The sequence below is a fragment of the Giraffa tippelskirchi genome, chromosome 7 (assembly GCF_054371585.1).
Source record: "Giraffa tippelskirchi isolate mGirTip1 chromosome 7, T2T-mGirTip1v1.2.pri, whole genome shotgun sequence".
In the NCBI taxonomy this organism is placed as follows: domain Eukaryota; kingdom Metazoa; phylum Chordata; class Mammalia; order Artiodactyla; family Giraffidae; genus Giraffa; species Giraffa tippelskirchi.
This window is the reverse complement of record NC_137281.1, coordinates 3,611,103-3,726,817: the sequence shown is the minus strand read 5'-3', so window position 1 is coordinate 3,726,817 and position 115,715 is coordinate 3,611,103. Positions and strand designations below refer to the sequence as shown.

The following is a 115,715-nucleotide window of genomic DNA, read 5'->3' as shown; positions in this document are numbered from 1 at the left end:
CCCCACTCTCCGGGGTCTCCTTGTGGGACCCTCCCCCTGCAGCGTCCAGGGGAGTTCAGGTAGACAAGGAGCGGGCTCAGAAAACCGGCCCCTGCTTTGGAAGAGGGTGCCCGCAGACTGGAGCTCTAGAGCCACCTTCTGGAAATCCAGAGACAGGTTTCCAGGAGGCAGCCTGGTGGGTTGCAGAGCAGACGAGACAGAAAAGCTTAAGAATTCTCCCACAAGGTTTCCCTGGTGGTTCAGTAGTTAAGAATCCGCCTGCCAAGGCAGAGGACCCAGGTTCAGCCCCTGGTCTGGGAGGACCCCATATGCCACGGGGCAACTAAGCCCACATCCTGCGACTACTGCAGCCTGTGCTCTGCAACCAGAGACGCCACCGCAAAGAGAAGCCCGCGCACCGCAGCTGGGGGAAGACTGTGCAGCAACCAAGATCCAGGGCAGACACACTTAATGAATCAATTAGTGAAAAATTATTAAAAAGAATTATCCCACAAGAGGGAGCAGAAAGAGTGAAATAAGTATACTGACACAAAGACAGAAAACCTCAGAAAATAACTCCACCATGAAACAGAGTACCCCAGTTGAAAGTAACCACCAAAGATTGAAGGGGGTGTCAACTCCAATACAAAAGCATAGTATAGAATTATAGTCACAGTTTTACTCACTTTCATCCTCTTGGGAGCAACCTCTCCACTAAGGAGTTATTACAGCTTTAAGTCCCAGAATTTTCTGCTTTGAGTCAAATGAGAGAAACTCAGAGAAGGCTTCTTTCTGCATCCATTGCGTCTCAGATGTTTTCCCTTTAAAGTAATCTTCCTAACAACTCTGGGTTCAAGAGCGTCCCCACACAACCAGCTAAAACTCATCACAACAGCTTAAGCAGCTTCATTCCTTTTGTGGAGTTGGCTTTTCAAGGATAGACACACAGATCAATGGGATAGAATTCACAGTCCTGAGGCAAATACTTACATTTATCGTTCATTTTACCCATGGGAACCAAGACAATACAATGGGTAAAAGATAGTCTCATCAACAATAGTGCTCAGACAAGTATACATCCACATGCAAATAGATAAAGATGGACCACTACTTCACAGTAAAACAAACAAACAAAAAAATAATGGAAGCTTCAACTACGACATGTAAGCCCCACACTGGCGGTCTCTGACCAGTGTTTTAACATGTGTGTCACTTGTGTGTCAGAATCTTGTCCACTCACTATCCCCTTGCTAACTCGCTCATCCCTCCCCTCTGACTCATGATTTTTTCCTTCTGTGAGATGTAGTGCTTTTGACCTCTTACAGCGTATTTCCCTCTCCTGCCTTGGTGCTCAGTCTTCCCAGAAAATAGACTCCTTGGGATCCTATTCCATCCTTTTGTGCAAGGCTGGCCACAGACACGACACCTGTTCAATGGTCCTGTTGCTTGAATTCACATCAGAGATTATAAACTCTCCTTCTCCTGGTTGGGGTCCGGCTGGACTTAGGGGCCCCCACACTGGAGTGTCTCAGGTCAGGTGCAGGCTGTGGGGAGTTGAGTCGTGTAAGAGGTCTGGGCGGGAGGAGGAGTCTGAGCGGGTCCCCAGTTCTACTTAGGGTCCTTGATGATCAATGAATTCAAGTGTCCCTGGAAATAATCAAGAAACACAATAGAGATGGAAAGGTTTTATTTGACTCACACTGAGAACTATGTGTGAAGCGCGGCAGCTACTACTGCGGCGCAGAAGCGCAGCTGGGAGGAGCTACCCCACGTCCAAGATAGGGAGCTGCGGCTGTGCTTTGCTGGAGCAGCCGTGAAGAGATACCCCATGTCCAAGGTAAGAGAAACCCAAGTAAGATGGCAGGCACTGAGAGAGGGCATCAGAGGGCAGACAGACTGAAACCACAATCACAATTGACAACTAGCCAATCTGATCACACGGACCACAGCCTTGTCTAACTCAATGAAACTAAGCCATGCCATGTGGGGCCACCCAAGACGGACAGGTCATGGTGGAGAGGTCTGACAGAATGTAGTCCACTGGAGAAGGGCATGGCAAACCACTTCAGTATTCTTGCCTTGAGAACCCCATGAACAGTATGAAAAGGCAAAAGATAGGACACTGAAAGATGAACTCCCCAGATCGGTAGGTGCCCAATATGCTACTGGAGATCAGTGGAGAAATAACTCCAGGAAGAATGAAGAGACAGAGCCAAAGCAAAAACAACACCCAGTTGTGGATGTGACTGGTGATAGAAGCAAGGTCCAATGCTGTAAAGAGCAATATTGCATAGGAACCTGGAATGTTAGGTCCATGAATCAAGGCAGATTGGAAGTAATCAAACAGGATATGGCAAGAGTGAACGTGGACATTCTAGGAATCAGCGAACTAAGATGGACTGGAATGGGTGAATTTAACTCAGATGACCATTATATCTACTACTGTGGGCAGGAATCCCTTAGAAGAAATGGAGTAGCCATCATAGTCAACAAAAGAGTCTGAAATGCAGTACTTGGATGCAGTCTCAAAAATGACAGAATGATCTCTGTTCGTTTCCGAGGCAAACCATTTGATATCACAGTAATCCAAGTCTATGCCCTGACCAGTAACCCACTACTTCATTGTTTGACTTCCCTAACTTGCATGTTTCCAGGGATTTCTCACGCTCTCTCCCCACCTTGTTCATGCCCTCTTTCTAGAGGTCATGGCATTACTCTTCGAGTTCAGGGATCTTGTGGACTTCGTGTCAATTGGGACTCTGTTTGTTTACTCCCTGGTGGCTTTTTCTGTGCTTGTCCTCAGGTGAGACTCCACTACACCTTGACTGGGGACCTGGGACTTGTGGGGATTAATGGGGTTGTAATTGTCTTCTGCCTTCATGCTACCTTCTAAACGTGCTTCTCTGTTTAATGCAGCACAGATGTGGAATAGGCTGTGTGATGTTGGATGAGCAGGGGCTGCTGTTAATACTGCCATAATGCCTCTAATTCAGGTACCAGCGAGATCAGAATTTAAGCAAGAAGGAGAAAACTGAGATGAAGCCTGAAGTTGAAGGAGGTCCTTTGGACTCTGTACCTGAAGGAGGAAACTCAAACATTCTAAAGAGTCTGTGGTTCCCTCCCAGCACCATCCCCACCCAGAAATCTGGCCAGATTGTCTATGGATGTGCCTTCCTGCTTGGTGAGCACTGGGATTTCTCTTTGGTCATACTCTGAAATTGACAAGATGGGTGGGATTCTGTGTCTTTGGCAGTTCAGGAGGAGTCATGGAGATATGATGGCCCTTCCTGATGTGGGCAGCCTGGGGAGGGGTGTGACCTGAGGTCCTGACATCTTTGTCTTCTGGGTCCAGCCTGTTCTTCTCCACCTTGACCCCTGCAGTTCTCCTGCTGATAATCCTGAGCCTGATCCTGGCCCAGTGGCCCAGCTAGATGTTCTCTGGAGGCCCCGTGCTCACAACCGTGGCTGTGCTGTTGCTGCTGCTCATCACTGGGGTCACAGTCATCATCTGGAGGCAGCCCCAGAACCCCTCTCCTCTTTACTTCAAGGTAGGTGACCTTACATGTCCAAAGTGTCCACCTTGAGTGAATGAAGTCTGCATGCTTTGAGGTCTAAACATCTTTGCTGGACAAGGAAGAAGGGGATTTGCTAAAACAAATGGACCCTTCCCTGACCCACACTCAGTGCTTTACACACACAATCTCAGTAAGCACTGAATGCACAGCCTGAATTGGATTGAACTTGTCCCGCCCACGTGGGGTTGGGTCTCCCTCTCAGACATCTGGGCTGTGTTGAGGGATGAACTGATCCTGCCCACAGGTCCCTGCTCTGCCTGTCCTCCCTCTGGTGAGCATCTTTGTGAAAGTTTACCTGATGATGCAGGTGACCTCTGGGACCTGGGCCCAGTTTGGGGTCTGGAATATGTTTGGTGAGTGGTTTTCTGGGATAAAGACTCCACTTGAGTGACTGAACCCAAGCTGAACTCCCCCAGACTGCCTTAATAGGAGACCTATCGGGCCTTTGTAAGTGAGGAGAGCACCTACTTTTCCTTCTCACTGTCTCATCTCCCTACTAGGATTTGCCATATACTTTGGATACGGGATCTGACACAGCCTGGGGGAGAACAATCATCAATAGCCACCAGTCTCCACCTCCCAGACTTGACAAAAACATATCAGGTCCTGAAGCATCTTAACCACAGGAAAGAGATGTTGTGTGGAACCACTCCATGCACTGGAGGATCTGCTGATTCAAGAGACACTTTGAGCCTCGATGGAATATGAAGGTGGAATGCATTTATAGCCGTGTATTTTTGCCAGTGGACAAAATGACTTTGATGTTTTCCAATTTGCAAGCAAATTTTTAAAAGCATAGTATTTATATAAATTCCTGGGTCAGGAAGATCCACTGGAGAAGGGATAGGCTACCCACTCCAGTATTCTTGGGCTTCCACAGTATTCTTGTGGCTCAGCTGGTAAAGAATCCACCTGCAATGTGGGAGACCTGGGTTCAATCCCTGGGTTAGGAAGATTCCCTGGGGAAGGAAAGGCTACCCACTCCAGTATTCTGGCCTGGAGAATTCCATGGACAGTCCATGGGGTTGCAAAGAGTTGGACACAACTGAGTCTTTCCCTTTATTCATATAGAAAATTGCATGCTTCATAAGTGAGCAACGAGATATTTTTCACAAAGAAAGTATAACAATATCACCAGCAACTAGAGGAAGAAATAAAATATTAACATGCACATAAGAAGCACCTTCTTGTATCTAATTCCAGCAAAAACACAGAGATTGAAAGGTTGAAAGGAGACACACATGACTACATATTTTGTCAAGAGTTACACTTTACATATTAGCATACAAATAGGTTCGAAGTAACAGTAAGGGAACAGATATAATGTGCAAACATAATACTAGGAAGCCTAGGCAACTATATTAATATAAAACAAAGCAGACTTTAAGAAAAAGAGAACACTCACTGATAATCGGATCATTTCATAATGATAAAGCAAAACCGTCATTTTTATCCCTCTCCAACTATTGAGTTATAGTGTAGTGGTGGTGGTTTAGTCACTAAGTCATGTCCAACTCTTTGTGACTCCATGGACTGTAGCCTGCCAGGCTCCTCTGTCCATGGGACTCTCCAGGCTAGAATACTGCTGTGGGTTGCCATTTCTTTCTCCAGGGAATCTTCCCGACCCAGGGATCAAACTCATGTCTCCTGCATTGCAGGTGGATTCTGAACTGACTGAGCCACCAGGGAAGCCAGTCACATACTCTTAGAGTTACACAACAGAGTTGATGGGGGAAAGTTCTTTATTGAAAAAATACTCCTACTTTGCCAGAGGAGAGGGAAGTGGGTGGGAAGTAATGGTTGGTTGATAAATGGTTACAGTTGCATAGAACTAATAGGAAGTGAAATTGGAGAGACAAGATTAAAAGGTGTTGCTGCAGAATTAATGTTTAAATTGGGCTTATGGACATTGAAGACATTGGTAATAATCAAGTAGAGGACTGTTGGTGGGAATGAACAGCTAATGTAGAGTGAAGGAGGGATGGAGGTCAAGATATTGAGTACAAGTTATTAGATTAATTTAAAAACAGATGAGGATGAACAGAATTAGGACATACAATATCTTACAAATTCTGAGATTACAGGCTTAGGAAGCATTTCGTGGAGACTGATTCTTTTGTTTGTTTGTTTTTGTTTTGTTTTGTTTATTAATTTATTTATTTTAGTTGGTGCCGGAGTCCAGCTCCAGCAGGTCCAGAGTTCCCTCAGGATGGACGGCGTCGGCGATGCGAATGAGAAGACACAGCAAGTCTCGGTGTTTCCAAGTGTCTTCTATTTTATTGTTTTTTAAGACAGCTTTTACATTTTTAGTGGTATATAGAAACAAAGGTAAAGTATAGAGTCATACCAATTCAGCTTAAGGGACATACCAATTCAGCTTAATGGGTATATCTTAATGGGCCTATCAATTTAGCTCAATGGGCCAGCAGTTCCGACCCTCATCGAAGCCGTTTGCATGTCTTTAGTTACAAAAAGCCTCATTTTGTTTACATCATCTTCTGGCCTGGGGGCCTGCTAACACCTTGTGACTCTCCTATTGATCAGTCAGAACACTTTTGTATCAGGCACAGCAGGAAAGAATTCATCAACAGGAAGTTTTAAGGTAAAACCTGTTTTTGGTGATTTACTCTATGCCTTGAGCTTGACAGAAAAGAATGTGGTTCCATAAAGTCATAGAACAGCAAGCTGAAGTTTAGCTCTAAGTAAGAATCATCAGTTAAATCAACAATAGTCTTATTATTTGTATTAAAGCTAAACTTCTATTTATATAAATCTCTAACTATTATGCTTTCATTATATAGGCTAAATACGTTAAGAGTAAAAACATAGTGAGTAAACATAGATTAAGTAACAGTTTCACAAAGCAATATTTTTTGTATATCCTAACAAGCCTTTTTTCCTGAGAAGGGTTTTGTGCCCATAGGGGCTTTCTGTGCGGAGGCTCTCAATGCTGTTTTATTACTAGGGAGCAGTTATGCACATTAGCTCCAAAGGCACAGGTACATTTATTAAACAAACCAATATGTTAGCAAAAGGAATTTAGATTAGCATACTCTATATCCCAGATAATTTTATTTAGGGTGCTACCGTTCAGGGGCCTTGTTGATTTGAGGTTTCAGAATGATCTATTTTAGAAGGGAATCAGGAAATGCCTTTTGCCTAAGTCATAGAAAATAAGAAGAGGTTTTTTATGGTAAACATCAGAAAGACAGATATCATCTTTAAGGTGAATGCTGAGGCAGCCTTCCGAGAATCCCTGAGGCCTGAGAAGTCTTGCTCAAATCAGTCCTTTTCCTCATGACCCTGTCATGGATGGGATCTCGTGAGCTGGCTCCCAGCAAGTTGGAGGCTAATTAATTTGCAATATTGTAGTGGTTTTTGCCATCCATTGACATGTATCAGCCATGGGTTTACATGTGTTCCCCATCCTGAACCCCCCTCCCACCTCCCTCCCCATCCCATCTCTCTGGGTCATCCCATTGCACCAGCCCTGAACACTTGTCTCATGCATCGAACCTGGACTGGCGTTCTGTTTCACATATGATAATATACATGTTTCAGTTCTATTCTCTCAGATCGTCCCACCCTCACCTTCTCCCTCAGAGTCCATAAGACTGTTCTATGCGTCTGTGTCTCTTTTTCTGTCTCGCATATAGGGTTATCACTATCATCTTTCAGATTTCATATATATGCATTAGTATACTGTACTGGTGTTTTTCTTCCTGGCTTACTTCACTCTGTATAATGGGCTCCAGTTTCACCCATCTCATTAGAACTGATTCAAATGTATTCTTTTTAATAGCTGAGTAATATTCCATTGTGTATATGTACCACAGCTTTCTTATCCATTCGTCTGCTGATGGGCATCTAGGCTGCTTCCATGTCTTGGCTATTGTAAACGGTGCTGCGATGAACATTGGGGTACATGTGTCTCTTTCAATTCTGGTTTCCTCAGTGTGTATGCTCAGCAGTGGGATTGCTGGATCATATGGCAGTTCTATTTCCAGTTTTTTAAGGAATCTTCATGGAGACTGATTCTATTGAGTAAAACTTTGATGGAGGAGGCTGACATCAGCTGATTGCTGTTCTTCCCTTACTGCTGGGGGACAATCAGATATCCCGTGCTACCCAGTGTGCCATAACAGGCAACACAGAACACCGCCCGGAACACAGCCCTGATGGAAAGCTGAGTCAGAAAGTCCTCAAGCCTCTAGATCAACTACTAGTTCATAGAAGACCTAAAAATTTCAGCCAAAAACACTATTAGTCAAAACCAGAATGTGGACAATTTTCCAGCAAGGAAAAATAATGCACTTTCTGTAACAATTAAATGATATGACCCAAAATGGAGAGTTAATACAGGCATACCTTGGAGATTTGGTTCCAAACCACTGCAATAAGGAGAATTGGCAATAAAGAAAGTCACACAATTCTTTGTTTTTCCAGTGCATATAAGTTATTTTATACTATACTGTAGTCTGTTCAGTGTGCTAAAGCATTGTCTTTAATTAAACAATGTATATACCTTATTTTTAAAGATGCTATTGCTAAGAAATGCTTACCATCATCTGATGACTCAAGGTTGCCACAAAGCTTCAATTGTAAAAAAGTAAAAAATGCAATATTTGCAAAGCACAACAAAGAAACTTATATCTGTAAATATGTATATATCTTTATATTCAATTTATATGTAATTAATATTCATATAAGTATTAATATTCATAAATGTGTGTCTATGTAAAGTATTTGTATTAAAACAGTACATAATGTATAGAACTTTAGAATTGGGTAAATTAATTAAAATGCAATAAACAACATAGATGTGTATATACTGATGGAGAAATGCTTTATAGATGTGTGTGTGGGTGTGGGTATGGGCACATTCACTCAGTTGTGTCTGACTCTTTGTGACATGGACTGTAGCCCTCCAGGTTCCTCTGTCCATGGGATTCTCCAGGCAAGAATACTGGAGTGGGTTGCCATTTCCTTCTCCAGGGGATCTTCCCAACCCAGCGATCAAACACACATCTCCTGCATTGGCAAGCGGATTCTTTACCACAGACCCACGTGGGAAGCCATTTTATAGATTATACATTTGATCCATCATCTTGGTTTCCTGTACAATCATTTGTATGTGTGGTTTTGGCAGCAGACTTTAAGCAGATTGGGATATATGTCATGAGTAACTTGATAGCTAGGGAAAGGATAATAATATTAAAACAATAATCATCTATAAAGCAGTGTGGAAAATTTGCCTAGACCTAAGGGGAGCCAACTAATCAGGTCATTGAAAGGGTCAGTCTATGTTACATTTTGCAACAATTTTGCCTCTTGGAAAATTTTTTCTATGTGTGTCTCAATGTCTTCAGAGGTAGTAATGTAAGTCAAAGAAGTCATGTAATAATATAATGCCTTCTTGTTTGGCCAGTAGAAAATCTAGGGCAATTCTATTCTCTAAAACCTACTTTGGCTGAGGATTTTAGGTATATCTGTTGTGCTACAATGCTTTTTGTGGTTTCTTCAGTTATTTGAGCAATGGTGGCGTATAGATTTTTAAGTATATTTCTGTTTACATATACCCCTGGGCTAGAACCAAGATTCCCAAAGACTCTGCCACCAGCTATCTCGGTATCCTGCTAACATGGATCTCTTGACTCTGTAATGGGGAGGTAACGTAATGACCCAATACCATAAACCTACTTACCGGTTATTGAGACATACCTTGGGAAGATAGATTAGTTCCAGTACCACAGATGAAGACAAAACCCAGGAGAGCAGAAGGCAGATTTGGACAAATGGGGACCCTCATACACTGTTGTTGGGAATGTAAATTTGTGCAAACACTATAAAAAACAATATGGAGGCTTCTCAAAAACTAAAATTAGAACTACCATCTGATCCAGCAAGTCTACTCCTGGGTATATATCCAATGAAAACAAAAACAGTAATTTTAAAAGATGCATGCCCTTCAATGTTCATAGCAGCATTATTCACAATTGCCAACAAATGGAAGCAACCTAAGTATCCATCAACAGATGAATGGATAGGACTTCCCTGGTGGTCCATTCGCCCTCCAATGCAGGGTACACAGATATATGATGCCTAGTCCAGGAAGATTCTACATGCCATAGGGAAACAGCCTGTGCACCACAGCTACTGAAGCTGCATCCTGCAATGACTGAAGCCCTTGCAGCCAGAAACCATGCTCTGCAACAAGAGAAACCCCACAATGAGAAGCTTGTTTGCTGCAACTAGACAGTAGCCCCTATTTGCTAAAACTAGAAAAAGCCCATGTGCAACAAGGAAGACCCAGCGCATCCAAAAGTAATATAAATAATTTTTTAAAAAAGAAAACGTCAGATGAATAAAGAAGATGTCATATAAATATTTATATATATGTGTGCGTGTGTATATATACATACAATGATATACTACTCAGCCAGAAAAAGAACTAAAAATCTCCACAATAGCTTAATCTACTTCACTCCCTCTTGTGTGGTTGGCTTTAAAAAACAAGATGACAATACTGTAAATCAACTATACTTCAGTTTTTAAAGGAGTTAATGTAATAGTCAATCACTTATATGTAAGACCCATGTTGCTGGTTTGTGCTCAGTGTTTTAGCATGTGGGTCATTTGATGGAGATCAGAATCTAGTCAACCCTTTACCAGTACCACCATCACCCCCTCACCACTCCACTTCCTGCTCCCGAGTTTTCCTTGGTGAGGAGCAGAGCTCCTGACCTCTCACATCAAGTATCACTTCTCTGTCTCTGTGCTCGGCTCTCCCAGCAACAGAACTCCTTGAGGAAGACCAACTCACATCCCCTTTATCCTCTGCCATCAACAGTTCAAGACTCAACAAAGCGCAGTGCTTTTTCCATGCTTGCATTGTTTGAATTGACATCAGAGATGTTAAGCTGCCTTCTCCTGGTTGAGGCACAGCTGAGCTCAAAATTCCCCACACTGGGGTGCCGGGAGCCAGCCCATGAGATCCCACCCATGACAGAGTCACGGGAAAGAGGAATGATTGAGCACGGCTTCTCAGGCCTCAGGGATTCTCGGAAGGCTGCCTCAGCGCTCACCTTAAAGATAGCTGTCTTTCTGATGTTTACTATAAAAAACCTCTTTTTATTTTCTATGACTTAGGCAAAAGGCCTTTCCTGATTTCCTTCTAAAATAGATCATTCTGAAACCTCAAATCAACAAGACCCCTGAATGGTAGCACCCTAAATAAAATTATCTGGGATATAGAGTATGCTGATCTAAATTCCTTTTGCTAACATATTGGTTTGTTTAATAAATAAGCCTGTGCCTTTAGAGCTAATATACATGACTGCTCCTTAATAATAAAACAGCATTGAGAGCCTCCTCACAGAAAGCCCCTATGGGCACAAAACCCTTCGTAGGAAAAAAGGCTTATTAGGAAATATAAGAAATATTGCTTTGTGAAACTGTTACTTAGTCTATATTTACTCACTATGTTTTTACTCTTAACGTATTTAGCCTATATAATGAAAGCATAATGGTCAAAAATTTATAAAAGTTTGGCTTTAATACAAATAATAAGACAATTGTTGATTTAACTGATGATTCTTACTTGGAGCTGACCTTCAGCTTGCTGTTCTTTGACTTTATGAACTACATTCTTTTCTGTTAAGCTCAAGGCATAGAGTAAATTACCGAAAACAGGTTTTACCTTGAAACTTTCTATTGATGAATTCTTTCCTGCTGTGCCTGATACAAAAGTGTTCTGACTGATCAACCCTTATCAATGGAGAGTCACAAGATGTTAGCAGGCCCCCAGGCCAGAAGATGATGTAAACAAAATGAGGCTTTTGGTAACTAAAAACATGCAAACGGTTTCGATGAAGGTCAAAACTGCTGGCCTATTAAGCTGAATTGATAGGCCCATTAAGCTGAATTCATATGCCCATTAAGCTAAATTGGTATGCCCACTAAGCTGAATTGGTTTGACTCTATACTTTACATTTGTTTCTATGTACCACAAAAAATATAAAAGCTGTCTTAAAAATAATAAAGTTGGAAGACACTTGGGAGACACTTGGAAACACCGAGACTCGCTGTGTCTTCTCATTCGCATCGCCGACGCCGTCCACCCTGAGGGAACTCCTGGACCTACTGGAGCTGGACTCTGGCACTGGGGGGTCTCAGGTCAGGTGTGGGGAGTCAGGTCGTGTAAGAGGACTGGGAGGGAGCAGGCTTGAGTGGGGTCCTGAGCCTTACAGCCCACACTTCCTAGAGTCCTTGGTGATCAAGTGAGTTCAAATGTCCACAGAAATGATCAATGAAAAGTATATAACTGAAATAGGAAAGAGTTTTCTTTGAGCCAAACTGAGGACTGCAGCAAGGGAGACAGTGTCCCTATAGCTCTGAGGAGCTGCTCTGGTGAAGCATGGCATCCAGCACAGTCTTCTACCTCATCCAAGCAAAGGACATACACCAACACGATAGGATGTATTCCTTCAAGGTTTCAAAAGAGACAGACTTCATACACAGACAGCAGGACAGCAGCTCCCTGGTGTCTGGGGAGGGACCTTATCTCCCAGAGTGCCAACACGGATGCCATGAGGAGGCAGTTGCTCATCCTTATCTTCAAAACAGACACTCTTTACCTCAGTTGTTAAAGAAAATGTGCTGTGAGGGTTTAGTTCACACAAAGTTTAGGCTGGATCATGTATTATAAGTCAAAACGACTTTCCCATATCTCAATATGTGAACATCCTCACCATCACAAGCAGATAAAAATCTTAGAACGGTGTGATTCAGTGATTCTACTTCTGATCATGTACTCAGAAGAATTGAATGCACACTCTGGAAGAGATATTTGCAAATTCCGGTTCACAGCATTTTTCACAATAACTAAAGCAACCCAAGTTTTCCATTGTTCAAAGAATGGATAAGCCAGTATGGTAAGTCCCCACAATAGAGTGTCGTTCACCATTAAAAAGAAAGGGAATTCTAACACAAGATACAATAGGGATGACCTTGTGGACATTTTACTAGGTAAAATAAGCCTGACAGGAAAGGAGAATATTGAATGACTCCACTTAAAATGAAGTACCTGGAGTGGTCAGATTCATAGAGACAGAACGTAGAAGGGTAATTGCCAGGAACTGTGAACGGGAAATGGGAATTACTGTTGAATGGAGCAGAATCGACGTTTTTGCAAGATGAAAAACTTCTGAAGTTTGCACAAAATTTGAAGGTACTTAACACAGCTGACCTGCAGGCTTAAAAATGGCTAAAATGGTCAATTTTGTGTTATTGGTATTTTACCACACATAAAAAAACCTCTCAGAGCCCCCCCCCCCCCCCGAGGGTAACCACAGAAGAGTCAGGGCTGATAGTAACACTGCTCCCCGCCCACCCAGCGCCATCTCCACCCCAACAACCCAGGGGTGAGGACTGTCTTCTGTGCTCAGGACTCCCCGCTTCAGTTCTTGGCGATGTCTCAGCTGCAGCCCCGCATGGCTTAAGCTCAGCCTCCCTGACTGACCCAGTGCTCCAGGCTCTGCTTCAAGTATCCAGTAAGTCTCGGGTCACCCTCTTCTGTAGGAGACTGGGTGCTGAGCTCACATCCTCCCAGAGAGACCTCTGCAACCCCAGAGTGCAGGGGGATCAGCCCGGCTCCTGACTGACGGTAGAGAGACCCATTTTCCAGATGAAAGCAGAAGAAGCTGAGAGCTGTTGTGTTTGTGTTAGAAGAGGTGGGGAGAAGGGGATTGGATCAAGTCTAGAGGTTGTGAGACTCTTTTTAGACTCTTTAATATAGAAATAATAGACTGAGGACCTGGGGGAAAGCTTGCCGCCAAGAGAGGACATTTTGGAGGTTTTGCTGCCTGGAAGAGGGGTCTCTGGAGTGCCACTCCTAGATCTTTATCGAAGATTTGAAAAGGATTAAATTAGGGCCATGGGGACCGTGAAGGTCACCGCACCTCTGATCTTCGCCATCTCGGTTGCTACCATAGGCTCTTTCCAGTTTGGCTACAACTCTGGAGTCATCAATGCTCCTGAGGCGATCATAAATGACTTTCTCAGTTACGCTTTGGAAAAGCGGTCAGGCACCCCCTGGTCCAGCGTGCTCCTCACATTCCTGTGGTCCTTGTCCGTAGCCATCTTCTCCGTGGGTGGTATGATCGGTTCCTTCTCCATCGGACTCTTTGTCAACAGATTTGGCAGGCGCGATTCAATGCTTATTGTCAACGTGTTGGCCATAGCTGGTGGCTGCCTTATGGGATTCTGCAAAATAGCAGAGTCGGTTGAAATGCTGATCGTGGGCCGACTGGTTATCGGCCTCTTCTGTGGACTCTCCACAGGATTTGTGCCCATGTACATTGGAGAGATCTCACCTACTGCCCTGCGGGGCGCCTTTGGTACTCTCAACCAGCTGGGCATCGTTATCGGAATTCTGGTGGCCCAGATCTTTGGTCTAAAAGTCATCTTGGGGACTGAAGACCTCTGGCCCCTGCTCCTGGGCTTCACCATCATACCAGCCATCATCCAGTGCGCTACCCTTCCATTTTGCCCTGAAAGTCCTAGATTCTTGCTCATTAACAGAAATGAGGAGGAGAAGGCAAACAAGATCCTCCAGAGACTCTGGGGCACCAAGGACGTGGCTCAGGACATCCAGGAGATGAAGGATGAGAGTATGCGGATGTCACAGGAGAAGCAAGTCACAGTGCCAGAGCTCTTCCGCCACCCCAGCTACCGGCAACCCATCATTATCTCCATCATGCTCCAGCTCTCCCAGCAGCTCTCTGGGATCAACGCGGTGTTCTACTACTCGACAGGAATCTTCAAAGATGCAGGTGTCCAGGAGCCGGTCTATGCCACTATCAGCACAGGTGTGGTCAACACCATCTTCACCGTGGTGTCTGTGTTCTTGGTGGACAGGGCTGGGAGGAAGACTCTACACCTGATTGGCCTTGGAGGGATGGCTTTTTGGTCCATCGTCATGATAATTTCTTTGTTACTAAAGAATGATTATAGCTGGATGAACTTTATCTGTATTGGGGCCATCCTGGTCTTCGTGGCCTTCTTTGAAATTGGCCCAGGCCCCATTCCCTGGTTTATTGTGGCTGAACTCTTTGGCCAGGGGCCCCGCCCGGCTGCCATGGCAGTGGCTGGTTGTTTCAACTGGACCTCCAACTTTTTGGTTGGACTGCTCTTCCCCTTGGCCACGTTCTACTTAGGCGCCTATGTTTTCATCATCTTCACCGTCTTCCTCGTTATCTTCTGGGTCTTTACCTTCTTCAAAGTTCCTGAGACCCATGGCAGGACTTTTGAGGAAATTACACGAGCCTTTGAAGGGCAGGTGCAGACAGGAACCCGTGGTGAGAAAGGCCCCATCATGGAGATGAACAGCATCCAGCCCACGAAGGACACCAATGCCTAAGACATGCCTCCCACCCACCTCCCTTCTGTCACGAAAAGCAACCTCCCCCTGAGCAAGCAGGGAGACCTCATCAGGTTGTAACCCAGGACTGTTTCTGAATGCTGCTACTCCATTCCTTTCTCATCCACACCCTCGATGGGCGCTCAGAGGATCCCAAGGCTGGGGTTAGTCGTTGTCTTCAATGGCTTTTAAAAATTTCATTTCTTGGACATTCTCTTCAGCCCAGGAGAGACCAAGTAAACCTACCTTCATTTCAGGAGGGATTGGCAGCTTGGTATGTGACAACTTGGCCAGCTCCTGCTCCCTTAGGTTCTAAAATGGCCTCAAAGCATTCTGGGGAGTGGGCTAGAAGGTGCCATTCCTCCAACCTCAGACTCACCAGGAAGCAGGTACACTTAAGAGTGGAGGGCAGAGAGGGATTCCATAAGAGTGCCTTCTTCACTTCCATACAGCTCTGCTGAGCAAATTAACTTGAGGTTTATTTACTTTATCTTCTAGTTTTATTGCATAAATATTCATTTTTTTTAAATATAAACTAATTTTACCAAATAATGAAAGCATAAGGAAATTGAGGTTAGAGGGAGGTGCTTCAAGGGAGGTTATAGGGTGGAAGATTTTATACCGAAGAGGTTAAGGTGCAATAAGAAGGGAAGGATTTAGGGAGAAAGGTCATGCATGATTGGAGGATGCATGATGTGGTGTGTGAGGTTTGCACGTTGCCCCTTAACAAGTTCTATCCTTCAGATAAAAACTCTCAACTTTCTCAGAAAAGTCATGTGCCTGAATAAAGAAGCTATTGGTTTCCTTTGGAACTTTTCTCTTCGTTTAAGATTATATGTAGTATTACTTGAAATCTAGAATTATTGCTAAGGTGGGCATTGTAGTTAATAGGGGCTTAAGGGTTCTAATTTTGGATGGAGTCCAGAGAAGGGATGGTTATTTCTACCAATCCTCTCTCCCCTCACTGGACCAAGCAGCTTCTTTCTCTGTAGTGAACTCACTTAAAAAAAAAAAAATATTCCTATCACCCATCTGGTGGGAGAGCCTCCCAAGGGAGCAACCAAAAATCTTGGTTCTTGGTAGAGGTTCATTATTTCTTCAGTTTGTTGTTTAGAGGATTTTAGATGTTGATTTTTATTTTGCTTTAAGCCATAGCTTTAAAAGAACTTAGAGATGTTTATAGCTAACTTGGAATTTGTAACCTCAACGCTGGAAGACGATTCTTTTTCCTGAACGATTATTACCCAGTTGACGTGTGTTATTACATGAGGGTCATCTCGTGATTGTTTGTGTCTGTTTACCGCGTCAAGCTACCCTTGGTACCACGTTACCATGGTGTTATGTCAGGTGCCCCCTGAGGGACTTGAACTTTCCTGTAGACCACACGTGACAGTCTGTGTGGATGTGCGGCAAGGCCCACACGTGAGCGTGAACGTGTGTGCACTGTCATGAAGCAGTTGCTGTTTATCTTGTTAGGTTCCTAAGGCCCCTGTTGGGTATGTGTTCAGACTAATTCGTGTATATGTAAACAACACTGCCTCTGCTGGGTGGAATCTGCATCAGTGGTTTTCTTTGAAACTTCAGAGTTCCATCCCATCTGGCTGCCTTTCCTTGTTGGAGAGGAGAGAGAGAACTCCCTAAATGTTGAAACTGAGAGTGGAGGGCTCACTCTCCACTCAGACATCAGGAAAGACAGGAAAGAGTGTGTGAGACCAGGACATGATGCCTCCTGGGTGCGCTGGAAGGACTTCATGGGGGAGAGGGAGGCATTCTTAAGGGGACAATAAGCTTCTAGATCTGGGGTGGCCAGAGGGTTTGCTGAGATGGAGAGATTACATTTACCACAGCCCATGGCCACCTCCAGGATCATCCAGTATTTTTGGTGCTTATATATTTCAAGCCCTTCAGTCAAACCCTCGCCTATGACAGTATTTCGGTTCTAAGTTCTCACCATTCCCTCTGGTTGCTGAGGCTTTGGGTGCAAAACTCGCCGAGACTTGGGACAGGGCTTTGCTGTGACGGGCAACTGTCCTCCAACTGCACCTCTGCTCCGGCTCCTCAGACCAGTGGGTTGGCAGTGGTGCAGCATGGAATTTTTCCCAGTTCTCAGTGACCAGGTTGTGAATAATTTCCAAATGGATTTTTTCTATTATTGTCACTATGGTTCTTTGTTTTGAAATAAAATTCTGAATGTACATATATAACATCACAGGCTTGGGTTTTTTGTGTGTTGGTGGGAGGGGACCTTCCTCTGAAACAACAAATCAGCTTTAAACACCATGTGGCTGCTCAGTACTTGTTGTAACCTAAATAAGTTTCTTATAGGAGAGTTTTGTACAAATGAAAATAGCCATACTCGTTTATTATGCGCAGATGAAATGGAAAAGCCTTAGTGCATTGCCTTGCACACTTAATAAATTATGTTGCTTGCTTTCAAAAAAAATAAAGAATAGTAAAGATTCCCCTTATGCAGGGTTTGTGATGTAAATACTGATGTCAGTCTCCTGTATACTGTTGACCCTCTGTATCTGCTCCTTCTCTGTGGACACGGGGATGACGTAAGGGACTTGAGGACCCCCAGACTGTTACACCTCAGAAACGACCGTATGGTGATTTATACTAAATTACCATCAGGTTTGCTCCAACCCACAACTCTGTGAAGCTGGCTCTATTATTTACCATGGCAGCAAATTGGGAAATGGTAGTAACGTACCATGGAGAAGGAAATGGCAACCCACTTCAGTCCTCTTGCCTGGAAAATCCCATGGACAGAGGAGCCTGGTGGGCTGCCATCTATGGGGTCACACAGAGTCGGACACGACTGAAGTGACTTAGCAGCAGCAGCAGCAGTAACATACCACAGAGCATAAAGTTTGCCATCTGAAAAATGTTTGTGTCCATTTCAGTAATGTGGCCCATTTTGATGCAGTGTGTTTTGCCCCCCTCAATCCTCTTACACTTCCAATAACTTTGAAATGTATTAAAAGTTTCATTTGTGTTTGTAGAAACCAAAGCTCGGAGATGGAGAACTTGCCCCATATTTCCTTTTATCACCTGCACCTCACAACTCCACTGCCCTGTGGAACTGAACTCGCAGGGCCAAGGGCAGATGCCATTCTTGATGGCTTTGTGGCTTGTTTCTTCTGCAGAACAGAACCTCCTCAATTATGTCTAGGATGCTGCATCAGAATGTTCAACAGTTTGCTCAGAAACTAGTCTGCAGGCAGCCACTGGAACCCCCAGGGGAGTCTGAGAGACCGGAAGTTCATCTGAACACCCTTGACCTGGTGGTCTTGGGTGTGGGCTGAACCCTGGGAGCTGGCGTGTACATCCTCACTGGTGCAGTGGCCCTGTCTGTCTCTGGACCAGCGATCATCATCTCCTTCTTGGTGGCTGGCCTGTCTTGTGTGATGTCCGGGCTCTGCTATGCCGAGTTTGGGGCCTGGGTACCTCACTCTGGTCCTGTGTGTCTCTACAGCTACGTCACCATGGGTCAACTGTGTGCCTTCATTACTGGCTGGAACCTCATACTGTCCTTTGCCATCGGTGAGATGATGGATCAGGGGAAGTTGTGGGTTTAAGATCAGGAAACAAGGAGGTGGGATTTAGTTCTTCAGTCTTCACTCATTCATGAGAACTTTGTTATCCACCTTGTGGGGTAAAGAGGATAATAGTGGCAGGAAAATCCCACAATGTGATTCTATTCATCTCTATCCTGCTTTCTTTAAATGATGGACCGAGAACCCAGGGGTCAGGGAACTGTAGGGAGTGTGTGAGAAGGAGGCGTGTCCCATGGGCTCATCCTTTCACCATTTCGAAGTCTTTGCTCGACTGCTGCCTTTGTGGAATTTTCCCTTGTATCTGGTTTTAAAATTTCAAGTCTCACTTTCTAGCTCTCCTGGTCCCAGTTTCCTGTGATATTTTCTTGCATAACGTTGATCTCCTCCTAGCATATTAAACAGCTGACCTATTTGGTGAAAGCTTTCCAGGTGGTGCGGTGGTAAAGGATCTGCCTGCCAATGCAAAAGACAAAAGAGACATGGGTTCCATTCCTGGGTGGGAATATCCCCTGGAGTAGGAAATGGCAACCCACTCCAGGATTCTTGCCTGGAGAATCCCATGGTCAGGGGAGCCTGGAGGGCTATAGTCCATGGGGTCGCAATGAATCAGACAAGACTAAGTGTGCTTGCGTGCGAGCATGCACACATCTGAGCACACACACACAAACACACACACAATTTTGTGAATCATCTGGGTTTTCCCATCCCAACCCTTGAAAAGAATCTCTTTGCAATTAGATATTTTTGGGGGGTTCCCTCCCCCCCAAAAATATAGCCCATGGCCCGTATTAGGAATCTACTTACGTTTGTCAATGAATATTCCTTCTGCCACTGCAGGCACCACCACTGTAGCCCGGGCCTGGAGCTACAATTTTGACAGCCTCATTGGGAACCACATCTCTCAGGTGTTACAGGAAACTTTTCTCTCCTTATATGCCCTCTTTCCTAGCCACGTACCCAGACTTTTTTACCCTGGGCCTGGTGCTGCTGGTCACAGGTGAGACAGGGGTTGGAGATAGAATGGGAAGAGCAGAGTGTGGAGGGGGAGCTGGGGTGGGAAAGGCTTGGGTGGCAGAATGGTAGGGGATTAGGACTGGAAGGGTCTCTGATGTGAGAGACAAAAAGGCAAGACATAGACCATTGTTTCCCATTCTTGGCATCATTGACAATTTGGGTTGGATCATTCATAGGTGTAGGGGTGTACATTTCAAGTTTTTTAGAAAATCATTCTTGGATGTTGAGTAGCATCTCTGACATTTACCTACTAGATACCAGTGATACCCACCACCTAAACTGTGAAAATCAGAATATCTGGAGACATTGTCAAATGTTCCTTAGGGGACAAAATCATTCCTAGGCTGAGATTCATTTACTTAGACCTATTAGTATCTCTTCTGTATTGAGACCAAATTGTGTTTTTAATTGAGGAGAAATTAGCATAGCACAAAATTAAACATTTTATTATTTTTCCCAGTCTTACTGAGATATGAATGCAACACTGTACAAATTTAAAGTATACATGTAATGATTTGGTAGATGTATATATTGTGAGATGATTGTCATGTAAGAAATTAACCATCTTAAAGTGTACAATTCAGTGGTACTTAGTACATTCACAATGTTGGGCAACCATCACCTCCATCGAGTTCCAAATATATTTTTAAATAAAAACATTTAATTTCAAGGACAAGCATGTTTCAAATCTGTAAGCAAGATCACCCAACTCAAAATAGCAAAAGAGTACCCCTATCAAATGAGTTTCCAAATATTTTTATCACCTCAAAAGGAAATCCCATACCCATTGAGCAGACATTTTCATCTGCCCAGCACCAATCCCTCAGCTCTTGGTAACTGTCTATGGATTTAGTTATCTTGGATGTCTCATATTACATCTTTTCCACAGGGGTACTGGCTCTGGGAGCTTGTAAGTCAGCCTGGGTTTACAAAGTGTTCACAGGCATCAACATTTTGGTTCTCAGCTTTTTCATCCTCTCTGGCTTCATTAAGGGAGACCTGTACAACTGGAAGCTCACAGAACAGGACTGCGAGCTGAATACATCTATATCCAGAGGGACTAAAGAGACCTGGGCTGATGGATCCAGGTGATGGGGGTCCTGGAGCCCAGCACTTGTGATATGAAGGGAGAAGTATTAAGTAGAGATGGCTGAATACAACTCACCCATGTTCTTCCTCATCCCTTCTCTCACCATAGCTTGGGCCCTCTGGGTTCTGGAGGGTTTGTGCCCTTTGGCTTTGATGGGATTCTCCATGGAGCAGTAACATGTTGCTATGCATTTTGTGGTTTTGATTCCATTTCCACGAGAGGTAACATGGTCATTGTGTGTCCCATCGGGGGTTTGGGCACAGTTTGGGCTGCCCTTGGCATTAGGGGTTGGGGGAAGGTTAGCCTGCTTTTGGACATGGAGGAGGGAACTTAATTTTGTGCTTTCACTGCAGTGTGTTTTCCTGATTCTCACAGGGGGAGAAGCCCTAAATCCTCAGCGGTCCATCCTCTTCAGCATCATAATCACGATCTTCATCTGCTTTTTGGTGTATTTTGGTGTCTCAGCGGCACTCACCCTCATGGTGCCCTACTGCCTGATTCATCCTGCAAGCCCCTTGCCACAGGCTTTTCTCCATGTTGGGTGGGGCCCTGCCAGATATGTCGTGGCTGTTGGCATCCTCTGTGCTCTTACCTCCAGGTCAGTGTCGTGGTTTTCTCCCCGTCTACTGTCAGATGCTCAGGTATCCCCGCCCTTGGGATTGAGAGACAAGAACACCTTGCCCCATGTAGACTAGGGAGTGGATGCACCAGTCTCCCCTGCTTCTCCACGTCCTCACACATGCTCCCCATTTTCCCTTTCAGCCTCCTGAGTACCATGTTCACCATGCCTCGGTTAATCTATGCAATGGCAAAAGACAGGCTCCCTTTCCGGGGACTTGCTGGGACCCGTGATCCCACAGACACCCCCATCATGGCCATCGTGGCTTCTGGGAACCTTGCAGGTGAGTAAATAAAGCCCATTCCTTCTTTGATCAACTTCCTTAACTTGCATATTTTTAATAGTTTCTCACTCCCTCCCCACCTGGTTCCTGCCCTCTTTCTCGGGATCTTGGCATTGCTCTTTGAGCTCAGAGACCTTGTGGACCCCATGTCTGTCAGGACCCTGCTTACTTAATCCCTGGTGGCCCTTTCAGTTCTTGTCCTCAGGTGAGACTCCACTAGACCTTGACCTCGGGCCTTGCACTCATGGGGATTGATGGGAGGTAATCAATTTCTGCCTTCTTGCTGCCTTGTAAATGTCCTGCTCTGCTTAAGTGGGGAAAGGGATAGACTAGATTGTCCGATGTTGGCTGAGCAGGGACTGCTGTTAATATTGCCATAATGCCTCTAATTCAGATACCAGCTAGATGAGAATTCAAGCAAGAACGAGAAAGCTGAGGAAAAAGCTATGATAAAGTCTGAAGTTGAAGAGCGTCCTCGGGGATCTGCACCTGAAACAGGAGCCTCAAACATCCTAAAGACTCTCTGGTACCCTATCAGCACCATCCCCACCTGGAAATCTGGCCAGATCTTCTATGGATGTGCCTTATCCCTTGGTGAGCAGTGGGATTTTTCTTTGATGGTATTCTCAAATTGGCAGGATGTGGTGGAAATGTATGTCTCTTTCAGTTGAGGCTATGATGGTCCTTCCTGAGGTGGGCAGCCTGGGGGCGGGGGGGGGGAGTGTGACCTGAGGTCCTGATGTCTTTGTCTTCCAGGTACAGCCTGTTCTCCTCCACCTTGACCCCTGCAGTTCTCCTGCTGACCATCCTGAGCCTGATCCTGGCCCAGGGGCCCAGCCAGGTGTTCTCTGGAGACCCCATGCTCACAACCGTGGCTGTGCTGCTGCTGCTGCTCATCACTGGGGTCACAGCCATCATCTGGAGGCAGCCCCAGGACCCCACTGCTCTTCACTTCAAGGTTGGTGACATTATGTGTCCACCTTGAGTGACTGAAGTCTGTGTGCTTTGAGGTCTTGAAGCCCTTCACTGGCCCAGGGAATAAGGGAAGATTCTAAAACCAATGGATCCTTCCCTGATCCACATTCAGTGCTTTACAAATCCAATCTGAGAAGAGACTGAGCACACAGCCTGAATAGGGCTGAAGTCTTCCCACCCACCTGTGTTTCCTGGTGGCTCAGACAGTAAAGAATCTGCCTGCAATGCAGGAGACCCAGGTTCGATCCCTGGGTAGAGAAGATCTAGAGAAGGGAATGGCAATCCACTCCAGGACTCTTGCTTGATCATGGCATCCTGTCCCATCACTTCATGGCAAATAGATGGGAAAACAATGGAAACAGTGACAGACTTTATTTTCTTGAGCTTCAAAATCTTGACAGATGATGACTACAGCCATGAAATTAAAAGACCCTTGCTCCTTGGAAGAGAAGCTATGACCAACCTAGACAGCATATTAAAAAGCAAAGACATTACTTTACCAACAAAGGTCTGTGTAGTCAAAGCTATGGTTTTTCCAGTGTTCATGTATGGATGTGAGAGCTGGGCCACAAAGAAAGCTGAGTGCCAAAGAATTGGTGCTTTTGAACTGTGGTGTTGGAGAAGACTCTTGAGAGTCCCTTGGACTGCAAGGAGATCCAACCAGTTCATCCTAAAGGAAACCAGTCCTGAATATTCATTGGAAGGACTGATGCTGAAGCTGAAACTCCAATACTTTTGCCACCTGACACAAAGAACTGACTCATTGGAAAAGACCCTGATGCTGGCAAAGATTGAAGGCAGGAGGATAAGGAGACAACAGAGGATGAAATGGTTGGATGGCATCACCGACTCAATGGACATGAGTTTGAGCAAACTCCAGGAGTTGGTGATGGACAGGGAGGCCTGGCGTGCTGCAGTCCATGGGGTCGCAAAGAGTTGGACACGACTGTGCAACTGAACTGAACAGCTGAGATCACTTATAACACTACACATGTGCATCATGAGGTACTCACTTGGTCATGGGCTACTGTGTGCAGTACACATGTTAGAGCTTCACCATGAAAGCCCTGGTTGCTGCTGCATTAGGGCCACATTGCAGCAGCATCGTGGTTATGTTATGTGAGGTTCTGTTATGGCTCCATTACACCTATATTATGGCTATGTTGTGGCCACTGCATCAGCCAGGAGAGAGGCTGTGTTATGGCTGCCATGCCAGCCAAGAGAGAATAAATGTGTCTGCAGTTTCTATGGCTCCTCGCGTCTCCTTCCAGCCTCTGAGCTTGCGCCTTACCTACCCTGGGTTCAGCGAACAGTGTGAACAGTGAGACAATTGGTGTCATGACTAGGAGGACCAGCAATACACCCTCCTCCAGGGGATCTTGCCAACCCAGGAAACGAACTGAGTCTCTTGCCTTGCAGGCAGATTCTTTACCACTGAGCCACCAGGGAAGACTCCACACACACACTGGAGTGTTCGCAGGTCATGTGCAGACTGTGGGAAGCTGAGCGGTGCAAGAGGACTGGGAGGGAGTAGAGTTTGAGTGGCATCCCCAGATTTACAGTCCTTTCTGCCTAAGGTCTACGATGATCAAAAGAATTCAAGTATACATGAAAATAAACAATCTTTAGTGGGAATAGGAATGTTTTATTTGAACGAAAATGAGTATTAGAGTCTGGGGGACAGACTCGGAAATGGCTCTGACTAACTGCTCCATTAAAGCATGGTTTTCAGCACATTCTTATCCTCATTCAAACAAAGAACATACATCAATATAACAGGGTACATTCCTTCAAGGTTTCAAGAGACAGACTTAGTACCTAGGGAGACTATAGGACCCTGGTGTCTGGGCAGGGAATCTTATCTTCCAGGGGGTGTTAACATGAATGCCATAAGAAGGTAATTATCATCCTTATCTTCAAAACAGATGCTCTTTACCTCAGTGGTTAAAGATGTGGTGTGAGGATCTGACAGGCTGTCTTAGTTCACACCCAGTTCAGACTGAACCATGTATAAGACAAATTGAGTTCCCCATGCCTCAATATGTGAACATTTTCTCTATCACAAGCAGATAAAAATCCTAGAACTATATGATCCAGCAATTCTACTTCTGAGGCTACACCCAAAAGAATTGAAGACACACTCTGGAAGAGATATTTTTACACTCCTGTTCATAGCAGCATTTTTCACAACAAATAAAGCATGAAAGCAACCCAAGTGCTCATTGATCAAAAAAATTGATAAGCCAATGTGGCATGTGCCCACAGTAAAATATTCTTCAGCATTAAAAAGGAAGGGGATTCTAACCCATGCTACAACACGGATGAACCTAGTAAACATTCTACCAAGTAAAATAAGCCTTCCAGGAAAGGACAGATATTGTTTGATTCTACTGAAATGAAGTCCCTAGAGTGGTCAGATTCATAGAGACAGAACGTAGAATGGTAATTACTAGGAACTGTGAAAGGAGAAATTGGGATTGTTGTTGAATGGGTAGAGTTTCAATTTTGCCAGAAGAAAAAGTCCTGGAGTTTGTTTGCACAAAAAGTGAGTGTATTTAACATGACTGAAAAGTGAAAGTCGTTCAGTTGTGTCTGACTCTTTGCGATCCCATGGACTGCATAGACCATGGAATTCTCCAGGCCAGAATACTGGAGTGGGTAGTCTTTCCCTTCTCCAGGGAATCTTCCCAACCCAGGGATCGAACCCAGGTCTCCTGCATCGAAGGTAGATTCTTTACCAGCTGAGCGTTCAGGGAAGCCCTATATGACTGATCTGCACACTTAAAATGATTAAACTAGTCAATTTTATGTTATGTGTCTTTTAACACATGTGCGTGTGCACACATGCTCGCGCGCGCGCGCGCGCACACACACACACACACACACACACACACACCCCACCTTGGAACCTCCCCAAGGGTAACCACAGAAGAGTCAAGGCTGATAGCAACACAGTAGATGCCCCTGCCCGCCCAGCCCCATCTCCACTCCAACAACCCAGGGGTGAGGACTGTCTTCTGTGCTCAGGACTCCCCACTTCGGTTCTTGGAGATGTCTCAGCTCCAGCCCCGCACGGCTTAACCTCAGCCTCCTTGACTGACCCAGGGCCCCAGGCTCTGCTCCAAGGATCCAGTAATTCTCAGGTCACCCTCTTCTGTGGGAGACTGGGCACTGAGCTCACATCCTCCCAAAGAGACCTCTGCAACCCCAGAGTGCAGAGGGTCAGCCCAGCTCCAACTTGAGGGTGGAGACCCATTTTCCAGATGAAAGCAGGAGCTGGGAGCTGTTGTGTTTGTGTGAGAAGAGGGGGAGCTTGGGGGGTTGAATCAGGTCTGCAGGTTGTGACTCTTTTTGGACTGGTGCTCAAACAGTAGTAAAAGTTCCCCTTACACAGGATTTGTGATGTGAATACTGATGTCAGTCCCCTGTATACTGTAGACTCTCCGTATCTGTGGGTTCCTCCTCTGTGGATACAGGGAAGACATAAGCGACTTGAGAATCCTCAGGTTTTGCTGACTGCAGAGATGGCTGTATGGTGATGTATATTAACTTACCATGAGGTTTGCTACAACCCGCAACTCTGTGAAGCTGGCTCTATTATTTATCACGGCAGCAATTTAGGAAAACAGGAGTAAATACCACAGAGCATAAAATTTGCCATCTTAAAATATTTTAAGCGTCCAGGTCAGTACTGTGGCACATTTTCATGCAACATGTTTTCTTCTCCTCAATCCTCTTACACTTCCAGTAACTTTGAAACATGTTAAAAGTCTTCCCTGAGTTTAACAATCCAAATCTCAGACAGGGAAGACGTGCTTAATGTGTCTTTTGACCAACTGCTCCTCATCACTCCATTGCTCTGTGGAATTGGACTCCCAGGGCCAACAGCAGATGAACCTTCTTGATGGCTTTGTGTCTTACTTTCTCGGCAGATTGTAATGTGTCAGCTACGTCTAGGATGCTGCATCAGTATGTTCGCCAATTTGGTCAGAAGCTGGTCCACAGGCAGCTACTGGAGGTCAGAGCAGAGTCTGAGAGTCCCGAAGCTCATCTGAACAGCCTCGACCTGGTGCCTTTAGGTGTGGGCAGAACCCTAGGAGCTGGCGTGTACATCCTGGTTGGCGCGGTGGCCAAAGTGAGAGCTGGACCAGCGACTGTCATCTGCTTCTTGGTGGCCGGCCTGTCCTGTGTGTTGTCCGGGTTCTGCTATGCAGAGTTTGGGGCCTGAGTTCCAGGCTCCAGTTCTGCGTATCTCTACAGCTACATCACCATGGGACAACTCTGTGCCTTCATCACTGGCTGGAACCTCATCCTGTCCTTGGTCATTGGTGAGAGGATGGTCAGAGGAGAGTGTGGGGCTTAAGATCAGGTTCTAGGAGGTGGGGTTTAGGTCTTCACTCTTTCATGAGAATTTGATTATCCACCTTGTAGGGGGAAGTGGATAATAGTGGCAGGAAAACTCCACAACTTAATTGTTCTCAGGTCCATCCTGCTTTCCTTAAATGATGGACCAAGAGCCCACAAGGAAAGGGAAATCTAGGGAGCAAGTGAGAGGGAGGCATGACCCACAGCCTCATCCCCTCACCATACTGAAGTCTTTGCTCAACTGTTTCTTTCATGGAATTTTCCTTTGCATCCGGGTTTAAAATTTCAATCCTCACCTTCTAGCCCTCCTGGTCCCAACTTCCTGTTACATTTTCTTTCATAACATTAATCTCCTCCTAGCATATGAAATAGTTGATCAATTTTGTGAATTGTCTGGGTCTTCCCATGCCAACCCATGAAAAGAAACTCTTTGAGGTCAGGCCTTTTGTTTGGGTTCCTCCAAAAAAAAATAGCCCGTGGCCCATACTAGCAATCAGTTTATGTTTGTTAGTGAATGTTCCTTCCACCGCTGCAGGCACCGCCTGTATAGCCCGGGGCTGGAGCTCCGCCTTGGACAGCCTGAGTGGGAGCCACATCTCTTAGGGGTTACAGGGAACTCTCTCTCTGCATGTGCCCCACTTCCTGCCCACCTATGCAGACTTTGTCGCCCTGGGCCTGGTGCTGCTGCTCACAGGTGAGAGGGGGTGATAGGATGGGAAGAGTGGGGTGCAGAGCAGAAGCTGAGATGGGAAAGGCTTGGGGTGACAAAATGATGGAGAATGAGGACTGGAAAATAGGGTCTCTGATATGAAAGACAAGAAGGCAAGACAGAGCGTTATTTCCCATTCTTGGTACCACTGACAGTTGGGGCTCGATCATTCATAGATGTGGGGGTGTGCAATTTGGGTTTTTTTAAAAAACTCATCACTCATTGGATGTTGAGTAGCACCTCTGAACTTTACTCACTAGATACGAGTGATATACACCTCCTAAACTGAAAATCATGATGTCCCCAGACACTGTCAAATGTCACTTGGCGTACAAAGCCAACCCCAGCTGAGAATCACTTATTGAGACCTTATTGAGACCTTACCAAGATGTGTTTTTAATTGAGAAGAAAATAACATAGCATAAAAGTAAACATACTATTTTCCCCAGCTTTATTGAGCTATAAATGCAACACTGTACAGATTTAAGCTGACATTTGGTAGATTTGGATTTAACATGACAATTTGGTAGAAGTATATATTGTGAGATGATTGTCACAGTAAGAAATTAATGACCTTAAAGTATACAGGTCAGTGGGACTTAGTGCATTTACAGTGTTGGGCAACAGTCACCTCATCTGGTTCCAAATATATTTATCACCCAGAAAGGAAACACCGTACCCACTGAACAATTACTGTCCATTCGTCCACCACCACCACTAACTCCATGACCCCCAACAACCGCTAGTCTTCTTCCTGTGACATGGATTTAGCTGTTTTGAATCTCTCATATTCCATCTTTCCCACAGGAGTACTGGTCCTGGGAGCTCGTGACTCGACCCTGGTTAACAAAGTGTTCACGGTCATCAACCTTCTGGTTCTCAGCTTCATCATCCTCTCTGGCTTCATTAAGTGAGATCTGCACAATTGGGAGCTCACAGAACAGGACTACAAACTGAACACATCTGGATCCACTGACACTTCTAGTTTGGAACGGTAATCTTGGCCGTAGCAGTGCTTGGGGGAGGTGGTGCAGAGCTGGAAGTATGGTGGAGACTAAAAGACCGGGGCTTCCCTGGCAGCTCAGTGGTAAAGAATCTGCCTGCCAATGCCAGAGATCTGAGTTCAATCCCTGGGTTGGGAAGATACCCTGGAGAAGGAAATGGCAACCCACTCTGGTATTCTTGCCTGGGATATCCTATGGACAGAAGAGCTTAGAGGGCTACAGTCCAGGGGGTTGCAAGAGAGTAGGACACGGCTTAGTGACAAAAAAACAACAACAAAGAGACCTGGGCTGATGGGTCCAAGTGATGAGGGTCCATGTGGTATTAAGGGAGGAGTCCAGTAGAGATGGCTCAGCACATCTCACCCACGTCCTTCCTCTTTCCTTCTCTCACCACAGCTTGGACCCTCTGGGTTCCGGAGGGTTCATGCCCTTTGGCTTTGAAGGAATTCTCCACAGGGCAGCAACATGTTTCTATGCATTTCTTGGTTTTGATTCCATTGCCACGAGAGGTAATGTGGTCTGATGGTCAACCCACCATCAGAGTGTTGGGCACAATTTGGGCTGCCCTTGAGCATAGGGGTTGGTAGTAGGTTAGCCTGTTCTTGAAGATTCAAGAGGGAGTTTGATTTTGTGCTTCCATCCCAGCATGTTTTCCTGACTCAGCATTTCTGCCCTTCCTGCAGGGGAAGAAGCCCTAAATCCTCAGCGTTCCATCCCCTTCAGCATCATGATTTCTCTCTTCAACTGCTTTTTGGCATATTTTGGAGTCTCAGCAGCACTCACCCTCATGGTACCCTCCTACCAGATTCAGCCCAAGAGTCCTTTGCCGTAGGCATTTCTCCATGTTGGGTGGGGCCCTGCCAGATATGTCGTGGCTGTTGGTACCCTCTGTGCTCTTTCATCCAGGTGAGTGTCGTGGTTTTCTCCCCGTCTACTGTCAGATGCTCTAGTATCCCAGCCCTTGGGATTTACTGCATGTAGACTAGGAAGTGGATGCCCTGGTCTCTCCTGCTTCTCCATGTCCTCTCACATGTCCCCATTTCCTCTCCCAGCCTCCTGGGTACCATGTTCACCATGCCTTGCTTGATCTGCGCAATGGCAAAGGATGGGCTCCTTTTCCAGGGACTTGCCTAGATCTATGATCGCACAGGCACCCCCGTCATGGCCATCATGGCTTCTGGAAGCATTGCAGGTGAATAAAAAGAACCTACTCCTTCTCTGAATCAACTTCCCAAACTTGAAGTGGTTACTCACTCTCTCCCCTCCCCCCCTTGTCTATGCCATCACTCCAGCGGTCATGGCATTACCCTTCAAGCTCACGGATCTTGTGGATCTCGTTTCTGTTGGGACCCTGCTTGCTTATTCCCTGGTGGTTTTTTCTGTGCTTGTCCTCAGGTGAGACCCCACTACACCTTGACTGGGGGCTTTGGGCTCTTGGAGATTGATGGGGAGGTAATCGTCCTCTGCCTTCTTGCTACTTTCTAAATGCCCCAGTCCACTTATCTGGGAATAGATAGATTAGATTGTCCAATGTTGGATGAGTAGGAGCCACTGTCAATACTGCTGTAATACCTCTAATTCAGATACCAGCCAGATCAGATCTTAAGCAAGAAGGAGAAAACAGAAGACAAAATTGAGATGAAGTCTGAAGTTGAAGGAAGTCCTTCGGACTATGGACCTGAGGCAGGAACCTCAAACATTCTAAAGAGTCTGTGGTTCCCTGCCAGCACCATCCCCACCCGGAAATCTGGGCAGATTGTCTATGGATGTGCCTTCCTGCTTGGTGAGCAGTGGGGTTTCTTTTTGATGGTATTCTCGAATTGGCAGGGTAAGGTGGAAATGTATCATTTTTCATTGATGAGGACACTTGGAGATACGATGGTCCTTCCTGATGGGGGCAGCCTGGGGAGGGGTGTGACCCGAGGTCCTGATGTCTTTGTCTTCCGGGTCCAGCCTGCTCTCCTCCTCCTTCACCCCTGCAGTTCTCCTCCTGATCATCCTGAGCCTGAGCCTGGCCCAGGGGCCCAGCCAGGTGTTCTCTGGAGACCCCGTGCTCACAACCGTGGCTGTGCTGCTGCTGCTGTTCATCACTGGGGTCACGGCCATCATCTGGAGGCAGCCCCAGAACCCCACTTATCTTTATTTTAAGGTGGGTGACCTTATGTGCCCAAAATGTCCACCTTTAGTTTGTAAAGTCTGCATGCTTTGAGGTCCAAACATACTTCGCTGGACCAGGGAAGAAGGGGAGTTACTGAAATCACTGGACTCTTCCTGATTCACACTCAGTGCTTTACAAATCCAATCTAAGAGGCACTGAACACATCCCCAGTAATAATGGAGTCTCCCGCCCACATGGGGTCGGGTCTCCCTCTCAGACGTCTGGGCTGTGCTCAGGGATGAACTGACTCTGCCCGCAGGTCCCCGCTCTGCCTGTCCTCCCACTGGTGAGCATCTTCGTGAACATTTACCTGATGATGCAGATGACCTCTGGGACCTGGGCCCTATTTGGTGTCTGGGCAGCGATTGGTAAGAGGCTTCCTTGGAAAATAAGACCCCTTGAGTGACTGAACCTAATCCTTTTCCTACCACCTCTCCCTAATCTGTGTCAGACACCATAATAGGAGGCCTATTGGGCATTTATAAGGGGGGAGAGCACCTACTTTCCCTTCTCACTATCTCATTTCCCTACTAGAGTCTGTCATATACTTTGGATACGGGATCCGACACAGCCTGGGGGAGAACAATGAGCAACAGCCACCAGCCTCCACCTCCCAGGCTCTGGACAAAACATCCCTGGTGCTGAGTCATCTTAACCACAGGAAGTAGATGCTGTGTGGAATCCCTCCATGCCCTGGATCTGCTGGTTCAAGGACACTCCAAGCTTCTATGGAGTATGAATGTGAGATGCATTTACAGCCATGAATTTTTTGCTAATGGACAAAGCGACTTTAATACTGTACATTTTTTTGGCTGCAGAGCATAGCTTGCGGGAACTTAGTTCCCAGACCAGAGGGCCACAGGACTGAAATCACCAAGTCCTAACCACTGGACCTCTAGGGAATCCCTAAAGTTGTACAATTCTTGTGTAAGCTTTTCAAAATATCATATGTATACAGAAAAGTGCATGCTTCGTAAGTGTGCAGCAAGATACATTTTCACCAGGAAATTACCACAATGTAATCAGCAACCAGAGGAAGAAATAAAAATATTAACCTGCACATAGGAAACAACTACTCAGCTGTAAAAAAAGACCTAAACTCTCCACTACAGCATAAGTCACTCCATTATATCTTATGTGGCTGGCTTTTTAAAAAAAAAAAATTAAGTATTTTACATCAACTATTTCAGTTTTTTATATAAGTTAATCTAACCATCCACCACTACATCTAAGTTCCATTATGAAGGTCTGTGCCCAGTGTTTTAGCATGTGGGTCACTTGATGCAGGTCAGAATCTAGTCAACCTCTCACCAGTACCCCCATCCCCGCTTCACCCCTCCACTTCCTGCTCCAGGTTTTCTTTCATGAGGAGCAGAGCTCCTGGCCTCTTAGATCACCTCTCTGCCTGTGTGCCCAGCCCTCCCAGCAAACAGAGCTCCTTGAAGAAGGGGACCAAGTCGCATCCCTTTTATTCTCTTCCATCCCTTTGTGCAAGGCTGGACGCTGGCACGAAGCTCGTTAAATGCTTCAGTTGCTTGAATTCACATCAGAGATGTTAAGCTCTCCTTCTCCCAGTTGGGGTCCGGTTGGGGTTGGGGTCCCCCCACACTGGAGTGTCTCAGATCATGTGAAGACTACGGGGAGTCAAGTAGTATAAGAGAGACTGGGTGGGAGCAGGCTTTGAGGGGGGTCCCCAGATTTATAGCTCTATCTTCCCAGGGTCCTGGATGATCATATGAATTCAAGTGTCTGTGAAAAGAATCAATATAATGGGAAGAAGCAAGAGTTTTCTTTGAGCCAAAATGGGTATGACAGTCTGGGAGACAGACTCTCAGATAGCTCTGGGGAATTGCTCCACTGAAGCACAGTTTTCAGCATCATCTTATACCTCATCCAAACAAAGAACACACATCAATCTGCCAGGGTGTATTCCATCAAGATTTCCAAAGAGACAGACTGAGTACGTAGATAGTGAGGCAATGAACTGCATGCTGATAGCTGGGAAGGGAGCCTTATCTTCCAGGGAGCGTTAACACAGACGCCATGAGAAGGGAGTTACTCATTCTTATCTTCAAAACAGATGTTCTTTACCTCAGTGGTTAAAGAAGATGAGCTGTGAGGGTCTGGCAGGCTGTTTTAATTCAAACAAAGTTCCAGCTGAACTGTGTATAAGTCAAATCGACTTCCTCATATTTCAATATGTCAACATTTTCTCCAACACAAGCAGGTAAAAATCTTAGATCCACATGATCCAGCAATTCTACCTCTGAGGATGTACCCAGAAAAAGTGAAACCACGCTCTGGAAGAGGCATTTGTACACCCATGTTCACAGCAGCATTTCTCACAATAAAACATGAAAGCAAACCAAGTGCCCATTGATCAAAGCGTGGCTAAGTCCATGTGGTATATGCCCACAATAGAGTGTTCTTCAGCATTAAAAAGGAAGGGGATTCTAACACTTGCTACAACATGGGTGAACCCAGCGGGCATTCTTCTAAGTAAAATAAGCCTGTCAGGAAAGGACATATATTGTCTCATTCCACTGAAATGAAGAACCTGAAGTTGTCAGAGTCATAGAGACAGAAAGTAGAAGGGTGGTTGCTGGAAACTAGGAATGGAGAAAGGAGGGAATTTTGTTGAATCAGTACAGAGTTTCAGTTTTGCCAAATGGAAAAAGTCCTGGAGTTCGGTTGCACAAAAAGTGAATATATTTAATGTGACTGAAATGCACTCTTAAAATGATTAACTAGTCAATTTTATGTTATGTGTATTTTACCACACACAAAAAATGTTGGAACCTCCCCTGAGGGTAACCACGGAAGAGTCAGGGCTGATGGCAACACTGCAGATGCTCCCCGCCAGCCCAACTCCATCTGCACCCCAGCAACCCAGGGGTGAGGACTGTCTTCTGTGCTCAGGACTCCCCGCTTCAGTTCTTGGAGATGTCTCAGCTCCAGCCCCGCACGGCTTAACCTCGGCCTCCCTGGCTCACCCAGTGCCCCAGGCTCTGCTCCAAGGATCCAGTAAGTCTCGGGTCACCCTCTCCTGTAGGAGACCGGGTGCTGAGTTCACATCCTCCCAAAGAGACCTCTGCAATCCAAGGGTGGAGGGGGGTCAGCCTGGCTCCTGACTGAGGGTGGAGAGACCCATTTTCTAGATGGAAGCAGAAGGAGCTGGGAGCTGTGTATGTTTGTCTCAAGGGGAACAGGTTAGGTGTGGGAGACAGGATCAGGTCTGGAGGCTCTTTTTTGACTGGAGTTCAAACAATATCAAAGATTACCCACATAGAGGATGTATGATATGTGGGCTACTTCGTTTCAGTCTCCTGTATGCTGTCGGCACCCCATAATTGGAGGCTCCTCCTCCTTGAATATGGAGGAGACCATCAGGGACTTGAGAACTTGCAGGTTTTGGTACCCATGGAGGAGGCCATCATGGTTATTTATATTAAGCCACCTTGCAGTACATGATACCTAGCAACTCTGTGAAGCTCACTCTATTACTTATCATTGGCAGCAATTTTTTAAATGGTTGTTAAAATACACATAACGTAAAATTTACTACCTTAACCATTTAGAGTGTTCAGTAAAGCATATTTACACCGTTGAGCCACCAAACTTTAGAAACCTTTTCCTCTTATAAAACTGAAACTGTGTCCCCATTGAACAATTACTTCCCACTCTCCTCTTCACCAAAGCCTCAGACCAACCACCACTCAACTTTCTGTCTCTATGAATTTGACTACTCTGGGTACTTCATAGAAGTGGTATCATACAATATTTGTGTGTGTGTGTGACTGGCTTATGCCGCTTAGCATAATGTCCTCAAGACTCCTCAGTGTTGTAGCTTGAGTCAGAATTCCCTATCATTTCTTTTAAGGCTGCGTACTATTCCACTGTACATACAGACCACACTCCTTCGTGGATGAACACTTGGTTTGCCTCCATCTTTCAGCTATGGGGAACAATGCTGCTATGAACATATGTGTACAAATATTGTACACTGTTTTGAGATACTATTTCCATTGCTTTGGATATACATCCATAGAGGGAACACTGGATAATCATTGCATCCAGCACAGCGGGTGAGAAAGATCTGAGTAACGAAAAGACAGACACATATAATTTGGCAAGCGGGGAGCCAGGGGGCCCTCCTGCTCTCCACAGCAGGCAGACAAAATGACTCCTTTCAGCCCACACTTAATGATGCCAATAATGCCAATAATGGCAGAAGTCCCGTGAGATCATAAGGCAATAGCTATACTGGGGCATTTGATCAGCGGCACCATAAAGAGGGAGGCAAGTTAAGGCTCTGCTGTTGATCAGGAACATCTTTTGTTTCCATGGAGACAGAGGCAGGGGCAGGCAGTGAAGTGGAACAAAGAGATATCCTGCCCCCAAGAATGTCCCTTCAGCTTGCTTACTAGGACAATCAGGAGGGCGCAGTTTGCCGCACCCTCCAGTCATGGGGGCAAGTTGACAATATGATAGCTCTCATTATCTTAGACCTAGTTTAGTACAAACCTAACTGTTCTCTCTGCTTTTTCCTCTTGTCATTTCTACTTTTTTTAGCTTCTTATTTTTGTATTGGGGTATAGCCTATAAACGATGTGGTGATAGTTTCAGGAGGATGGCAAAGGGACTCAGCCACACATATACACGTATCTCTGCTCCCCCAAACTCCCTTTCACTGCCTGCCCCTGCCTCCGTCTCCATGGAAACAAAACATGATGTTCCTGATCAACAGCAGAGCCTTAACTTGCCTCCCTCTTTATGGTGTCTCTGATCAAACTCCCCAGTATAGCTGTTTCCTAGTGATTTCACAGGACTTCTGCCAATAAAAATGTGGGCTGAAAGGAGTCATTTTATCCTCCTGCCATGGAGAGCAGGAGGGCCCCCTGGCTCCCTCCCATCCAGGCTCCCACATAACACTGAGCAGAGTTCCTTGTGCTATAGAGTAGGACCTCGCTGGATATCCATTTTAAATACAGCAGTGTGTACATGTCCAGCCCAAACTCCCTAACCACCCCTTCTCCCCCTAAGTTCATTCTCTAAGTCTGGGAGTTTCTTTGTTTTGTAAGTTCATGTGCATCATCATTTCTTTTTAGATTTCACGTGTATGGGATATTATATGGTATTTCTCCTTCTCTGTCTGACTTACTTCACTCAGTATGATCACCTCTAGGCCCATCCATGTTGCTGCAAATGACATTATTTCATTCTCTTTAATAGCTGAGTAGTATTCCATTGTATGTATGTACCACATCCTCTTTATCCATTCCTCTGTCGATGGACATGTGGGTTGCTTCCAGGCTTTGGCTATTGCAAACAGTGCTGAAATGAACACTGAGGTCTATGTATCCTTTCAGACCATTTTTTTTCTCTGGATGTACTCCCAGGAGTGGGATTGCTGGGTCATACGGTACCTCTGTTTCTAGTTCTTTAAGGAATTCCCATACTGTTCTCCATAGTGGCTGAACAAATTTACATTCCCACCAACAGTGGAGGAGGGCTCCCTTCTCTCCACACCCTCTCCAGCATTTATTATTTCTGGGGTAAATCTATTTTTAATGTTTGGAGGAACACACAGTACTTTTTCCACAGCATCTGTAACAGTTTACATTCCTACTCACAATGCACAAAGCTTCATCAGCAGTATTTGAACAAGAAGAAAGCACAGGTTCAGAGAAGTAAATGACTTGTTCAAAGACACGGGGGTGTTTGAGGAGCCAAGATCCTAAACAGAGTTTCTTGGCTGTTTGAATGCTTGCTCTGAGCCAAAATGCTAAACTTGGACTTTGGAGTATCAGGGGTGGAAGCCCCCTGATGGTGACTTGTGGTCTCTGGGTCATCCTAGCCCTGCACAGCAATGTAGTGAGGGGACATCTCAGGCCTCAAAACAGCAGGAAACAGACTCCTGTTGTTTCTGACTCAGAATGAAGGTTAGTCCCCACTCCCTCCAGGCAGCTGGGAGGCCACTCTGCTGTGATGCTTTGACTGAGCTGGACTTGAGTCTGTCCCTCCCTACAAATTCCATCTCCTTCTGCCCCAAAGCAGAGTTCCTATTCCATTTTCCTCTGCAAGCAATGAAATAGAACTCTGGGAGATTGCAGGATCCTTGGTGAAGAAATATATTAGTCTGAGCTCTCTGATCAGCAAGCTCCTAAAAGAGTCATTTCACACATATCAAGGAAATCATGATGATAATAATTTCCCTCATTTTATACAGGAAAGGAGGACAAAGACAGTATGTAGTTTGTGCAAAATCAGACAGGCAGAACTGGATATGAACCAGCAGAGCTGGTCAATTTCAATTAAAATATCAGCATTCTTCTCCACTCAAATCACCCTGTAAATTAAGCATATAATTAACGGTGTGCCAGGCACCATTAAAAGCTTTTCATTCTCTAGGGGCACAAAGCTTTTCCTTCTAGGCTCTTTGCCCAGTCTAACAAGTTGACGTAAGTCAGATGAACGAGTTTAATTTGCTGTGTATTGGAGTCTGATAAAAACTCTAAGGCCCAAAGACATTCAAACAATTGAAGCTTATATCTACGGAGGAGAGGGTCGGGGCCTGGGGGTTCAAAGGGGAGGAAGACAAGTCACAGGACGATGGGAAGAGCAAGTGCTTGGTGAACAAATGTTTGCTGCTCCAGGTCTTTTCGAGATAAAAATTCTCTCTGGGAATGGCTCTCTTCCTGGCATAGGTCACCTAATCTATCCGCTTTGAGCAGTTGAGAGAGAGGCAAGGAGCTTCTCCTGAGCCTGCTGGGTCTAAATTGTCTTCAGCTCAAAACAATCTCCATGTCCAAGTGGGACATTTTGGGGAGTCATATTCCCCTTCCCCTCACTTCTCTTGAAACATATTAAAGGTCTTCTTCATATTTGAAGAAACCAGAGCTCAGAGGCAGAGAACTTGTCTACTATGTCCATTTACCACCAGCTCCCCATCACTCCATGGCTTCACAGAACTGAGCTCCCAGGGCCAAGAGCAGATGGACATTCCTGATGGCTTTGTGTCTCGTTCCCTCAGCAGGCCAGAGCCTCCTCAGCTGTGTCTGGGATGCTGCGTTGGTATGTTCACCAGTTTGGTCAGAAGCTGGTCCGCAGGTGGCCCCTGGAGCTCGGGGAGGGGGCTGAGAGGTGCAGCGCTCCTCTGAGCACCCTCGACCTGATGATCTTGGGTGTGGGCAAGATGCTGAGAGCTGCCATCGACATCCTGATTGGTAACATGGTCAAGTGCATAACTGGACTGGTGATCATCATCTGCTTCTTGGTGGCCGCCTGGTTTTCTCTGCTGTCAGGGCTCTGCTATGCCGAGTTATGGGCCTGGGTACCACGCTCCGGTTCTGTGTATCTCTACAGCTACATCACCATGGGCCAGCTCTACGCCTTCGTCACGGGCTGGAACCTCATCCTGTCCTTAGTCCTTGGTGAGATGATGGGATAAGGATACTGTGGGGCTTGAGATTAGGTGACTAGAAGTGGGGATCGGGATGTTCGCTCATTCATGAGCCCTTTGTTATTGACCTTGAAGGGGGAGGTGAGTAACAGTGGCAAGAAAACCCCACAGTTTCATTCTGCTCAGCCCTCTCCTTCTTTCCTTAAACAACTGGACCAAGAATCCAGGAAGAAAGGGACCTGTAGGGAGTGGGTGAGGGAGAGGCATGGCCCGTGGGCTCATCCCTTCACCATACTGAAGTCTTTGCTCTGTTGGTGCCTTCACGGGATGTTCTCTTACACCTTGATTTAAAAATTCAACCCTCGTCTTCCAGCCCTCCATTTCCTACTTCCCTGTTTTCTTCTCTTAGATAACGTTGATCCCTTCTTCACATCGTAAATAGTTGACCTAAATTGTGAATCATCTGGGTCTTCTCTCCTCATCCCATGGCGGGGAATAAAAAAAAAAAAAATTCAGATTAGGTGTTTTGTCTATTTCCCAAAACTTCATCTCATGGCGCATATTACGGGTTCCATTAATGTCTGTTCCTCCTGCCAACACGGGCACCGCCATTTGGGCCAGGGCCTGGAGCTACATCTTTGACAGCCTCGTTGGGAACCGCATCTCCCAGTGTTACAAGGAACTTTCTCTCTGCATGTGTCCCACTTCCTGGCCAAGTACCCAGACTTTCTGGCCTTGGCCCTGGTGCTGCTGCTCATGGGTAAGACCAGGCCCAGGGATCAGATGGGAAGATTGCGGTGTGGAGAGTGGGAAAGGCCAAGGGGGCTGGGGAGCAGAATGCAAGGGGATTAGAACTGGAAAGCAGCATCTGGAATGCGAGAGACAGGAAGCCAAGGCATCGGCCGATGTTTCCCACCCTTGGCAACACTGACATTTTGGGCTGGATCATTCTTGGTGTGGGGAGATGTCCTGTACATTTTAGGGTTTTTTTTAATATTATTGTCAGGTGTTGAGTAGCACCCCTGGCCTTTATTCATTAGATACAGATGATTCCCACCCTCCAGATTGTCTCCAGACATTGACCAACAGTCCCCTGGGGAATTATTTCCTAGTGTGAATTATTACAAAATCATCCCCTCGTGAGGATTATTTACTTAGATTGACATATTTCTTCCTCTTTACTGAAACCAAAGATGTGTTTTTAATTGAAAGGAAATTCATATAACATAAAGTTATCCATCTATGATTCTTTACCAACTTTACTGAAACAAAACGGACATGCAACATTGATTAAGGTGTGTACAGCATCGTGATTCGGTAGGCCTGCGCGTTGTGAGATAATGGCCACAGTTAGAGATGAACCACTATAAAGTGTACAATTCAGGGGCAATTCCGTTTAGTACATTCACAATGTTGTGTAACAATCACCTCCATCTAGTCCCAAATACTTTCATCACAACAAAAAACAAACCCAGTATCCATTGAGCAGGCACTGTCCATCTCCCCCGTCTCAATCCGCAGCTAGTCTGGCAACCCCTGGTCTGCTTTCTGGGTCTGTGGACTTAGTTATCTAGGACGTCTCATAGTCCATCTTTCCCACAGGACTACAGGTGCTGGGAGTTCGTGACTCAGCCCTGTTTAACAAAGTGTTCACAGGCATCAACATCTTGGTTCAAAGCTTCATCATCATCTCTGGCTTCATTAAGGGAGACCCGCACAGTTGGCAGCTCACAGAACAGGACTACACGTTGAACACGTCTGAATCCAGTGCCACCTCCAGCTTAGGAGGGTGTTTCTGACCATTCTAATGCTCGGTGCGGGGGACGGTTTATGCAGAACTGGGACTATGGTGGGACTACGGAGATCTGAACTAATTGACTCAATTAATGGCATCTTGGAGCCCAGGACTCATCATATTAACCAAGGAGCTCAGAGATGGCTGAACAACCTCCTCCATGTTCTTCCTCTTTCCCTCTCTCACCGCAGGTTGGGCCCTCTGGGTTCTGGAGGGTTTGTGCCTTTTGGTGCTGATGGGGTTCTCCAGGGAGCGGTTCTATGTTTCTGCACATTTGTTGGCTTTGACGCCGTCGTCTCTAGAGGTAACCTGAGCCCTACGTGTTCCCATCTGGGGTTTGGCCACGGCCTGGGCTGCCCTTGGGCACAGGTATCACTTGGAGGTTACAGAGGAAAGGGGGTTTCGTGCTTTAACCCCAGTGCGTATCCCTGACCTAAATCCTCAGCGGTCCATCCCCTCGGGCATCATGTTCTCCATCTTCATCTGCTTTTTGGCCTGTTTCAGTGTCTCAGCGTCCCTCACCCTCATCCTGCCCTACTACCAGATCCAGCCTGACAACCCCTTATCACAGACATTTCTGCACGGGGGGTGGATTTCTGCCAGATATGTCCTGAGTGTCGGCATCATTTGTGCTATTACACACAGGTCAGTATCTTGGCTTTCTCCCCGTCTCCTGTCAGATGCCAATCCCATCCCTTGAGATTGAGAAACCAGATGGAAAGACACCTTACCCCACGTAGACCAGGGAGCAGATGCCCCGGTCTCTCCTGCTTCTGCACCTTCTCACACACTCTCACTTTCTCTTCCAGACTCCACAGTGCCATGCTCCCCATGTATCAGGTGATCTACATGATGGCAGAGGACAGGCTCCTTTTCCAGGGACTTGCCCAGGTCCGTGCCCACACAGGCGCCCCCATCACGGCCATCATGTCTTCCGGAAACCTCGCAGGTGAATAAACAAAGCCCACTCCTTCCTTGATCAACATTTTTAACGTGGATATTTCCAGTGGTTTCTCGCTCCCTCCTTCCATCTTGATTGTGCCCTCATTCTGGGGGTCATGGCATTACCCTTGGAACTCAGTGATCTCGTGGACTTCTTGTCAGTTGTGACCCTACTTGCTTACACTCTCGTGGCATTTTCAGTCCTTGTCCTCAGGTAAGACTCCACCACACCTTGACCGGGGGCCTTGGACTCATGGAGATGAATCACCTTCTGCCTTCATGCCGCTTTCTAAATGTCCTTCTAGATTTAAGATAAGAAAGTGGTGGCATAGGCTATGTAACGCGGGCTGAGTAGGGGTTGCTGTTAATATTATCCTGTTGTTGTTGCTGTTCAGTCACTAAGTCTTGACCAACTCTTTGCCACCCCATGGACTGCATCATGCCAGGCTTCTCTGAAGTGAAGGAGATACCTCCTTCACTATCTCCTGGAGCTTGCTCAAATTCATGTCCATCGAGTCGGTGATGCCATCCAACCATCTCATCCTCTGTCACCCACTTCTCCTCCTGCCCTCAATCTTTCCCAGCGTCATGGTCTTTTCCACTGAGTCAGCTCTTCACATCGGGTGGCCAAAGTATTAGAGTTTCAGCTTCAGCATCAGTCCCTTCAGTGAATATTCAGGGTTGATTTCCTTTAGGATGGACTGGTTGGATCTCCTTGCAGTCCAAGGGACTCTCAACAGTCTTCTCCAGCACCACAGTTCAAAAGCATCAGTTCTTCAGCCCTCAGCCTTCTTTATGGTCCAGCTCTTACATCCGTATGTGACTGCTGAAAAAACCATAGCTTTGATTAGACATACTTTTGTCAGCAAAGTGATGTCTCTGCATTTTAATACACTGTCTAGGTTTGTCGCAGCTATTCTTCCAAAGAGCAAGTGTCTTTTAATTTTGTGACTGCAGTCACTGACCACATTGATTTTGGAGCCCAAGAAAATGAAATCTGACACCGTTTCCACATTTTCCCCATCTATTTGCCATGAAGTGATGGGACCAGATGCCATGATCTTAGTTTTTTGAATTGAGCTTTAAGCCAACTTTTTCACTGTCCTGTTTCACCTTCATCAAGAGGCTCTTTATCTCCTCTTCAATTTCTGCCATTAAAATAGTGTCATCTGTATATCTGAGGTTGTTGATATTTCTCCGGGCAATCTTGATTCCAGTTTGTGATTCATTGAGCCTGTCATTCCTCATGATGTGCTCTGCATATAAGCTAAATAAGCAGGGTGACACTACACAGCCTTGACAGACTCCTTTCTCAATTTTGAACCAGTCCCTTGTTAATATTGCCTTAATATCTCATATTCAGGTACCAGCCAGACCTGAAGGAGAAAACAGCGGAGGAAACTGAGATGGAGCCTGAAGTTGAAGGAGGGCCTTTGGACTCTGAACCTGAAGCAGGAACCTCAAACATCCTGAAGAATCCGTGGTTCCCTCCCAGCACCATCCCCACCCAGAAATCTGGCCAGATTGTCTATGGATGTGCCTTCCTGCTCGGTGAGCAGTGGGACTTCTCTTTGGTCATATTCTGATATTGCCAGGATGGGTAGGAGTGTATATATTGTCAGTTGAGGAGTCTTGGAGATATGATGGCTCTTCCTGATGTGGACTATTTCAGGGGTGTGACCCAAGGCCCTGACATCTTTGTCTTCCCGGTCCAGCCTGTTCTCCTCCACCTTGATCCCTGCAGTTCTCCTGCTGACCATCCTGAGCCTGATCCTGGCCCAGAGGCCCAGCCAGGTGTTCTCTGGAGACCCCGTGGTCACAGCCGTGGCTGTGCTGCTGCTGCTGCTCATCACTGGGGTCACGGCCATCATCTGGAGGCAGCCCCAGAGCCCTACTCCTCTTTATTTTAAGGTAGGTGACCTTGGGATTTCCTTGGTGGTCCAGTGATTAGGACTCTGTGCTTTCACTGCCCTGGGCCCAGGCTCAATCCCTGGTCAGGGAACTAAGATCCCACAAGCCACACGGCATGCCCCCCCCCAAAAAAGGTAGGTTATTATATGTCCCCAAGCTGTCCACCTTGAGTGAATGAAGTCCGCAGGGTTTGAGGTCTGAACACTCTGTGCTGGACCAGGGAAAGGCGGGGGGGTGGGGGGGGGCTTGCTAAAACAATGGACTCTTCCCTGATCCACACTCAGAGCTTTACCAAGCCACTCTCAGTAGACTCTGAGCACTCAGCCTGAGTAGGACTGTCTTCCTGCCCACTGGGGTCGGGTCTCCCTCTCAGACGTCTGGGCTGTGCCCAGGGATGAACTGACTTTTCCCACAGGTCCCTGCTCTGCCTGCCCTCCCATTGGTGAGCATCTTTGTGGACATTTACTCTATGATGAGGATGACCACTGTGACCTGGGCCCTATTTGGCATCTGGATGGTGATTGGTAAGTGATTTTCTGGGATAAAGAGGCTTCTTGTGGGACTGAACCCAGTCCTCTTCCTACTGCCTCTGCCCTAAACTGTCAGACACCATAACAGGAGGCTTAGTGGGCATTATTCAGTGGGCTGAGCACTTTCTTTCCCTTCTCACTGTCTCATTCCCCTACTAGGATCTGTTATATACTTTGGATACAGGATCTGACACAGCTTGAAGGAGAACAATGAGCCACAGCCACTAGCCTCCACCTCCCAGACTTGAGAAAAACACCCCTGGTGCTGAGTCATCTTAACCACAGGAAACAGATGCTGTTGGAATCCCTCCATGCACCGGAGGGTCTGCTGGTTCAAAAGGGGCGCTGTGAGCCTCGGTGGGGCGTGAGGGTGAAATGCATTTAGAGCCACGTATTCATTGCCAGTGGACAAAATGATTTTTATGTTGTTTAAGTTTTAAGTAGACTTTTAAAAAAACCATAACATAGACACAGAAAAGGGCGTGCTTCATAAATGTGCAGCAAGATGGATTTTCACAAAGTACAACAATGTGACCAGCGACCAGAGGAAGAAATACAATATTAACCTGGCGCGTGAGGAACAGCTCCTTGTACCCATTCCAGCAAGAACACAGAGATGGGCACACAAGAAGGAAACACACGTAACTGTGTATTGTGTCCAGTGTTGCCCTTTAAATATTAGGCCACCAATCAATTGGAAAGGGCTGCTCTGGTGGCTCAGCTGGTAAAGAATCCGCCTGCAATGCAGGAGACCCGGCTTCGATCCCTGAATCAGGAAGATCCCCTGGGGAGGGCATGGCAACCCACTCCAGTCTTCTTGCCTGGAGAAGCCCATGGACAGAGGGATTGGCAGGCTTGGCAGGCTACGATCCACGGGGTTGCAAAGAGTTGGACACGACTGAGCTACTAACACTAATTAACTAACTAATAAGTTGAAAGTAAAAGAAAGGGAACAGATACACTGTACAGAGTAACATAAGAAAGCTAGGGTAGCTATATTAATATCAAAGTAGATTTTGAGAAAAAGAATAATAAGAGATAAAATGGAACATTTAATCAGGATAAAGGAAAATGATCATTTTATCTTTTCCCCAGCTTTATTGAGATTTAGTGTAACATAGTTTAAATGATCATTTTTCGTTACTTTTCTGTCATCACAGACCCTTACAGTCACACAATAGAGTTGATGACAATAAGTTCTTAATTGGAAAAAAAGAAAAAGAAAACTCCTGCATTGCCAGAGGTGGGGGAAGGGAGTAGGAAGTAATGGTTTATAGATAAATGGTTACAGTTGGGTAGAACTAAAAGATATAAAGGGACTTTATATATAGATATATAGGACTTCCCTGGTGGCTCAGACGGTAAAGCATCTGCCTGCAATGAAGGAGAACTGGGTTCAATCTCTGGGTCGGGAAGATCCCCTGGAGAAAGAAATGGCACCCCACTCCAGTACTCTTGCCTGGAAAATCCCATGGACAGAGGAGCCTGGCAGGCTACAGTCCATGGGGTCACAAAGAGTTGGACACGACTGGGCGACTTTTCTAAGGGGCTTCCCTGGAGGTCCAGTGGTTAAGACTCTGTGTTTCCACTGCTGGGGGCACAGGTTTGATCCCTGGTTGGGGAACTAAGACCCCACATGCTACACAATGTGGCCAAAATAAAGTCAAACTAGAAAGATAAAAAGTTGTTGTTGCAGAACAGAATGCGTGAAATCAACATCATAGACACTGAAGATGTTGGTAATAATGAAGTATTGTTTGTGAGAATGAACAGCAGCACTGGAGGGAAGGAGGTATGGCAGTCAAGAAACAATACAGCAAAACTATTAGATGAATTAAAAAGCAGATGGAGGAGGATTAACAGAATTAGTTGCAAGTTCTACTGAAATTACAGGATTCAGTTCAGTTACTCAGTCGTGCCCGACTCTTTGCAACCAGGGACTCCAGGCTTCCCTGTCCATCAACAACTCCTAGAACTTGCTCAAACTCATGTCCATCGAGTTGATGATGCCATCCAACCATCTCCTCCTCTGTCATCCCCTTCTTCTCCTGCCCTCAATCTTTCCCAGCATGAGGGTCTTTTCCAATGAGTCAGTTCTTCACATCAGGTGGCCAAAGTATTGGAGCTTCAGCTTCAGCTTCCCCAGTGGCTCAGACAGGAAAGAATCTGCTGGCCATGCAGCAGACCCAGGTTTGATCCCTGAGTTGGGAAGATTCCCCTGGAAGAGGAAATGGCAACCCACTCCAGTATCCTTACCTGGAGAATTCCATGGACAGTCCAGAGGAGCCTGGTGGGCTACAGTTCATGGACTTGCAAAGAGTTGGACAAAATTACAGGGTTAGGAGATAATGAATGGAGACTGGAACTGTTAGGTGAAACTTAGGAGGAACAGGTTGACATCACCTGATTATCATTCCTCCCTTACTGATGTGGGACAACCAGATATCCTGGGCCGTTAATACCCAATGTGCTGATAGGCAATGCAGAACACTGCCCATGAAAGAGACTTGATAAAAGCTGAACCAGAATGTAACCAAGTTTCTAGATCAACGACAGCTCATGGCAGATGTGAGGGATAGATTCAGATTTCAACTGAGGACACAGTCAGCCAAAACCATAGTGTGGGAAAAATGGTGCACTCTCTATAACAATTAAATAATATGACCCAAAGTGGAGAGTTAATACAGGCGTACCCTGGAGATATTGCTGGTTTGATTCCAGACCACCACGATAAATAAAATATGGCAATAAAGGGAGTCACATACAAATTTTTTTGGTTTCACAGTGCACATAAAAGTACAAAGTACATAGAAGTACACTGCAATCTACTCAGTGTACTACGACATTCTGCTTAAAAAAACAATATACATCCCTTCATTTAAAAATATTTTATTGCTGGAAATTCCCTGGCAGTCCAATGGTTAGGACTCAGTGCTCTCTCAGCCAGGGCCAGGTTCAATCCCTGGTCAGGGAACTAAGATCCCACAGGCTGAACGGCCAAAAACATACTTTATTGCTAAAAATGTTAACCATCATCTGACAACCCAGTGTTGCCGCGAAACTTCAATTTGCAAAATATGCAGCATCTGCAAAGCAGAAATAAATGACATATGCCTGTAACAGTGTATTGTGTATACATATTTAAATATATGTGTAATTAATACAGATAAAATCTGTACTCCTATAAAATATTATGTATAAAAACATATATTTTAAAGTTCATCATTTATCTGAAATTTGCTATATGTAGGTGTCTTTTTTTTTCTCTTGGACAATGGCTTGAATTTTATTCTTGTCCTTATTTCAGCTCCAGCCAGCCAGATAGCTTTCCTGAAAACAGCAGAAATTTCAGGGACTTCCCTGGTGGTCCAGTGGTTAAGACTCCACACTGCCAGTGCAGGGGGCCCAGGTTTGATCCCTGGTCAGAGAACCAGATCCCACCTGCTGCAATGCAGACTGCATGCTGAAACCACAGAGCCCATGTGCTGCAGCTAAGACCCAGGGCAGCCTGTGAAGTTTAAAAATTAAAATTTAAATTAGAGAAACACTGAAAATTTAAGTTTTTATATATAGACTGGATAAACAACAAGGTCCAATTCTATAGCACAGATGACTATATTCAATGTCCTATGACAGGACTTCCCTGGTGGCTCAGTGGTGAAGAATTTGCTTGCAATGCAGGAGACATGAGTTCGATCCCTGGTCCAGGAAGATCCCACATGCTGCAGGGCAGCTAAGCCCCTGGGCCACAACTATTGAGCCTGCACTCTAGAGCCCAGGAGCCGCAATTACTGAGCCCACGTCCTGCAACTACTGAAGCCACGTGCCCTTGAGTCCAAGCTCTGCAACAAGAGAAGCCACCGCAGGGAGACGCCCGCGCACCGCAGTGAGGAGTAGCCCCCACTCGCTGCAACTAGAGAAAGCTTGTGCAGCAACACAGACTCAGCGCTGTCAAAAATAAATATGGACATTTTAAAAATATATATCCTATGACAAACTGTAGTGAGAAAGGACATTTTTAAGAGAATGTTTTGCTAGAGCAGAAATTAACACATTGTAAATCAATTATACTTTCAAAAAAAAAAGAAAAATTACAAAATATAATAAAGTTATTCTTTCATAGTTCTGGAGGCCAGAAGTCCAAAACCAGTGTCACCAGGCTGAAACCAAGGTGTTGGTGGGACCACACACACCCCTGGAGCTTCTAGGAGAAAAACGGGTGCTTGCCTTTTCCAGCTGCTGGGAGCTGCTGGCTAGTGGCCGCTTCCTCCAGCCTCAAGGCTGCAGCGTAGCATCTTCCAGTCTGTCTCGGTCCCATTTTCTCAGGTGCCTTGTATTTTCATTTACTGACTGTCTCACCCCTTGGTGTCTGTACGTGCTCTCTGCATTCCAACCTCCTCTTCTCATGAGGACCTATTCATCATGGGTTAGTACCACCGTGAAAATCACAAAATGTTGTAGGTGGGTGTCTCAAGGTAAGTTACGAAGGATTTTTCAAAATGATTATTATTGGTCTGGATTGATTAGGGGGATAAAAGAGTTGCAAAAGCAGGAGACGGAGCGAATCGTGAACCTGGTATTCCACCGGAATTCCTAAAATGGGTGGCTGTCACAGGTAGCCAGGGGTCAATGAATGGTTGTGAGCGGGGCGACAAGGTGAAGAAGGCATCTGGGGAGGTGATTAAGCATCTGCTGTCTTCCCAGGGACAGTGATGCAAATGGAAAGGCAGTGATTTCTTACCTCTGTTTTCCTCCGCAGTACCTCCAGGGGGTTCCCCATGGGTCATGCCTCAGGGACCCAGAAAACTTTGAAAACTTCTAATTATCCCTAAGGGACTGATTAACTCAATTTCCTTCAAACTCTATTCAAGGGAATGCATGTAGGGGCTAAAGTTGTGGGGAGAGTTGTCTTTTCCTCACCCTTGTTTCTTTTCTCCCCAAGAATGGAATATGGGGACTTCCCTGGTGGTCCAGAAGCTAAGATTCTGTGCATCCCAATGCAGGAGGCCCAGGTTCAACCCCTGATCAGGGAACTAGATCCTACATGCCACAGCAAAAGTTCTCCCATGCCATAACTAGGACCTGGAACAGCCAAAAAAAAAAGAATGGAATATGACCAGTCTCCATAATTTAATTTTCTATTCTCCCACTTGTTTTTCAGTAGAATGATGAGTCCGAAATAAACAAATAAACAAACAAAATCACTGGATTTAGGGAATTGGTGTTTATTTATTCATCTTGTGTGTCCAAGTTTTAGCTCTGTAACAATCACCAGAGTGATAGTCTGTGGATAGCATTAAAATCCCCTAGAGTGGGTGTGTGTAAATTTTCAGCCACCAAGCTACACCTCCTTTTTTCTAAAAATATCTCAATCAGGACTTATTTGGTGAAAAAAAATCTTAAAGTGATCAGTCAGTGGTAGAACTTCCCTGGCAGTCCAGTGGTTAGGGCTCCACACTTAATGCGGAGGGCTGGGGTTCAACACTTGGTCAGGGAACTAAGATCTCACATGCCGTGTGGCATGGCCAAAAAACTACAAACTTTTTTTAAAAAGGACTTCCTTGGTGATCCCGTAGTTAAGACCCTGGTCAGGGAAATCCACTTGCCATTCAGTACAGTAAAATACGTATACGTATGTGAAAGTATGTCAGTCACTCAGTTGTGTCCAACTCTTTGCGACCCCATGAACTGCAGCCCATCAGGGTCCTCTGTCCATGGAATTCTCCAGGCGAGAATACTGGAGTGGGTTGCCATTCTCTTCTCCACGGGATCTTTCCCACCCAGGGATCGAACCTGGGCCTCCTGCATTGCAGGCAAATTCTTTACTGTCTGAGTCACCAGGGAAGCCCTATACATATACATGTAAAATCTCAATCAATCATCATTTGGGGGAATTGATTCTTACCAATATATTACGGAGACTGAGGGCTGTCCGCTACCTATTCGCTTCCTGAGAATGTTCTATCTTAGTGGGTACACGGCTACTCAGAATAAAAACTACATTTCCCAGCATCCTTTGCAGGTGGGTATGGCCACTTGAACAGCTTCTAGCCAACCAGGTGTGGGCTGCAGTGTTTCGCCGGCTTCAAGTTCGTCCCTTAAAAAGAAACAAACTTCTTCCCTTGTTCCTATTTCTTCCACTTTGCTGATTGGAATATGGTCATAACTGGTGAGCCATCCTGAATCACACTTGCCCACATTCTCTTCTTCACCTCCCGTTTAGAACTCACTCTATGGTGTCTGGTAAGAAATCAAAAGTACAAGCCTAAGGAAAAATATTCAAGACTTTGAAATGGACTGAAAATATGACTGGGTGTCTTCAGTGAAAACAAGCACATCCATTTGGCTTATTTGATCCTTTGGGGTGTCTGGAACTTTCTAAATCTTTGAGCTATTTCCACCCTTTCTTTTTATTTATTGCTTTACTGTTGGTTGTGTCGGGTCAGGTCTTACTTGCTCAGTGGCACGTGGGATCTTAGTTTCCTGACCAGGGATCAAACCTGCTCCGCCTGCGTTGGAAGGCTCGTTCTTCACCACTGGACCACCAGGGAAGTCCCACACGCTATCTATCCATCTACGAAGAACATTTCAGTTGCTCCATGTCTTTATGGCCACTCCTACTTGAACCCCATATTTACATGCGTTGAGTGACAACATGCATCCCAATTTCGGAAATGCTAAAGTTGAAAAAAATTATTCATGCAGAAAAACTTCCCATCCAGTTAGTTTTAGGAAAAATTTAACGATCCAAAGTGGGTACTTAAGACTCAGGCTCAGTGCTAGCCCTCCTGATAGCTGTAATGTTTCACACCTGAAGGGACTCAAGAGACTCGAGGAAACAGGAGGGAAGTTAGGAGTCAGCTTTACATGAGAGCAGATAGAGGCTTTAGTTACCTAGTGAATAGTGCCTGCAAATCAGAAAGAATTTTACCTGATTGCCTACCAGTCGACTAGGGAAAGAGAAATTAATTTAATTTGGAGCTTTCTCGGATGGGGGTAGTCAAAGTTTGAGTTATTTTCCACGGGGACTATGAAGAGTGCCCCTGTTTTAATTTTATATAGGGACCTCCGGCCTCTGTCTCAGGGCACCAAGCCAGGACCGGCCGGAGACTGCAGAGAACGCCTGTCACCACAAGAGGGCGCTCCGACACAACAGGCGCGGGCACAGCCAGGCCTGCACCAGGAGGAGGGGAAACCGACCAGGTGTTTCCTATCATTTTTTAAACTGAAGTATAGTTGATGTGTATGGCTTCCCTGGTGGCCTTTTTTTGAGTTTTATAGAGGGACCCGTGACCGCTGTCTCAGGAAGCCAAGCCAGGCCTGCCCTGAGACGGCAGAGAACGCCTGTCGCCACCAGAGGGCGCGCCAACACGACAGACGTCAGCAAAGCCAGTCTTAGGCCAAGAGGAAGGGAGACTAACATCTGTTGCCAATATATTTCCTTTTTTAACTGAAATGTAGTTGATACACAATACTGTGGTGTTTCAGGTGACAGCAGGTTAGTTCACATTTACGTGTTTACATGTATGTATTCTTTCATATTTTATTCTTAATTATAGGATTATTAAAAGACATTAAATACAGTAAACTCTTCATCTCTATGTTATGTACAGTGGTGTGTATCTGCTAATCCCAAATTCCTAATTTGCCCCTCCCTCCCTTTCCACCTTTGGTTACCATATGTTGTTTTCTGTGTTTGTGACTCTGTTTTGTACAGAGATTATTTGCATTATTTTTTAGATCACACATATATGTGATACCAATATAATTTTGTCTTTCCATTCCTGCCTTACTTCGCTTACTATGAAAATCTCTAGGTCCATCCATGTTGCTGCAAATGGCAATATTTCTTTCTTTTTAGTGGCTGAGGAATATTCCACCGGACATATATACCACACTTATCCATTCGTCTATGAAGGACATTTCAGTTGCTTCCATGTCTTTATGACCACTCCTTCTTGAACCCCAATAGTAAGATGCCTTCTGTGACAACATGCAACCCAATTTGGGAAATGCTAAAATTGAAAGAATGTGCATGTAGAAAAACTGCCCATCCAGCTAGTTTTAGGAGAAATTCTGTTGTTCAAAGTGAGTACTTAAGACCCTTGGGACCCGTGCTAGCCCTCCTGATACCCCTCTAACGCCCCACACCTGAAAGTACTCAAGAGATCTGATGAAACACAAGGGAACCTAAGCATCAGCTTTTGCATGTGAACAGATGGAGGCCTAACTTACCTCGTTAAAGTACCTGAAACTCAGAAAGAATTGTATCTTCGTTGCCTAGTCTTGATTAAGCAAGGGAATTTTTTTTTCAATTTGGAGCTTCCATAGATGGTGCTAATCAAATTTTGAATTATTTTCCACGGGGACTATGAAGAGTGCCCCTGTTTTAATTTTATACAGGGACCTCTGACCTCTGTCTCAGGGCACCAAGCCAGGACCGGCCCGAGACTGCAGAGGACTCCTGTCACCACGAGAGGGCGCTCCAACACAACAGGCGCGGGCACAGCCAGGCTTGCACCAGGAGGACGGGAAATTGACCAGGTGTTTCCTATAATTTTTTTAACTGAAGTATAGTTGATTTATAGGGCTTCCCTGGTGGCTCAGCTTGTAAAGAATCCGCCTGCAATGTGGGAGACCTGGGTTCGATCCCTAGGTTGGGAAGATCCCCTGGCGAGGGGAAAGGCTCCCCATTCCAGTATTCTGGCCTGGAGAATTCCAAGGACTGTACCGTCCATGGGGTTGCAAAGTCGGACACAACTGAGAGGCTGAGCGACTGAGTTGATTTACATTATGTTAGTTTCTGGTATTCAGCAAGGTGATTCAAATATAAATATGTCTATTCCTTTCTTCTGTTCTTTTTTCATTATAGGTTACTGTTGTGCTATGTAGTAAATCCCTTTTGATTTATTTTATATATGACTGTGTCTGTTAATCCCAAACAACGAATTTCTCCCTGCATCGTTCCCCTCTTTGGTAACCATGTGCTGTTTTCTGTGTTTGTGACTCTGTTTTGTAGAGAGATTTGCATTATTTTTTAGATCACATATATGTGATACCAATATAATATTTGTCTTTCCATTTCTGCCTTACCTCACTTAGTCTGAGCAAAAATCTCAAGGTCCAATCATGTTGCTGCAAATGGCAATATTTCTTTCTTTTTAGTGGCTGTGGAATATTCCACCAGACATATATACCACATTTATCCATTCATCTATGAAGGACATTTCAGTTGCTTCCATGTCTTTATGGCCACTCCTTCTTGAACCCCAATAGTAAGATGCCTTCTGTGACAACATGCAACCCAATTTGGGAAATGCTAAAATTGAAAAAGAATGTGCCTGTAGAAAAACTGCCCATCCAGCTAGTTTTAGGAGAAATTCTACTGTTCAAAGTGAGTACTTAAGACCCTTGGGACCTGTGCTAGCCCTCCTGATACCCCTCTAACGCCCCACACCTGAAAGTACTCAAGAGTTGATGAAACACGAGGGAATCTAAGCGTCAGCTTTTGCATATGAGCAGTGGAGGGTTAAGTTACCTAATTAAAAGTACCTGCAAGTCAGAAAGAATTGTATCATCATTGCCCAGCAGCTGATTGAGACAAGAGAAACTGTTTTCAATTTGGATCTTCCATGGATGATGGTAATCATATTTTGCATGATTTTCCAAGGGGACTATGAAGAGTGCCTCTGTAAAATTTTAATTTTATAGGGGGACCTCAGTCTCCGTGCGCCAAGCCAGGACTCACGGAAGACTGCAGGAGATTGTTTGACCACCAGAGGGCGCTCCGGCACTGCAGGAGCGAGGAAAGCCAGTCCTGCAGCAGAAGTGAAACCAAGTGTTGCCTGTAATCTTTTAAATAACACACCCCTGAGTCAAGCTGAGTGAGAGCAAATAGAAACAATCTCAACGGACAGTGGTTTTCCCCGCCAGGCAGCAGAGTAGATAAGTTCGTATATCTTAGTAACACATTGAGAAATACAAGTGTAGGGATTGCATTGTTCCCTTAGCCGAAGGGGGGAAAAACAAACCTCTGAATTGTGAAAACCCAGCCATTACCAGCTAGAGGGTAAAGCAGGTTCACAAGGTCGGGTGTCAGTTTGGAAATTAAGATGGTCACGTGTTTAAGATCCTTCGCAGGGGTTCCATACCTATTCAGCCAGCTTTTTGTGTCGCGTTTTCAATGCTGATGAATAAAATGTGTAAATTAAAGGCAAGGCAAGCAAATACTGTCTTAGTTTGGAAGGAGGAAGGGGGAGAAAGAAAACACCAGCTAAAAAGGGTCCATTCTTCTTTCACTAGTTCATGGCTGTATCAGTGCATTGTGCTACCTGGAGATCACCCACCCAGGTGTGTGAGCCAGGGGCACGATTTTCTCAGACAATCCCAATGGGAGTCAGTCAGGAAGAAAGTCAGAGCTTTTCATCCCACTAGGAGACAAAACGGATTGTGGGAGTGTCGCCGCCAACCTGACCACAGGACCCTCTTCTAGCCCAGCTCAGGTGTTATCGCCTGTGCCTGAAAGAATGCCTGAAAACCTGTAGATGTGCTTAGAACATTTGCAAATTAGTGTACTGAGGCGCTTAAAGCTGAATTCCTTTCACCTGTTGGCTCTACGGGTTGTTCAGTCGCTCAGTCGTGTCCGACTCTTTGCGACCCCATGGGCTGCAGCACCAGGCCTCCCTGTCCTTCACCATCTCCCAGAACTTGCTCAAACCCATGTCCATCGAGTCGGTGATGCCATCCAGCCATCTCATCCTCTGTGGTCCCCTTCTCCTCCTGCCCTCAATCTTTCCCAGCATCAGGGTCTTTACCAATGAGGTGGCTCTTCGCATCGGGTGGCCAAAGTATGGGAGCTCTATGGTACTTGGAACAATCTCAAGGCAAGTGAGTGAGATCTCATTAGATTTTCACAAAATGGAAGATGTGTTTTTCTGTGCTAAATAGCATTGAAGATAGTGGGCATTCTTGTCTCATCCTTGATTTAAATTTAGACTCTAGTGTTATTTGTATTACAGCCTCTGATATTTGCTCATTGACATCCTGAATTGGGGGTTATCAATCAGTATTTTAAAGAACTATCACTTCCTATTTGGTTATGTGTTAAAATGAATAAATATTAAATTGTGTCAAGCGTATCTGGGAATGATCATGTGATTTTTCCCCCTCTTAGGTCAGTTAAGAGGATAAATTTCATTCATGATTTCCTAATTTTGGCCATCTTTGCATTTTTAGGATAAACCCTAGTTGGTCAAGAGCTTTTTCTATTATTTTTTAAATTTTTGGCTGCTCCACGCTACATGTGAGATCTTAGTTCCTCAACCAGGGATCAAACCCACACTGCCTGCCCTGGAAGCACAGTCTTACCCACTGGACCACCAGGGAAGCCCCCTTTTTAAAAAAGATTTTTGGCCACTCCACGAGGCGTGTGGAGTTTTTTTAATATACTGATAAATATCATACAATTTTTAAGCACTCCCTCCTGAAACAAAGTATGTAGTCAAAAATGTAATGCTAATCTGATTTCCTTTCCCTTCTAAATTAACTCGATCTGTTGCTTGGATGTGCAAATAATTATTTTCCCCTAAAAACACAAATGAGTAGTTTTCGTAGACTGTGTATTACTGACGAGTCTTCTTGGCCAATTTCCTACTTACATACTTGGCCCTTCAATTTCAAATTCTCTCTTTCAGGAAAGTTTATTAGATCATGGTTTCTATTACTTGTTTTGTTCCATTGTTTGGGTTTTCTTCTTCAGCTATTTCTATTATGGTATTTTGGGTCGTCTTTGTGTCTCACTCATTTTTATAACTTTTCATCTCCATTTGAACCAGATTTTTTTCTTCTTTCCATCATCAATTTCACTTGCTCTGCTTTCTGTGAGTCTGTTTATTCTCGCGTTTCTTAGGGCTTAGCTGGCATATTGTAAATGCCTTAAGTTTCTAATCCCTTTTTGACCCTTGTCAGCTCCTCTTTACATGTCATCTTTTCCCTCACTCGTCTCCTTTCTGAGATTTCCTAACTTTAGATAGATGTTGGTTTCTTTGGTTTTCTTTCTTTTTTCTTTTTTTGGCTGTATGCAGCCTGTGGGATCTTAGTTCCCCGACCAGGGATCAAACCTGTGCCCCCTGCGCCGAAATTGCAGAGCCCTAGCCACTGGCCCACCAGAGAAGCCTCTGTTTGTTGTTTGTTCATAACTGCTTTTGTTTCATTACTGTGATTTAGAATAAGAAATATGTGTTTGGGTGAGCCCATCTGCTTGTATTCTAGGGTTCCCTGGGATTCACTTATTGCTGGGTGGGCTCTTTCCTAGGGAGAGCGGGGGTGTTTGGTTTGTGTTTGGTTTTAAATAAAGGAATTAGGGAGATTCTAAAACAAGTCATCCTTACTTTTAAATTTTTTTTTAATTTTTAAAATTATCGAAATATGGTCGATTTATAATATTGTATTAATTTTTGCTGTACAGCAAAGTGATTGAGTTATACATTCTTTTCCATATTATTGTCCAGTATAGTTTATCACTGGATATTGAATGTGGTCCCCTGTGCGATACAGTAGGACCTTGTTGTTTATCCATTCTGTATATAATAGCTTACATTTACTCACCCCAAACTCCCAATCCGTCCCACCCCTCACAACCACCAAATCTGGCCTCTGTGCCTGTGAGTCTGTTTACATTTCATAGATCCGTTCATTTGTGTCATATTTTAGATTCCACATATACGTGATATCATATGATATTTGTCTTTGTCTGACTCACTTCACTGAGTATTATCTCTAAGGGGACTTCCCTGGTGAGAGACTCTCGCTGTCAATGCAGGGGGGACCAGGTTCAATCCCTGGTCAGGGAGCTAGATCCCACGTGCCGCGACTAAGACCTGGAACAGCCATGACAATATAAAAAATAAATAAATATTTTTAAAACAATAACCTCTAGGCCCATGCATGTTGCTGCAAGTATCATTTTTAAAAAGTCACTCTTACCTCTCTCTAAATGTATTCATTATTCCTCAGAAATGTATTCTTGATTTCCATTCATTCATTCGTTTATTCATCAAATACCCATGCCCCTACCACATGCACAGACATTCACGTAGATACATATGGTTTGATCGACAAGTCTGTATCAGATGCTAACAAGACCCAGCAAGGAGCTTGGAACATACAGCAGATGCTGCCCATACATTGCAGAGCGAAACAATTACTCATGTTTTCTCGTCAAATTGAAGGCCCAGGAAGAGGAGTATAAACAGTTGGCACGTGGTTCCGCTGTTTCTAGAGCTTTTCTCACAGTGCATTTTGAACATCTGGGTGTTGAGTCAGCCAGTTATATCAGATTATATGGCTCCCTCCAAAGTCCATCCCATTTGTATCCACCCCCGTCTTCCGTTGCAAGGTCTGGAACAAGAAAATCTACTGAATCAGGAAACTGTTTAATTAATCCACTGTTAATTGGGGGAAATAAGGCTTTGCATTTTGCTCTGAACCAGGGTTTCTCAGCTTCCTAGGTGGCTCAGTGGTGAAGGACCCGCCTGCCAATGCAGGAGACGTGGGTTCGATTCCTGGATAGGGAAGATCCCCTGGAGGAGGAAAGGGCAACCCACTCCAGTATGCTGGCCTGGAGAATCCCATGGACAGAGAAGCCTGGTGGGATACAGTCCACGGGGTCGCAGAGAGTCGGGCACGACTTAGAGACTAAACAGCAACATCAACAAAATCTCCTTCCGCTGCCTCACCTGCTCCCTCCCACGGAAACCGCAGGAAGGACTCCTCCTCCATCTCGTCCTCACTCCTCTCTGCCTCCAGGCCGAGCTGGGATCTGGGAAAGTAACCCTGCTGTTTTCACGGCTGGCATTTCTGACACCAAACGTGTTGTTGTTTTTTTTTCCCCACACAAACACCCAGTTCTCCATTCCTCCAGACCTCTAATGAGTAGCCCCAGCCACCCATCATCTTACCATCATTAACATACAGAGGGGCATTCTCAGGACTCTGGAGATTCTGAGCTGTCTTGGACGAAGACCAAATATTGAAACAAATGATGCTCTTCTTACTCCCATCTCTCAGGAAATGACAAGGGTTTCAGAAACTCTGTGTCAGGAACTGGGAACAAAGATCAAATACATATTTCTTACTGTATAATAAACTACATCTTCAATGGCAGTGGTCCCCTGGTCTGGGGGCTTCACCATACCTGGATAAGCGCAAAGCCAATATTTTAGAACAAGGAGCAAGGACTTCCCTGGTGGAGCAGTGGATAGGAATCCACCTGCCAAAGCAGGGGACACAGGTTCGATTTCTGGTCTGGGACGATCCCACATGCCGCAGAGGAACTAAACCCGTGCACCGAAACGACTGAGGCCACACGCCCAGAGCCCGTGCTCCGGAACAAGAGAAGCACTGCCATGAGAAGCCCACAAATCACAGAGAAGAGGAGCCCCACTTGCTGCAACTGGAGAAAGCCCATGCAAAGCAGCAAAGACTCAGCACAGCCAAAAATAAATTAATTGAAGGAAGTTGCTAAGAGAGTAGATATTTAAAAAAAAAAAAAACAACAGGGAACAAAATTATCCTCAGTTGAAAAACCATTGTTCTAAATTTACCTGTCAAAGTCATTTACTTATTTTAAACACAGAATAACTTTGCAAGGAAGAATGACTTTATATATGTTCCAAATTTTAAGATAATCTATGCAATCTTCCATTCTGGTACCTGTTAGAGTCATTTATTTATTTTATGCACAAGATAACTTAGCAGGGAGGTGTGACTTTATATTTGTTCCAAATTCTAAGATAATCTATGCAGTCTTCTACACCAGTTAAGATACTTACAACTACATCAGCAGGTTACATAACAGTCAGTGGTTCATTATCCCAAGCTTGTTTAGCAAACTTACCTTCGTTTCAAACACATGGTTAGCAGCTTTCCATCAGCAGAATTTTTCACCACAAACATACTCACATAGTTGCCTGTTACTAACAGTCATCATTTCAAGTTTATAAACCTCAAAACTATTTAAAATAATTTAAAGATGTTGTAAAAGTGTTTATCTTTTGTGATGGCGGTTTATGGAGGAAATGTGTTTGGATTCTAATTTTAAGACACTGAGTATGTAAATATTTGCTAACTTTTTTTTTTTTTTTTTGCTATCTACACAAATGACTATCCCAGTGCTCACATGGGTCAGCCATTTCTGTACATAGAGATTGTCTGCTAAATGAGGAAAGAATCTGAAAAAGAATGGATGTATTACTCTGGGTGTATCCATGAAGGTGTTTCTGGGGGAGATGAACATTTGAACCAGTAGCCTGAGAAAAGCAGATTGCCCTCTGTGGGGAGGACCTCATCCAATCAGGTGAGGGCCTGACTAGACCAAGGCTAAGAAAGAAAGAATTCCTTCTGCCTGACTGCCTTTGAGCCAGGACATTGGTGTTTTTTCCTTGCCTCTGGACTCAGATTAAAATATTGGCTCTTCTTTAGCCTGCCAGCCTTTGAACAACCTCTGGGAGCTTCCCTGGAGGCTCAGATGATAAAGAGTCTGCCTGCAGTGCCAGAGACCCAGGTTCAACCCCTGGGTCGGGAAGATCCCCTGGAGAAGAGAATGGCTACTCACCCCAGTATTCTTGCCTAGGAAGTACTATGGACAGAGGAGCCTGGCGGGATACTGTCTATGGGGTCACAAAAGAGTCTGATGCGACTGAGTGACTAACAGTTTGATTTCACAGCATCAGCCCTCATTGGTCTCCAGCTTGCTAAAGGCAGATCTAGGGACTCATCAGTCTCCGTAACTGCACGAGTCAATTCCTTACAATAAAATCACTCTCGATACAGTTATAGATACACACACAAATAACCATGCTTATGGGGCTCCCTGGTGGCTCAGTGGTAAAGAATCTGCCTGCACTGCAGGAGACGTGGGTTTGATCCCTGGATTGGGAAGATCCCCTGGACAAGAAAATGGCAACCCACTCCAGTATTCTCGCCTGGGAAATTTCATGGATAGAGGAGCCTGGAGGGCTACAGTCCACGCAATCGCAACAGAGTGGACACGACTGAGCGACTAAACAGCAAGACAAACCGTGTTATCGTCATCCTAAGAGCTTTGTCCACTGGATGAGCAACCTTTCCAAGCGTAAGAGCACAAATTCCCAAATGAGTTTGTCTCCTTCCCAGAGCACCTTTAGCCCAGATGCCCAGGCTATGCTCACTGGCTCCCCAGAAGGTCCACAGACGGGCCCTTCTTCCTTCAAAGCATGGATCTGCATGCCTCCATAACAACAATCTAACAACCCTAAGAACAGTGCCTCTCTTCTGACCTTTTTACCATGTTCCAGGCATTCTTCCAAACCTTTCAGAGGCTGAGTTCTGAACTCTGAATGGGAACTATGACTCTACCACACCCAGTCTGGAATGTAGAGTGTCTGAGTCCACGCCCACGGGGAAAACCTCTCTGAAACCTTAGCAATCCATTTCTCAAGGGCATATTGACCGGGCCCAGGATTTTACGGATAGTATAAATGAGTAAGTCAACCTGTTCCTGTTTCATGGACGCTGATGGGAGATAAGAGACCCCTGGTCAGAGACAAAAAGACATCACAGCAGGCAGCAGGCCCACCGTGTTCACATCAGTTCTTGTCCCCAAATTCCCCTGGGCGACACAGAGGTGCCCACCTGGATCCCGCAGCCGTTTGTGTCATAGCTGAAGGACACTGAGCTTGGGGGACTCCATTTCCATTCAAGCAACCCTGCTCTTTGTTTGAGAAGGAGACGTTCCCTCATCCTCTGAGGCTGCTTGCGGCAAATGCCACCCTAAGAAATGGCCAGGTAAAGAGGCAAGTCCTTGGATTCCTGACATACCCAAAGACAACATGCGGGGATGTTCAGGTTCACAACGGATTGCTCTTGGGAGAGCAGTGGGACAACAGTCTTCCATCTGTGTGTGTGTGTGTGTGTGTGTGTGTGTGTGTACATGCACGCTCAGCCGTGTTGTCACAGAAATCAAGCAACACACTCAGGAGAGTTGGAGAACTCGGGTTTATTATGCCGGCGGGCCCTGAGGAGTTAACACTCCAAGCTCTGAGCTCTGAACAAAGGGATTACAGAGTTTTTATGACAGACTGTAGCCCGCAACACTAACTGTTTATAGGCTGGTTTAAACTAAGGGGTTTAAACAGCGGTCAAGATGGGGAGGGGGATGTCTAACCTGGACAGGCATGATGAAGCAGGTCTGCAGGGGCCGGGATTGCAAAGAGCAGGGCAAGGGTGAGTGAGATAAACTCCAGTTTCTAGTATTGCAAGTCCCCACTTTCTGAGACTAAATGACCTACATGATCTAGATTTTGCCAGGGCAAGCTGAGTTACAGAGGCAGAAGGAGCAGGAGGTGATGTAAAACTTTAACTTGTCAGTGTCTGACTCTCTGCAATCCTATGGACTCCAGTCCAGCAGCCTCCTCTGTCCATGAGATTCTCCAGGCAAGAATCCTGGAGTGGGTTGTCATGTCCTCCTCCAGGGGATCTTCCCAACCCAGGGGTTGAACCCGCGTCTCCTGCATTGGCAGGCGGGTCCTTTATGAGTGTGCCACCTGAAAAGATTGTTTTATCTTTCCTCGTTGCGTCATGTCTTTGCTGATTTTCCCGGGCTCTGTCTGTGGGCTCGTGTGGTTAATTAGCAGCCTCCCCTCATAGAAGAGGCGCCCCAAGAGAACAGAGGCTTCGTTTCCTTCGTGGTTTTATCTGCAGAGCCCGTTACAAGGCACAACGGACTCTATAAATATGGGTGGAGTAAAAGAATCTCCTGTCAGCTCTCTGTCCCCTGCAACCATCCACCAACATCTTTCCCGAAGACCCCAAAGCCTTTCCCCCATGTCTGCTCTGACACCTCACCTGGCCTCCAGGCTTCAGCATCACCACTGTCTTTTCTCCACCCAGAAAGACTTTCGGAGCACAGAGATCTGATGATTTCATTTCCAGTTTTAAAAGCATCTAATTGCTTCCCCTTCCTCTCTGAACAAAAGCCAGAGTCTTCATTATGCTCTAAAAACGCCTTGGGTCATCTGGCTCCCGCCAGCCCGGGATGCTTCATTTCCTGCATCCTGGTCCCTGGTCCCTCCGATCCACGACCCTAGCCTTGGGGCTGTTTTTCATATACTTAGGTTGCATCCCTTTTAATTTGGGTTGTGGTTGTTGTTTAGCCACTCAGTCAGGTCCGACTCTTTGCAACCCCATGGACTTTAGCCCAGCAGGCTCCTCTGTCCGTGGGATTCTCCAGGCAAGAAGACTCGAGTGCGTTGCCATTTCCTCCTCCGGGGGATCGTCCCAACCCAGGGGTTGAACCCACATCTCTTGCATCGGCAGGCGGGTTCTTTACCACTGAGCCGCCATGGAAGCCCTTATGTAGGGTCCTCATGCTGGTTCTCCCCTGTGTTTTGAATGTCCAGACTCACTTAGGATCTGTAGGGAGGCTGGCTCCTCCTCCTCCTTCAGTTCTCAGCTCAGATTCACTGTCTCAGACGCGGCTGGCGCCTAGCCTGCTCAGTTTAAGGAGGGACTTCCCCCACCGCCAGTTCCCCAGGCCCCTGTGCATCATTACATTTATTGCACTTTTCATATTGGAAAGCATTTTATTCGTGTCTCTGCTTATGTATTGTCTGTCTGTCTCCTTGGAATGTAGCCCTTGATGGATTGTCTTTTTCTTTCCTTCTAGTTTTATTGAGATATAATTAACACACAGCACTGTGTAAGTTCAAGGTGAACAGTATCATGATTTGACTTCCACACACCGCGAAGTGATTATCGCAATAAGCTTAGCGAACATCCATCGTCTCCTATAAACACAAAGTTAAAGAAATAGAAAACAAATTTTCCCCTTTAGTGACAACCCTTAAGATTTACTCTCTTAACAGCTTCCTTTTTGTTTATTTCCTTTTTGGGGCTTGATGGGTCTTAGACATTGCCATTTATATGTCCTCTCTTTATTTGAAAGTGAAAGTCGCTCAGTCGTGTCTGACTGTTTGCAACCCCATGGATTATACAGTCTATGGGATTCTCCAGGCCAGAATACTGGAGTGGGCACATTCCCTTCTCCAGGGGATCTTCCCAACCCAGGGATCGAACCCAGGTCTCCCCCATTGCAGGCGGATTCTTTACCAGTTGAGCCACCAGGGAAGCCCAGGTTAACATCCACCACCTCCTATAAATACAAAATGAAAGAAATAGAAAATATTTTTTCCCTTTAGAGAGGACCCTTGGGATTTACTCTTAACAACTCTCTTTTTATTTATTTATCTTTTTTTGGCTGTGATGGGCCTTAGTTTTGGCGCTCACTATCTTCATTGTCTCAGGTGGAATATTTCCCTTCAATGCACAGACGCTCTAGTTGGGGCTCATGGGCCCAGTAATCACAGTGCCTGGGCTCGGCTACTCCACGGCGTGTGGGATTTGAGTTCTCCAACCAGGGATCGAACCCGAGTCCCTTGCATTGCAAGGTGTATTCTTAACCACTGGACCACCAGCAAAGTCCCTCCTAATGATTGATGCACATAATATACAGCAGGGTTGATGATATTTATCATGTTGTACATGACACCCTACTACTTACTTAGAAATGGAAATTTGTGCCTTTTGACACTCTTCACCCCACCCCCACCTCTGGTGACCACAAACCTGATCGCTTTTCCTCTGAGTTTGTTTTTGAAGTATAATTGACCTACAATAGTAGGTTAGCTCCTGTTACTCAACATAGTGATTCAATATTTCTGCACATTTCAAAATGATCACAGTCTAGTCACAATATGTTACCATACAAAGATATCACATAGTTACCAACTACATTCCCCACACCATACATTCCATAGCCACGATTCATTTCTTTCTGGCCAAGCCACGCAGCATATGAGATCTTAGTTCCCTGACCAAGGATCAAACCCTTGCCCCCTGCAGTGGAAAGCTCAGAGTCTTAACCACGGGACCACCATGTAATTCAAAGAGGGTTGCTGTTGTTCAGTTGCTTAGTCATGTCCAACTTTTGTGACCCCATGGATCGCAGAACACCAGGCCTCCCTGTCCGTCAGGATCTCCCTGAGTTTGCTCAAACTCATGTCCATTGACTTGGTGATGCCATCCAACCATCTCATCCTCTGTCGCCCCCTTCTTCTCCTGCCCTTAATCTTTCCCAGCATCAGGGTCTTTTCCAGTGAGTCAGTTCTTCCCATCAGGTGGCCGAAGTATTGGAGCTTCAGCTTCAGCATCAGTCCTTCCAGTGAATATTCAGGGTTGATCTCCTTTAGGATGGACTGGTTGGATCTCCTTGCAGTCCAAGGGACTCTCAAGAGTCTTCCCCAACACCACAGTTCAAAAGCATCAGTTCTTCAGTGCTCAGCCTTTTTATGGTCTAACTCTCACATCCACACATGACCACTGGAAAAACCACAGCTTTGACTAGACGGACCTTCCATCAGCAAAGTGATGTCTCTGCTCTTTAACGTGCTGTCTAGGTTAGCCGTAGCTTTTCTTCCAAGGAGCAAACGTCTTCTAATTTCATAGTTGCCGTCACTGTCTGCAGTGATTTTGGAGCCCAAGTAAATGAAATCTGCACTGTTTCCATTTTCTCCCCATGTATTTCCACTTTTTCTCCATCTATTCGCACCTCTTAATCTCCCCCATCTCTCTCTTTCCCACCCTAGCCCTTTTCTTGTGGCAACCCCTTGTTGGTTCTCTGTGTCTATAACTGTTTGCGTTTTTGTTATTTGCTCACTTGTTGTTTCTCTTTTTAGATTCCATATATATGTGAAATTATGCAGCATTTGTCTTTCTCTGTCTGACTTATTTCACTTAGCGCAATACTCTTGAGGTCCATCCATGTTGTCACAAATGGCACTATTTCATTCTTTTTTTATGGCCGAGTGAGATTCCAGGGTATATAGGACCGTGTGTGTCCGATTCCCTGCCGTCTCCCCTGTACCTATGACCCTTATGCACAGTCAACAAATCACTGCTGGAGGAAAGAATTGTTATTATCTTTATCAGTGCTTGGTTGCTTCAGTCATGTCCAACTCTTTGCAACTCTATGGACTGTAGCCTCCTCTGTCCGTGGGATTCTCCAGGGAAGAATACTGGAGTGGGTTGCCATTTCCTCCTCCAGGGGATCTTCCTGACCCAGGGATCGAACCTGCATTCTCTTAGGTCTCCTGCATGGCAGGTGGGTTCTTTACCACTAAACGCATTTTTCCATCACAGCCCGCTAGAGGGAGGTCTCGGCATGCTAGAGCCCGCACAGGTCTCAGATTTGCATAGAAAACTTGGCCAGACCCTGTAAGTTTCTGTCCTGAAACTGCCTGCCCCGGCCTCCCCCCAAGGAATAGGCTGAGAGCGACCCCAGGGTGAGAGCCCCCGGGGCCAGCACTGACTCTCATTCCCCAGTTTATCTGGGAAATGACTCATCATTCTGGAAACCTCCAAGGATCCTCATCCCAGGAGAGGAACTGGGCGTGGTGGCGGCCCTGCAGCAGCTCCTGGCCTGCCGGGGTGGACGGGCCTGACTCAACACCAGATCCCAGCGAGAGATGCCGGGAGGACCCAAGTCTGGAGATAAGGACCCTTGGCTTCAAACTCTGGCCTTCCTTCCTGCTGCCTGTTTGGCGGGTCAGCAATCACCGTTTGTGATCGCTAACTCGATCTCTGCAGTGAGGCTCACGTTCCCTCCCCAGGGACAAGCTCGCCAAGCCTCCTTCCAGACGCCAGGTTACACCCGGCATCTGCCTCCATTCCCAGTCGTAAGGCTCCCTGCTGTGTGCTGTGATCAGTCACTCAGTCGTGTCCCATTCTCCATGACCGCGTGGACCCCAGGCTCCTCTGCCCGTGCGATGCTCCGGGCAAGAATACTGGGGTAGGTTGTCATCTCCTCCTCCAGGGCATCTTCCCGACCCAGGGATCGAATCTGCATCTCCTTCATCTCCTGCATGACAGGTGGATTCTTTACCACTGAGCCACCTGGGAAGCCCAAGGCTCCCTGCTAAGCCAGATGAAATTATATACCCAGCTTCTGACTCGGTAATAATTCACATGGTAGACTGCAAAGGAAAAAGGACAAAACGGTGGCCATATCAGAAAAAAAGGTTGCAGATTGATACCAACTTCTAGTTATAAAATAAGTCAGTCCTATAAAATATTACATCCGTGGAAGGAGGTATGGGGCTTCCCTGGTGGCTCAGTGGTAAAGAACCCTCCTGCCAATGCAGGAGATTGCTAGTTTGATCCCTGGGTGGAAAAGATCCCCTGCAGAAGGCAGTGGCAATCCACTCCAGTATTCTTGCCTGGGAAATCCCATGGACACAGGGGTCTGGTGGGCTGCAGTTCATGGGGTCGCAAAGAGTCAGACACGACTTGGCGACTAAACAGCAACAAAAAATGACCCATGGTGGCCATAGTCAATGATACCATGTTATATATTTGAAAGTTGTTAACAGAGTAGATCTTAAAAGTTCTCATGACAAGAAAGAAAGAAAAAAACTGTAACGAGTTTGCTGACAGTCCAACGATTAGCACTTGGCGCTTTCACAGCCGTGGCCTGGGTTCAATCCTAGCTGGGGAGCTAAGATTCCCCCAAGGCACCCAGTCTGGCCAAAAATAGATCATTTTTTTAAAATAAATTTTAAAAAATTGTAACGATATGGTGATGAATGTTGACTAAACTTATTATAGTGATCATTTTGCAATATATACAACTATGAAATCATTACCATGTACACCTGAAACTAACACAATGTAATGTGTCAATTATACTTCAATTTAAAAAAAAAAAGGGAGAGAGGGAATTCCCTGGGGGTCCAGTGGTTAGGCTTCCATGTTTTCACTCCCAAGGACCCAGGTTCAATCCCTGATCAGGGAACTGAGATCCCACAAGTCGCTCAGGGTGCCCCACCCCCTCCCCAGGAAAAGAAAAGAAAAAAGATTTCAACAACAGGGGTAGCCCCTGAGGGCATTATGCTAAGTGAGACGAGTCAGAGGGAGAAATACTGTAGACCGTCTCTCATGTGTGGAATCTAAGAAGCTGGAAGACATGAAAACCAAGCAGAAGGGTGGCCTCCAGGGCAGAGGGGTGGGGACCACCACCACCACAACAAAAAACATCCCAAGAATATGAAAAGGTACACCTTTTCAAAGATCTCTGTTGCTGCACCTAAATACTTGGTCTCTTCCTTCCTTAGACGCCACCGCTGGACAGGCTTCCTGCGCATGCTTCCAGTGTTTATGCAAAAACCCAGACAATAGGAAAATCTATTCCTCTCTTCCAACCTTTCCTCAGACAAAGGATGGCACAGTTCCTAAGCCGCGCTGCATCTCGTGGTTTTATTGAACAATAGATCCTGGATATTTTCCTAGGCTCTGGTCACACCTCTGTAAACAGACTCTCCTCCTGTTACCCCCTGGAGTCGGCTGTCTCCTGACTCGAAGGGTGACTAGTGGGCCTCCCTAGTGGCTCAGTGGTAAAGAATCCGCCCATCAGCGCAGGAGACTCGGGTGCGATCCCTGGTCCAGGAAGGTCCCACATGCCTCAGAGCAGTAAGCCCATGTGCCACCACAGCTGAGCCTGTGCTCTAGAGCCCAGGAGCCAAAACCACTGAGTCCACGGGCTGTGGTTACAGAAGCCGGGGCACCCTAGAGCCTGTGCTCCACAAGAGCAGCCATCGCGGTGAGAAGCCCAGGTCTCATAACTGGAGACTGGCCCCCGCCCACTGCATCTAGAGAGAGCCGGGGCGCAGCAGCAAAGACCCAGCCCAGCCAAAACTAAGTAAATTTAAAAGGAATTTTTTTAATGGGTGATTGGGACATTGGGACATCTGGAAACCACGAAACCTGGGTGGGCTACACATTCCCTGGAAGCCAGACGCTTGGTGTTTTCTCGGGGATGATAAGGCCAAGAGGCTGTGCAGAGGGTCTGGACGTGAGAGGTCATTTTTAACTCACAGTTGCTACACCCACATTCCTGTCAACACTATTGTCAATCCCTACACTCTGCTGAGGTCCTCCAGACATGCCCAGCATCCCCCTAACAGACGCTCCACATTTTCTTTGGGGAGAGACTCAATTTCCAGCACCCACTTCACTGTCATGGGAGCCTGGGGATAAATTCCAATTCATGAGCAGGTTCCAGAGAGAAAGTGGGTTTTTCTCTCCTTGCATGGTTTCCCGCTGCTTCTTCAATGACTCCTTTGTGCCACAGATCAGTTCAGTTGCTCAGTCGTGTCCGACTCTGCGACCCCATGGACTGCAGCATGCCAGGCCTCCCTGTCCATCACCAACTCCCAGAGTTTACACAAACTCATGTCCACTGAGTCAGTGATGCCATCCAACCATCTCATCCTCTGTTGTTCCCTTCTCCTCCTGCCTTCAGTCTTTCCCAGTGAAAAGTTGTTGCTGAGCCGTGAAAGATGCCAGGATTCTTGGCCTCTGGAGGAAAGGAATTCAATCCGGGGCCAGTGACAAGGCTTCATCATTCAGAGCTTTTGTGTGATAAAGATTTTTTTAAAGTATAAAAGAGATAGAGAAAGCTTCTGACATAGATATCAGAAGGGGGCAGAAAGAGTGCCCCCCTGCTAGTCTTTAGCCAGATGTTTTATGTCTGTTAGAAAGCTATTAATCAGATAAGAGAGACACCTCAAGGCTGAGGGAGCTTCCCCAGGCCCCCCTCCCACAATATGCATTTTTGAGATACGGTGGCATGAGGTGTGTCATCCCCCAGCCATGAAACAATTGATATGAATACTGGTTTGTTGAGCTATTATCAGCCAAAGGTTTGAGAAAAGAAAAAAAGTTAGTCTTGGGTGGAAGCATTTTGAAGAAAGGCAAGTTCCAAAGCAAATACATAGTTTGCTTAGCATAGCTTAATAAAAGCATTTCCACAGAAAAGCGCATTGGTGAGCTCAAGGTTTGAGAAAAGTTAAGTTCAGGTGGAACCAGGTGTCGTCATGGCAACACAGAATCTTAAGAGAAATCTCCTTCTAATTTTGTATAGAGAAGGAAAAAAAAAATCTGACCTATGTAGTTTGTTTCCTCCTGCCACTTAAGGGAGAGATAAAAAATGTCTGACCCTTGCAGCCTATTTCCTCTGTTTGGAGACTCCTGGCCTTCCAGCCTGTTACCCTCTCACCAGCATCAGGGTCTTTTCAAATGAGTCAGCTCTTCGCATCAGGTGACCAAAGTATTGGAGTTTCAGTTTTAACATCAGTCCTTCCAATGAACACCCAGGACTGATCTCCTTTAGGATGGACTGGTTGGATCTCCTTGCAGTCCAAGGGACTCTCAAGAGTCTTCTCCAACACCACAGTTCAAAAGCATCTGAACTGTGACTTTGTGCCACGGTGATCATCAAACGGGACTTTTGATATCACTCAGCCAGAAGAAGGAATGAAATTGGGTCATTTGTAGACCCGTGGATGGACCTAGAGACTGTCAAACAGAGTGAAGTGAGTCAGAAAGAGGAAAAGAAATATTGTGTATTAACGCATATATGTGGAATCTAGAAAAATGGTGAAGATGATCTTATTTGGAAACACAAATAGACACAAAGACGTAGAAAGCAAACACACGGACACCAAGGGGGGAAGGAGGTGGGAGACTGGGGTTGACATAGACGTCGGGGAGTTTGTAATTTCCTCGGTTCTGTCTCGTCGCAACAAACATTTGAAGCGACAGACAGACCAGTGTTTCAGCTCTGTGTTACAGCTCAGTTTTATTTAGAAAGTAAAGGAAAACACATCCTCGAGGCATGGGGGAATGCCAACCCAAAAGACGCGAAGAAAAGAGAGGCCCCTGGCCCAATTTTGACTCCTCTTTTTATATATTTTCTCCTCCCCCTGGGCCTGCCCTATGTAAACTGGGCTAGCCAGGAGTGCTGTTTGGTTTACCTGAGGCCCTCACTACAGTCCTCAGACCTTTGTTCTATTTTCACGGGCTTTTCCCTTCCTTGTCTTTTAGCCACTGCCATTCTGGATTCCTTTTTCCTATTCTAACTACCTAACATATACTATATATATATATATACTGTTGATATTATGTATGAAATAGATGACTAGTGAGAACCTACTGCATAGTTCAGGGAACTAACTGGGAAGGTGGTGACCTAACTGGGAAGGAAATCCAAAAAAAGAGGGGGCATTATGTATACCTATAGCTGATTTACTTTGCTGTACAGAAGAAAGTAACACAACATCGTAAAGCAATTATATGCCAACAAAAATTAATTAAAAAAACAACAACAAGAAAGTGACTTGGGGTGAACAGATGTCTTATTTCATTTGTGCTACTGCAATCAAATACCACCAAGTGGGTAACTTATACACAAGACATTTATTTCTTACCGTTCTAGAGGCTGGAAGACCAAGATCAAGGCAGCAGCCGTTTGGTGACTGATGAAGGTTTGCTTCCTGGCTCACAGATGACTCTTTTCCCTCTGTGTTCTCACAGGGCATAGGGTCTGGAGGATGTGCTGATGGGTCCTTTTTTTTTTTTTAATTGGAGTATAGTTGATATACAATGTTGTGTTAGTTTTAGGCATACAGCCAAGTGAATCAGTTATACATAGACATACGATAGTAGTGTAATGAAAGTTGCTCAGTTGTGCCCAACTCTGAAACCCCATGGACTGTAGCCCGCCAGACTCCTCTATCCAGGAAATTCTCCAGGCAAGAATACAGGAGTGCGTTGCCATTCCCTTCTCCAGAGGCTCTTCCCGACCCGGGGATCGAACCCAGACTCTTTACCATCTGAGCCACCAGGTAAGACCCAGCAGGTAAGTAGATATATACATACATATACACTCTCTTTTACATTCTTTTCCCATAGAGGTCATTGCAGAGTGCTGGATAGAGTTCCCCATGCTAGTTGTAGGTTCTTATTAGTTACCTATTTTATACATAGTGTGTGAAGGGATCCTTTATAATGGCCTCCATCCCATTCACAAGGGCTCCACTTTTATGACCTAGTGACTTCCCAAAAGCCCCCACTTCCAAATACTTATGTTGGGAGTCAGGATTTCAAAACACGAATTTCAAAGGCCATAGGCATTCAGCCTATAGCGACAGAAGTTCCAGTTCAGTTTACCACTTTTATTTGTACACGATGATTCTGTGTCCTGTTTAAGAAATTGTTGCCAATCTCAGTATTCCAAAGACGTCTTCTTCTTGAATATGCTCTGTTTTATCTTCCTCGGTTAGACCTAAGAACCATCTGGAAATTTATTTGGGGATATGGTAAGAGGGGACTTCCCAGGTGGGACTAGTGGTAAAGAACCCACCTGCCAATGCAGGAGACATAAGAGATGGGAATTCGATCCCTAGGTCAGGAAGATCCCCTGGAGAAGGAAATAACAACCCAGTCCAGTATTCTGGCCTGGAGAATCCCAAGGACAAAGGACCCTGGCAGGCTACAGTCCACAGGGTGGCAAAGAATCGGACAGGGCTGAGTGACTGAACGACAACATCAGCAGCATGGTGTGGGGTAGGGTCATTGGCTGAGCAATACAACAAAACAACAAAAAACAAGTCCATCCTTTCTCCACTGCAACGCTGTGTGCGTTTGTTCACGTATCGGTGGCTTTCAATGGGCGTGCATGCGTCTGAAATCCGTGATCTGTTTCCTCGGCCTGTATATCTGTCTTTGTGACAATGCCATGTTATCTGCCCCATTTCCCTCTGCAGTCCTAGGTTCGTCCACGTGGGCTTTCTGCTCTTCCAGAAACACTTCGCGGGGAGGTGGGGAGACAGTCCCCTGATGGGAGGGTGGGGGGGAGTGGTTCCCTCTCCCTCAAAGCACTTGCTCTTTCCCGCGCCCGGAATGTCCAGCCTTCCTTGGCCTCTGGCTCATCTTCGTCCTTCAGCTCTGAGCTCAAAGGTCACACCCTCCAAAGGCCTTTTCACTCAGCCTAAAAGAGACTTGTGCGGATCCTCCATACTCTTTGATTTCCCCGCGCAGAAAAGACAACTAGTCTAGGGGGTGGTTGCTTCCTCCCCGTCTCTCCTCCAACGTGCAGGGCGGAGCAGCGAGCTTCTTGGCGATCTTGGGCACTCGCCACGGACACCCAGCCCGGAAAGGAAGACCGACGCCCTTGTTCCATTTCCAGGCTGAACATGCTTTACCCTCGCCGTCCGCTAGAGGGCGACGCCACGCGGATGCGCCCTCCCCGCCCACCCGCCGCGGGGCCCGGGCAGTCTTGAGTTGTTTTCGTGTTTGGGGCTGGCTCAATGCCTTTTCGCTACAGATTTAGAAAGACAGACCGCAAGTGGTGAAAACTTGGGTTCAGCCCCAAGATGACCTGAAACGAGGTCTTTCTGTGGAAGCTGCCTCTGTTCTGAGATCCCAGAGGGCATGAAGAGGTTACCTGGCCCAGGTAACTCGCCCGGGAGGTGACCCAAGTCTCCAGGCCACAGACGCCCCTCCACCCCAAATCCCCAACAGGTATGGGATAAATCCCACGCCCGTGGATCATGGTTTAATCAGTCTTGGCCTTCAAGCCTTCGCAATTTTGTATGTTAGATTCCCCTCTATTATTTTATTTTATTTTTTGATTCCCACTTATTTTTATCCGTGAAGGCGAACTGCGACATTTGTGATCGGCTTCCTCTAGTCTCCTCCTAGAAGCTCAGGAGAAAAAGTCATCTGTATTCATTTGTCATCGTAAGGCTCCTTGCCTGGCAGATTATAAATAGCTCGTTAAAATGCATGCATCCTTCTGTGGTTGGACTTGGTAATGCATTTACCAGGAGAGAGGACTCAGAAAACGCACCAAAAAGGGTAGATAAAGTTCCAGTTGCCCAATCCTCCTTTCTCTTTGGTCTGAGCCCATTTCTTGTGTAGCTTTCCAGAACTTTCCATGGCATATTTTATATCATATTAATATGCATTATGCATCATATAATAATTAGCATATACTGACGTGGAGTCATTGTCCTAGGCATTTTCTGTGCCTTGAGTCATATAATCTATATATAGATATGATTTTAAGTAAGTAATGTGTTCATGTGTTTAGAATTTAAAATTTATACACATGCAGGAAGAAGTTTCAGTCCCACATTTCAGTTTTCTGTTGTTGTTGGTTTGTGTTTTTTCTGCTTTGGGTTTGTTTTTTGTTTTTGTTTTGTTTTGTTGCTACACAGCAGGAGGCATGTGGGATCTTAGTTGCCCACCCAGGGATGGAACCTGAGCCCCCTGCAGAGGAAGTGTGGGGTCCTAACCACTGGACCATCAGGGAAGTCCCTACTTGTTCTGTGGGGTAAAAACTGCAAAAGCTGCTCTTGGGGAGGTCACCACTTTTCTGAGTCTCTTGTGGACTGTTCCAGTGTTTATACAAACAAACACAATAAAATAGGAACACATCTTCCTGTTTTTCTATTTTCTCACACAGAAGGTTAAATCCTCCTAACAGGGTTCCACATCTTGCCTGTTTCGCTTAAGACTGTTATCCTGGGAAATCTTCCATTTAGGTAACTAGAGCTTCCTAATTCTTTTTTTTTTTTTTTAAGATATACATCTTGTCGCGTTATCTGGAGGTGCCAGAGTTAATTTCTCCAGTCCCTTATAAGCAGAGACTTGATTTATTTCCATCTGATAAGTACATTTAGCAGGGGAGTTTTACAAACCAAATAAGATTTCCTTCCTCCCTTCCCCACCCCCAGCCCCTCCACCAAAGGCAGCCTACGTCTTCCAAACAGAAGACTTCAGTCTATTTTGCTGAAGAGATTACGATGAAAATCACCATCTGTTAATCCAATCTGCATGGCGAAGAGAAAGAAAATAATCTCATGGGGGTGAAACCTCCTTTCAGAAAGGTAGAGGGGTGGTTTCCTGGGGGTCTCCAGCAATGGTGAGAGTTGCTACCTATCCGGGTTCTGATTTGCAAATGAAAGGCGTTGCTTCTGCATGTGAGAAGCACAAGAGGGGTTTAAGGGCAGGACACAGACGGAGTAAATGGCAGAGTGCAGGGCACGGCTGGAGAATGTAAACTGGGCGGAAGCCAAGAATACACAGCGGAGGGAATGCTCTTAAGTCACGTGCACCCAGCCACCCAGGCCAAGAAGCTGCCTGGCCACTGGCCCCCCAGTCACTCCATCCAGTGAGCACTCAGCACTTCATATCTTCGCCCTTGAAGCTGCACTCTTAATTTCCAATGTCCTTGCTTCTTTCCTGCCTAATTCAAAGCCCCGGAAGGAAGCATTCAGCTAAGAGAGAAAGAAGAAGGTGGGTCTTGGTCCCTTTAGTCTTCCTAATAAATCAGGCAGTAGTGGGACTTCCTGGTCAGTGGTTAAGCCTCTGCCTTCCAATGCAAGGGGCATGGGTTCAATTCTTGGTGGGGGAACTAGATCCCACGAGTCACCTAGCCAAAAAAAGTCAGACGATGTCAGACGATAGCTCCCACCTGTGTGCTTACAAGAGGTTTAACCAACCCCAGTAGGCGGTCCCGTGCTGGGAAGTTCCCATGGCACCAGACCTGGTCTGTAGTGTTTATACATGCTGAAGCCTGGAGAGAAATTCTAGAAGCGGTAGCTTTCCACAGCCACCCTGACCCCAAAGACCAGAGAAATTCCTTCGCAGAGCAGGAGCCCTGGAGAGCCACAGGTGTCGAACAGCTTTAGGAACCCTGACTTCCTGTCTATTCAATTTTTTTTAATTGCATTTTGTCAGATACTCTTTTAGCGCATATGCGATATTCACTTGGTTTTTTTCTGCTTGGCTCTGTTCAAGGGATAAGCCTCTTTAACAGTTCCTGAATATTAGCCATCCTTCCATTTCTAGAATAAACCCCATTTAGTCACCAAGCTTTGTTTTGTTTGTTTTAACGCTGCTGGGATCTGTATCCAGCGCAGGCTGAAAGTGAAAGTGTGCAGGTGTTAGTGGTTCAGTTGTGTCCAACTCTCTTGCAACCCCATGGACTATGGCCCACCAGGCTCCTCCATCCATGGAATTTTCCAGGCAAGAGTACTGGAGTGGGTTGCCATTTCCTCCTCCAGGGGATCTTCCCAACTCGGGGATCAAACCCGGTCTCCCAACGTTGCAGGCAGAGTCTTTACTGTCTGAGCCACCAGGGGAGCCCAGTACACGCTTCCACACTCCAAAAACCCGAGAGTTTCGGATTTCCAAGTTTAAGAAACTAACACACTTCAATCCAATGTAATGACCCCGCTGTGTGCTTGAAATGTGCCCAGTGGAACTACAGAACTGAATTTTACATTTTATTTATGTATTTTTACATAATTTTTTTCTATTTCTTTTTCTTTTTTTTTTTTGACTGAGCCATTAAGCATGTAGGGATCTTAGTTTCCTGACCAGGAACTGACCCTGTACCACACCCACCCCACCCCCGGCATCCACACCCACTGGACTGGAGGTGCAGAGTCTTAACCACTGGACCACCTGGGAAGTCCCATCTTCTTTCTTTTAACTTTTGTGGTAAAACACACGTAACATAAAATTTACCTAAAATTTCCCATTTTTGAGCATACAGTTTGGTGGAGCTTCATTCAGTGGTGGTACAACCATCAGCACTCTACACATCCCAGAACTTTTCCACCATCCCAACCTAAAACTTTGGGCCCCTTAAATCTTAACTCCCATTCCCCCTGCCCCCAGCCCTGGGTAAATACTATTCTACTTTTCGTCTCTGTGGATTTGACTACTTTAGGTAGCTCACATCGGTGGAATCCTATAGTATTTGTTACTTGGTGTCTGGCTTATTTTACTAAATGTAATGTCTTCAAGGTTCATCCATGCTGTAGAATTTCATTCCTTTGGGGAAATGTATTACCCAGCAACCTGTGACTAACACAGAGATGTATAGACGTTGATGGATTGGAAAGAGAATAGACAGGTCCTCCCTGGTGGTCCAGCAGTTAAGATTCTGTGCTCCCACTGCGGGGAGGGAGCATGGGTTTGATTTAAGATTCCCCAAGTGGCTGCAAAAAAAAAAGAATTTTTTTTTTCAAAGTGATAGGTTAGTTTCCTTGGGGCTGCCATAACAAAGTGCCACAGGCTGTATGGCTTAGACAGAAATTCATTTTCTCACAATTCTGGAAGTTAGAAATCCAAGATCAAGTTGGGGCTTGGTTTCTTCCGAGTCCTCTTTCCTCGGCTTGTTGACAACCATCTTCTCTTTGTGTCTTCACGTGGTCATGGGGTGAACAGTCTTATCACCACTGAACAGTACATTTCCAAAAAAGGCACGTTTAAAAGGTAAGTTTTCTGTTATGTGTATTTGACCACAACTGAAAACAACAATTATTTCTCAAAAAGTCAGTCAGTGAAAGGTTCTGTGAGCAGGAGATGCTGAGTATTAGCAGCAAAGAGTATCGCTTGGTAAGAGCGATAGTAAGTTGATGGGAAGAAGGATATATTTAAGGGTCAAAAAGACAAGTAGAAGTTTTTTGAGTCAAAAAACTAAAACTAGAACTACCATCTGATGCAGCAGGTCCACTCCTGGGTCTATATCCAGAAGCAACAAAAGCATTAATCCGAAAAGATACGTGCACCCCAGTGTTCACAGCGTCATTATTGCAACTGTCACGATACGGGAGCGATCTACATGCCCATCGACAGATGGATGCGTAAAGATCACACACACAACGGAGGCCAGAATACTAGCGTCATAAAAAGAAAGGAAATTTTGCCATTTACAACAACATGAAAAATTTGGAGGGTATTATGCTAAGTGGAATAAGTCAGACAGAGAAAGACAAACACTGTATTTTATCACTTATATGTGGAATCTAAAAAGATTCAAGAAAATAGTTAATATAACAACAGTAAAAAAGAAACAGACTCGCAGATGCAGAGAACACGGCAGTGGTGACCAGCGGGCAGAGGGAAGCGGGGAGGAGCAGTTCCGGGGTGAGGGATTAGGAGGTGCAAAGCATTATGTATGTAATAAGCTACAAGGATATACAGCGCAGCACGGAGAATATAGCCAATGTTCTATAATAACTGTAAATGGAGTATAACCTTTAAGAAGCGTGAATCACCATATTGTACACCTGTAAACTTATATAATATTATGCATCAACTCTACTACAATTTAAAAGACAAGAAATGCAAAAAAAAAAGGCAAGAAAGATTAGCGTGAGATAAGAAGAACTTCACTGTTGTTCAAGAACAGTCCTGGAAATATTGTCACATTCTGGTTTCAGTTTAGGGAAGTTGAGGAACTGACCAGCCAACGACTTCTGTTCTCTAAATAAAGAAGGTAGGTCATAGACTGAGAATGGGGTCTGAGGGCAGAGATCAAAGAGCTTAAAGATAGTGTGCTTGTCACCATGGCAATGAGAAAGAGCCGCCCAGAGGATCGCAACAGGGCTGTAGGCAGCACTGCATGAGGACCGTCCTGAGTTTGGTCACCACGGCTTGACGGCTTCCCCGGCGGCGGCTCAGATGGTGAAGAATCGTCTGCAATACAGGAGACCTGGCTTCGAGTCCTGGGTCGGGAAGATCCCCTGGAGAAAGGAACAGCTACCCACTCCAGTGTTCTTGCCTGGAGAATTCCATGACAGAGGAGCCTGGCAGGCTGCAGCCCATGAGGTCACAAAGAGTTGGACATGACTAATACTTTCACTTTTTCACTTTCAGCATATCTTTATGCCTTGTAATGTGACTTTCTCCAGTGATGGTCAATTGCTTAGGGGTGAACTCATGCAGGGGAAACACCCGGGTAGATGGGCTTTTTCTTTTTTAATTTTTATATTGGGTTATGCTCAGATGCTCGGTTGTGTCCAGTTGTTTGCGACTCCCTGGGCTGTAGCCCACCAGTCTCCTCTTCCCGTGGATTTTCCAGGCAAGAATACTAGAGTGGGCTGCCCTTTCCTCCTCCAGGGGAACTTCCCTACCCAGGAATTGAACCTGGGTCCGCTGCGTGGAAGGCAGATTCTTTACCAACTGAGCTACCAGGAAGCCCAGTTTTTCATTGGCGTACAGTTGATTTACAATGTTGTGTTGGTTTCTGGAGCACAGCATCGTGATTTAGTTATACATATACACGTATTGGAGAAGGAAATGGCAAACCACTCTAGTATTCTTGCCTGGGAAATCCCATGGACCAAGGAGCCTGGTGGGCTGCAGTCCTTGGGGTCACAGAGAGTCAGGCATGACTGAACAACTAACCCTTTCATATGTGCATCTATTTTTTTTTCAGATTCTTTTCCCATATAGGTTATTATAGAGGATTGAGTAGCGTTCCCTGTGCTCTAGGGTAGGGCCTCATGGTTTATCTATTTTATTTACAGTAGTATGTTTATGTTAATCCCAAACTCCCAACTTATCCCTCCACCCATGACCTTTCCCCTTTATGGTAGCCATAAATTTGTTTTCAAAGTCTGTGAGTCTGTTTCTCGTTCATAAATAAGCTCATTTTGTATCCTTTTTGAGATTCACACGATCAATGTCTTTGTCCCACTTACTTCACTTAATGTGATCACCTCTAGGTCCATCCATGTTGCTGTGTGTGCACGCTGAGTCGCTTCAGTCGAGTCCAACTGTTTGCAACCCCGTGGACTGTAGCCCGCCAGGCTCCTCTGTCCATGGGATTCTCCAGGCAAGGATACTGGGGTGGGTTGCTATGCCCTCCTCCAAGGGATCTTCCCGGCCCAGGGATCAAACTCACGTCTCCTGCATCGTCACGTGGGTTCTTTACCACTAGCACCTCCTGGGAAGCCCCGAGTCGCTTCATGCGGCACTATTACCTTCTCCCCGTGGCTGAGTAATATTCCATTGTATACATGCACCAACAGCTGCTTCATCCACTCATCTGCCAGTTGGACGTTTAGGTGGTCTCCATGTCTTGTCTATTGTGAGCAGTGCTGCTGTAACGTAGAGGTGCGCGTACCTTTCCAAAGCGTGGCTTTCTCTGGATGTGTGTCCGGGAGTGGGATTGCTGGATCATATGGCAGCTCTATCTTTAGCTTTTTAAGGAACTCCACACCGTTCTCCATAGTGGCTGCACCAATTAACATTCCCACCTACAGGGTGGGACGGCTCTCTTTTCTCCTTATGCTTTCCAGCATTTGTTATTTGTAGGCTTTTTTGACGAGGGCCATTCTGACCAGTGTGAGGTGATACCTCATTGTAGTTTTTTTTTTTCCCCAAGTGTAGGCATTTTTTTTTAAATAATCACATTAAATGTCTAACACTCTCCACTTTAAGAAGCTGTCTGAGCCTAAACTCTATTTGTTCATTTATTTTATTTTAAAATTTTGGTTGCACTGGGTCTTCATCTTGACACGTGGGTTTTCACTAGTTGTGGTGCGTGGGCAGGGACGGGGGCTTCTCTTATCGAAGCCATGTCCCTTGTGTTGGAGGGGAGATTCTTAACCACTGGGCCACCAGGAAAGTCCCCTCATGGCAGTTCTGATTTGCATTTCTCTAACAATTAGCGATGTTTAGCATCTTTTCCTGTGCTTTTTGGCCATCTGTGTGTCTTCTTTGGAGAAATGTCTATTCAGATATTCTGTAGGTGGGCTTTTTCTTTTCCAAGACTGGGGTAATAAAAAGACAGAATGGCAAAGGAGTGTTAAATATCCTAGTGTGAAAAGAGGGTCATTAAAGTGATAGACTATGGAAGCATATCTGAAGAGGAAAGCAAGGAAAGAGCATGCCCATGGACTGGCGGTTCCTATCAAGTTAAGACAAGATCACAAGTGGCTAACTGCTAAGGAAGTAGGATGGAAGGAGAAATAGTTGACGTCTGAGAGGCATGGAGAACCCAGTGGAGAGGTGGATGCTACGGTGTGGAGGGTAATGTTCGCATAGGTCTTCTAAGTCAGTGCCTCCTAAACATTGTCACATCGTGGGGCAAATAGAAATGTGACAATATTTTTTGCAGCTCATAGGGATGAACAAGAGGAGCCTGGCAAGAGCCACGGGCAACCAGACCACTCTGAGCGCGGCGGGATCCATGCGACCTGTTCATGGCAGGTCCTTATCTGGCTAGACGGATGCTCTTTAGAGAATTTCAGGAAACCACGTGGGAAATGAAGGCAAGGGACTGGGAAGTCCATAGGCAACAAAAAGGTGACAGTTACGGTCAGAGAACAGACTAGGGGGAGATATCCGTCTCAGTAAAGGGAAGAAAGAATACAGATGGTCCCACACTTATGATGGCTTGATTTAATTGTTCAGTTTTATGATGGTGCAAAAGCGATTCGCATACAATAGAAACTGTACTTCAAATTTCGATCTTTTCCAAAGCTAGAGATATGCTGTATGATACTGCTCCAGAATCACCAAATTTTCCACCAACTTCTGCTTTCAGTACCCTATAGATTCTTGCCGGGAGCCAGCTCACGAGATCCCACCCATGACAGAGTCATGAGGAGAAGGACTGATCGAGAAGAGCTTCTCAGGCCCCAGGGATTCTTGGAAGGCTGCCTCAGCGCTCACCCTAAAGATGATATCTGTCTTTCCGATGTTTGCTATAATAAACCTCTTCTTATTTTCTGTGACTTGGGCAAAAGGCCTTTCCTGATTCTCTTCTAAAATAGATCAATCTGAAACCTCAATCGACAAGGCCCCTGAACGGTAGCACCCTAATAAAATTATCTAGGATATAGAGTATGCTAATCTAAATTCCTCTTGCTAGCATATTAGTTTGTTTAATAAATGTACCTGTGCCTTTGGAGCTAATGTGCATGACTGCTCCTTAACAATAAACAATACTGACAGCCTCCACACAGAAAGCCCCAATGGGCACAGAGCCCTTCGTAGGAAAAAAGGCTTATATATATTAGAAAATATAAGAAATATTGCTTTATGAAACTGTTACTTAGTCTATATTTACTCACTATGTTTTTGCTCTTAACGTATTTAGCCTGTATAATGAAAGCATAATAGTTAGAGATTTATATAAATAAAAGTTTAGCTTTAAAACAAATAATAAGATGATTGTTAATTCAGCTGGTGATTTTGCTAAGCACTGACCTTGGCGCTACATTGGTTTCAGCTTGCTGTGCCATGACTTTATGGGACCACATTCTTCTCTGTTAGGCTCAAGGCATAAGATAGAGTACAGAAAACAGGTTTTACCTTGAAACTCTGAGTTTATGAATTCTTTCTTTGTCATAATCTGCTGTGCCTGTTTTCTTTAAAAAAATGTAACCCTGGTACTTTCTGTGCCTGATGCAAAACTGTCCTGGCTGATCAACCCTTATCAATAAAAGAGTCACCAGATGTTAGCAGGCCCCCAGGCCAGAAGATGATGTAAACAACTGTAAACTTTTTGTAACTAAAAACACAAACAGTGCCCTGGTTCCGAAAAGGGTCCAAAACTGCTGACCCATTGACTTGATCTGGCATGGCTCTACACTTGACATTTGTTTCTATGTACAACTAAAAATATAAAAGCTGCCTTGAGAACAATAAAGTCGGAAGACACTTGGAAACACCAAGATTCGCTGTGTCTTCTCATTCGTATCGCCGACGCCGTCCATCCTGAGGGAACCCTGGACCAGCTGGAGCAGGACTCCGGCAGATTCTGTCCTGGCCAATTGCAATGCTGATAAGACCTTGAAAGCAGGAAGGCAGGAGAGAGCAGATAACATACTTCATATGTCTTACTAAAATACCCGTGCCAGAGCATGGGAGATAAAACTCCATAAAAACTGGGAAGTTTGTCACTCAGGAGCTCTCCTGAGAATCCAATAGTCTGAGGACAGTGGGAACATCCCCTCCAAGTAAAGGAGTTACTACTCCTGAAGCCTTTGTGGTGCTTTAGTCGCTCAGTCGTGTCCACCTCTTTGCGACCCCATGGACAGCAGCCCACCAGGCTCCTCTGTCCCTGGGGTTGTCCTGGCAAGAATACTGGAGTGGGTTGCCATTTCCTTCTTCAGGGGATCTTCCCAACCCTGGGATCGAACTGGCATCTCTTACGTCTCCTGAGTTGACAGGCGGGTTCTTTACCACTAGCACCGTCTGGGAAGCCCTAGTTAGCTCTGAATGGGGGCTGGTTGCCCAACGAACCAATCATGTGATTAGGGGTTGAAAGTCTCAACCTCACTCCCTGACCTCCAGAGAGGTAGGGAGACTGAGCTTGCACACTGATGGCCAGTGATTTCACCAACGCTGCTTCCATAATGGAGCTTCCATAAATACCCTGAACAGCGGGGTTCAGAGGGCTTCCAGGTGGGTAAATGCATCCAGGTGCTGGGAGATGACACGCCCAGAGAGGGCCTGGGAGCCCTGCATCCCTTCCCCATATCCTCCCCTGCATATCTCTTCTGTTTGGCTGTTCCCAAGTTGCATCCTTTACAATAAATCAGTAACACCCTGCTGGCTCAGATGGTAAAGAATCTGCCTGCAATGCAGGAAACCCGGATTCAAAAGATCCCAGGGTCAGGAAGATCCCCTGGAGAAGGGAATGGCAACCCACTCCAATATTCTTGCCTGGAGAATTCCAAGGACAGAGGAGCCTGGTGGGCTACAGTCCACGGGGTCACAAAGAGTCAGTCAGACACGACTGAGTGACTAACATTTTCACTTACAATACTAAGTGCCTTCTTGAGTTCTGCAAGCCATTCTAGCAAATGATGGAAGCCAAAGGACAGAGTCTTGGGAATGCCCTAATTTCTAGCCAGTCGATCAGAAGCAGGGGAGGCCTGGGACTTGTGGCTAGAGTTTGAAGTGGGGGCAGTCTTGTGGGACTGAGCCCATTACTTGTGGGGTCTGATGATAATTGCAAGAGGTTAGTGTGCCCAGATTCAGACACTCATCAGACACTCGGTGGCTGTCTGGAGTTAGAGAATTAGTGGCTGATGTGGAAAACAAACACACAGGTGCTTGTCAGAGGTGTCAGGAGCAAAAATCAACTCATAATCTGTCCCCAGGGGTTTCCCTGGTGGCTCAGTGGTAAAGAATCTGTGTGCCAATGCAGGAGACACGGGTTCCATCCCTGGTCTGGGGAGATGCCACCTGCCATGGAGCAACTAGGCCCTTGGGCCACAACTATCGAGCCGGTGCTCTAAAGCCCAGGAGCTGCAGCTACTGAGCCCACGAGCCTCCCTACAACTAGACAAAAACCTGAGCAGCAACGAAGACCCAACACAGCCTAAATAAAGTTGTTTTGTTGTTTTTTAAAATCTGTACCCAGGTCTACTCTCCCCCCAAAACCCTCCATTAGAGAGAGTGCTAGTAAGACTTAAGTAGACCAGATGACCACCGTGTGGCTTTCGGTCAGCCTCTTCCCCTCTAGTCTCCCCAGTACCTGCTTCATGTTCACAAGTACTTGCTGATGAACCAAGTGGCCATGGTGGGCTACGCATGGATTTGCCTCATCACAGCTACAGAGCTTCGTCACCGATGGAGGCCCACCTTGCTGTCATCGGCAAGCAGTGTTGGGGCCCCCTAACGTGCTATGGTTCTCTAGGGAGACCAGCCAAACACCTGGTCACCCGAGGAGCACCTTGGACCTCTTCCATCGGGGACCAGGCGCTGACCTTTTCCTGCCTGGAATAATGAACTCTGGGTTCTGTTTGCTTTCCTAGCCAACAGCAGTATCTGTGTACAAACTGAATGGCCCATTCACTGTCAGGTTAGCCCACACAAGACTGCTTCTGATCAAAGGGCCGGGTTTGTTAGGAAGTTAGGGGGCGGGTCCATGTACCCCAGCAGCAGAAAGCAGCTGCTCTCACTGAACAGAGGCACGGCCTGCTGGAGACGAGCTCAGTGCCCGGTGGCAGATGGCATCTCTGGGGTCTGGGTGCTGTCCTGGCAGGATGTGGGCAAACACTCTGAACCAGTGGCACATACTTTTTACCACATTACACAAGACCCAGGAGCCCTCCGGGGTCACGTCTCAGGATCACACCCGATGACTCACTCTTTAAATGTTTGCTTCCTGTTCCTGCTACCCTGCACTCTGCTGTTTTGAGGTTTCAGTGCCTTAAAGGCGGGTACAGTGCCATCGGAGAGCACGCGGGCAGTAAACTGTGAGCAGCGACAGCCTCTTTACTATTTGGGGGGGTGGGCATCTCAGGAGTGCCCTGGTGGCTCAGATGGTAAAAGAATCCGCCTGCAATGCAGGAGACGTGGGTTCGATCCCTGGATAGGGAAGATCCCCTGGAGTAGGAAATGGCAACCCACTCCAGTATTCTTGCCTGGAGAATCCCCATGGACAGACGAGCCTGGAGGGCTACAGTCCGTGGGGTTGCAAAGAGTTGGACATGACTGAGGGACTAACTTCATGGCTTCAGAAGTGCCATTTTGGGGTCAGGCAAAGATCTGGGCAAGAAGCAGGTAAGAGATGCTTCTTTACTGGGGGTCAAGGAGGTGCATCCCTGGAGATCCTCCAAAGAATACCTTGTCTTGGCTCCCTAGACATCCCCACGCGGGGCTCCTAGAGACCCTTCCCCTATGCAGGACACGGAAAGACAGACAAGGTCTGCCGCCTTTGCAGGACACAAAAGGGGGCGTACAGGCTCCACAGCCCTTCAGGCCCCACCTCTACCCTCCCCAACTGCAGAGCGCACAGCGTCCAGGTGCCCCCAACCCCTCCCACCTCCGTAGGGCACGCAGCCCCGGGCTCGGAGCTCCAGCATCGTCTCGGACCCCTTCCTTCGCGACGCGCGCGGCTCCCACCCTGGGGCTCGGCCTTAAAGCCTCCTTCCTCAGTCGTCGGCCTGGAAGACACGGCGGCGGCGGCGCGGGCAGCGCCCGGGGTAGCGCGGCGTCGCCGAACATCCGCAGTCCCGCCGGGCCCCGCCCAGCGGCAGCCGCGAGCCAGGCCGCGCCGGGGACCAGTGCAGAGCGTGGTGAGTGAGCCGGGCCAGCAGGGAGGGACCCGGGCGTCCCGATCTCCGCCCCGCCCCAGCCCCGGGCCGAGCATCCCGACCTTCAGCTGCTGCTTGCTTCTGGGCTCTGTCCATTCGTTTCAGGGCCCCGGAGCGGACCCTAAAAAAGGACCCCGCGGTCCCTCCCTGTTCTGGGCCCCGGGCAGAGCAATCCCTTCGCCCCCTCCCTCCCTGCAGCAACCAGGAATCTGGCACCCCCAGCCCCCAGCCTCGCCCTCATTAAGCTTCTGAGCCCCTCCCTTTTTCCAGGAGCCAGGAATGCAGGCCAAAAATATCTCTCGCTTCCAGACCCAAGAGGCCCGGCTTGCAACCCCATCTGCTCCGAAAACCCCGGAGTCTGAGCCGTAATTACTCCTAGGAGCCAAGAATATGGGCCCACAGCCTGGGACTCCATGTCCCCGTCTCCCACCGCCCTGATCCCAGAAATCTTGCTACCAACAATCCCCACCGACACAGGGGACGTTGGGGTCCGGCCCACCCATCCCTTCCACCGCGAACCGCATTATAGAGGATTAGGGGGGGTCACTTTGCTCCTCCCTAAAATTCCTTAAACACTGCAATACAACCACTGTTCTTTTGGGGACCCAGGAACCCCCTAAAGTCTAGGGATCGGCAGATTTCCCAAGTCAGGGACCCGGGAGACAGACCCCAGCAAACAGACCCCAGTAAAGAGAGGGCCGCTCTTCCCAGGCTTTTTGCGACCCAGATGTTCAAGATTTCATCCATCCTGGCAGAGGAGGGAGACGAGGGGGGAGGGGGCTTGAAGAGGAGAGGGAGAACAGACCGAGGTGAGGACCCGAGCTGGGGGGGGCGGCTCTGTCCTAAACAAAGGCCAAACAGATGGGTTGCCATGGCAACGGCCTTCCCGAGCCGGCCCTGAAGACCTCTCCATCCAGCGCTGGGGCTAGGAGGGCAGCCCTTCTGAGCCCCCACCCCGCCAGCTGTTGTGTCTTCCTGTTTTGTCACCACGGAAACAGTGACCTCAGCCCTCCGCCCCGCCGCTGGCTGGGCGGGACCACTGCGGCGCGGTTCTTCCTCGGAGGGGGTAAGGCCTTGCCTCTGGCCCCGCCCTCGGGGCGGGGCTGGGATAGCCCTGGCCAGGGAGTCCCTTATCCAGCTCGAGCCCGGAGTTCCGGCCCCGCCCACCCTCACTCCCCGGCTGGCCAACCCCACCCAGACCGCAGACCCTTCTAATCTGCAGCTGTCGCCTCTGCTTCAGCCGCAGCGGTCGCTGGCCTGTAAGGTGAGGCTGCAGGAACCCCCGAGGGTGGGCGCAGCGTCCAGGATTCTGGGTGCGGAGGGATTCCAATTGTCTCAGTCCCGAAAAAGGTGGTCTGGGACAGGACTTGGGTCCTGGAGAGGAGACGGCTGGGGGCCTGAACTCACACAGGTCGTACATCTGAAAAAGGAGGAGTTGGGGTGGGGCCTGGACTCCTGGATCTGATGGAGGAAGGGCTGGGGGCCTGGACCCCTGGGTCTGAAGGAGGAAGGGCTGGGGGTCTGGACCCATGGATCTGAACGCATGGATCTGATGGAGGAGACGGCTGGAGTCCTGAACTCAAACAGGTCGTACATCTGAAAAAGGAGGTGGGGTGGGGCCTGAACTCCCGGATCTAATGGAGGAAGGGTCGGGGGCCTGGACCCCTGGGCCTGAGGGAGGAGGGGCTGTGCTCCTGAAGGAGCTCGGAGTTGGGAGTCCTGGGTTTGAGGAGACTGGCTAGGGTCCAGAATTACGGACCTCCTCCCCATCCAGGGGGCAGAACCCGAACTTTGGATTCAAAAGGCCAGAGACTGAGCTTCAGTACCGATGCTGCCAAAGTGAAGATGGAGCTGGGTCTCCGGGGGTTGAGAGGCCAGGCTGGGGTTTCAAGGAGCGATTCTGAGTTTTGGAGTGATGGGGTGGGGTGTTCGGCGCGGAGGTGGGGACAGGACTGGGGCGTGGCCGGGGACGTCCTGAGGTTGGTTCGGAAGCCAACAGGGTGTCTCCTCTCCCTGCTTGGGTCTCCGGCAGTTTATTTCTGAGCTCTGACAGGCCACGGCTGGGGGCTCGGAGAGTGGGGACGGACCCCACCCCTCCAGGTGGTCCGCGCGCTAACTCACCTTCCCGGGGAGGCTCCCCGAGGCCCCGCCCTCTGCCTCCTGGGCGCGCCTCACTTCCTCCTAACGGGTCAGGGGAACGGGAGGTGACAGACTCCTGCGGGGCACCTCCCAAGTGGCCCAGGAGGCCCAGCTCCGGCCGGGGGAGACCAGCCCTCCGGGAGGTGGCGGGAGGTATGGCCACTGTCTCCGAATTAGATTCCAATAGTGTGCAGTTTCTCGCCCCCACCCCTACCCCGAGATGCGAGGTGTGCGGAAGGCGAACCCAGGGGTCCAGGTACCCAGCCACTCCTGTTGGGGCTCCGGGCTCCTGGCCCGCCTTTTAGGGACCCAGAACTCACATTTAGGAGGACCCAGAGATTCGACCTAGCAGCTTCTCCTCCCGGGACCTGGAGTCCGGGCTCCACACCCACCCCCGCCCCCGCCCCCGCCCTGCCAGCATACCTCCTTCCCCTCACCCTTCCCCTCCCCCGCCAGAATCCCAGGAGCAGGGCGGGGGTCGCGGCGCCGCCTCCCGGTCCTCGCCACATTCCGAATGGCTGGGCCGACTTGCAGCCCTTATAAGGACGGAGACGCGGCGCTGCCGGGGCCGCCCGCCCCTGCAGCCGCCGCCCAGGGCCCCCCCGCCGCCGGCCTCCCCCCAGCCCTCCCCGCCCCCGGCTCTCGGGCCAGGGCAGGGTTACGATCACAGCCCGCCCACGCCGCTCCGCGGGGCGTGCACTTTGCTCCGCTTCCCCCCATTCCCGACCGCGCAGGGTATTTTTTGGGGGGGGTGGGGAAAGGGAGGAAGGAAGGGGCGGGGCTTCCCCCGAGGTCACCGTCCGGGATTCCCGGGCCAAGTCCCCGCCCTGGCTGGGAGGCGAGCCCGGAGTCCGCCACACCGCCGCGCCGCGTGCTCTGGGCCAGCCCGGGCGGCGAGCGGGGGGGCGGGGCCGGGTCTGAGCTGGACGCTGACGTCTTCTCCCTCCTCCCCACGATCAGCCCTTTTCCAGGTGTCTGACCCAACCCGCCTCCAGAGCCGGATCTCTTTCTGGTGGGGGTCCTCCGCCAAGACCGCTGGTGAGTGGGGCTGGGGGGCTCAGACTCTTGGGTCCGAGCCGGGGAAGGGTTCTGGGGTCTGGACTCCTGGATCTGAAGGAGGAGGAGCTGGGGAACTTGGACGCCTAGATCCTGAGACCTGAGGAAGAAGTATGTTCAGGAACTGGTCTCCTGTGTCCCCAGGAAGCTATTGTGAGGGACAGCTGGGCTGTAACCCTGACCTCCTACACTGGAAGGAGGAAGTTTTTATTGCCCGGGAGTTGACTGAGGCCTTTTGAGCTTGCAGGGGGTGCTTCCTTGGTGGCTCAGTGGCAAAGAATGTGCCTGCAATGCAGGAGACATAAGAGACTGGGGTTCTATCCCTTAGTTGGGAAGATCCCCTGGAGGAGGGCACAGCGCACTCCAGTATTCTTGCCTGGAGAATCCCATGGACAGAGTAGCCTGGCGGGCTACAGTCCATAGGGTCGCAGAGAGTCAGACACGACTGAAGTGGCTGGGCAGCAGTAGCCGAGAGATTAGCTATTTTAGGGCCTGAGTGAGGATCTGGACACCTGGTCAGGAGTTTGAGGCCGGGCCTTCATTCCTGAGTCTTTGGGACAAGGACGCTGTCTTTCTGAACGAGAGAGACCCAGAGATTTCAGTGGCCTGGATCAGGGGAAGGGGCTGAGGTTCCCAGAAGTTGGGGACTAGCTGGCTTGGTTCCTGAAGGGGCCTGGACCTCATGTTGGGGAAGGGGGAGAGGCAGGAAGAAGCTTGACTTCCTTTGGATTGAACTTCCTCAGGCTTCCCAGGTGGCGCTAGTGGTTAAGAACCCACCTGCCAGTGCAGGAGACTCCAGTTTGATCCCTGGGTTGGAAAGATCCCTTGGAGAAGGGCATGGCAACCCACTCCAGTGTTCTTGCTTGGAGAGTCCCATGGACAGAGGAGCCTGGTGGGCTACAGTCCTTAGGGTCACAAACAGTTGGACACAACCGAAATGACTTAGCACACAGGCACCCCAGACCCTGTGGCCACAGGAGGGGTGCTGCTGAGGCTGCTAATACCCATTTCCAACTGGGGACAGACTCCCCTTCAGTGAGAGGCGACAGGCTGGAAGATTGGGAGCTCTGATCAGGTGTGGGTCCCTGAGAAGGTTCCCGAGTGATGGCTAGATTCTTGAATGTGTCTGGAGGGTGGAAATGTTTGTTAGGTCAAAGTAAGTCCTGGCTGCAGGTCCTGGGTGCCCAAAGGAAGTTGCAGCGGTGGAGTTTTTAAGAGATCACAGAAGACAGGGTCTCTTCTTCTGATGGAGGGTGGTGGGAAGGGCACAAGACGGAAACGCTTTAGAGCAAAAAAAATTTTTTTTTTTTGGCTGTAACCCAGGGCATGTAGGATCTTAGTTCACCAACCAGGGATTGCCCCCTGCATTGGAAGTGCAGGAAGTGTTAACCACTGGTCCACCAGGGAGGTCCCTAGAGTAGACACTTGAGTGGCTGGCTGGATTGCTGAGTCCCTGGGGGAAGGAGAGGAGCTTTGTGTGTCTCGATTGGAGGGAAAAAAAGAGATGTGATTTTACAAGAGTTGGCTTTTGGGGCGAAGAAAGAAGAGTCCTGGGGAAAAGAGAGACAAGTTACCTACCCTCCTGAGCTCTGACATGAGGCTGGAGGGGGGCAGGGAGCTAGCACCTGGACCACCGCCATCCCTGTAGGCCTGGGACTGGCCTGGTTTGAAAACTGAAAGGCCCAAACCCTGGGTACCCCTCCAGCTAGAGTCCAGATTACACCGTCCACAACGGCCCCTCCAGGGAGGCAGGTGCCCCAGGGTGGAGCAGGGGGGACCCTGGATCCTCCAGTTTGGAACCTTCTTAGGATTTTCTCTCCCCTCCCCCCAGGCATGCCGGTGACGGTAACCCGCACCACCGTGACGACCACCATGTCGTCGTCCTCCGGCCTGGGCTCCCCGACCATCGTGGGGTCCCCTCGGATGTTGACCCAGCCGCTGGGCCTCCTCCGCCTGCTGCAGCTGGTCTCCACCTGCGTGGCCTTCTCGCTGGTGGCTAGCGTGGGCGCTTGGACGGGGCCCATGGGTAACTGGTCCATGTTCACCTGGTGCTTCTGCTTCTCCGTGACGCTCATCATCCTCATCGTGGAGCTGTGCGGGCTCCAGGCCCGCTTCCCGCTGTCCTGGCGCAACTTCCCCATCACCTACGCCTGCTACGCCGCCCTCTTCTGCCTCTCCTCCTCCATCATCTACCCCACCACCTACGTGCAGTTCTTGTCTCACGGGCGCTCCCGGGACCACGCCATCGCCGCCACCGTCTTCTCCTGCATCGCCTGCCTCGCCTACGCCACCGAGGTGGCCTGGACCCGGGCCCGGCCCGGCGAGATCACCGGCTACATGGCCACCGTGCCCGGCCTGCTCAAGGTGCTGGAGACCTTCGTGGCCTGCGTCATCTTCGCCTTCATCAGCGACCCCGCGCTGTACCAGCACCAGTCGGCCCTGGAGTGGTGTGTGGCCGTGTATGCCATCTGCTTCATCCTGGCGGCCGTGGCCATCCTGCTGAACCTCGGCGACTGCACCAATGTTCTGCCCATCTCCTTCCCCACCTTCCTGTCGGGCCTGGCCCTGATCTCCGTGCTCTTCTACGCCACGGCCCTGGTCCTCTGGCCGCTCTACCAGTTCGACCGGAAGCACGGCGGCGAGCCGCGGCGGCAGATGGACGTCAGCTGCGGCAGAAGCCACACCTACTACGTGTGTTTCTGGGACCGCCGACTGGCCGTGGCCATCCTGACAGGCATCAACCTGCTGGCCTACCTGGCCGACCTGGTGTACTCGGCCCGCCTGGTTTTCGTCAGGGTCTGAGGCCCGTCCCCGGGGTGGGGCTCTCCCCAACTCCCCCTACTCGCCGGAGGCCCTCCGCAGAGCTCTGGGCTCCCCTGGCGTGCTCTGCCCGGCCCGCTCTCGCCTCCTTTTCTCCTGTCCTTTCCAACCCACCCTGCGCCCTCGTCTGTGTCCCCCACGCCTCCTCCTGCTCTGCCTCCCTTCCTGTTCTGTTTGTGGCCACATCCTGTTTTACTCCTGCCTGTTCTCTTCTAGACCTTGCCTGCTGTGAGGCTCTCTTCTCTTTTCTCTCTTCTCTTTTCATCCTGGGTGTTTCCGCCTCTGCCCTGTCTCCCTCTGACCCGTCGTCGGGAGCTCTGAGCCTTCTTCCTTCTCCGCTCCACCGCTCCCCACACACACCTCCAAAGGTGCTGAGCTCCACATCACACACCCCCTTTTGCAGCTGTTCATACCCTGGGCCTCCAGAGGGGCCTTCTTGCCAAAGCATGCCTGCCCGCCCTGGCTGTGCCTTAGTCAATGTGTGTGTGTTGTGTGTATGTGTGTGTTTCGGGGGTGGGGGTGGGTAGTTAGGAATCAAGCCCCCTTTCTCCTAGTGGGGCTGGGGGGTGTGTACAGTGTTCCTCCCCTTTAAGTTAAAAAAAGAAGAAAAAAAAAAACCAACTCTGGAAGTCAATAATTTCCAGTGGGCTGGAGGCTTAAAGCATAGACCCTGGGTCCCTAGGCCTCGCCTGGTGCTCAGCCTCACCTGAGATTGGCTCCAGAATTTTTGCCAGGCTTATTAAAAACCCATTGCCTAGAGGCCATCTTAAAGAAAGCAAGGGATGGAGGCATTCCATCCCAAAGACTCCCTGAGTTGTTAAAGAGGGAGCTGGCAAAGAACCGCGAGGTCTTGAAGACAACTGTCTCAAGTATTTGTGAGGGACAGGGACGTGGCCCTCCAGCTTCAATGTTAAAAGTAGCATCTCCTGCCTTTGCTGGGAAGAAAAGAAAATGGCCACTGCCAGCCTTCAAGGTGATGTTAGCCTGGGTTTTTTTTTTTCCTGGTCACAAGGGCAACAATCACTGGCTGGCCCTGTTCTTAAAAGGGAAGTTTCTTTGCAATTCTTTTTTCTGGAGGGTGGGGTCGGGGGGATGGGGATTGCTACTATGCCATGGTCAAAGGAATTGCATTGCGTTGCTTTGGTGTGTGTGGTGCACACACAGGTGTGTTTCTGTGTGCCCGTTGCTTCCTGCTGCAGCTTCCTGCTTCTCTGGGACTCACGTGTATAACATGATCTATATAAATGTATAAATATATTTTTTATTTTTTTTTTTAATTCCCTGGAGCTTCTGGTTCCCATCGGCCCCTGCTGTCAGTCACAGAGAGAAGCCTTGTCCCTTCCCCCACATCCATAATGTTCATTCTTGTTTTTTTAAACCTCAATATAAAGATAAAAGAAAGACTTGTGCCTGCTTTATTCATGGGGAGGGCTCCAGGAAGAGAGGGCAAGGCCCAGATTTCTGGGTCTGGTAGGAGAAAGAGGCTGGGATCAAAACGACCTTAGCCTCATCAGAAAAGAAGTAAGTTGGGACCTTCCAAATTTCTCCCTCAAATGAAGAGAGCTAATTGGGATAGACATGAACAAGATTTCTCCGTCTTTAGGACTTCCCTGATGGTTCTGTGGTTGGGAATCCACCTGCCAATGCAGGGGAAACAGGTTCTATTCCTGGTCCGGGAAGATTCCACATGCCACGGAGCAACTAGGTCCCTCTGCCACGACTACTGAGCCCGTGCTCTGCAGCAAGAGAAGCCACTGCAATGAGAAGCCCACACACTGCAGCGAAGGGTAGCCCCTGCTCCCCGCAACTAGAGAAAGTGCAAGCAGCAAGACCCATCACAGCCAAAAATAATTTGTAAAAAAGAATTTTTTTAAAAAAGATCCCGGTTTGGAGTCCTACAAGCATCTGACAAATACCATGTCTCATTCCAAGTGCAGCAGAACCCAGGCACCACTTCTTACCATCTCCCCTCTCAGTCATCAAACACTGTATTCTTCCTAAATCTGACACAGGATGAAATGGTTGGATGGCATCACTGACTCAAAGAACAGAGTTTGAGCCAACTCCTGGAGATGGTGAAGGACAGGGAAGTCCGGCATGCTGCAGTTCATGGGGTTGCAAAGAGTTGGACACGACTTAGCAACTGAACAACAACAACAAAATCCTGTTTATATCTGTCTCATTCTCCAGGTTCCTTTAGTTTTGCTTCACCCAAGCTATTGTTCCAGCCTCCTCCTTGGACCACCCTACCTGCAGCCCACCTCGACCCAGCAGGGTGCCTTGCTTTCAACGTCCGGATCTGGTCCTGTCCTCCTCTGCTCAAATCCTTCCATATCCCGCTCCACACTGCCCAAAGGTAACACCAAAGCCCCTCCGTCAAGGCCTTCGGGATCTGACCCTGCCTGAATTCCCACTCTCAGCTCCATTGTACCCTCAGTGCTAAGCTCCCTGACACTCACCGTCAACAGAACACTTCCAAGAAGATCAAATGAATTACTCTTGCCACGAATCTCTGTCCCACAGAAGGTCATCTTGTCAGGTTTCTCCAGGACGATCACAGATACATAAATAACATGATTTGGGGGGAAATTCAAGGATCATGCAACCCATTTTCTCCACCTACAGCCACAAAAGCAATTGGGAAGAGATATTGAAAAAGAGGGAAGTGTCCCGCTGGAGGCGGGGCAGGGCTATCTAGAGCAGGCTTACGCCCTTTTGGAGAGAAAAAGCTTCCTTTCGATCTCTGCACTGTCCACCCCAGAATTCGGACCTAAATCCCCACTTTCTCTAAGGGCGTCTCCCTCCCCACCCCACGCTTGACCCTCTTCTGGAATGCACCAGAACAGCTGTAGGATCAAGGGTGATATGCTGGCGATTCGAGAAGAACCCAAGCCGAACCAGAACAGAGCGTGGTGGGGTTCCTAGGTCCGTTTTCGGGGCCACCCCCCGCCTCCTATCCTCTATCCTGGGGGACGGCGGACCCCTGGAAGCGGCTGGAAAGCCAGTGGCCCCCATGGTTAGGGCTTTAGTACTCGGATTCGCTCACGCCCCAATTGCGCTTTCAGAAGCGGACGCAGACCCGCAAGAGTCACAGGGAACGTGCACTGAGAGTCTCACGCCCCAGGCTCGTCGCAGTGTCCCGGCCCCCTTTCGCGGGGCATGCCGGGAGAGAAAGTCCTCAGCCGCGATGTCAGAACAACCGCTCCGCAGGCTCAGACTACAAGTCCCAGAGTGCATTGCGCCTCGCAGCCCCGGCCCGGCCGTGGTTGCCCTTGGCAACAGGGCCTGGCTCTCCTCCCCTCTCACTCCCAAGGAGCCGGAACTGGGAAGCGCTCGGGAGCCGGGGGAGGGACAGACTGACGCCAGAGAGAGGCAGAGACTCCAGTGGGGAGACGGAGGGGAAGACAGGAGGAAACCTGACCGGGCCAAACGTTCCGAGAGACCCTCCCAGCCCCCGGACGGAGATGCCCAGGGTATTTCAGGACTAGCCGGGGGACAGACTCAATCACTGAGAGACGTGGAGGAAGGGAAAGACCTTCCACACACCTCTCCTCCCCGAGCTGAGAGGGATTCACAGAGACAGACATATAGAGTGGGTGACGAAGGGACAAAGATAGAGCTGGAGAGGGGAGAAGGAAAGGGAGACAGATCAGCTTAAATATTCAGAGAGAGACCCCCAGCGATGGAGAGAGGCTCACAGAGCCAGAGAGTGGTCAGAGAGGAACAGGCACAGAGGGACGGAGAGGGACAGAGAGAAAACATCTGCAAAGACCAGGGGAGAGAAATGCAAAGAACCAGAAGAAGAGAACATAGAGAATGAGACAGGGAGAGACACAGAGTGACTCTCAAAGAGAAAGACACGGAGGGAAGGGGAAACAGCTCCACAGAGACAGAGACAGAGAGGGAGAAGAAGAGATTCAGGGAGACAGACTTGGAGTGAGAGAGACACCCCAAGACCCGGGAGGGGGGTGGTCCACAGGAGGAGTGACAAACGTACATGGAGACACACAGCGAGGAAGAGAGAGAAATAAAAACAGAAATTCTCAGAGACAAGGAAAGGAACCCAGACCCCCCCCCCGCAGAGAGACAGAGAGAAAGCTAGGAATACAGGGAGAGGGACGGAGGCCAAGGGAAAGAACACCCCCGAGGGAGACACAGACGTACAAAAACCACGAGCCCAGAGGGAGGAATCGAGACTTGGGTGACATCCGAAAAAGTGAGACGCCAAGACTCCCTCCTGCTCACCGTTGGATCTCAGCACCAATACAAAGTCTGTGCAATGAAACGGGGAGACACAGTCAGGCGGAGATCCTAGCGGAGTTGCGGTGGGCTCACAAGAGTCGCCGCGGCACCCTGGAGAGGGTCGGAAGACCGGGCCGCGCGGCAGATTGGGGAGGGGGCAGGGCACAGCTCAGACGATGCCCCCCCTTCTCCCGGCCTCCGGAGTGGGTGTGCGCACGTGTGTGTGTGTGTGTGTGTGTGTGTGTGTGTGTGTGTGTGTGTGTTGGAGACGGAGGGCATAGTCCTTGGGCTCTCCGGGGGGGGGGGAACGCCTTTAAGCCGAAACCCCGCCCCTCGGTCGTCATGGCAACGCCTCCCCCCACCCGGGGCTCCCACATTTCAGCAGGTGCCGGAGCCGGAGCTCCCACCACCGCCGCCGCCCGTGCCTCCGGCTCCTCCGCGCCCTTGCTCTCGGCTCTCGCTCCCCCTGGCGGAGCCGGCGCGCCCTGGGGCTCCGCTCCCGGCCCCGCGCGCTCGGCTCCTGGAGGTGCCTCGCCCCTCTCACTCCCACCGCGGCATCTCCCGCCCGCTCTTCTGTCCTCCCGAGCCTCCGGCTAGTCGCCCTTCCACCTGTTTCCCCAGACAGCCAGGATCCCGGTCCCTGCTTCGTTCCTGGGGCCATGTCTGGCCTGGGCCCCGGCGGAGGCGATTCAGAGGGCGGACCCCGGCCCCTGTTTTGCAGAAAGGGGGCTCTGAGGCAGAAGGTGGTCCATGAGGTCAAGAGCCACAAGTTCACCGCTCGCTTCTTCAAGCAGCCGACCTTCTGCAGCCACTGCACTGACTTCATATGGTGAGGGAGGGGGCTGGGGCCCCGGGGGATGGGGACCCTTGATGAGCAGGAAAGAAGGGGCTGCGGCCCTGGCTCCTGGCCCCAGACTGGGCACGGATTAGGGGTCGGCACTCCTGGGTCAGAAAGAGGGAGGCGGGGGTCCTGGCCTTCCGGGTCCGAAGGAAGGGGCTGGGGGCCTGGGCTCCTGGGTCTGAGAGAAGAGGGACACGGACGAGGGGGGCAGGATTTCGGGGTCTTGAGAAGAGGAGGCTAGCTGGGATTCAGACTCCTGGGTCCGACGGGAGGGGGGTGGGAGTACGCGGGCCTCCCACGACCTGCAGAGGCGCGGGGGGTCCAGGCACCCTTTTCTGTACTGACCTCAGATCCTTGACTCTCACAGGGGGATTGGAAAACAGGGTCTGCAATGTCAAGGTAAGAGCTGAGGACCTGGACTCCTGGGACCCTCGGGAGGGTGGAGGCTTGGGACCCGCAGCCTAGGCTGCTTGACACACGTGTTCACTGGTCCCCAGAGAGGCGCGGGGGAGCCCGGGGCGGGGGGTGTGGCAGAGACACTGCCTGCAGTGGGGGGGGGGGCTCTGACGGCGGGGCCACCGCGGAGGTGGCACTGGGCGCCCCTCCCTCAGCCGGCTGCAGGTGGGGACAGATATTTGGAGAATCTGTTGCCATGGGAACAGGGAGATTTGGAAAAGGGGAGCTGAAGGGGGGGCTGGAGATGCAAAGTCAGACCCCCCCAGGCTGCCATTGCCATGACAACGCCACCCGTCCTGGGAAGGGGCAGGCCGGGTGGGGTCACCGGGTGGGGTCACCGATGGGCGGGTGGGGGCTGGGTGGGGCCGGCAGATATGGGGACCGGGGGAGGGGGAGCGAGTCCTAAAGTACCAGCTGCTACTGCTGAGAGCAGAGTGAGTCAGGGAGGGGGGCGGGCCGTCGACGTCGCCCCCAGACTCACTTCTGCCCAAGTTGATGCTCTCCGTTCTGTTGAAGGGCCTCTCTGTGTCTCCTCCCTTCTAGTCCGCCTGCCTCTCTCTTCACTTTCTAATCTCTGTCCCTGGATCCTGCTTTCTCTCTCTGTCTCCATCTCTTGCGGTGTCTCTCTGTCTCCCTCTCTCTCTGTCTCTCTGCCTCTCTCTGTCTCCGTCTTTGGCTGTGTGTAGGCACTGGGCACTCTGTGTTTCTCTGTTTCCGTGACTCTCTGCATCTCTGTTTCTTTCTTTGGGTCCACCTTTAGAATCTCTGTCTCTCAGTGTCTCTCTGTCTCTCTCTGCCTGTCAAAGTCTCTTTGATTTTCTCTGTATTGAACCCTATGGAGATCCCTCTCTCCTGGGTTTCTTTCTGTCTGGGTCTCCTCTCTTTCTGATATTCTGTCCACTGGAGTCTCTCTCCGCTCTGGGTTTCTGTGATTTTCGCCTTCAGTCTGCAGTTTTGTGGTTCATCGACGATGCCACGAATTTGTGACCTTCGAGTGTCCAGGCGCTGGGAAGGGCCCCCAGACGGACGTGAGTGCCCGGACACCTGGTTCTCCCTCCTCGGGCCGCACCCCCGCCCTCACCCCCTCGGCGTCCGTCCCAATTTCTCCTGCTATTTTTAAGGCTGGGAGGGGAGGGGGGCTGGAGAGATAGGGAGAGCTAGTCTGGCCCAGATTCCCTGCCCTTGGCCTGGAAAGGGGGAATGAGAGGGGACCGAGACTGGCTGGGGACCAAGGTGGGGGACAGAGGGAGCTGGGTGAGGGGACCTCGGCACTGGAGGAGGTCGGCTGTGATCCAGGAGTCAAGAGATTTAGAAAACAGAAGGATGAGGGGCAGAGAGAGAGACAGAGAGAGGGAACTTGATGCAAGCACTGAGATCCTGAGATAAGACAGAGAGAGAGAGAGTCCAGAGATGCAGAAAAAAAGAGACCCAGGCAGACTGGGGGAGGGGGGAGAAAGCAAGAGCAGTGGAACAGAGTCAGCGACACAGGAGGAAGGAAAAGGGAGCCCAGAGAGACTGGGAGAGACAAACTCAGAGAGATGGAGGGGCAGACACTCAGAGAGGGAAACTAGAATAGAAAATGGTAGATACGGGGAACTGCTTAGCAGGTACTGAGAGAAGGAAGCCCAAGAGATCCTGTCATACACACACACACACATGTGCATTTATAGATGCCCCCTCTGTGTGTGTCGTGCACACACATACACCCATGTGCACACACACGTATGCATATTGTATATGCACACACACGTGTATACACAAATTCCCCCGTGTTGCACACACATATGTGCAAGCACACGTCCCCCATGTATGCACACACAGAAACACACAACCATTCTCTCCCTCCTCTCCACCCCAACATCAAGGGGCTAACAAGAACTGTCCACCCTGCCTGCCCACCCCCCATCCCTCCTTCACTCTTTGTCTGGCCCTGGGGCTCCTCTCTGTGAGCCTCAGTTTCACCCTCTGTACAGTGGGGCTGACCATCTAGTGCTGACCTGGAGAACTTTCTGGCATGATGGAAGCATTCTGTATCTTTGTCATCCAGCTGCCAACCACCATAGCTAGCCGCCGAGGGACGGAAGTTTAAAATCCTGCTTGGTTTAGTCGCTAAGTCGTGTCGGGCTCTTTGCGACCCCACGTACTGTAACCTGCCAGGCTTCTCTGTCCATGGGATTCTCCAGGCAAGAATACTGGAGTGGGTTGCCATTTCCTTCTCCAAAAAATCCTGCTTAATTTGAATTAATAAATAGCCACCTGTAGGATTTCCCTGATCCAATGGTTGACTCCACACTCCCACTGGAGATGGCGCAGGTTCAATCCCTGGTCAGGGAACTAAGATCCCACATGCCACACGGAGCAGCCAAAAAAAAAGAAACAGCCGCCTATAGTTAGGGCTACAGTGTGGGATAGGCATCAATCTAGACGCCCCCAGGCTTGTTTTGACAGTTCAGTGAAGTCAGGCAGCATGAGACTAGCCCAGGGTTTGACACAGAGTTGGAGATGGTTTTATGGTTAGCAGATGGAGAAAGAGGCGGATTGAGAAAGAGAGAGAGCACACCACGGAAGTCCATGAGGCATTTTGCCAGCTTGTCAGGTCAAGAAAACTGAAGTTTAGAGGATGCGACTTCCGAGAACATAGATTGAGCTCCACTGTCTCCCAGCACCTGTATGTATTATGATTTGCTGCCTCACCTGCCCACCTCCACCACCACCAAACACTCCATCTGATTTACCCAGGGCTCATTGCGTGCACTTAACAGGGATCTTGTATATAGCATAAGAATGAATCTTCTCAACAGCTTATAAAATCAGGTATTGTTCCTGTCCCCATCTAGCGGAGGCTGTTGGGCCAGGACACCTGGGCTTGAGTCCCACCTCCACCGCATGTTGGTTCTCTGACCTTCCAGAAGTTAATTTACCTCTCTGCACCTCTGGAGTTCCTTGTCTGTAAAATGGGTTTTAATAACCATGCCCTCATCTGATAGGATTGTTTTAAGGACTGAATGAGCCAACTCCTTGGGTATGAATACCTGGTGTGTAGTGAAAAACAAAATACTAATTATTATCATTGTAAAATTGTTACTATTATCGGTGAGGAAATAGTGCAGACAAGCCCATTCCTCTGTATCTGGCTTTCTTTTTTCTCTGTGAAGCATTAAGCTTTTATTCTTGTCAGCAACACAGATCAAGGGCTTAAGAAGTGCTCAGGGCTCGAGACGCATGATTGCATTCCGTCTGCACAAGAACCCTTTCAGGGAGGGCTCATGGTCCCATTTTATGGGGAGGCTCCCTGAATTTCTTAAAAGAGTGGTGTGGGGGAAGATCACACAGCTGGGTCGTGGGCAGAGTCAAAATTTGGACCCTAATCTTCCGAATCGGAACCCCAGTACTGTCTCCCTTTTTAATAGCTACTTTCACCTTGAGAATAACCACAGCAGCTCCCATGTCAGGTACCCTGCTGGGAATTTTCACCCATAGCATCTCATTTCGTGTGGCAGGAACACTGGGGGCTCGGGTTAGCTGAAGATCTTTAGAGGTTCAGAGCATGCAACTGCCAGCACCTTTCCCCACTCAAGTACAATTCAATCCCCACTAAACTTCAAAATAAAATCCTAAGAAGATCTTGAATTTTTACCCTATAATACTCTTGCAATGCACTCGTAGAAAATCGAACCAGGGTCTCCTGCACTGCACGCAGATTCTTTACCATCTGAGCCACCAGGGAAGCCCCAAAGTGTTCATCGCTCATTTGTGTCTGACTCTCTCCGACCCCGTGGATGGTAGCCCACCAGGCTCCTCTGTCCATGGAATTCTCCAGACAAGAATACTGCAGTGGGTAGCCATTCCTGTTTCCAAGGGATCTCCCCAACCCACAAATCAAACCCGGGCCTCCTGCACTGCAGGTGGATTCTTTACCATCAGAGCCACCAAGGAAGCCCTCTTAGGAAACCGCAAATATCAAATTATTTCGTACTCAGACATTGCTGAGGGTGGAAGGAGGAAAGCTTTTCCTGGTGTCTTAAATTCATGCTTAATTGGAATTGAGCTATAAGCAGTGCTTCAAGATATAGATTGTTTATTTCCATTGGGCAGATAAAGACACTGAGGCTCAAAATTGGGCATGTATCTGAAATCACAACTGGGAAATGGCCCAGCTCTTGAGTAAACCCAGGGCTATGTGGGGACTGCAATAAAATCGCTAGTAATAACCATGGCAGCAATGACAGCAGTAACACTGCCGAGCACATTTAACCAGATCCAGCACATACCAGACCCTGCTGTGTGGTTTACACTTAATCTTTGGGATACCTGGGTCCCTAAAACTGAGAGAGCATAGTCTCCATCCCACAAGGGGCTCAGAGAAGGCTGGTCATCATTGGGCAGACATTGAAAGAGGCTGACCATGAATGATCTGGGGTTCATGGTGGCCCACAAGTCCTCAGAGAACAGCTTGTGGAAGACTATGGGGTAGGGACTATGGGACCTTGGAAGCCTCCACTTCCTTCAGATTCTTCCCAGATTCCACCTTGTTGGTACAACCTTCCTTGATCACTCTATTTCACATTTCAATTCCCCCCTCATCTCTGATAGTGTGCATCCCTGCTCCATCTTTGCCCAGAGCACCTATATCCGTTCAGTTCACTTCAGTTCAGTCGCTCGGTCGTGTCCGACTCTTTGCAACCCCATGAATTGCAGCACGCCAGGCCTCTCTGTCCATCACCAACTCCCGGAGTCTACCCAAACCCATGTCCATCGAGTCGGTGATGCCATCCAACCATCTCATCCTCTGTCGTCCCCTTCTCCTCCCGCCCCCAATCCTACCCAGCATTAGGGTCTTTGTACCTCATACTATATATTCTAAGATTTTTTTTATGAGGACTATTTTTTTAAAGTCTATGGAATTTTGTCACAATATTGCTTCTGTCTTATGTTTTGATTTTTTGGCCCCAAGGCATGTGGGATCTCAGCCCAGGAATGGAACAGGTTCCCCCTGCAGTGGAAGTTAGAGCCTTAACCACTGCACCACCAGGGAAGGCCCTATATATTTCATTTATACTGTTCATTTTCTGTCTCCATCCACTAGAAAGTAAAGTCCACACGGATTGCAGTTTTTATTTGTTTTGCTCAGGGGCTGGGTCGTCGCACCAAGAAAAGTGCCAGGCACGCAGTAGGTGCTCCATAAATACTGGAGAGTGAATGAGTGAGGCGGAACAGCCTGAAGCCTGGGAGAGCAGGGCTGAAGAGGAAAAGTGGGGGCGGGGGGGTGTGCTTGTTCAGGAGCCCCTCCGGCCCGCGCTTCTGACCGACTCCTCCCGACCGCCCCCCACCCCAGGATCCCCGGAACAAGCACAAGTTCCGTCTGCACAGCTACAGCAGCCCCACCTTCTGCGACCACTGTGGCTCCCTGCTCTACGGGCTGGTGCACCAGGGCATGAAGTGTTCTTGTGAGTCTGCGAACCCGGCGCTTCGGGGCCCCTGCAAAAGGCGCAGAGTCTGGGTCTCGAGTAACGTGGGTAGTGGTGGTGGGGGCGTAGAGAAGGGGAAGTGGGAGTCTGGAGTTAAAGGCGGGACCCACAATCCCACCTTCCACTTCTGTCCCCCTCTCCACCAGGCTGCGAGATGAACGTGCACCGGCGTTGTGTGCGCAGCGTGCCCTCTCTGTGCGGCGTGGACCACACGGAGCGCCGAGGGCGCCTGCAACTGGAGATCCGGGCGCCCACTTCCGATGAGATCCACGTCACGGGTGAGACCCCGCCTCCTCGCCTGGCCCCGCCCCATTCACCGAGCTGCCCGCCCACTCTCCCGGACCCAGAAAGGCCACGCCCCCTCATGAAGGTCACGCCCACACTGCTGACCCCGCCTGCACACCACCTGGCCACGCCCCTTCCTGCTGGAGGCCCCTGGTCTCTGGCCTTGCCTCTCGTGATGGCTGTTCTAGGCGTCAAGGTCCTGGGGGTGGAGGCGGGTGCGGACGAGAAAAGAGCTGGTCCCAAGTGAGGTTCCAGTTTACTACATGGCTTCCCAAGTGGCACAGGAGACATAAGAGACCCGAGTTCCATCCCTGGATTGGGAAGATCCCCTGGAGGAGGGCATGGCAACCCACTCCAGTATTCTTGCCTGGAGCATCTCATGGACAGAGGAGCCTGGCGGGCCACAGTTCATGGGGTCGCAGAGAGTCAGACACGACTGAAGTGGTTTAGCATGCACGCACTGGTGATATGGCCAGGATCCTAAGTGAGCCAGGGGCTTTGGGTTTGATTTCTGGGTCACTGGCTGAGGAAAGGGCTTCATGCCCCATCTTCTGGGTACTGGAGAAGGAAAAGATTTTTTAAAAAAGAAAGAAAGAAACAAAAAACATGGGTCATGGAAGAGGAAGTTGAGAGACTGGAATTCGTGACTGCTGGCTGGGGGAAGGCTCCGGGGCCTCTCCCTGGATCTTAACCCCGTCTGCCCTCCTTCACCTTCCCCCTCAGTTGGCGAGGCCCGGAACCTCATCCCAATGGACCCTAACGGTCTCTCCGATCCCTATGTGAAGCTGAAGCTCATCCCAGACCCTCGGAATTTGACCAAACAGAAGACCCGCACGGTGAAAGCCACGCTAAACCCTGTGTGGAACGAGACCTTTGTGTTGTGAGTCTCGGGTGCAGGGGAGGCCCGTGATGACTGCCAGAACGATCTGAGAGTCCTAGTGGCCCACAAGACTGCAGAGAGCAGGTGGTGGAATAGGAGGAGCCCTGCGGAGGGAGGAGAAAAGGAAGCGACTGAGAAAGAGGGATGGAGACACAGAAGGGGACCGTTTCAGAGTTAAGGCCGGTCAGAGAGATTAGACAGAGCCTGAGACTCAGAAGGAACAAACCCAGGGAGAGACACAGAAGGCTTGGGGCGGGGTGTGATGGGTGGGCGGCAGGAAGAGAAAGAGAAGCCAACTGAGAGAAAGACAGAAGGACGGTTCCGGAGGGAGAACAGGAGAGATCCGGAGAGAAAAGCCCAGAGACAGGGATGCGGGAGACCAGGGAGGGGGCCTGAGAGAGCAGGCTAGGTTGACTTCGGCCCCGGCGGGGAGAGGGACCCTCTTCAGGAGGACTCGGGGTGGGAAGACACGCCGCAGAGCAGGAAACAGGCCCCAGCTCAGGAGGTTTGCCGGCTCCTCCAGCATCGAGGGCGCAGAGGCCGGGGAGCCACGAGCTGGTCCCTCACTGCGCCCCTCTCTCCCCGCAGCAACCTGAAGCCGGGGGACGTGGAGCGCCGGCTCAGCGTGGAGGTGTGGGACTGGGACCGGACCTCCCGAAACGACTTCATGGGTGCCATGTCCTTTGGCGTCTCGGAGCTGCTCAAGGCGCCGGTGGACGGCTGGTGAGGGGCGGGCGGGGCGGGGCTCCATCCCCAGGGGTGTGGTCTCTCTCCATCCGCATCGCATCGGGCAGCCGCGCCTCCATCCCCGGGCCTGTGGTCCCTCTCTTCTTATCTCACTCTTTCTCTCGCTATCTCTGTCTCTTCCCCTCTTCGGATGTCTCCACCTCTCCCTTGGGTGCCCCCCCACGCCCGCCCCATCCGTCTTCCCACCCCCCACCCCGCTCTGGTCTCCGTCTGTATGTCAGGTACAAGTTACTGAACCAGGAGGAGGGCGAGTATTACAATGTGCCCGTGGCTGACGCCGACAACTGCAACCTCCTCCAGAAGTTCGAGGTACCCAGACCCCGGCTTCCCCCGCCCACCCCACCCCGGGGAGCGCAACCTCTCACAGTTCAGAGCTGGCCTTCCCCAGACTCCATCACTGCTTGCCCACTGAGCCGGGGACGAAAATTCCCAGAAGACCCTGGAGTTCTTTCCGCTTTTCTAAGGGACTGCTGGGAATTAGAATTCCTATCCATCCCCAGGACTTCCCAGGTGGCGCTAGTGGTAAAGAACCCTCCTGCCAATGCAGGAAACACAGGAAAGGAGGGTTCAATCCTGGGTGGGGAAGATCCCCTGGAGGAGGACATGACAACGGACTCCAGTATTCTTGCCTGCAGAACCCGATGGACAGAAGAGCCTGGTGGGCTACAGCCCATGGGGTCGCTAAGAGTCAGACAAGACTGAAGCAACTAACACACACACGCACACACATCCATCCCCATGGCTTGGGGATCGGGGGCCCCCATCCCCTGCTTTAGAGCCATAGCCTTCCTCTCCCAGGAGGCCCTGACTCTGACTTTCTTCTCCCCCAGGCCTGTAACTACCCCTTGGAACTATACGAGGTGAGAAGAGCCAAAGGCTTGGGTTGGAGGCAGCTTCGTTCCCATGGTCTGTATCTGTCCCCGACACATCTCATCCCTCTCATATGTGTCTGCATTTCCACACGCATGGGTGGAGCGCATACCACACCTAGTGGCAGGTCTTGTGTTTGCTGAGTAATCTGAGCTCTCTGGAGGTCAGTCTGACCCTCAGGCAACTCCCCAAGGTAGGGATAGCATCACACATTCCTTAGATTCAAGGACCCACAGTTCTGAGGCTCTAGGGCCCTGTAGCTATCAATTCTGGTCCCGTGTTTCTGGCATTCCGTGGACTGCGGGGCCTGGCTCTGGAATTCTGTGGTCTGTCATTCCGGGCCTGTGGTTCTCGGATTCTGTGGCTACACTTCTGTTTCTTCCTGGCACTGAAGAAGGAGCAGAGCTCTAGGGGATGTAGGTCCAAAATAGGGTTCTCTCTGCCACCTGCAGCTCCCGAGGCAAGTGTATTTATGCCGATCGATCGCCTTGTAGTCTTCAGCATTCCTGTTGCTGGGGGATGGTAGGAGGCGCACAGCCGATGGGAGGGTCCTGGTAACTCTCCTGCTACTGGTATCCTTGGGGAGCTTCCATCGTGCCCCGACTCCCCTCTGGGCTGAATCAGCCTTGGGGAGCAAAGGTCAGGATCCCCAGCTGGGGCCTCACCCAGCCTCTGTGACTCTGTCTATAATGACTTGTGTGGAACCATGTCACCAGGTGCCCTGCCAGCCAAGCCTTGTATGTATGAAGTGAAGTCTTCCAACTGGCCTTGGATGCGCCCAAAATCCCCCACCCCCAGCTCCCCACCCCACTGTGCGCCTCTCCATAAGGCCGCCAGTAGTGTCTGTCATTCCACCCTGGAAAGTTTCAGGAAAGGGGCTCTCGCGGACCCAGGCCTTTCTCTGTTCCTGACTTTGTGGGTATGTCCCCCCTCTAGTGTCCCCTAAGGACCCTCTCTTGTTGGATGAGGACCGTGTAGGGCCACCCCCAGAACAGAGCCAGCCCGTGAACTGGAAAAGCCAAAGGCATCTGAGGAATTCCCAAGGGTGTGGCCGCAAGAGCAGTGGTGTGTCTGGGGCACTTTCAGTTTCACAGGTTTCCTGCCCAGGACAATTCCTGGGTCAGGAAGATCCCCTGGAGAAGGAAATGGCAACCCACTCCAGTATTCTTGCCTGGAGAATCCCATGGACAGAGGAGGCCTGGCGGGCTACAGTCCATGGGGTCACAAGAGTCAGACAGGACTTAGCAACTAAACTACCAGGGCACCCAAGAAGCACAGAGGTTAACCCAGGGGCCAGGGGAGGTGATTAGGGAGGACTTCCCTGAGGAAGTGACACCTGAATTGCTCCTTGAGTTTTTCTGAAATTTCTCACTGTGGCCTTTCTCTCCTCCATTGTTTTGTTTTGTTGTTTTTTTTTTTTTTCACTTCCTGAACACCTATTTCCTGAAGTTTTACATAAGTCAAGCCCTATTCTGGGAGTAGAATCAGGCCATTCCCTGGGGAGCTCCTCTTTCAATGAAAGTTACAGATAGAGAAGGAATGTATTTGATCATGGAGATGGCCTCAGGCACTGGGGAGTCCTAAACCTCTGGCAGGACCGGAGAAAGGCAGAGAAAAACTTCAACAGGAAGTACAGGACTCCCTGGGTAAAGGAGAAGGAGGGCAGATTCCCAGGCCAAGGAAGGAACACGTGCCCTCTCTCTCTCTTCCCTGGTGGCTCAGACAGTAAAGAATCTGCCTTGCAATGCAGGGAAGGTAGATTTGATCCCTGGATGGGAAAGATCCCCTGGAGAAGAGAAGGGCAAGCCTGCTCCAGTATTCTTGCCTGCAGAATTCCATGGACAGAGAAGTCTGGCAAGCTACAGTCCACGGGGTCCCAAAGAACGAGCTATGACGAGCGACTAACACTTTCACTCTGTCATTTCTTCTTTCAAAACAACATATTTTCACTTGAGCCCTCCGTGTGCCAGGCATGGTTCTAATCACTGGGGATATAGCAGCAAACAAGAAGAGAGGGAAAAAATACACTCCTGCCCTCCTGGGAGGAAGACATTAAATAAAGGCGCTGACGATCCTGTGTCAGAAGATGATGAATGACTATGGAGAAAAACAAACGCTAAAGATAGAGAGTGCTGTTCTGTGAGATTTTACAGTCAGCGGGGAAGCTTCACTGAGAAAGTGACCATTGGGAAAAGACAAAAGGAGATGAAATAGTGAGCCGTAAGGATAGTGGAGAGCCTTCCCAGTGGAGGGAAGGTCACATGCAAAGGCCCTGAGGTGGGAGCAGGCCAGCAATGTCTGGGTTCAATCCCTGGCCAGGGAGCTAGACCCAGCGCGGCTAAATAAGTACATTTTTTAAGTAAATAAATAGACCAAGTGAGATGGGAGGGCACTGGAGGTGGCCCGAGATGGTTTTGATTCAGACAAGAGGACTGCCTCTGTGTCAAGAACTGATGGGAGGAGGAGGAAGAAGGCATCGTGGAGGTCCAGAGGTGAGTTGCCAGCAGCTTGGCCCATGGAGGCAATTATGATAAGCGTGTTCAGGTTCTGGATGTGCTCTGACGTTAGAAGTACAGGACGTGCATTCAGCACTCGACTCTAGACCCAAGCCACCTGCAGGGTGATGGTGGAGAAGCACAAAGGAGGGAGACACAGTCTCTGACATTAATGAGTTTTGATTTCTGGCTCTGGTTTTTACCTGCTGTGTGGCTTTGGGCAAGTTACTTACCTTCTCTAAGATGGGAGATCGGGTGATGGTGCTGATGGGGAGGATTGATGGCATATAGTAAGCTGTCTAAGTGCTAGTTGAATACTAAACTCTCCATGCAAGCGTGCTGAGTCTCTTCAGTCATGTTCGACTCTTTGAGACTGAAGCCTACTCAGGCTCTTCTGTCCATGGGATTCTCCAGGCAAGAATCCTGGAGTGGGTTGCCATGCCCTCCTCCAGGGGATCTTCCCGACCCAGGGATCGAACCCAGGTCTCTGATGTCTCCCACATTGTCAGGCAGGTTCTTTACCACTAGCGCCACCTGGGAAGTCCAGTGTGAACCATTCAGTCATGTCCAACTCTTTGCGAACCCATGGACTGTGTCCTGCCAGACTCCTCTGTCCATGGAGTTCTCCAGGCAAGGATACTGGAGTGAGTTGCCATTTCCTTCTTCAGGGGATCTTCCTGACCCAGGGATCAAACCCAGGTCTCCTACTTTGTAGGCAGATTCTTTACTGTCTGAGCCACAAAGGAAGCCAAGTAAAACCTCCAAGCTATGGGAAACCAGAAAAAGTCCCTAAACCAAAGATGGGTGTGGAAACAGCATTTTTTTCTCTCTCCATCTTTCCATTTCTGTCCCTCTTCCCTTCCCTTTTGTCTTGGGATGCTGTGTCTCTGAGGGGCACCCCCTTATCCCCTTCCGGGGTCTGACTAGCTCTGCATCTCCCCCCTTTCTCACAGAGGGTGCGGACGGGTCCCTCTTCCTCTCCCATCCCCTCCCCATCCCCCAGTCCCACCGACTCCAAGCGCTGTTTCTTCGGGGCCAGCCCTGGACGCCTGCACATCTCCGACTTCAGCTTCCTCATGGTTCTAGGAAAAGGCAGTTTTGGGAAGGTTGGATTCCTGGTGCTCTGGGGGAAGGGGAGGATGTATGGGGGAGGGGTCGGGCTTCTTAGAGATAAAATCAGGGTCGGGGGGAGGAACTAGGCTTCTGAGCCCCAAAGATGGTTTGATGGGGCCTCTTGAGTTCCTAGAGAGGAGAGGCCTAAAGATGTGAACACTTGCCCAGAAGAAGTGGCTGGCCACGTCAGGGCACCCGGTCCCCCGAGGGTGAGACGGGGGACCTGGGATTCTGTTTCTTTGTCTCCTTGAAAGGGAAGGCTAGGGACCAGCGCTCTGGGTTCCTGAGATGGACTAGGTCTCTGTCCCTAGGTGATGCTGGCCGAGCGCCGGGGCTCCGATGAGCTCTACGCCATCAAGATCCTGAAGAAAGACGTGATCGTCCAGGATGACGACGTGGACTGCACCCTGGTGGAGAAACGCGTGCTGGCCCTGGGGGGCCGAGGCCCCGGAGGCCGGCCTCACTTCCTCACCCAGCTTCATTCCACCTTCCAGACCCCGGTGCGAAAGGAGGGGGCTCCAGGCTGGTTCAGGGGCCCGGCCTCACCCCCACACACACACACCCCCACCAACCCCCCAGATGCATTTAGCATTGGCTTTGAGAGTCTGAGTTTGGGGGGAGGGCAGAAGAGCCCGGTGGACTCTGAAGGGGCGTGGCCGGTTCCTCAGTGGGTGTGGCCAGCACGCAGGTGGCGTGGAGGGCGTGGCCAGAGGGCTGGGAGCCTGAGTGGGCGTGGCCTGAACTCCCTAGGGGTTGAATGGGTGTTTTGGAGTACCGGCTTCTGGAGTAAAGGAGTGCGTGGAGAACATCTCCTGAGTGAGCTTGCCTACAACTGGGCTCTGCGTGATGTGGCTGTCACTCGTGGGTTCTTAGTTAAGGACTCATCAGAAATAAGGCGTTTCCGAAGACTGAAATGGGACAAGTCAGAACTGTCAGAGGTTAGACAGGGTGTGACTCTACTTCCAAGAGCTCTGAGTGGGCGCAGCCAGCTTCCTGGATTTTTTTTTTTTTTAATTAGTATTGGGAATTCCCTTCTGGTCTAGTAGTTAGAACTCCATTCTTCCACTGCAGGGGGCTTGGGTTCGATCCCTGGTCGGGGAATTAAGATCCCTGCAAGCCGGCAAGGTGCAGCCAAAAATTTAAATTTAAAAATAATTTAAAAATTAGAATCATTTGCAAGTTAAGCCTGAACAACTTTGGTCCCTAGCAGGTGGCAAAGACTGTATGTGTGAGTGAGTGGATATGGTAAGAGGTTTCAGTTTCCCTGAGATTTCAAGCAAAGGGTGGACCTCAGTCTTAAATCCTGAGAAGCGAGGAGGGGACCACCCGACAGTTCGACAGTTCGGAGTAACAGAGGATGGAGTGGGTGGAGATTCTATGATGGCGGGTGAGCGTACACAGTTGCTCTGGATTTCAGATTGGATGGGCCCAGAGCCTTCCACGTTGGTCTGGAGTGGGCAGGAATGGATGTTTCCCTCCCCTGGTGGGCGTGTCCTTGCCTATAAGCCCCTGTCCACCCCCTCTCCAGGATCGCCTGTATTTTGTGATGGAGTATGTCACCGGGGGCGACTTGATGTACCACATTCAACAGCTGGGCAAGTTTAAGGAACCCCACGCAGCGTGAGTCTTGGCCAAGAGAGGAGGCTGAAGGGAAAGTGGAAGGGTGTCCTGTCTCTGGCCTTCTGACCCCCTGCCCCCTCCTCCAGGTTCTACGCCGCAGAAATCGCCATCGGCCTCTTCTTCCTCCATAACCAGGGCATTATCTATCGGTGAGCAATCCTGGGCTTTCAGTGGAGGGAATAGGACCCCCTGAAAGGGAAGGGATTCGAACTTCACAGCTCCAGGCTGTTGAACTCTCTCCCCTTCTTGCAATTCCTACCCGCTGCACCCCAACCCACCCGCAGGGACCTGAAACTGGACAACGTGATGCTGGATGCCGAAGGACACATCAAAATCACCGACTTCGGCATGTGTAAGGAGAACGTCTTTCCCGGGAGCACCACTCGCACCTTCTGCGGGACCCCGGACTACATAGCCCCCGAGGTAACCCCACCTGCGCTGCTCTTAGCGCTCTCCAAGTTCACTGAGTGGGTGTGCCTGGGTGTCTAGTGTTCGTAATGTGGGGACCTGACCCCGGGGTCTTCACGTGAGTCATGGACTGTTCCAACTGTGCAGTGCCGACAGTGTTGTAAGTGGGTGGGGCTGGGTCTCTAAATAGGCAAAGTGGGCGGGACTTGTGGGTGAATGTTCTGAAAGAGTAGGACCCCCTTTAGGGATTCTAGAGAGCAGAGCCTGTTACTGGACCGTTCTAAGCAGCTGGGAGAAGATTCCCGGTGTACTCTGAGGGAGTGGGGCCCATCCCACTAGAACATTAGGCTTGTGGAGGCTGTCCGCTGGATATTTCAAGTCGGCAAGAATCAGCTCTGACTTTGTTGGGGGGTGGTGCTAATGATATGACTGTATATAAGTAGGCTAAGAGCAGGTCCCAGCTTCCCTGTGGGAGAGGTGGGGTTGATGGTGCTGTCCTTGATCCTTCCTGGTGACTCTGCGCTACTGTCTGAGTAACCGTGCCAATGGTTTCAAAACATAGCTGCTGATCAGCATCACCTGGGAAGATTTTGAAAAACACACACACCTTCCCGCCTCTGACTCTGGTCTGTTGTGGCTGGAATTCTTCAGGGCTGGCAACAACTATCTTTAAACAGTCGATAATCTGGTATGTGTCCAGATTTAGGACTCTCTGGTCTCTGAAGTTCTGTGCTGTGCACCTGACGTTGTAAGGAGAGAGTTCCGTTATCTAGATATGCTAGATGGGTGGGCGGAACTTGCAACTTAGTGCTTAGATCGTCTTTATATTGGAACCAAAGGAATGTTCTGAGTAGGTAGACTCTGCTTCTCAAATGTTCCAAAGGATGGAGCCAAAGTGTTCTGAGTGGGAAAAGTTTGTGCTGAAAGCATTTAAAGTTGGGTAGGGTTTCCAGGTGGTGAAGCTAGAGGGGCCCACGTTTTCTTAAAACACAAATGACAGTCGCTCACCTTCCTCCCTCCTCGGCTAGATCATTGCCTACCAACCCTACGGGAAGTCTGTTGACTGGTGGTCCTTTGGGGTTCTGCTCTACGAGATGTTGGCGGGACAGGTAAGGGACTCTGGGGAGAGGCTGGTTTGCCTAAAGGCAACACAGAAGGGGTGCCACCTGTTACATGGCCTATCTCAGAAGGAGCAGGTCAGGAAAGGATGTCTTTAGGCTGAGTGTAGGAAGTTGTAGGGAAGTCCGTTGAATAGAAGAGCGCTCTCCATGGTTCTGAAACATTAACTTCCCACAGGCTAGGGGTTCTTCCCCCTTTTTGTGTCTTGGACCCTTTTCTCAGGACAATGCTTTTAAATACATGAAATAAGAAAATAGCATTACAGAAGAAGTCAATCATATTGAAATCTGGCTATCAAAATGTTAAAGGCTTAATCAAATCTAATTTAACCAACTAAATAAACTTAACTTAAACGTGTGTGGTTGTCTAAGGGTATTAGAATATAGACTTATATGTGACTTCCTACTAATGAATTAAATGATATTAAGTAGTAATATCTCACAGGAATAGGAAGTAAGTAGGAAGACCTGTCAGTAATTTTAAAGTAGAGAAGACTTTTTTTTTTTTTTTGAGATATCTGCAACTCTTATATGATAAGAAAATATCGGTGATTTCCATCAGTGATAAAGTCACAACTACTACTGCTGGGGTTTCTTTCCTACATTTATAAGGCTGAATTTCAATTTTAGATTCCAAAAAATAAGGATGCATGCTTTTTCCCATCCAAATTCAAGGACCCCCCCCCCCGACTCAGTTGTAGAAACAGACTCCCTAGACCCCTCAGTAGAATCTTTGGATACTGCTTTTCCAAATCCGAAAAGGCTGGAGGCCACTCATCCAGCCAAGAGAGTGTCTTTACAGTTTTTCCTGCAGTTTTTCTCTCTTCTATTCAAATGACACATTGGCTAATTAACACCTTGCTGATTTACATAGCAGATAGAGACAGAGCAATAAAGAGATGCAGAGAGCTGAAGCATCTGCGACAGAAAACAGGAGCCTCTGCGAGTGAGAAAGACATAGCTTTGGCGGTCTGGTCACATTTTTCTCTAGGAACTGGGGGGCCCCCGGGGTGGGCTCTGCTTGTGGTGGGCAGTGAGGACAGGAAGGTGGGGCCAGGTAGTCAGGTCTCTGACTCTTTAGCGCTTCTACTTTCTTAGCCCCCCTTTGATGGAGAAGACGAGGAGGAGCTGTTTCAAGCCATCATGGAACAAACTGTCACCTACCCCAAGTCACTTTCCCGGGAAGCTGTGGCCATCTGCAAGGGGGTGAGAGCCCCCTGACTCCCAGATTCTCCAGGCCCACCACCCACACACCCCAAGGCTGCCATTCAGGACTGCCCACGCAGTGTCTCTGCACATTAGGAAAAGGCTCCCACTCCTCAAGTTGATATACTCCCATCTGCTGAAAAAGTTTATATAACACAGAGATCTTGTTAGAAAAATCACATCCTGCCTTGCTGCCCCAGGCAGTCCAAGGGCAGCCTCTACCCTGTCCTCTGCTCCCCGCCTCTCCCCAGCTCAGGGCAGGCAGCGCTGAGCTGAGTGGGTCAGTCAAACCTAACTCCTGCCACATTTTGTCCTGCGGGATCTTGGGCGAGTCACCAAAAGTCTGGGAGCCACCGTCTCCTCCTCTGGGGTTGTGGAATTAAGGCAGGAGAGAGAGCCTAGCCTACAGCAGATGTTAGCACACTTCTGCTTCCACCTGCTGTCTCCATGTCTCTCTGACCACGTCTCTCTGGGCTTTTGTCTCATTCCTCTGCCTCCGTCTGCACATGATGGGGCTTCTGTGTCACTGCCTTCTTTCTTTTTTTTTCTTTTTCTGTGTCCTTCGGGGTCTCTGTTCACCTTTTCTGTCTTCGTCCTCCTCTTTCTGGGTCTCTATTACCTTCTCACCAACACCCCCTTCACACACACACACACACACACACACACACACACACACTGGATCTCTCTCCTCCTCCTTCTGGGTCTCTCTCATCTTCTTTTTCTGGGTCTGTCTTCCCCTTTCTCGGAGTCTCCTCCTTCGTATGGGGTCTTCATCCCTCTCTCCGCGTGTCTGTCTCCCGGGCCTCCACCCTCCTCTGTTGCTGGGCTTCCGTCTCCCCCACCCCTTCCCCTCTCCTCCCTTCTCTCTTCTTCCTGCTGAGTCTTTCCCTCTTTCTGGGTCTCTGTTCCCCCTTTTCTCTGGATCTTCTCTCTCCCACCTTCTCCTCCTCTGCCACTTTCCCTTGGGGGTGTTTTCCTGATCGTCTTCCTCTCTTTCTGGGTTTCTCTGCCGCTCACACCTTCACACCCTGACCTTGCTCCTTTCTTTGTCTGTCGCTGGGTCTCTGGGTTTGAGTTTCATCTACCCCGCCTCGTGTATCCCCCTTCTCCTCTTTCTCTCTCCCTTTCTCCGCCCCATCTCTGCACCCCCCCAACACACACACACTGTTCATTCTTTTCTTTCTGGATCTCCGTGCTTGTCTCTCTCTATTCCTCCTTCCTCGTCTCCCCCCACCCCCGTCTTCCTCTGGGCCTCCTTGTCTGGGACTCTGTCTGTCTGTCCGTCTCTCTCTGTGTTCCCTGCAGTTCCTAACCAAGCACCCGGCCAAGCGCCTGGGCTCCGGCCCGGATGGAGAGCCCACCATCCGCGCTCACGGCTTTTTCCGCTGGATCGACTGGGACAGGCTGGAACGGTTAGAGATCGCGCCTCCGTTCAGACCCCGCCCGGTCAGTGCCCTCCCGGGAACACGACGCCGGCCCCTGAGAGGGTGGACCAGCCATGCGTTCCGACGGGTCACGGTTCCCTCTCGGTGTTTCCCACAGTGTGGCCGTAGCGGCGAGAACTTCGACAAGTTCTTCACTCGGGCGGCGCCCGCGTTGACGCCCCCTGACCGCCTGGTTCTGGCCAGCATCGACCAGGCCGAATTCCAGGGCTTCACCTATGTCAACCCGGATTTCGTGCACCCGGATGCCCGCAGCCCCATCAGCCCAACGCCTGTGCCAGTCATGTAATCCCACCTGCTGCCACCAGGCGTCCCCACGGCTCCTTCCTCCGCACCGGCCTTGGCCCTCACCTCACCATGCCACGCCCCTCCTTTCCAATTCTAAATCTTGCTCCCCAGCGTTCTGGCCTCTGCACCGCCCCCCGGGTTCTAGCCGCCCCGCCCAAGCGTTCCTGGCATTCCGCACTCCCAATACGATCTCTAGAGTCTTACCGTGTGCTAGATTCTGCCGCTGTTGAGCCCTAGATTCTGACCTGCCTGAGCGTCCTGGACTCTGTTACACCAACTTACAGAACCACCGACCCCATCCCAGTTCTCCTTTTTGTTTTGTTTTGTTTTTCCTTCTTCTTCTTCTTGGAAAATAGTCTCATGGGGTGGGCTGTTCTAGACTAGGATTTCAGAACATCCCCCCACCTCCGAGGCCCCACCCACCTCCGCTCCAGTTCCGGAGTAAGTGGGAGGCTGTGCCCCCTCGCTCCAGCGCCCCTCTTCTGTGCTCTAGGGATTCCTGGGACGTATGGAAGATACCCCCCGGCACCACCACCCCCCGCCCCGTTCTCGGTCAGCTTTTGTCCTAGGCTCCTTCACCCTAGACCCTTCGCTGCATGGCTCCTCCAGTCCTGCTCGAAACCCCACCTCTACCCAAATGCCTGCCACTCTCGGGACTCTCTGCGACCCCCTCCTGCCCGGCCACAGCTGCTGGAGAATAAATTTGGGATGCTGATGCTCAAGTGTTTGGATGTTTTTCTTCTAAGCTTGGAGAATGAAGGGGGATGGAGGTGGGACAACGACTATACATAGAAACACACAGAGGCTGAGTAGGGGGCTGTGGAGAGAGACCCATAAAGTGGGAGAAGGTACCCACAGCCTGAGAGCAAACAGCAGAGACCCAGAGAAAGCAGAGACACACAGAGAGAGACACAGAGGGAGAACCAAGGCGGACACTTGAAGCAAGAGGCAGTTATACGCACAGACAACTGAGCGTGTCAGGCAGAGATCGGGAGCACAGAGACACAAGCGCGCACACTTTTGCCCAGAGCAAGGTAAAGCTCCCAGGCAGACACAGACACGCTGAGACCCGGAGGCCGGGAAGTCCGAAGACGGAGGAGGAAAGTCAGCCCTGCCATTGAGAGACATTAGGACAGAGAAACCTGTGAGCTTAAGGATTAGCGACGTGAGGCGAAGGGCGGACAGACGCACCCTGCGGGCCTCTTTCCCTTGACCCACTTGCGAGTGAGGGGCGTGGAGAGGACAGTCACAATAGACTACACTTCCCAGCAGACCCCGTGGCAGACCCTCCCCCCAGGCGCGGCCCCCGCCGCCGCCAGGGCTGACGGGAAGTGTAGTCCCTGGAAGGGGACAGGCCCGTGGAACGGTGTGCTTCTGTCTGCGTTTAGAGGGAACTGAGCCCCGAAGCCTCACAGGCTCCCTCGGGGAGCTCCGGCCTGTCCTCGTCCCTGCAGACTCCTGGGTTCCCGAGACTCGGTCTAGCTGGATGCAGGGGCTCCCCCTGTCTCCCCCCAGCACAGCCGCGGGGCCCCCATCCGTGCCCGCGGCCCCCAACCCTTGCTCCGACCCTCGGCGGGCGGCCTGCCCCTTTAAGAGTGGCCCCGCTGACATCACGGCGGGGGTGGGGGGTGCTGGCCCGGCTCCCGGCTCCGCGGCGGCTGCAGGACGCGGCTCCGCTCCGCGCCCGCCCGCTGCTCAGGGGACCCCCGGCCCGGGACGCCCCCTCCCGTCTCCTCCAGCCGCCCAGACCCCAGGCTGCGCCCCCACGCCTGGCCAGAGCCCCAGTCTTCATCAGGGGACCCCCAGGACCGCCCCTGCTGTCTATCCTTCTCAGGGTCTCTCCTCTCTTTCTCTGTCCCTCCCTCTTTCTCTCCCTCCCTGTCTCTCTCTCTCTACCTCCAAGGTCTCTGGGTCTCAGCATCTCTCAGCCCAAAGGCCTTTGACAGTCTACCTGTCTCTCTCTGTGACCTCTCGACTTCCAGGAGCCCAGAATCTCTGAGTCTGGAGGAAGAGGGGGCCTGCCTAGATCCGATCTCTGCCTCTCCATCTCTCTCTCTGTCTCTCCAGGCCATCTGTGCCTCCTCCAGTCTCCAGACCCGGG

General features: G+C 48.8%; 4 protein-coding genes, 3 long non-coding RNA genes and 2 pseudogenes across 23 annotated transcripts; 6 read left to right on the top strand and 3 right to left on the bottom strand.

Annotated features, from left to right (window-relative positions):
• The first annotated feature begins 13,433 nt into the window (after window positions 1-13,433).
• On the top strand, window positions 13,434-14,973 carry LOC145514250 (solute carrier family 2, facilitated glucose transporter member 3 pseudogene; annotated as a pseudogene).
• A 3,176-nt stretch (window positions 14,974-18,149) lies between these two features.
• Window positions 18,150-23,839, top strand: LOC145512519 (cationic amino acid transporter 3-like). Its single transcript, XM_081506357.1, is given in 11 exon segments — window positions 18,150-18,519; window positions 19,371-19,453; window positions 19,455-19,530; window positions 20,437-20,635; window positions 20,746-20,858; window positions 21,013-21,235; window positions 21,400-21,537; window positions 21,640-21,744; window positions 21,934-22,133; window positions 22,331-22,497; window positions 23,786-23,839. Coding segments are annotated over 11 exon segments (1,728 nt in total).
• A 2,633-nt stretch (window positions 23,840-26,472) lies between these two features.
• On the top strand, window positions 26,473-31,418 carry LOC145512518 (cationic amino acid transporter 3-like; annotated as a pseudogene).
• A 6,395-nt stretch (window positions 31,419-37,813) lies between these two features.
• Window positions 37,814-43,578, top strand: LOC145512093 (cationic amino acid transporter 3-like). Its single transcript, XM_081505657.1, is given in 12 exon segments — window positions 37,814-38,181; window positions 38,753-38,820; window positions 38,823-38,912; window positions 39,755-39,941; window positions 40,139-40,269; window positions 40,367-40,592; window positions 40,757-40,887; window positions 40,992-41,103; window positions 42,253-42,440; window positions 42,634-42,800; window positions 43,216-43,324; window positions 43,490-43,578. Coding segments are annotated over 12 exon segments (1,866 nt in total).
• On the top strand, window positions 42,980-114,336 carry PRKCG (protein kinase C gamma). Of its 8 annotated transcripts, XM_081505651.1 has the most exons (20): window positions 42,980-42,995; window positions 93,418-93,608; window positions 94,999-95,206; window positions 95,586-95,617; window positions 96,620-96,702; window positions 101,010-101,121; window positions 101,289-101,420; window positions 102,151-102,307; window positions 102,896-103,030; window positions 103,276-103,363; window positions 103,885-103,914; window positions 107,373-107,525; window positions 107,844-108,032; window positions 109,061-109,152; window positions 109,239-109,301; window positions 109,437-109,575; window positions 110,589-110,669; window positions 111,777-111,884; window positions 113,190-113,330; window positions 113,427-114,336. In XM_081505651.1, exons 3-20 carry the CDS (start codon window positions 95,037-95,039, stop codon window positions 113,613-113,615), a joined length of 2,094 nt encoding a protein of 697 aa, XP_081361777.1. In that variant the 5' UTR covers window positions 42,980-42,995; window positions 93,418-93,608; window positions 94,999-95,036; the 3' UTR covers window positions 113,616-114,336. The 8 variants fall into 8 exon arrangements, with proteins under 8 accessions (XP_081361777.1, XP_081361775.1, XP_081361776.1 ...); XM_081505649.1 differs by lacking the exon at window positions 42,980-42,995 and having other exon boundaries at window positions 93,423-94,460; window positions 95,003-95,206; XM_081505653.1 differs by lacking the exon at window positions 42,980-42,995 and having other exon boundaries at window positions 93,440-94,405.
• Window positions 56,749-59,971, bottom strand: LOC145512285 (uncharacterized). The gene is made up of 4 exons (XR_014058452.1): window positions 59,862-59,971; window positions 57,289-57,433; window positions 57,067-57,149; window positions 56,749-56,910 (listed from the first exon to the last, which is right to left on the bottom strand). It is a non-coding gene; the product is annotated as an uncharacterized LOC145512285 (long non-coding RNA).
• Window positions 76,039-84,011, bottom strand: LOC145512096 (uncharacterized). Of its 2 annotated transcripts, none has more exons than XR_014058273.1 (2): window positions 83,850-84,011; window positions 76,039-78,837 (listed from the first exon to the last, which is right to left on the bottom strand). It is a non-coding gene; the product is annotated as an uncharacterized LOC145512096 (long non-coding RNA). The 2 variants fall into 2 exon arrangements; XR_014058272.1 differs by lacking the exon at window positions 76,039-78,837 and adding an exon at window positions 79,454-80,862.
• On the top strand, window positions 83,206-91,536 carry MYADM (myeloid associated differentiation marker). 9 transcript variants are annotated; one of them, XM_081505665.1, is made up of 4 exons: window positions 83,206-83,280; window positions 83,963-84,102; window positions 87,220-87,297; window positions 89,147-91,536. In XM_081505665.1, exon 4 carries the CDS (start codon window positions 89,149-89,151, stop codon window positions 90,115-90,117), a length of 969 nt encoding a protein of 322 aa, XP_081361791.1. In that variant the 5' UTR covers window positions 83,206-83,280; window positions 83,963-84,102; window positions 87,220-87,297; window positions 89,147-89,148; the 3' UTR covers window positions 90,118-91,536. The 9 variants fall into 9 exon arrangements, with proteins under 9 accessions (XP_081361791.1, XP_081361787.1, XP_081361788.1 ...); XM_081505661.1 differs by having other exon boundaries at window positions 83,858-84,102; XM_081505662.1 differs by having other exon boundaries at window positions 83,814-84,102.
• Window positions 91,536-92,755, bottom strand: LOC145512095 (uncharacterized). Its single transcript, XR_014058271.1, has 3 exons — window positions 92,595-92,755; window positions 92,097-92,235; window positions 91,536-91,889 (listed from the first exon to the last, which is right to left on the bottom strand). It is a non-coding gene; the product is annotated as an uncharacterized LOC145512095 (long non-coding RNA).
• Window positions 114,337-115,715: the final 1,379 nt, after the last annotated feature.

What these genes read in the sequence shown, in the direction of transcription:
- PRKCG (XM_081505648.1), top strand. Translation starts at nt 93,952, where the DNA reads ATGAGACAGGGAGAGACACAGAGTGACTCTCAAAGAGAAAGACACGGA. An exon ending in CCAGGGCATGAAGTGTTCTT is followed by an intron (nt 101,122 to 101,288) that starts GTGAGTCTGCGA and finishes CCTCTCCACCAG; the next exon opens with GCTGCGAGATGAACGTGCAC. An exon ending in AACCAGGGCATTATCTATCG is followed by an intron (nt 109,302 to 109,436) that starts GTGAGCAATCCT and finishes ACCCACCCGCAG; the next exon opens with GGACCTGAAACTGGACAACG.
- MYADM (XM_081505658.1), top strand. Translation starts at nt 83,535, where the DNA reads ATGGCTTCAGAAGTGCCATTTTGGGGTCAGGCAAAGATCTGGGCAAGA. An exon ending in AAGATCTGGGCAAGAAGCAG is followed by an intron (nt 83,588 to 83,857) that starts GTAAGAGATGCT and finishes CCACCTCCGTAG; the next exon opens with GGCACGCAGCCCCGGGCTCG. An exon ending in GTCCTCCGCCAAGACCGCTG is followed by an intron (nt 87,298 to 89,146) that starts GTGAGTGGGGCT and finishes CCCTCCCCCCAG; the next exon opens with GCATGCCGGTGACGGTAACC.